This window comes from Phyllobates terribilis, unplaced genomic scaffold (assembly GCF_046119375.1).
Source record: "Phyllobates terribilis strain yellow unplaced genomic scaffold, ASM4611937v1 Scaffold_1__5_contigs__length_1240528914, whole genome shotgun sequence".
Lineage (NCBI taxonomy): Eukaryota > Metazoa > Chordata > Amphibia > Anura > Dendrobatidae > Phyllobates > Phyllobates terribilis.
In genome coordinates this window covers 519,383,647-519,509,647 of record NW_027362761.1, presented here as the reverse complement: position 1 = coordinate 519,509,647, position 126,001 = coordinate 519,383,647, and the positions used below count along the sequence as shown (strand labels likewise).

The following is a 126,001-nucleotide window of genomic DNA, read 5'->3' as shown; positions in this document are numbered from 1 at the left end:
CTATATAAATAAAAAGATTATTGCTGCTAAGCAAAAATGTACAAAACTGAACACTAGGTTCTTGGTTAAAAGTGTATATCCAGGACTTTATGAAAAACAAAAAATGTGCCTAAGCACTAACAGACAGGTAGTCGGGGATTCGACTGCTTCTGCTGATGTCATGTCGACAAATCAGCAGATTCTTTTCCGCTCTGCTCTGTCACCAGGGTGGGAACGCTGACGTCATTCTGATAGGTAGTGGGAATCCGGCTGTTAGCCGGCTCCCTCAGTTTGACACTCAGAATGACATTGGAAGTCACGCCCCGTCGACAGAGCAGGGCGGAAAAGAAGCCTCCGCTCTGTTAAAGTGACGTCCGCAGAGGTAACTGATTCCCCGGCAAGAGCGATCTGTGACTGGGGAAGAACGGCACCGTGTACAAAAGACAGGTAAGTAGCAACTACCTGCCTGTTAGGGACATTATGAAAATCAAATAAACACTAATATACACTTTAACATTCTGATCAGACTGTATAAAGCCCATTGCAATGTCACGGTGACCCTGTCACTGGGTCCCTGACCTAAATGATCACTGTTGAAGCGATGGCTTCTGAGCAGGTGGAGCGACCTGTTGTTCCATGCCACCCCGCCGCACAGGCACAGCATCCATGGTTGCCGCACAGCACAAACACCAAGTGAAAGGAGCTTAAGGCTATGTGCCCACGTTGCTAAAATGAAGCAGAAAATTTCTGCTTCATTTCTGCACATAAAAACGCATGCAGAATTCCGCACGCGTTTATCGCGCGATTTCCACATGCGGAATTGCCTTGCGTTTTTTAATGCATTGCAAAAGGCAATTCCGCTTGCGGAAACGCAAAATTAATGAACATGCTGCAGATTTTTGAACGCAGCATAAACGCTGCGGAAAAATCCGCAGCGTGGGCATAGAACTTGCGGAATCCCCTTGGGGACCATGGGGTGCGGATTACAAAGCGTTTTACAAACGTTTCCGCTGCGGAAATTCCGCATCAAAAACGCTTGTAATCCGCAACGTGGGCACGCAGCCTAAAGACTGGTGTATTTTGTCTTACAGTATCCATTATATTCCACTTTTTTTTTTTTCCCTCCTCTCTCCCCTCTCTATATGCAGCAGGAATGAAATAGCAATTTTTCTTTTTCCTTTATTTCTGCATGCAAAAATTGTATAAATACATTACTGATCCAAGAGACCTGACTTCAGACTTATTAACGGTAGACTAGGGTCACACCACAGTATAAAAATTTTGTGTAATTGTCATCCACAAAAGTGGTACTTTTTATTTATTTTTTTTTACTTCTCACTTGTTACCCATGTGCAGTCAGTGTGTATATTGTATATATATATATGTGTGTGTGTGTGTGTGTGTGTAAATTATACACTGCCCAAAAAAGATAAAGGGAACACTCAACACATCCTAGATCTGAATGAATGAAATATTCTCATTGAATAGTTTGTTCTGTACAAAGTTGAATGTGCTGACAACAAAATCACACAAAAATCATCAATGGAAATCAAATTTATTAACCAATGGAGGCCTGGATTTGGAGTCACCCCCAAAATTAAAGTGGAAAAACACACTACAGGCTGATCCAACTTTGATGTAATGTCCTTAAAACAAGTCAAAATGAGGCTCAGTATTGTGTGTGGCCTCCACGTGCCTGTATGACCTCCCTACAACGCCTGGGCATGCTCCTGATGAGGTTGCGGATGGTCTCCTGTGGGATCTCCTCCCAGACCTGGACTAAAGCACCTGCCAACTCCTGGACAGTCTGTGGTGCAACGTGACATTGGTGGATGGAGCGAGACATGATATCCCAGATGTGCTCAATTGGATTCAGGTCTGGGGAACGGGCGGGCCAGTCCATAGCTTCAATGCCTTCGTTTTACAGGAACAGCTGACACACTCAAGCCACATGAGGTCTGGCATTGTCCTGCATTCGGACGAACCCAGGGCCAACCGCACCAGCATATGGTCTCACAAGGGGTCTGAGGATCTCATCTCGGTACCTAATGGCAGTCAGGCTACCTCTGGCGAGCACATGGAGGGCTGTGTGGCCCTCCAAAGAAATGCCACCCCACACCATTACTGACCCACTGCCAAACCGGTCATGCTGAAGGATGTTGCAGGCAGCAGATCGCTCTCCACGGTGTCTCCAGACTCTGTCACATGTGCTCAGTGTGAACCTGCTTTCATCTGTGAAGAGCACAGGGCGCCAGTGGCGACTGCCAATCCTGGTGTTCTGTGGCAAATGCCAAGCGTCCTGCACGGTGTTGGACTGTGAGCACAACCCCCATCTGTGGACGTCGGGCCCTCACACCACCCTCATGGAGTCGGTTTCTAACCGTTTGTGCAGACACATGCACATTTGTGGCCTGCTGGAGGTCATTTTGCAGGGCTCTGGCAGTGCTCCTCCTGTTCCTCCTTGCATAAAGGCGGAGGTAGCGGTAGCGGTTCTGCTGGGTTGTTGCCCTCCTGCTGCCCCCTCCACGTCTCCTGGTGTACTGGCCTGTCTGCTTGTAGCGCCTCCAGCCTATGGACACTACGCTGACAGACACAGCAAACCTTCTTGTCACAGCTCGCATTAATGTGCCATCCTGGATGAGCTGCACTACCTGAGCAACTTCTGTGGGTTGTAGAGTCCGTCTCATCCTACCATGAGTGTGAAAGCACAACCAACATTCAAAAGTGACCAAATCATCACCCAGAAAGCATTGGTACTGAGATGTGGTCTGTGGTCCCCACCTGCAGAACCACTCCTTTATTGAGGGTGTCTTGATAATTGCCAATAATTTCCATCTATTGTCTATTCCATTTGCACAACACCATATGAAATTGATTGTCAGTCAGTGCTGCCTCCTAAGTGGACAGTTTGATTTCACAGAAGTTTGATTTATATAGTTATATTCTGTTGTTTAAGTGTTCCCTCTATTTTTTTGAGCAGTGTATATAATTTACACACACACATATACTTCGGAGCTATCAATTATTTACAGGACCATTGAAAGTTTCCTATGTTGCAATTCTATAAAAGTTAGCTCCTTATGGCATCTGATTTTTTTTTTTTCCCACGTGCAGATTGTCACTGAGGAAAAAAAAAATTGTTTACCTGCACTGCCCCATTGAATAACATTAGTCCGAGTGCAGTGTGTGTGTGTGTGTGTGTGTGTGTTGTGTTGTGTTTTTTTTTGTTTTTTTTAATATATATATATATACAGTACAGACCAAAACTATGAATTAACACATGTGGAATTATATACTTAACAAAAAAGTTTGAAACAACTGAAAATATGTCTTATATTCTAGGTTCTGCAAAGTAGCCACCTTTTGCTTTGATGACTGCTTTGCACACTCTTGGCATTCTCTTGATGAGCTTCAAGAGGTAGTCACCGGAAATGGTTTTCACTTCACAGGTGTGCCCTGTCAGGTTTAATAAGTGGGATTTCTTGCCTTATAAATGGGGTTGGGACCATCAGTTGTGTTGTGCAAAAGTCAGGTGGATACACAGCTGATAGTCCTACTGAATAGACTGTTAGAATTTGTATTATGGCAAGAAAAAAGCAGCTAAGTAAAGAAAAACAAGTGACCATCATTACTTTAAGAAATTAAGGTCAGTCAGTGCGAAAAATTGGGAAAACTTTGAATGTGTCCCCAAGTGCAGTTGCAAAAACCATCAAGCACTACAAAGAAACTGGCTCACATGAGGATCGCCCCAGGAAAGGAAGGCCAAGAGTCACCTCTGCTTCTGAGGATAAGTTTATCCGAGTCACCAGCCTCAGAAATCGCAGGTTAACAGCAGCTCAGATTAGAGACCAGGTCAATGCCACACAGAGTTCTAGCAGCAGACACATCTCTTCAACAACTGTTAGGAGGATACTTTGTGAAGCAGGCCTTCATGGTAAAATAGCTGCTAGGAAACCACTGCTAAGGACAGGCAACAAGCAGAAGAGACTTGTTTGGGCTAAAGAACACAAGGAATGGACATTACACCAGTGGAAATCTGTGCTTTGGTCTGATGAGTCCAAATTTGAGATCTTTGGTTCCAACCACCGTGTCTTTGTGCGACGCAGAAAAGGTGAACGGATGGACTCTACATGCCTGGTTCCCACTGTGAAGCATGGAGGAGGTGTGATGGTGTGGGGGTGCTTTGCTGGTGACACTGTTGGGGATTTATTAAAAAATGGAAGCCATACTGAACCAGCATGGCAACCACAGCATCTTGCAGTGGCATGCTATTCCATCCGGTTTGAGTTTAGTTGGACCATCATTTATTTTACAACAGGACAATGACCCCAAACACACCTCCAGGCTGTGTAAGGGCTATTTGACCAAGAAGGAAAGTGATGGGGTGCTACGCCAGATGACCTGGCCTCCACAGTCACCAGAACTGAACACAATCGAGATGGTTTAGGGTGAGCTGGACCGCAGAGTGAAGGCAAAAGGGCCAACAAGTGCTAAGCATCTCAGGGAACTCCTTCAAGCTTGTTGGAAGACCATTTCCGGTGACTACCTCTTGAAGCTCATCAAGAGAATGCCAAGAGTGTGCAAAGCAGTCATCAAAGCAAAAGGTGGCTACTTTGAAGAACCTAGAATATAAGACATATTTTCAGTTGTTTCACACTTTTTTGTTAAGTATATAATTCCACATGTGCTAATTCATAGAAGATAGCCAGTGCCTCCCAGTCTCAGATTGGACAGCTGAGCTGTCAATCACCACACTGACAGCTATTGCATGCCCCTGTACCAGATTGGATGGTCTAGCTGTCAATCACAGCACTGACAGCTCCAGCACGCCCCTGTACAAGATTAGATGGCTGAGCAGTCAGTAACTGCATCCCAGACACAGTGAGGTGTGGAACAGTGACATCAACATCCAGCATCTTCACCTCCAAGATCGCCTGAGACCAGCCACCCGGACAGCTGCTGCAGCAATCAGTTTGCATAACCAAAGAATTTCTGCACAAACTGTCAGAAACCATTTCAGGAAAGCTCATCTGCATGCTCCTCATCCTCATTAGGGTCTCCACCTGACTGCAATTCATCATTGTAACCGACTTGAGAGGGCAAACGCAAAATCCTGGTTTTCACTGTACAGGACAGATGGCAGACTTCAAGCATGGTGTTGTGTGAGTGAGTGGTTTGCTAATGTCAACTATGTGAATCGAGTGGCCCATGGTGACGGTGGGGTTATAGTATGGGCAGAAGTATGTTATGGACAACGAACGCAGATGCATTTTATTGATGCCATTTTGAATTCAAAGAGATACCGTGACAAGATCCTCAGGGCCATTGTTGTGCCATTCATCCACGACCATTACCTCATGTTGATAATGCATGGCCCCATGTTGCAAGGATCTGTCCATGGCCAGCATACACACTAGATATGTCACCCAATGAGCGTGTTTGGGATGCTCTGGATCGGCGTATACGACAACGTGTTCAAGTTCCGGCCAATATCCAGCAACTTCACACAGCCATTAAAGAGCAGTTGAGCAGCAATCCACAGGCCACAATCAACAACCTGATCAACTCTATGTGAAGGAGAGTGTTGCATTGAGTGAGGCAAATGGTGATCACACCAGATACTGACTGGTTTTTTAACCAGTTTTTGGTTTTTTAAGTGTGAAACAACTGAAAATATGTCTTATATTCTAGGTTCTTCAAAGTAGCCACCTTTTGCTTTGATGACTGCTTTGCACACTCTTGGCATTCTCTTCATGAGCTTCAAGAGGTAGTCACTGGAAATGGTCTTCCAACAATCTTGAAGGAGTTCCCTGAGATGCTTAGCACTTGTTGGCCCTTTTGCCTTCACTCTGCGGTCCAGCTCACCCCAAACCATCTCGATTGGGTTCAGGCCTGGTGACTGTGGAGGCCAGGTCATCTGGCGTAGCACCTCATCACTCTCCTTCTTGGTCAAATAGCCCTTACACAGCCTGGAGGTGTGTTTGGGGTCTTTGTCCTGTTGAAAAATAAATGATGGTCCAACTAAACGCAAACCGGATGGAATAGCATGCCGCTGCAAGATGCTGTGGTAGCCATGCTGGTTCAGTATGCCTTCAATTTTGAATAAATCCCCAACAGTGTCACCAGCAAAGCACCCCCACACCATCACACCTCCTCCTCCATGCTTCACGGTGGGAACCAGGTATGTAGAGACCATCCGTTCACCTTTTCTGCGTCGCACAAAGACACGGTGGGTGGAACCAAAGATCTCAAATTTGAACTCATCAGACCAAAGCACAGATTTCCACTGGTCTAATGTCCATTCCTTGTGTTCTTTAGCCCAAACAAGTCTCTTCTGCTTGTTGCCTGTCCTTAGCAGTGGTTTCCTAGCAGCTATTTTACTATGAAGGCCTGCTGCACAAAGTCTCCTCTTAACAGTTGTTGTAGACATGTGTCTGCTGCTAGAACTCTGTGTGGCATTGACCTGGTCTCTAATCTGAGCTGATGTTAACCTGCGATTTCTGAGGCTGGTGACTCGGATAAACTTATCCTCAGAAGCAGAGGTGACTCTTGGTCTTCCTTTCCTGGGGCGATCCTCATGTGAGCCAGTTTCTTTGTAGCGCTTGATGGTTTTTTCAACTGCACTTGGGGACACTTTCAAAGTTTGCCCAATTTTTCGCACTGACTGACCTTAATTTCTTAAAGTAATGATGGCCACTCGTTTTTCTTTACTTAGCTGCTTTTTTCTTGCCATTATACAAATTCTAACAGTCTATTCAGTAGGACTATCAGCTGTGTATCCACCAGACTTCTGCACAACACAACTGATAGTTCCAACCCCATTTATAAGGCAAGAAATCCCACTTATTAAAAATGACAGGGCACACCTGTGAAGTGAAAACCATTTCTGGCGACTACCTCTTGAAGCTCATCAAGAGAATGCCAAGAGTGTGCAAAGCAGTCATCAAAGCAAAAGGTGGCTACTTTGAAGAACCTAGAATATAAGACATATTTTCAGTTGTTTCACACTTTTTTGTTAAGTATATAATTCCACATGTGTTAATTCATAGTTTTGATGCCTTCAGTGTGAATGTACAATTTTCATAGTCATGAAAATACAGAAAAATCTTTAAATGAGAAAGTGTGTCCAAACTTTTGGTCTGTACTGTGTGTATGTATATATATATACACATACAGTACAGACCAAAAGTTTGGAGACACCTTCTCATTTAAAGATATTTCTGTATTTTCATGTCTATGAAAATTGTACATTCACACTGAAGGCATCAAAACTATGAATTAACACATGTGGAATTATATACTTAGCAAAAAAGTGTGAAACAACTGAAAATATGTCTTATATTCAAAGTAGCCACCTTTTGCTTTGGTGACTGCTTTGCACACTCTTGGCATCCTCTTGAGGAGCTTCAAGAGGTAGTCACCAGAAATGGTCTTCCAACAATCTTGAAGGAGTTCCCAGAGGTGTTTAGCACTTGTTGGCCCTTTTGCCTTCACTCTGCGGTCCAGCTCACCCCAACCCATCTTGATTGGGTTCAGGTCTGGTGACTGTGGAGGCCAGGTCATCTGGCGTAGCACCCCATCACTCTCCTTCTTGGTCAAATAGCCCTTACACAGCCTGGAGGTGTGTTTGGGGTCATTGTCCTGTTGAAAAATAAATGATGGTCCAACTAAACGCCAACCGGATGGAATAGCATGCCGCTGCAAGATGCTGTGGTAGCCATGCTGGTTCAGTATGCCTTCAATTTTGAATAAATCCCCAATAGTGTCACCAGCAAAGCACCCCCACACCATCACACCTCCTCCTCAATGCTTCACGATGGGAACCAGGCATGTAGAGTCCATCCGTTCACCTTTTCTGCGTCGCATAAAGAAACAGTGCTTGGAAACAAAGATCTCAAATTTGGAGTCATCAGACCAAAGCACAGATTTCCACTGGTCTAATGTCCATTCCTTGTGTTCTTTAGCCCAAACAAGTCTCTTCTTCTTGTTGCCTGTCCCTAGCAGTGGTTTCCTAGCAGCTATTTTACCATGAAGGCCTGCTGCGCAAAGTCTCCTCTTAACAGTTGTTGTAGAGATGTGTCTGCTGCTAGAACTCTGTGTGGCATTGGCCTGGTCTCTAATCTGAGCTGCTGTTAACCTGCGATTTCTAAGGCTGGTGACTCGGATAAACTTATCCTCAGAAGCAGAGGTGACTCTTGGTCTTCCTTTCCTGGGGCGGTCCTCATGTGAGCCAGTTTCTTTGTAGCGCTTGATGGTTTTTGCAACTGCAGTTGGGGACACTTTCAAAGTTTGCCCAATTTTTCGGACTGACTGACCTTCATTTCTTAAAATAATGATAGCCACACGTTTTTCTTTACTTAGCTGCTTTTTTCTTGCCATAATACAAATTCTAACAGTCTATTCAGTAGGACTATCAGCTGTGTATCCACCAGACTTCTGCACAACACAACTGATGGTCCCAACCCCATTTATAAGCCAAGAAATCCCACTTATTAAACCTGACAGGGCACACCTGTGAAGTGAAAACCATTTCTGGTGACTACCTCTTGAAGCTCATCAAGAGAATGCCAAGAGTGTGCAAAGCAGTCATCAAAGCAAAAGGTGGCTACTTTGAAGAACCTGGAATATAAGACATATTTTCAGTTATTTCACACTTTTTTGTTAAGTATATAATTCCACATGTGTTAATTCATAGTTTTGATGCCTTCAGTGTGAATGTACAATTTTCAAAGTCATAAAAATACAGAAAAATCTTTAAATGAGAAGGTGTGTCCAAACTTTTGGTCTGTACTGTATATATATATATATTGCCACTCGGACCGATTGTGGGCACGAGCCCTTATTTAACAAGATCTTCTACGGAGATCTCCAATAGACGGGCTATGGGTATGTACACACCTTTCAGTATTTTCAGCCTAGAGATCTGCTGCAAATACTGATGTGTTGGCAGGAAAAATGCAGCGTAAAATACACATTTTTGATGTGTCCCCCCCCCATTCATTAGGGTGAATTCTGCAGCATGCACATCTGCAATGACAAAATAACGTGCAAGAGCATCACCTTGCTGGTATTAGGAAATCCTTCAGGTTTTGTGACAAATCTGCAAAAAAAAAAAAATTCAACAAAACCACAATGTGTGCACAGATCCTAAAGGTAGCAGAGGAGCACTGTCCAGGGAAGCAGCAGAATTAGTAGACGGGATAACAGAAGTGTCTGTTTTATAACCGCCCTGTACTTGTATTGCTATTGAATGGCAGCCATTTAATACATTTCCCCAGCAGGAACCAGAGCGTTCGTTGCCTCCTGTTGCTTCCAGGCTGACCATCCGGCATCCTTTGTTTCTTTCAACCTTTTTGTCTGGCGTTTGTATTGTATCTCCCCACAATGAACACTACTGAAGGCACGCGATTAATGACAGTATCCAAATAATAGTAAAATAGTGATTTATAGAACATTTAACATCAGAGACCAAAAATCGCACTGCAAGCTGCTCAATACGACCGGCACTGAATTACAATGGGTGTCATTAATGTAGTCCTCAGCATGCACTACAGAAAAACACAAAAAGATGCAAAATAACACAATATTTAAAGATTTACTCAAACATGGTACGATAATTTACAGGTAACGAAGATGCAAAACGAGGATAAAGTGCACATGCCGATAACCAGTGGACGATACAGTAGAGAGCCGTGTGAAATATTGCTGCAAAATGCACGTATGAGGCTGCAGACGGGATTCGCAAGCCGTGCCGCCAATGACTGACCTTCCGGGAAGCGTTTGTATGTTCACTGTCCTTCTACACTGGGCGCTGAGCCCAAGACAAGATAATGGTCACCTATTTCCTAAAACGATTAGCTCGTTTGTGAAGGGTCTGTAGATCCAAGTCTGGCCAATTTTACCGCTCGGTAAATAGATCTAGATTTCCCTGTGTATGTACATGGTGTTCATATAGTGATCTGGATTATTAACATTCTTCAGGCAAAGCTCATCGAAAAACTTTTCATCCTAGTGTTGGTGTAAAGGCTCATGCAGACGTCCGTGGATCTCGGTCCAAGCACGGACCACAATGCACGGATTAGCCGCGGGTCTCTTGACCTCGGCATGACCGTCTCGTAGAAGTACATGAAGCTGTCTGTAAAACGGAAAAAAGAGAGAGACCATTTTACAACACCAAAGTTCGGGTCCCTATTGAATTATGTGGGGTTCAGGTAGAGTTCTGGTACCAGAACTGAACTTTGGGCTAAAATTTGGATGAACCCACGAAACCGCACTTCCACGGGTCCGCTCATTCCTACTCAGAAGCTATTCTACGTCCATCCTTGTGTTGTCCATTTTTTACTTTATAATGCTAGGAGAAGTTTGGGAAACCGCAATCAGTTTTTATTTTTTCCATATGAGAAAAATGGATGACAGCATGATCATAAAAACTGATACACGGACCAAAATCTGATCGAGCACACTGGTGGAAATCTTATGGTATGAGAAAAACAGCTAGCATTGTGAGTGAGGCCTTACCTATGAAGGGAAAAGTTGTTCTATATAAATGGTCATAGAAATAGTAGAACCAAAAGTCCCACATTTATATGGCCTTAAAGGGGTCATCCACTTAGGAATTAAAAAATAATAATATTGATCAGAATGGCATGAAAAACTAAGGAAGTTATACTCGCCTTACTGATCCACCAACAGTCCTGTTCGTGAGTCCCCAACTGGTCTCTACTTTCTGCCTCCTCGCCACAGCGGAAATGATTGCTCAGCTAGGTGGTGACCAGTGATTGTCTGCAGCTGCTCACAAGTCCCTGTGTCAGGACGTTGTCACTCCAGCAGGCGGTTGATACTGGGGTGGGAGGAAAATGTTGGAATGGGACTGATGGGTATCAGTGGAGTGAGTATCACTTCTGTTACTGTTAGGCATGTTTTATGTCACATGTCCCTTTAATTATACAGTGATTTTAACATTTTAAGAGACACACCAAGAATTAAGCAAATACATTGTAAATTGACTTAATTGATGCAATGTTCTTTTCTCTATAACAGATTATGGAAGATTTCCAGGACTGGTTTTAAGAAGTGAGAATGTGCAAAAGTTGAAGGTGGGGGAACCTTTCCCTGCTCCCAATTCCCAAAACAGGTACAAGATCAATGGCTTCTATATTACTTAGCAGAAGTCATTGTCGTCATCTACATCTTCAAAACTAATAGGGCGGTAATGAAAAGTAAGTAAGTGTGTAATGACATCTTTCTGATATAATGAACAATCATTATTGGTCAACACTAAAATTACTACAACCCAAAGTATACTCAGGAAGACGAATCCATATCAAAAATAGTGATTTCCAAAAATGTATCCTGTCTAACAGTGGTTACCAGTAAGCTCGATTCTTTGTGAATTACAGACCTAGAAAAATATCAACCCAAAATCCACTGGTTAATAAAAAGTTTAGTACGAATTCCTATCAGTATGGTAAACACTATATTTATATGTATAGGGTTCAACCAAAAATATAGGGACTCTGTTAAATTTGTTACACAATAAAGACAAAAAGTAAGTAACATTTATAAAAAATTTACTTATATCCAATATTCATGCGTCAACGTACAATTGAGTTGGAACCGTCAAAAATTACGCCAAGTATTTCAAAACCCAACACGACTGCAGCCGCTCAGTATTACCCATCTTTGTAGAAAATATGTCTCTTATTGTAATTGACCTGTTAATGTATTTTGTATAGTGGGTCCAGGTTCATGCACTGAAAGAATTGCAGATAATTTTGCCTGCTATACAGTAGTCTGCCTCTCCTTGCTTCACAGACCTGTTTTAGGCCCCCCCACACACAAAATCAATGAAAAAAATAGAAGTATACATAAAAAAAATCCTAACTTCAAGATGAAAACAAGCTGATATAGGAGGAAGGTTTTAGGAATGACTGTAAGTTATGTAGTCATGCGTACCCACTAACTCAATTTTTGGTGGGACAGTCCCGCAAGCCAGATCACAAAGGGTGGGGCTTAAAGAAAAAAAAAGCAAAAGTAGAAGCTCCTGGGTGGGTTCGGAGCACCTCTAGGGGCAGGGATGAAATGAATGTTTGTAAGGACTGTATAAATCGAACATAAGATCGTAACGCAATGCCGGACTGGCCGGCGGCTCTCCCGACCCAAGTGTGAGATAGAAATATATGAAGCTGTCACGCTCGAGAGCCGCCGGCCAGTCTGGCATTGCGTTACGATCTTGATCCGATTTATACAGACGTCTGACTGCTCCCTAAGGATGTGTGATGTTTGGAAAAAGAGGTAGGAGTGTAAATAATGGGTTGTTAGGGGGACCTCCGTAAGGATGTGTGATGTTTGGAAAAAGAGGTAGGCAATAATGGGTTGTTAGGGGGACCAACACAGGAGCGGAGCAGATTACAGTCATCTTCTTTAATGAACAGCCTGAACACCAGCTAATTGCCACGTACTCACTCATCAGATGTCTCCAGTGGATACGGATTACCGGTCTGGTATTATTATGCACATCTGCTTTATTCCACGATCTGATAATTTATATATTAATCCTGTTCCCATTAACATCATATAATTTTTGAAGCTTTTATCATGGTCACTCAGCTCCGAAAAGAAGGAGAACACCTGCAATATCTGACTGCTTTCCTACTGTAGGTCATGTCTTCTAACGTGGACAAGTCAATGAAAAGTTCTATAGTTCGACTAAAGGAGCCTAATATTCAAGCAAAGTTGATGAAAATGGAAGATTCAATCATAACGAACGGTCCCTGTGTGGAATATGACAACTGATCGTTTCGTTTTGGCCAACTGAGGACATGTTGTCCACTATGAAGACGGCCATGTTTGAAGTTTACTGCTGGTACACGAACAATCCTTCAATGAAAGGAATCCTTCTGTAATGCACATCGCTCCTACACATACATTGGACGTTACTCATCTGCCATATTTGAAGGCGTATGGCCGTTTTAAACAATTGTAACCGCCAATGACAATTAAAATGTGTATGGCTGTGAAAAGCGAAATGACTCAACGACTGTTCATCCATTACCCAACTTTTATCTAAGGTTTAAAGGCCCCACCTCCATGCACATTAGATAAAGTCAGCTGAACCCGCTGATTTTGCAGGATCGGATGGCGATCTAAAGTATAGGGGGCCTCCTGACCCTTCCCAGACAGATTATGTCAGGGGAGAGAAGGATCCGACCTGTTGAGGTTCAATAGTCAATCATTTTGTTCAGTGCGGCGATAAGCCGCTGCCAGAAGAGCCTGGAAGTGGCTTTCTCCTAAAGGACACATGAAAATTATCATGGAAGTGCATTGAGGGAGTGTCACTGCTTTTGACGTGCATCAACACCACCTTTATCCACAATGCACTTCCAAGATAATTTGCCTACGCCTTCAAATCTTGATTTCTCAGCGCTGACACATCAGAGTACAGGTATCATCATATCAGGTGTAATTTTTTTTCTTCCACTAGGACCTACAGCGCCATATCATAACTTCAGTAGTGACATCGTCCTGGCAGGTAGCCTTTAAGATCGGAGTTTTTATAAATTGCTATATTGGTTAATCAACAGATAATTTTGGCCAACAAGCCCCATTGTGTTATGTATAGGGTACAAGGTGTAAAGCACACCAAAGAGTAAATGCTGTGCCCCTATTCCTCGGCCTCTGATCTAAGCATAACACAGTTTTATCTGGAGTATTCCATTATTTTATTTTCAATGATTGTCTATCTGCTGACAATAGCAACCCTGATCTGGGAATCTGTACAAATGATCAATGTTTTATGACATTCCTGTAAAGCGTTGGTCATTTCGTCCTGGCACAGAGTTCTGAATTTGTACAGCAAGACTAATATTGGCGTTAAAAATAACGTTAGACATAAAAATTATACCAAAACATTTTTAATGTTGGATTTGTCATTTTGCCATAATATGTTTTGTTTTAGTATTTGGTGTAAATGCCATTATTCTCCTTAATCTGGCGTTGCTTTTCTTTTTTTTCTGCGCCTCTCCGTTCCTGAGATATGGCCACTATTCCATGTACATTATATCTAGTCCGTTTAGCCAAGTGGGCATTGTTCTTGACTCTTCTCTACGGAAGTCTTCATGAGGCCCAGTTGGCCAAAAAAAACAACAGATATATTCCAGGGGGCATATCTCAGGATGGAGAGGAAACAAAAGAAAACCATCGGCAGATTCGGGAGAATAGCGGCATTTACAGTCAGTAAAAAACAACACATATTTATGGCAAGTGACAGGTCCTCGTAATCCAGTGACCAAGTCCCATGCACCATTGATAAGTTCTGTGCTTGCTCGGTATCGCCTTTCACTAGGCCTAAAAGCAGTAGAATATCCAAGAATCCCGAGGCTATGAAAGCTGTATTGTGAGGCTTGAGAAAGGCCAGATATGGGCGAAACCTTGCCTTGTTTTCCTATTATTGTGATTTTTTAATATTATGGAATAAACATCTAACTTTTAAAGGATTATCCTCTGTTGCCTCAGGGTTCTTGGATATTCTAAGTGACAGGTCATCTTTAACTTGAAGATGACTATTGCAGAGTGACACCAAGGAGGTTGCCATTTTCTCAGGTGAACCAGACTTCTTGCCTGTTCTATTATGGTGTGGATGTGAATTTGCTAAACGACAGCATTGGCACTCTCAATTTCCTTAAAGCAAATCATTTAGACAAACATTGAAGCTGTTTGAGGGGTGAAATATTTGCAAAAAGGTAAAGGCATCACTGAAAAACTGTATAAAGATATAAAAGTAAGTAAGCAGCCTCTCGTTTCTGGGGTATTTCGATTCATTTGGTCAAGAATTTTTAAAAGTATTATAAAATGGAACAAAATTTAGACGTGTGCCGTATTTCTCGGCGGGTTCGGTGAGGCCTCTTTGTGGTCTTTTCTTTTGGTTCTGGATTGGTTATTATCGGGACGCACTCTACGGCTCTTTTCTTCTGGACTCTGTGAAGAACAATCCGATAAAGCCCAGTTATTGAGCTTCGTGAGTCTTTGCCTCGATTGTTAAGAATATGATCTTCTGTAATGCCTAAATTTTCCAAAGTGTTCTTCACTTCTGTTTCGTCATCCTTTAGGGTACTCTTATCCAATAAGTGTTTTGGATCCAATTTGAAGGGTTCTAATGGTTTTGGATACTGGATGGTATGCATCCATTCACTATTCATGATGTAATCCACACTGCATCTTTCTGATGGTGTCGGCTGGAGCATCCCCTTAATCAGTCTCTGACAGGGTTCAGATACGACAGGAGGAATGGCATATGTCCCATCAAGAATGCACTTCTTTAATTTGGCCACTGTGTCTGCTCGGAACGGCATACTGCCCGTCACCATGAAGTACAGAAGTATGCCTAACGCCCAGATATCAACGAAAACGCCAATGTAGTGTTCATCTCGAAAAAGTTCCGGGGCGGCGTAGGGAGGAGAACCACAAAATGTGTTTAGAGTTTCTTCTTTTTTACTTATTGTGCTAAATCCAAAATCTCCGACCTTCACGCATGTGTTACTTGTGTAGAAGACGTTTTCCGCTTTCAGGTCTCTGTGTATGATTTGGTTGTCATGCTGAGGATTAAAAAAAAATAAAGGTTGGATGGCAGTTAATCAGATTTGCAAAGTATAATTAAAGGATTAGGCATTTTACAATTATTGTATGAACAAAGGACAGAACGTGCAGAACGGATTGTAACACAGAACAGAGGAATAGATGTGTGAATTTCCATTGAGCGGTAATCTGAAACTTCTCTTATGCTGCACCTATTCTTTAGAACCTGATCTCTGACCTCAAAAGGCAGTTAAAGTATCCACTTACTATTACAGTTATTACTATCTATGGCTCATTCACAAGACCAATTTTTATTTCAAGAGAGGACAATACTGCCTTCACTCGGATCTAAAATTAATTAATTAATGATTTTCTGTCTGGACACATACAGAGATTGACTCCATAAAATAAAATATTGCATGTATCATGGGATGACAATTTGCACCTAAGGATTGCCTATAGAAGTCAATAGAGTCCCCAAATAATTGCATCTGTAATACAGATCTGAAAAATCTTGCGATTACAGGGATTTCTCGGTCTCAGAAGAAAAGTTTACAGTCAATTTATGTGCAGACTGCCAAACTGTGATGGTGTGTGACGTGCACACTATTACGATTCCCCATGCAGGTGTGCATTCATGTGTTGATTTGCACACTTATTTATTTAATTTTACTCACTGGTGGCTCAGTGGTTTGCACTGCAGCTTTGCAGCGATGGGGTCCTGGTTTCAAATCCCACCAATGACAACATCTGCAAGGAGTTTGTATGATCTCCCCTTGTTTGTGTGGGTTTCCTCCGGGTTCTCCGGTTTCCTCCCACATTCCAAAGACATATTGATAGAGAATGTAGATTGTGAGCCCCAATGGGGACAGCGCCATAATGTTTGTAAATTGTCTGAATTGTAAAGCGCTGCGGAATATGTTGGCGCTATATAAATAAAAAGATTATTATTATAGCGCCATTAATTTCATAGAGCTTCAGAGACAATATTGGCACTGTCCCCATTGGGGCTCACAATCTACATTCCCTATCAGTATGTCTTTGGAGTGTGGGAGGAAACCGGAGAACCCGGAGGAAACCCACACAAACATGGGGAGAACATACAAACTCATGTGCACATGCCGACTAGTCTCACATAGCTTCTCTCAATGGAATAGAATTGAAAGAAACACAGGAGTCTAGTCAGCATGTGACCGTAAGTATGCATCAGCACAAAGAATATGGTGGAATCCTTTCAACGGGCTCATTGCTTGCTGTCACTATTTGGTAGTCTGCAGTCACATATATTGACTACTTTTCTTCTGAGACTGGAGTGCTTAAAAGCAGTGACATAAGATAGAACATGTGCACCGCAATCCCGTTTTGACTTTGCTGTGCACTGTTCATTTTTTGCAGCGGGTTTACAGCGCTTTTTAAGGCAGGTTACAGTTGGAATCCACTTGAAATTCATCCACAGAGCATGGGGCAAAGTACCCCTACAGAAGCAGCATACAAATTTCACCCACAGAGCATGTGGCATTCTGTACACATACCCTTAAAGGTTTTTTTTTTCGGTTTCGGAAATCCCTGTCTCCCGGGTGCAGGTTGTTTTAAGATAAACTGTGCTTTACTCACTTTCCCTGGAGGTAGGCTGAGAAAACACAGATTTTTCTTTCAAAACAACCTGCAACCGGGGAACTGAAAGCAGAAAACCCCTTTAAGGGTATGTGTACTGAATGTCTTTAACTTCCCACAGCCTGTAGTTCCTCTCTCCCTATCTATAGGCTCTTTTTAAATGTTCACTATTCCGCTTGTATATAAGAGTAAATACTAGAAAGTGAGTTGGTGACACTTTGTTGTCCTCCTCAGCCTTTGTATGGGACTCATGCTGTGAGAGGGGAGGGAAGCGCAGCAGGAGGCACCTGATGGTCACAGAGCTCACGTATGGATTGAAGGTGTACATTTACAAAAAGCAGCAGAGAGAAGAAAAACAGCCAAAATTACAACAATTCTCACCCCACTATATTCAATATATTCCACAGCTGCCTAGGGTGAGGTTAGAATATTTGTTATGTAATGATAGATACTAAAAATAGTGTGAATTGATACATAGCCCTCGATCCAGCGGACTCGACAGTAGTCTGTAGCCGCCAAATGGGAGCCCTGTGAACCGCCTCCTTTCTGCCAGCATCTGCAGCTCTTCTTTTGATTAGCCAGCCTGACGTGACATCACATGTGCATCCCACCAGAACAATGATGTCGCGGCAGTCTGACTAATCAATAGAGTATACAAAAAAATAGAAAAAGTGTCAATTCAACTCACCACTTCTGTGTAAGGCCACGTGCACACGTTGAGTATTTGGTGAGTTTTTTACCTCTGTATTTGTATGCCAAAACCAGGAGTGGAACAATCAGAGGAAAAGTATAATAGAAACACGTCACCACTTCTGTATTTATCACCCACTCCTGGTTTTAGCTTACAAATACTGAGGTAAAATACTGACCAAATACTGAATGTGTGAACATGGCCTTAGAGATAATTATCCCAGGAGACTTCTAGGGTAGACAGTCTGTGATCAGGGTGTGGTGCATGGAGTAGGCACTGGTCTGGCTTCCAGGTCAAATAGCTCTCAATGGACCAAAAGGGACCAAATAAAGGTAGTTAAAACTTGACCTTTAATCATATAGGATAAAAAAAAATGACAGAATGTGCAAATATTAAAAAAAAACATAATCCTACTTGTTTCAGTCAGAAAAACCCTTAATCATAGCTGGATCCAGGTGTGATTAAGGGTTTTCCTGACCAAAACACGTAAGTATTATGGGTTTTCACTACTTTCCTTTGCTTCTGGAGAACATCTCCTTTTGGACCATTGAGAGCTAATCTAAGGAGTAGTCAGTGATGCCGCCAGGTAAGAGGTGGTTTGCAGGGCTCTGTCCGGTGGCCACAGACTACCGATGTGGCCGCTGGACAGGATCCTTTGAATCTGTTTGAACCATCTCTAACATATAGTCTTTAAAGGGGTTCCCCAATCTTAGACATTTATGGCATGTCTACAAGATCTGAGACCAGTGCCATATACTTCAATAAAGAGGTGTCCAATCCCAGTATTCGTCCAAAATGTCTCCAGTATTATCTCCATTTGAATACCACTGTTACTGGTTTGGGGTAAATCATAGAATGATTTGGATATTGGTTCAGTATACAAGGACCTTCAAGGTGCATATCTCACATATGATCTAAAAATATGTGGAAGCCATGTCTCACCATATGCTTCACAGCAGACACTATCTGCGAGAAGATCACTTTGCTTTCTGATTCAGATAATTTTCCGTCTGTGTTAATTTTGGCAAATAGCTCCCCGCCTCCTGCATACTCCATCACGAGATGCAGCTTAGACAGAGTCTCCACCACCTCATAAAGCCGGATGATATTAGGGTGATGAAGTTTCTCCATACTGGAAATCTCTCGTGATAGCAGACGCTGAGTCTTCTGGTCCAGTTTGGTCTTGTCCAATATTTTGATTGCAACTTTTTCTAGGGATAGAGAATAAATACAAGTTTACTACCATTAAAAAATAGACTATGCCAGGGATTGGCTGCAGTGGTCACATTTATTGTCAAAACATCATCGATGGACATCAGGCTACAGAGACTAAAGTAGGAGCTTGGAAGTGATGGTTGGGATTCACTTTGTCATTTTATATCATTTTAAGTTGGACAACTTTTTCAAGTAGCGTAATCTGTGGCACAATTCCCATCTCCGAAATTCAAGAGTTAACAAAAAAAATGACAAAATGAAAAAATAAAAACCCTTTAAAGTTGTATTTATCCCCCAGCTGCTGTAGTAATGTGAAACAGCAACTCTCAAGTGCTGCCCCTTTAGCTGTATGAGTCATGTACCATCCATCCTGTGCCACCAGTGACAGGAACTTGTATCTCTGCCAAGAGACAGCACAGTCAGGATCAGTATGGGTGAAGGCGGCCGAGAGGAACATTCATCCTCTACATGGGGTCGCATTTGTCGTGCGCAGCTAAGTGCTGAAGCTGAGACACTTCACATACTAAAGGCAATTGTTCACCTTTGCACTTCATTTTTTTAATGTTCATTTGCTTTCTAAATGCAAAGTTTAGCAGATTTCGAAGTAGTCTTTTTTAAAAAGGTTTTACCATTTTGCTGCTGCAGCGAGATTGTCCTTTATTGAGCTAAGTGCCCAATAATATTACTACAAATCTTTTAGAGCTCTTTCTCCATCCTGACCACCCTCCCTGCTTCCCTCTCCCTTCTCTCATTGTTAGAGATAACAGCATGGAGGGGTTATAAACAGATCTGCAATGGAAAGGGGGGAAAGTCTCTAAATATTTATGGAGGGCAGAGAAAACAGGTTATAGACAAGGAGGAAAGCACACAGAGAGGAAATAAGGGCAGCTCTGGAGTTGTGCTGTTAGATGAAAGCGAGTGAAGATAGTAGTACTCTGGATACACACAGCAATCTGATCCAGCCTGTATTACCAGGAGAGACACTCCCACTAGAGAAAAATTGTTGAACTCCAAACACCTTTGTCCCTTTATTCTCAGGAAGAGACGGCAAATCATCCTGATTTTACCCTTACCAATCCCTGTTGCTCATCTCTAGCAGTTCCTGGGTCCCCCGCGGGTGATTCATGGTGAACCATGTAGACCTGCTGGAGACCTAGACTTCGCTAAAAGAGAAGCAGTAAGTGAGTATCTTCTTTGTCCATGATAAATGTTGGTGTTTTTTTCAATTCAGGATTTGAAAACCCATTTGACATCATTGTAAATCCTAACACAATGCAAGAAATTAGAATCTCCTGTGCTCCAATGTAATGTCCATTACCAGGGCCCAACTATCATGATTTTATAAATTTGGTCCCCTTAAGCCCCAAGTATAACTGCAAACTATTCCCACCCCCTTATAGATAAGTTCATGCAAAAAAAATACACAGAGAGCAAACTAAAGTCCAATACGTCAACATATTTTTGAAAAATAAATGAGAACCATTTACTCTGAACACGAATGTTACCTTTGGTAAGGACATGAATCCCAAGTTTGACTTGTGAGAAATTTCCACTTCCTATTTCCCCACGCAGTCTATAAAGACCGATCCTTTTACCCAGTGCCATCTCCTTGACCGTCTTCTCGTCGTGTGACATATCATGGGTGAGCTTCTGAAAGGGCGTCAGCTTGCGCTGCTTCCCTTCTCCATCTTGTTCATAGCACTCTGAGCGGGCGTAATCTTCCAGGCTGTCCTGCTTGTTCCAGCGGTTGTACCGCTGGTGTCCCGGACCCCCTCCATTCATGTACATTGCTGTCATGGTCAACATTTGGGCACCTTTAGTTACTAGTCTTATTATACAATGGTAGAATATAACAAGTCTCAGCCAGATGGTCTAATAATCAAAAATGTTCAATAATGTCAAGCGAATGAGGGAGGAAGCACTTTTTTTTAGAAGGAAACGTCTCAAAGTCTCATGGATGAGTCTCAAGTTCCTCCTCAAAGAATGTAAGTTCTTCAAAAAGTGTTTCCAGAAGACCTCATGTAGGAGACGCCTCACCTCTACTTCTCATTTCATCAGAGGAAGATATTTCAGAGCTTTTCTTCGGTTTCATCTTCCGGTTGACTGCCTTGTCCGATGTCCTCAGCTCTGAAAGGTCTACACGTGAGGAACAGCTTCCAGCCTTAGGGAAAAATCCTGCAGATCTGCAGACGCTGGCTAGTGCTCCAGGGTAATAAGTCACTTTCTGAGTCACATGACATGACAGAACAGGATTAAGCGACTGCAATGTCACATTAGCCTCCTTAGCACAGACAAGTCTGCATTAGACGCCTCTGAGCCTTCTCAAAAGTTATCCAGACGTCTGGTCCCACTAAGGAAAGAAATGGAAAGAATATGATTAACATATATGTAAACCACTTATTTCACACACACACAGGGGTGAGCTGGTGAGCTTATAATGGGGCGGCATGACGTCATTGTCAAAAGTTTGTTCCAAATGGAGGAACTACAAAAGTAATGCACAAAACGTAAACCCCCCCCTATACCAAAACCTAAATGTGCTTTTGATCTCAAGCACAACAGTAATACGGCTCCATGCGAACTCCAAAGTTGTAAACTACATCCATAAATGTCTATGGATTATGTACCCAGTTGTAAGATACATAATACTACATCCATAAAAGTCTATGGGGCCATGTTGTACAATACTTGTTGTTAAAGGGGTTTTCCGGCTTTAGGCTGCGTGACCACAAGTATGTGATTTGCATATGTAGCACCCTGAGGATTCGGCTGCTACAGGGGTATTGCACCTCAACCCAGAGGTGTGATATTCCACTCCCGGGTAAGGATGGAGTGTGGACCTGAGCTCGGTAGGCTGCATGCACTACATACATCCCATTTCCGAGGAGCAGACCGACGGTACTCCCACTTAGAAATGTGCAGGTACGACCGAGTCTGTTCCTGGCTGGAGTGGGAGGGGGGTGGAACATCCCAAGTAGTGTAGGGGCAGATAGGGGGAGCAGCCTGGGTAAAGATAGGAGCTCATTGGGTGCTGGTCACCTGAGCTCACACATAGAGGGAGTATATAAGGTGGGCACCATCTTAGATCAGGGTCAGTCAGTCTGTCAGCCTTTGCAGAGGAGGAAGAGGAGCAGAGCAGTCCCAGAGACAGAGAGAGGAGAAAGAAAGAGAGACCCAGAGGGGGAAGCAGAAGAGAGGACTCTAAGACCCCAAATTCAAGCTACGGGTGAAGAGTCGGCATTAGGGTACCGGAACCCAAGCTGGTGGGGGGCAAAAACACACCCCAGCCAGAGACCGGAGGCCGTGGGCAGCGTCTGCCACGGCCACCCACCACATCCACCACGAAGGCATACCACGTGGAGGGTCAGGGAACCCAAGGCCAAGGGTCACCCAACAGAAGGCCCGAGGGAGCTGGACCTGGGTGGATCAATAGTGGGGACGGCCAGAGAAAGGACAGAAGGAGAGCTCAGGGTCACGCTCCGGACTCGCTTGGGGGTTGGCTGGATCCAGGACCTGGTGGATGCAGCACGGCTCGGGAGGTCACTTGAAGCTGGAGTGACCGGGAACATCAGCAGTGAGTAAATACCCTAAACTGCACAACCCGACTCTGTCTTCCTTTAACACCTATGCTGCACCACCACAACCCCCATCCTCTGCACCTGACCCCCTGAGGCTATACCCCACCCGTTGGGGGTTATACCATCACAAGCTGCACCTACACCATCAGCCTCAGCGGACCCTGCTGCAGCGGCGGCCATAGTGACCGCAACACAACGGGTGGCGTAGTCGACAATAAAGAACTTATAACATCTGTAGGACTGCCACATACAACTGAGTTTGACACCCTGGGCACGGACCGGGTCACAGCCACTCGGAAGACTACAACCCCCATCTGATCCGGCTCCGGATATTCCCACTAACGAATATGGCCCAGGGGGCGCGTCAACTTTGGCGTAGTCGGCAGGATTACGTGCCCGCAACACCCGGGTACTGCGTGCCTGAAGAAAAGTGCGAGTTTACCTCAAAAAGAAGTCTCCTGCCGGTTCCGGAGGGTCCCCGCCATCGGACTCCATCACAGGTCGATTCCCGCCGGTTGTCCGCCATTAACAGCTTTTTCCCGCCATCTGCAGAGTTTCCCGCCACTGGGAAGCGATTCCCGCCATTTCCAAAGGTTTCCCGCCTTGGAAGAGCGGACGCCATTATGGGCGTGCCAGAGGGTGGCGAGAGGCCACCTCCCATCGTGGGCCAGGACCGAAAATGGCGCCAAAAGTGGAAACCGCCCCCACCAACAGAGACTGTGATGCTAGAGGTGTCTGTCAGCGTGAAAGAACAGCCCCTGGAGCTGACAGTCACCAAGTGGCCCCGGGACCGCCCTCGAGGTGGGAGGAGACGAAAGGAGAGAAAAAAGATGGGTGCCGCTTGGAGCAGTCTGGAGCGAGCGCACCCGGAGGCAAGAAGCCGGGAGAAGAATATCGGAGGAGCTTACCCGGAGATGGCGAGAAAGCAGAGCAGCACCGGCCCGTTGGCCAGGAGCCTGCTAGAAACTGAGGAGAGAGAGCAGAGCAGCACCGGCCCGCTGGCCAGGAGCCTGCTAGAGACAACTGAAGGAGAGCAGAGCAGCACCGACCCGTTGGTCAGGAGCCTGCTGGAAACAATGACCCCACTAGGCCTAGTGGAGGTCCTAGCACAGCTCCCCCGAGACCGGGAGTGTGCGCAGACCGCTCTGGAGGGCCTCGCAAGGAGGATGGCCCGGGTGCAGCGAGAGACGTTGGCGGAGTGGAGCCGAGAGATGGCCCAGCAGACCGAGACCTGTCAGCGGAGCACGCCACCCGAGACGAGGAAACAGACCGCCTCTGAGGATGGCGCGGGAGGATTGAAGGCCGGAGACGGCGCCGAGAAGGGAGCCGAACGAGTGGAGGCAGGTAAAGGGGACGTCTATACCCCAAACCGGGAAACCGCGAACCTGCCCCAGCTCCCCGTCGCAGAGCCCGAAGTCTATCCTGCCGTGCCCGTCGCTGCAACGTCACCGCCGCAGACTAGGCCTCAAACGGGAGCCGCGACCCCTGTGACGTCACACGCCTCGACCCCGGGCATGACCAAGCAGGAAGTACCACCAGCCTGGTCGCAAGGCCTAGTACCCCCGGGCGCCGCAATACCAACAGCGCCCCCTACCTCCGCGGAGCCCCCGGCCTGGTCGCAGGGCCAAGTAGCCCAGGGCGCCGCCGTCCTTACGGTGCCCTTTACCTTCCAGATACCCCAGGCCTGGCCGCAAGGCCCGGGCAACCCGGGCGCTAACACCACCGCGCCCATAAGACCTAAAGTGCCGCATCTGGGAGAGGACCTGTACGCCCAGCATACGTGCCCGGATGGGCAGCCATTTATATGGCCACCGGAGTTCCACCATCCCCGACTCCGGAGAGAGAGACCCCTGGATGAACCCCTGATCCCGGCTCCAAAGCCCGTTAAGAGGATCTCGCCCCCGCTAGCGGAAGCGCAGTTCGAGTGGGACCCCACCGGAGAAGATCTCATGGGGTTCACTCAAGAGACTCGGGCAGCTGCAGCGGAGCGTGCTGAGTGCTGCCGCCAACAGCTCGAGGACTTTGAGAGGGAGCGGAGAGAGAGGCGGGTCCGGGAACAGCAAGCTCAAATAAGGAGCGCGGAGCAGAAGAGCCGGGCCAGGAGAGACCCCCGTGCAGCGCATAGTCCCCGCACCACCGGGACTGTGATAAAGTTTAATATGCAGCATGGGTGGGGCTTCATCCGAGACCACCGCACCCTAGGCGACGTCTTCGTGACGAGGAGAGACGTTCAGTCCCACCTACCGGAGGGACACAGAGGTCGTGACCTTTACATCGGGGACGAGGTCACCTTCACCCGGCACAAGTGTGCCAAAGGACCCTACGCCCTCCATGTGCATCGTCTGACGGAGGAAGAGCTGCGGTGTGAGGAGGAAGAACAAGAGGACCCGGACGGGTCTGAAACTAGAGCCAAAGGTAACAATAAAGAAAGAGCAGGAGGACGCCGTCGTTAAGTACAGCGAAGCAGGAGCTGTATATAGTTGCCCGTCGGGGCACAGTAAACTGAAACTGAAACTGTAACTGTTGCTAAATATAGTCCCCGTTGGGACCAGCATCTGTGAACTGTTTACCCGTTTATTCCTTTAATCCCACTGACCGAGGACTGAGAGCGGTCATCCCTATTCCCATTACCTGGCCGAGGACTGAGAGCGGCCACTATCCCTGTATATAGTTGCGCGTCCTAAAGCGCCCCTACCGGTTTTATAGGAAAACCAGTTTTCCAGAGAGACTGTCGCACTTTACCCGGTCACACGTTGCACAGTGACCGGAGGAGGAGCCAGAGGCGACGAGAATGTTTTATATATATATATATAATATTGTTTTATATGTTTTATATGTTTATGAAAAAAAAAAAAAAATGTATGTTTGTGGATGTTTTGTCTTACAGCCCGAGGACGTGCTGTGATTTACCAGGGGGGAATGTAGCACCCTGAGGATTCGGCTGCTACAGGGGTATTGCACCTCAACCCAGAGGTGTGATATTCCACTCCCGGGTAAGGATGGAGTGTGGAACTGAGCTCGGTAGGCTGCATGCACTACATACATCCCATTTCCGAGGAGCAGACCGACGGTACTCCCACTTAGAAATGTGCAGGTACGACCGAGTCTGTTCCTGGCTGGAGTGGGAGGGGGGTGGAACATCCCAAGTAGTGTAGGGGCAGATAGGGGGAGCAGCCTGGGTAAAGATAGGAGCTCATTGGGTGCTGGTCACCTGAGCTCACACATAGAGGGAGTATATAAGGTGGGCACCATCTTAGATCAGGGTCAGTCAGTCTGTCAGCCTTTGCAGAGGAGGAAGAGGAGCAGAGCAGTCCCAGAGAGAGAGAGATGAGAAAGAAAGAGAGACCCAGAGGGGGAAGCAGAAGAGAGGACTCTAAGACCCCAAATTCAAGCTACGGGTGAAGAGTCGGCATTAGGGTACCGGAACCCAAGCTGGTGGGGGGCAAAAACACACCCCAGCCAGAGACCGGAGGCCGTGGGCAGCGTCTGCCACGGCCACCCACCACATCCATCACGAAGGCATACCACGTGGAGGGTCAGGGAACCCAAGGCCAAGGGTCACCCAACAGAAGGCCCGAGGGAGCTGGACCTGGGTGGATCAATAGTGGGGACGGCCAGAGAAAGGACAGAAGGAGAGCTCAGGGTCACGCTCCGGACTCGCTTGGGGGTTGGCTGGATCCAGGACCTGGTGGATGCAGCACGGCTCGGGAGGTCACTTGAAGCTGGAGTGACCGGGAACATCAGCAGTGAGTAAATACCCTAAACTGCACAACCCGACTCTGTCTTCCTTTAACACCTATGCTGCACCACCACAACCCCCATCCTCTGCACCTGACCCCCTGAGGCTATACCCCACCCGTTGGGGGTTATACCATCACAAGCTGCACCTACACCATCAGCCTCAGCGGACCCTGCTGCAGCGGCGGCCATAGTGACCGCAACACAACGGGTGGCGTAGTCGACAATAAAGAACTTATAACATCTGTAGGACTGCCACATACAACTGAGCTTGACACCCTGGGCACGGACCGGGTCACAGCCACTCGGAAGACTACAACCCCCATCTGATCCGGCTCCGGATATTCCCACTAACGAATATGGCCCAGGGGGCGCGTCACATACATGCGGTCACGTGCCGACTAGACAAAACAAGTGAATTGAGCAAGGCAGGAAACAGTCTAGTTGGAATGTGGCCAGGAGTATACGAATCACATACTCATGGTTACACAACTGCTGCTCTTGGCACCAGTTTCGGAGAATTTCCACAGTGTGCAGTGCACGCGATGTGAGGATTCACAAGTCTGCAGTCACATAGAGTGACTGCAGACTTGTAGCCTAAAGCCAGACAACCCCCTTAAGCTCTGTTAGCCAGAGCAGAGAGCAGTCCTCGTCATTTTGGGCCATCCATGACATGGTGGTCTTTCATCTCTATGGCTTTCATGTAATTCCACATTTTTCATGTAACGGCTCTTGCAGTAAACAACTTTCCAGCTAAAAAAGGGTTTTCGGTGGCGGACTCTCAATGATCTGCTGGTTGGTGCTCTGGCTCACACAGGGGATGTCTGTTATGAAAAAAAAAAACTTTTTAAAGAAATAATATTACATTAAGAACCAGAAGAAACTTTTTCTTTATTTTTTTCCTCCCATTCTGGCAGTTCTAAATAATGTTTTTACTTTTATGTTTGAGTTCTCGTAGTTTTGCTTTATAAGTTGCACTTTCTATTGACTGTTCTTAATAAATTTTTCTTTATTATTTGGTGTTGGGTCTCCATTTCTGTCTTTTATCACTTAGTTTACTTGAAACCAGACTAAACAACACAATAATCAATAAACCAAACCCTGGCCTTGCGCTGAACGTCAAGAGGAACCCATGTAGGTGGAAAAGGTGGCTCTGTGAGTAATCAGCAGGATGTGTGTGCAGAGGGCTGGGTGCACAGAGATCTGAATTAGTATGGTGTCCAGCAGAGCCATCTGCAGCCATTCCCAGGCTCTTCATGGAGGTTACCATAGAGAACGTGGAGGGTGAGCAGCGCAGTACTGAACCTTTCCTCAAAAGTGTTCCCACCTATTGTTATAGGGATATTCATCACATTTACATGTGGTATATACTACCCCCTAACCCTGAATGATCTTTAAAGCAAATAATGCCCTCTTCCTGCCCCCTCCAATTGTAATAATTCCAACTTTGTGACCCACAAAAAAAAAAAATAAAGTTCATACTCACCCCTTTGTCCTCTTCTCCCTTGCACACTGAGCCGACCAGCACAGAGGTCATAATTGCAGCCGCGGCGGTGATGTCTTGTAGGTTGTGGGCTTACAGCAGGTAACCAACGACCCATCGCAGAATATCACAGCAAAATAATACAGCTACAGACTACCTAATTACATACTGGTAGGGAATTTAGATTGTGAGCCCCAATGGGGACAGTGATGCCGATGTCTGAGCAGCGCTGTGGAATTAATGGCGGGTGCAGACAGCCATAGATTCTCTCATCTGAGAGAATCGAGCTGATTATGCAAATGACACTCCGATCAATCTCTGATCAGAGTTTGATCCGAGTGTCAGCTTAGTGTAATCTGATTCTCTCAGATAAGAAGAAGAAAAAAAAATGTCTCCATCTTCTCCTTTGTGTCAGTCTGTGGAAATCGGACTGCACTCAAATGTCACCCGAGTGGAGTCCAGTGGTTTTCACGGACTCATTGACTTGTACGGCCGAGTGCGATCCGATAATCAGATCCAACTTGGACATGCAGCAATTGTTTCCCTCAGACAGGCCCCGTCCGAGGAAAAAGAATCGGACATGTACATGGCCTCATAGACTAACATTGGTCTGAGTGTGATCCGATGTTTTGTCAGATTGGATTGAAAATACGCCCGTCTGCACCTGCCCTTAAAGTAGTGTAGGGATTTGTACTCACTGAGCCGCGTTGGAGGTAGGCACAGGTTAACACAGTGATGCAGTCCACAGGTCCAACAAACTGGTGGTTTATTTAGTGTCCATACACCAGTGAGGAAACAAAAGGAACAGCCTTTTCCTGGCACAAAAAAGGAATAACAGAACAAAGCTCAAAATAACCAGTCCATGCAGCACGGCCTCAGCCGTTTATACAAAGTGCTTTTTCTCTGCCTCCTGCAGAGTCTGAATAGCACATGCAAGGTCTGCTCACCTTGCCCAACAAACACAGACAGACTGAGACAGGAGCAACTGTCTTAAATCAGCCTTCCAAGACCTGGACTGGAGGTAAGTGAGCAGCTGTTCCCCCCCAGCTCTTTCAGCTGCTCGTAAAACCCAGCCCTGTAATCCGGGCCTATTAAATTCCTCTCAGCACTATGTGTGCTGGAGCCTGCTTCTCCAGGTCCTACATCACCAAAGCTTGGCACTTCGGGGACACATACAGTACAGACCAAAAGTTTGGACACACCTTCTCATTTAAAGATATTTCTGTATTTTCATGACTTTGAAAATTGTACATTCACACTGAAGGCATCAAAACTATGAATTAACACATGTGGAATTATATACTTAACAAAAAAGTGTGAAACAACTGAAAATATGTCTTAGATTCTAGGTTCTTCAAAGTAGCCACCTATTGCTTTGATGACTGCTTTGCACACTCTTGGCATTCTCTTGATGAGCTTCTAGAGGTAGTCACCGGAAATGGTCTTCCAACAATCTTGAAGGAGTTCCCAGAGATGCTTAGCACTTGTTGGCCCCTTTGCCTTCACTCTGCGGTCCAGCTCACCCCAAACCATCTCGATTGGGTTCAGGTCTGGTGACTGTGGAGGCCAGATCATCTGGCGTAGCACCCCATCACTCTATTTCTTGGTCAAATAGCCCTTACACAGCCTGGAGGTGTGTTTGGGGGTCATTGTCATGTTGAAAAATAAATGATGGTCCTACTAAACGCAAACCGGATGGAATAGCATGCCGCTGCAAAATGCTGTGGTAGCCATGCTGGTTCACTATGCCTTCAATTTTGAATAAATCCCCAACAGTGTCACCAGCAAAGCACCCCCACACCATCACACCTCCTCCTCCATGCTTCACGGTGGGAACCAGGCATGTAGAGTCCATCCGTTCACCTTTTCTGCATCGCACAAAGACACGGTGGTTGGAACCAAAGATCTCAATTTTGGACTCATCAGACCAAAGCACAGATTTCCACTCGTCTAATGTCCATTCCTTGTGTTCTTTAGTCCAAACAAGTCTCTTCTGCTTGTTCCCTGTCCTTAGCAGTGGTTTCCTAGCAGCTATTTTACCATGAAGGCCTGCTGCACAAAGCCTCCTCTTAACAGGTGTTGAAGAGATGTGTCTGCTGCTAGAACTCTGTGTGGCATTGACCTGGTCTCTAACCTGAGCTGCTGTTAACCTGCGATTTCTGAGGCTGGTGACTCGAATAAACTTATCCTCAGAAGCAGAGGTGACTCTTGGTCTTCCTTTCCTGGGGCGATCCTCATGTGAGCCAGTTTCTTTGTAGCGCTTGATGGTTTTTGCAACTGCACTTGGGGACACTTTCAAAGTTTTCACAATTTTTCGCACTGACTGACCTTCATTTCTTAAAGTAATGATGGCCACTCGTTTTTCTTTACTTAGCTGCTTTTTTCTTGCCATAATACAAATTCTAACAGTCTATTCAGTAGGACTATCAGCTGTGTATCCACATGTCTTCTGCACAACATAACTGATGGTCCCAACCCCATTAATAAGGCAAGAAATCCCACTTATTAAACCTGACAGGGCACACCTGTGAAGTGAAAACCATTTCCGGTGACTACCTCTTGAAGCTCATTAAGAGAATGCCAAGAGTGTGCAAAGCAGTCATCAAAGCAAAAGGTGGCTACTCTGAAGAACCTAGAATATAAGACATATTTTCAGTTGTTTCACACTTTTTTGTTAAGTATATAATTCCACATGTGTTAATTCATAGTTTTGATGCCTTCAGTGTGAATGTACAATTTTCATAGTCATGAAAATACAGAAAAATCTTTAAATGAGAAGGTGTGTCCAAACTTTTGGTCTGTACTGTACCTCCCGTCCACAACCAGTCCGGCAGCCACCTTACATACCCCCCCTCTGCCCAAAGCCGTGGGGCTTGGCACCTTATGTCACCATACAATAAACCCTTGACAAGGCATCAGCATTCCCATGTTGTTTCCCAGGCCTATGCTCTACCCGGAAACTAAAATCTTGTAGAACTAGGAACCACCTAGTCACTGGCATTGTTCCCCTTTTTTCGCATCCACCTCAGTGGGGCATGGTCTGACACTAACCTGAACCTTCTACCTAACAGGTAATACCTCAGAGTGTCTAACGCCCACTTAATGGCCAAACATTCTTTTTCTACAATGGAGTAGTTCTTCTCACAAGTGGAGAGCTTCCGACTGAGGTATATTACAGGATGTTCTTCTCCGTTAATCTCCTGGGACAAGACTGCTCCCAGCCCGACATCTGATGCATCCGTCCGGCAGCCACCTTACAGTACAGTCATGGCCAAAAGTATTGAGAATGAGACAAATAGTAATTTTTCCAAAGTTTACTGCTTCATTTTTTGTAATGGCAATTTGCATATACTCCTGAATGTCAAAGAGTGATCAGCTTAACAGCAATTACTGTACTTGCAAAGTCAATATTTGCCCAGAAAATGAACTTTAACCCCCAAAACACATTTCAACATCATTGCAGTCCTGCCTTAAAAGGAGCAGCTAACATCGTTTTAGTGATTGATCCATTAACACAGATGTGGGTGTTGATGAGGACAGGGCTGGCGATCAATCAGTCATGATTAAGTAAGAATGACATCACTGGACACTTTAAAAGGAGGCTGGTTCTTGGTATCATTGTTTCTCTTCAGTTAACCATGGTTATCCCTAAAGAAACACGTGCAGCCATCATTGCACTGCACAAAAATGGCCTAACAGGGAAGAGTATTGCAGCTACAAAGATTGCACCTCAGTCAACAATCTATCGCATCATCAAGAACTTCAAGGAGAGAGCTTCCATTGTTGTCAAAAAGGCTCCAGGGCGCCCAAGAAAGACCAGCAAGCGCCAGGACCGTATCTTAAAACTGTTTCAGCTGCGGGATCGGACTACCAGCAGTGCCGAGCTTGCTCAGGAATGGCAGCAGGCTGGTGTGAGTGCTTCTGCACGCACTGTGAGGCGGAGACTCTTTGAGCAAGGGCTGGTTTCAAGGAGGGCAGCAAAGAAGCCACTTCTCTCCAGAAAAAACATCAGGGACCAATTGATATTCTGCAAAAGGTACAGGGAGTGGACTGCTGAGGAGTGGGGCAAAGTCATTTTCTCTGATGAATCCACTTTTCGATTGTTTGGGACATCTGGAAAACAGCTTATTCGGAGAAGAAGAGGTGAGCGCTACCACCAGTCTTGTCTCATGCCAACTGTAAAGCATCCTGAAACCATTCATGTGTGGGGTTGCTTCTCAGCCAAGGGAATCGGCTCACTCATAGTCTTGCCTAAAAACACAGCCATGAATAAAGAATGGTACCAGAATGTCCTCCAAGAGCAACTTCTCCCAACCGTCCAAGAGCAGTTTGGCGCCCAACAATGCCTTTTCCAGCATGATAGAGCAAATTGCCATAAAGCAAAGGTGATAACTAAATGGCTCATGGAACAAAACATAGAGATTTTGGGTCCATGGCCTGGAAACTCCCCAGATCTTAATCCCATTGAGAACTTGTGGTCAATCATCAAGAGACGGGTGGACAAACAAAAACCAACAAATTCTGGCAAAATGCAAGCATTGATTATGCAAGAATGGACTGCTATCAGTCAGGATTTGGTCCAAAAGTTGATTGAGAGCATGCCAGGGAGAATTACAGAGGTCTTGAAGAAGAAGGGGCAACACTGCAAATATTGACTTGCTGCATTAACTCATTCTAACTGTCAATATAACCTATTGGTACTCATAATATGATTGCAATTATATTTCTGTATGTGATATAAACATCAGACAAACACTAATAAAAACCAGAGGCCAGCAGATCATGTGAAAATATAATTTTGGTGTCATTCTCAAAACTTTTGGCCATGACTGTAGGTTATTAATATCAGATCTGTAGTGGTCCGATTCTTGGCTCCTCCACCCATCGGCAATATATAAAGGCTTCAGATCTCCGATCGGCTCGCATACCCTTGCACGCTTACCAGGCACGGCTTTCTACATTTTGTGGCGGCCGTGCCTGATTTACAGCTCAGAGCAGCTTCAAGCTCCTCAGTTCACTTTGGTTTAGAAGGAAATATTACACTTTAACCAAAGTTTAATTTTTTTTAAACTTATTTTAAGAGAAAAATTGTCCAGTGAATAGTTTATCACACTAATTTACTGGGAAATAATAATGCAAATTGATGCAAAATTTTCCCCCAGAATGTTTACCGCCATATTAAGATAATGCAAATTAGTGGCTTTCAGCAGTGTTTTTCCTCTTTTGTAAAACCTATTGACGGCTGCCTGTGATCTCATCCAAACAAGTGATGGAAGTGACATGAAAGGACATCACACAGATCCATCATTACACTGCACTTAGTCTAGGAAAATAAAATTAAATCACAATGAAATGATTAAAGCGTTGCATTGTGATGAGGAGCTTGTAGTGATCAACAGATGGCCACGACAGCCAGTGTACCCCTGAATGGCTCGTTTCCTAGGACGACATTTAATCAAAAATACATATTTACGCCACGTTCACACGTTCAGTATTCGGTCAGTATTTTACGTCAGTATTTCTGAGCCAACGCCAGGAGTGGGTGAAACATGCAGAATTGGTGACTTGCTTCTATTATACTTTCCTCTGATTGTTCCAAACCTGGTTACAAATACTGAAGTAAAAAAACTCACCCAATACTCAATGGGTGCACTTTTTTTTTCAAATCTGAACATAAGAAAACTAAGGCTGCATTCACACGCCTGGGACACTGAGGTCTTTACAACCACCCTTTGAGTCCGATCACTAAGCCAGTTATGAATCCACCTAACAGTTGCCTGGTCCATTGCATACTTGGTCATTTTTTCAATAAGGATGGTGTGAGATACTTTGTCAAATGCTTTGCTGAAGTCAAGATATACTATATCTACAGCATTTCCCTGATCCACCCAGTCAGTGATTCTGTCATAGAAGGAAATTAAGTTATGACGGCTCAGGGGAGGGCGCGGTGGAAAGACGTCACCACACCTTCTGACCTGAGACGTCACAGAGAGCACACAGCAGGAAGACAGCGGATCTGCAGAGGCACGGGGAAAGGTAAGTATCCGGCTGCCGGGGCCTTGAGCAAGCGCGGGAGAAGGGCGGACGCTAGGACCGCTCTCCTCCGCCCATAGCCCGGCGGGGTGCCCGACCGCGAGTGGGCCCCCCGCCTGCTCAGGGCCCCGGCACCTGCCCGGGTGCGCCTGGTGCTGACGCCGGCCCTGTGTATTGTGTTTGTCTTGTATGATCTCCATATGGTGTCTAATTTTTTTTCACCTGAACCGCGGCACTGGGCGGTAGCCATAGGCGAGGTACTCATCTCTTACACCCCGGCACGTTACATGAAGGTGGAGATCCTGGCTCGGTGTGTGGACTTGTGTTGTGAGGGGGCTACACCCTTGCAGGCCGCATGAAACCGTTGTTGCTGGTTTGCCAGGACCAGGTGTTTCACAGTTGAATGAGGGAGACCACCATTCTAAAATAACCTTTTCACTGAATGGAAATTGGTAGAGAATATATACAGGAGATAGCGAGTGCACAATCTTATGAACGTTTCCTTTACAACTCGAAGCATTTTCCATACACATTCCTTCCTCCTTCTTCTATTGTTCTCTATCTCCACCTTTCCTCTTTACTCTTTTTACTTGTCCTCTGTATTCACTGTTTCTCACTACTTCATCACAACTCAGCTCAACACTACAGTCCTGCTTAGCGAGACTCCTTCACTCGCCGCACGGTTCCGCATCTTCTTTCCTCTCAGGGTGCCAGTATGGTCGGTACTTGTCTTCTCTAATGCTAACGCTTTGGAACTCCCACCCGGGACAATCTATTCGTTTCACATACTCAGTCCTGTCTAGGCCTTTTGCCTCCTGGAGTTGTAAACTCTGGGCCTTACTGCTAGGCATCCTTCCCCAGAACCCGTCTATGGTAAATTACTGTCTCTCAGTTACTTCTGCTCCGGATCTCGCTATCTTTTCCTTTCAGTCACCTCTCTTAGGGATATCCAAAAATGTGGCACTGCTCCTATTGGACCTTAGGTCCTTTCTCTATGCACTTCAGGCCCTATCCGCCTCACTACCAGGAAACTGTCACTTTCCCTTCAACTTAGCCCCTCCCCCTCTGGGCTAGCCCCAAACGTAACCCCAACTGACCCTGTTAACTATCTGTTGCTGGGCAGAGTATAGCATCGTCACCAACAACACAGATCACTACACATACAAACATCATCAATGCATATCACTATTCACATTGCACAAAATTAACATTACACATGTTCTTCAAGACGGAAGTGCGGACAATATGTCCATCTCCTTGCCCACCCATAAGCCCCGATTCATCAAGACCAGCAATTTTCTCGCCAGTCTTAATGAAGGGGCAATTTGGAGTCAGTCTCTTGTGATTTATCAAGACATTCACGTATCTTAATGAATCAGGAGTGTCTGACGAGTGGCATCTGTTTCTGTGCGCCATATGCCAGAAATCTTACTCCAGTGACCGACTGGAGTAAGATTTTCAGCATAAAGAAGGACAAAGCTCATCTTGAATTAGACAAGCTATAGCGTCATGCTTCTGGCGTGCACCGTCCCGCCCCAGCTCTGTCCATTTTGGTGGAGCTGGGAGAAACTGGAGTGAAAACGCACAAAGTCGCAAAATTTTTGCACAATTCTGAATTACGCCAGAATTGTGGCAAAATTGCTTTGATGAATCGGGCCATGGAGTTTAATTGGAGAGTTTGATCTGAAAAACGGATTAGCAAAGTGCATGCTGCATTTCTTTTTTCTTTTCTGTTCTATCTATCCATGTGTAAAAAAAACGTTCATGTGAAGTACCCCATTCACTTGCTGTCAGCATGCTGTGCGTTTGGCACAATGACTTCATTCAATATGCTTGAAAGACCAAAAATAGACAAAAACTGCAGCGTCACAAACGCAATAAAAACACGTGTAAAAAAAGGCAATAAAAAAGCAATGAAAAAACGCGTGTAACCAAATTATTATAATAGGTGCAGAAATGTTGCAGAAAATCTGCAACATCAAAAACTCACCAAATTCTCATGGTGGGAACGTCCCCTCAATGTTGGGTTAGAGCTCAATAGTTTTCTTTTTCTTACGAGAGAAATGAATCGATTTTGATAAGTGTTTTTTATCTGATTTTCAGCGATTTTTGGACTCGTGTTTCCATTTTTACCATCTGTGTGGCATCCTTGGTTCTCATATACAAAAAAAAAACATAAAACAATTTCCCAGCTTCTCCTATCCATTCTCCTATCCACAGATGAACACATGGAAAACTGTCTATGATTTTGAATACAGAAAAATGGTTGATTTATCATTCCATGCTGACATTTGTATGCCTGGTTTTTACATCTGTACAGCATCCATTTATGCATCAAAATTTAAATACTTTACCAGACCTAAATACAATTTCCTATCTTAAAAACAGATGGTTGGCATGGATCGTGTATGTCAAGGATAACACTGGGGATATCACACAGATCCCACCAGTTTGTCAGGGCATGCGACTCCGCTACCTCCAATCGTCAGGACAATTACGCAATTGACTGACGAGTGATAGACCAGGCCGTAGCTGCTTCCACTACTAGTCCAGTTATTGGAGAACTCACAGTGAGCGTATGGCATATACACAACCGATTCCAACGCATGGAATATATATATATACATATACAGTACAGACCAAAAGTTTGGACACACCTTCTCATTTAAAGATTTTTCTGTATTTTCATGACTTTGAAAATTGTACATTCACACTGAAGGCATCAAAACTATAAATTAACACATGTGGAATTATATAGTTAACAAAAAAGTGTGAAACAACTGAAAATATGTCTTATATTCTAGATTCTTCAAAGTAGCCAACTTTTGCTTTGATGACTGCTTTGCACACTCTTGGCATTTTCTTGATGAGCTTCAAGAGGTAGTCACCGGAAATGGTTTTCACTTCACAGGTGTGCTCTGTCAGTGGAATTTCTTGCCTTATAAATGGGGTTGGGACCATCAGTTGTGTTGTGTAGAAGTCTGGTGGATACACAGCTGATAGTCCTACTGAATAGACTGTTAGAATTTGTATTATGGCAAGAAAAAAGCAGCTAAGTAAAGAAAAACGAGTGGCCATCATTACTTTAAGAAATGAAGGTCAGTCAGTCCGAAAAATTGGGAAAACTTTGAAAGTGTCCCCAAGTGCAGTTGCAAAAACCATCAAGCGCTACAAAGAAACTGGCTCACATGAGGACCGCCCCAGGAAAGGAAGACCAAGAGTCACCTCTGCTTCTGAGGATAAGTTTATCCGAGTCACCAGCCTCAGAAATCGCAGGTTAACAGCAGCTCAGATTAGAGACCAGTTCAATGCCACACAGAGTTCTAGCAGCAGACACATCTCTACAACAATTGTTAAGAGGAGACTTTGTGCAGCAGGCCTTCATGGTAAAATAGCTGCTAGGAAACCACTGCTAAGGACAGGCAACAAGCAGAAGAGACTTGTTTGGGCTAAAGAACACAAGGAATGGACATTAGACCAGTGGAAATCTGTGCTTTGGTCTGATGAGTCCAAATTTGAAATCTTTGGTTCCAACCACCGTGTCTTTGTATGACGCAGAAAAGGTGAACGGATGGACTCTACATGCCTGGTTCCCACCGTGAAGCATGGAGGAGGAGGTGTGATGGTGTGGGGGTGCTTTGCTGGTGACACTGTTGGGGATTTATTCAAAATTGAAGGCATACTGAACCAGCATGGCTACCACAGCATCTTGCAGCGGCATGCTATTCCATCCGGTTTGCGTTTAGTTGGACCATCATTTATTTTTCAACAGGACTATGACCCCAAACACACCTCCAGGCTGTGTAAGGGCTATTTGACTAAGAAGGAGAGTGATGGGGTGCTACGCCAGATGACCTGGCCTCCACAGTCACCAGACCTGAACCCAATCGAGATGGTTTGGGGTGAGCTGGACCGCAGAGTGAAGACAAAAGGGCCAACAAGTGCTAAGCATCTCTGGGAACTCCTTCAAGATTGTTGGAAGACCATTTCCGGTGACTGCCTCTTGAAGCTCATCAAGAGAATGCCAAGAGTGTGCAAAGCAGTCATCAAAGCAAAAGGTGGCTACTTTGAAGAACCTAGAATATAAAACATATTTTCAGTTGTTTCACACTTTTTTGTTAAGTATATAATTCCACATGTGTTAATTCATAGTTTTGATGCCTTCTGCGTGAATGTACAATTTTCATAGTCATGAAAATACAGAAAAATCTTTAAATGAGAAGTTGTGTCCAAACTTTTGGTCTGTACTGTATATATATATATATATATATATATATATATATATATACACCCCGGTACAATCACCGCCAACCTCACAATAACAAAAGGAACTATTATCTGCCACCACCAATCGTTTATACAGGCTGATTAAACACCTGTTACATGTAGCATATGGCTTCAGGGGTGCGATTTACAGAGCAAGAGTAACAGAAAAGCACTAAACCTTATTTTTCAGGAATGGCTCTTATCTTTATAGAGGGAAGCGCTCAGTTTAGGAAAATTGTACACTCTCACAGCGAACTATGTCTTCCAGAAATGAACAATGACAAAAATCCAAATTCCGAATTTTATTGGCTCACGGTTACGCCCTCATAACTCCCCTTATGTAAGCTCATATGATGGCGGGTTGTGGGATGTGCTCGGTCTGTTTGAATTTTATGAGATCTCTAACTTTCAGGATATCTTCGCCCCTGGAGGTCCCAGGAGGTAGATATTGTCTTCATGTTTCCTTTCCCGATTTTACCTTTCTATAGCATGGAATATGGCATGGATAGCATCATCCATCGTATCAATATTAAGTTGGAGGGGTTAGAATGGCCTTACACTGATTAGAGTGAATGCAATATTTTTGTCCCTTCACTATGACGCTGAAAATATACCTCCCATAAATATTGGATCGATGCAAAACCCCAACATTCATCACTGATCACTGACTCGAAAGTGTGTCAGACAAGCCCTTTGAACAGAGGAAGCTCTTACATCGGAAGTGTACTTCTCCAATTACGAGTAAACAAATCCTAGTCTTAGTGACTGTTTCTCAGAGGAGATCTACACTGTAATTACCTGGTAGCTGCAGGAGGTCCCTACTTCAATGACGTGTCAGCTCTTTCTCACTTCCCCAGTTATAATTAATCCCATATGTTCCATGTGAGGGTGATATGTCCCCTCTCCGGAGATGTCTTTATGGATTTTACGTTTTTTTTCTATGACAGTGTACTTATGGCATCAATTTTTTTTTACTCACCCATTGAGTTTAATGGTCAAATCTGGTCCAAAAAATGGATCGAGTAGTGTGGGCTGTGATTTTACACTGGGAACCATGGGTCTGAGTGTAATAACATTCATCCTGCATTGGTCTGTCTGCAGTCTGGCATGCTAACAACGTACGGTCAGTCTCAAAATACACTTGTCTGAATAAGCACTAAAAAACTCATACAGTAGCATGCAGCAGATGCCATTTGTGCATTATCCATGTAAATGGAATTTGGTCAACAAATTGAATCAAAATCAGACATTTTTCTGTCTTTTTTTTAAGGATCAATGAACTGCAAATAAAAGCTAGAAGTGGAGATGTGAAAAGGCACGAAGACTATAATGGGTGCATGTTTTATATGTGCAAAAATGTGTGAAAGGGGCTTTACTGGAACGTCCATAAGGAACATGAAACTACAGAGGCTTCAGCCGCCCCGAGAGTCTGTTATATAACAGCTGCACTGTGAGAATACAGTCGCAGTGACAGCTACAGCGGGTTTGTCCTCTTATGGAAGTAAAACATAGAACAAAAATAGTGCCGGCACATAAACCTCCCTGTGATCCCCCCTTCTGCCCAGTTATCTGAAAATTGGTGTTATGCCATCATTTATTCCCCCCCGCTGCCCCATGATATAAAGAACGCTCGCTGTTTGTGGGCTTTGGTGCTTTTACTATTTTATGGATACTCAAAGCAATTAAAGGGGACCTCCCTGAGATTCTGTGTCTTCTGAAGTTCCTGGAAATCTTCACTGTTGGATGCATTCTTCCATAATTGAGAAATCCTGACACTGCCTGCTACACATTAACCCTTTAAAGACCAGGCCTATCTGGGCCCTAAGTCTTCATTCAGACGTCCATAAGTCACATACGTGTTCAGTCTGTTTTTTCCCCCGGATAGAGCACATACCCATTAAAGTCTATGGAGCTGTTCACATATCTGTGGGTTTTTTTCTGTGGACCAAGCAGTCCCAAAATAGTCTACGAGACATGTCCGTTTTTAATCCGAGTCACTGATCAATATTAGACATCAGTTTTTCTTGTACAGTGTTATCCATGATTTTCATGGATAAGAATCGTATTTATGATCGTCTACGCGGTGGTTCACATGTACAGTTTTTTTCTCGGACCGATAATGGAGACTTGTCCAATTTTGACCCAATTGTTAGATCAAACTCACCAATGCAAATCTAGGAATCTGTGAAAAAATGATCCCGCACTCAGATGTCATCCGTGCGCTGTCCATTTTTCACCGACTGTCTGATAGGAGAGACTTGAGAAACCATCAGGTTTTTTTCATCCAAAAAAAACTAATGAAATCTCTGATCTAACTCTACTGGTAAAAACTCTGATGTAACTCTGATCAAAAACCCTGATAAAAAACACTGATGAAACTCTGATCAAAAACTCTGATAAAACTCTGATCAAAAACCCTGATCAAACTCTGATCAAAAACTCTGATGAAACTCTGATCAAAAACTCTGATGTAACTCTGATCAAAAACCCTGATCAAAAACACTGATGAAACTCTGATCAAAAACTCTGATGAAACTCTGATCAAAAACCCTGATCAAAAACACTGATGAAACTCTGATCAAAAACTCTGATGAAACTCTGATCAAAAACTCTGATGTAACTCTGATCAAAAACACTGATGTAACTCTGATCAAAAACCCTGATCAAAAACACTGATGAAACTCTGATCAAAAACACTGATGAAACTCTGATCAAAAACACTGATGTAACTCTGATCAAAAACTCTGATAAAACTCTGATCAAAAACCCTGATCAAACTCTGATCAAAAACTCTGATGAAACTCTGATCAAAAACACTGATGAAACTCTGATCAAAAACACTGATGAAACTCTGATCAAAAACTCTGATCAAAAAAACTGATATAACTCTGATCAAAAACTGCTGAAACTCTGATCAAAAACTCTGATCAAAAAAACTGATAAAACTCTGACCGTTTCTCTCGTACGTGAAAAAAACAACAGACGTCTGATTTAACCCTTAGCCATACAAGTCTATGGCTCCATCAGAAATCACTAACAACCCAAAGGGAGGGAAGAAGCTTTATAATTTATTTTTCATCAGTGAAAATAATTGATGGTAAAAACAGACACACTGATCAAACACTGATGAAAAGGTTCATTGTTATATTTGATGATAAGGAAAAACTTCTTTAATTGTAGACATTTTTTGTAATAAATATCAAGGCTGTCGGTGACTTTGTTGAAGTTTTTCATTTTGGCCCTCTGTGTATTGGAGTTGGACATCCCTGTTTAAAGCTACAATACAGACCTGTATATAATTATTGTTTTTGCTTCTCTACAAGACTAAATAATAAAGAAAAAAGAGAAAGCATCGTATATTTCATTTTGGAAAGCGACGGAGGTGCAATCCTAAGAACCCGGTGATTATAAAAAGACAATTGGTTGCTGCTGATCATCCAGTCTCCTGGGCCAGACCGGATTACAGACCTCTGCTAATGACACACAGGTGAGAAACCTACAGGTTTATGCAAATCCCATCCATGAGCTAGGCTGACATTGTGAACTCCTGCCAGAATATAAGCCAGCACACATTGTTCCAGGGCACAGGATGCAGCCTAATGACTACAAAGAGCCGCCTGCTGCATCAGCCAAGGGAAGAATGGGGCTCCGCACTACAAATCACCTTTTCTTCCTAAATGTAATTTTATTAGGAACAGAAGGTATAGAAGAAATGTTTTCATCTTGATTGGAGAGAACATTTTTTTTTAGATCTGAGTCACAGGCACCAAGTTATAAAGGAAATATTCTAACCCTTTAGAGGGAATCTGTCAGCGCAAACCAACAGTATAAACTAAGCACATACCCCTAAAGATCACATGGCATCTGTAATAATCTGCCTCCGTTCTGCTGAAACTGAAGTTTAATCAAATATGCTAATTAGGGTGCTTGGTGCACCCTGGATGTGGCCAATAGGCTCAGTGCACCGGTTTTGCATGCCCGACCTCCCTCACTGGTGATTGACAGCACTGGCCACCCTGAGCTTTCGCTAAAAGCAGTGTTCGTCGTAGGCAAGACAGCTCTGTCAATCACCAATGAGGGAGGCTGGGCATGCAAAACCAGTGGACGGAGTAGTGGATGCAGCCTCTTGGCCACACCAAGGGTGCACTGAGCACCGTAATTAGCATGTTTGATTTTGAATAAAGGATGCAACGATTAGAACACTAAGGCCATGACTCATCAAGATTGGCATTGTTTGATGGACTTGATGAGAAGGAATTCTGAAGTCAGGCGCTCCTAATTAATGAAGAGGTGCATGCAATTCTTGCTGGAGTAAGATTTGTAGTGAACGCTGCTGCTCATCATGAATTTGATGAGTGGCAGTCAACATGCCCCCATCTTAGCGCCGGGCTGTCTCTTCCTCTCTGTCTGTCTCTATGATGAGGAACATACTTGTGCCTTCGGCCTGTTTTATTGCTGATCTGGCCTAGAGCATCAACATAAGACCCTGCCTACAATCCTGCCTCAGAGCACCGGCATATCATTAACTCAAAACTGCAAACACTGATTACACAAGAACCACAGGACAGATTTCTTCACCTCAAGAATCATTTTAATCAGTGCAGCAGCCCCAACATGACACTGCCTGTAGTTTACTTAGTAAAATCCTGCTGACAGGTTCCCTTTAAGTACCACTGTTAGTGATTGACTGCCGGCACCTGCCCTGTTGGAGCGGGCTCAGGAGCTGAGCACACACCCAATCATGGTGTTTTAAGGGGTTAAGAATATATTTTAACTAAAGAATACAAACATAGAACTGCAAGGGAATTGTGTCTGACAGACAGCTGCTAAAGGACCCAACAGCCAAGGGGGCCTGCCTTCGAAGGCACGTGCTACTCAGAGGAGGTACTGAATTTAATAAGTGGTTTGCACCTCTTCTACTCCAACAAAACTGGCGTAGCGCGAGCTTTTGTTATTTGACTAATTAGCCCCACAGTCTTTAAAGCAGCACTTTATCAAAGTTTTTATCCTCTTAATATATTGCAATCTTCATATTATATAGCACTGTGTACTTACAATTGATGATTTTGCTCTTCTACCCAACTAATTTTTCTCTTTTCCATTAGGTCTATGACATCACGTGATTAAAAACTGACTAGCTGAATCCTTCTAAGCTCTATGTAGAAAAAGGAGGTCAATTTTCCCTGTATGAGTCATAAGCTACTGCAAAAGTCCCTGGCAGGGGGGATGGAGGAGGGAGTAACTGGGTCAGGAGATGAAGAGGGGAATGAGTCATGCAGGGACAAGATACTTTCTGTTTCTACATAGAGCAGAGAAAAGAGAAGAATTAGCTGGGTAGAAAGGCAAAATGAGCAATTGTAAATAGTGCTATATAATATGATGACTGCAATATATTAAGAGGAGAAAAACCTTGATGGGAGGAGGAGTGCTTCTTTAACTTCCATGTTATGTTACAGAAAAATTCTACCGAGAAAACTAAATGTTATCTTACTATTGTTCATTTTTCTCTAGGTAAAACTAAGTAGTGAAGTTAATGGAAGGTTCAAGGAGCAAAACATAATTTTTCCGCTTTGGTCCTGTTGCTCATAGTTAAAGGGGGTTGTCTGGTTCAAATCGATAAGTCTGCAGTCAGTCACTCTGTGTGACTGCAGACTTATGAATCCGGTTTCTGAGCCATGATGGGAGGGTATGTATGTGTTATACGTACTCCCGGCCAGAGCCCGTCCAGTGGGCGCAGCAATGAGGCCACGCCCTGTCTAGTCCAGTGGGTGTGGCCAACTAGAGAGCATGACTGACTAGAGGGCGTGGCCTTGCTCCATACAAGTGTATGTAGCGAGGCCGCGCCCACTGGTCGGCTCTGGCCAGGGGTATGTATAAACACGTACTACCCTCCGGTCCCGGTTAAGAAACCAGTGAATCCCTGCAGCGCACAGAGCCCACACTGGGGGGATTCATAAGTCTCCAGTCACACAGAGTGACTGCAGATTTATCGATTTGGACCAGACAACCCCTTTAACTTAGAGGGGCTTCCTTTTCCTATTAGTGCCTATTGCTCTAAAGGACCTGTCCTGTTCTGTATTGCACAGACTGCCACTGATTTAATGTAGCACAGTGTAATACCTCATTATCCCTGTGGTAGTGCTGCATGAAAACTGAACATATACTGCCTTGTTTCCTCCAAAAAGACAGATGATTGCTGCAGCAAAAAGACACATTAATCTGTTTACAGCCAAGAATCTATCTAATATGCAGAGATTATAAAAAGTGGACAGCCCCTTTAAAAGACATTTGCTGTCTATTTCCCACACATTTTATCACACTGCCGAGCTATCCTCTATATCACAGTGCCTGTAGCGGCAGAATTAATGCTCGCATGTTCTACATGCCTACCTCGTACTCCCACGCCGGCTCGTTACCTTCCCCCACTTCCCAAAAACAAAAATGTCGTTCTAAGAAAACGATGTCGTTTGTACCACAAATAGCAATGTTGTGCAAGCGGCTAAGAGCAAACATGAACATTTTTTCCATTACGTTATTAAAATAATGTCTGCATTCAGGAATTCTAGATTTTTTTTCCTGTATAAAATTTGCAAACAGAGAAGTATTTGTAAAGTATTATTTCTGCAATATTGAGTACTACACAGATTAATTACCAAGCGATGCTGTCTGGGTCTCAAATAATCTCTGGGGTGACAATATTGGGAACATATGACATGGTCCTATAAATTATTGTCAGGGTTGTACCAATGGGGGCACTGGCGGGGCATGTGTCCTTGATGTCAAGCAGAGGCCATCATAAGTGTCTCTGCCTTGCCCAGGGTAGATCAGAGCAGCTAGGGCAGAATACTGAGCCCGATGAAAGAAAACCAAGCTACAACTTTGGTTAAAGCATCTTTATCAGTAAGTAGTCCGAGATGATTACAGTGCTTAATTACTACCAGGCTCAGACTGGCCCACAGCTAAACAGGAGAATCCTCCGGTAGGCCGCCCCTGTGAAGGAGTACTACTGAGTAGTGCTATTACACTTGATTCACAATTTGCAGAAAACGGTATAATCTAATCATTCATTAAACAAGCTAGCCAAATTAATATTACATAAAAGCAAAGGTAAATTTGTGTACTAGGGTCAGGTTATTTTTGCATGTAGCTGAACATTGGACCCCAAGAATCAATGTCACTGGTGGGCCTTTGCCAACCCAGTCCGACACTGATTGCTACCAATTCCAATTTTCCTAGGACCATCCAGCGAACCAGAGCTCAAAAGTGGTTACACCCAGGCCCCGGACGCTGAGAAATCCCAAAATGTCCCTCCTGCTCCATAAGAGGAGACCAGTACAATAAATAGAGTGTGTTGGTTTTTGATCTGGTTCTTTGTTAGAATTCAGAACTTGTCACTTGACATAAATATGTAATTTTTTGTATCAGGTGTAAATGCCGCTGTTCTCCTGAATCTGGTGTTGTTTTTCTTTTGTTCCTGCTCCTCTCCATTCCTAAGATGCAACCCTTTCTTCTCTGTATGTCAATCTAATCTTTTTAGCCAAGTGGGCGTGGTCATTAAAATGCCCAGTGGGCTAAAAATATATGAATATACAAGGAAGAAAGGCCTTATTTCAGGAATGGAGAGGCGCAGGAACAAAAGAAAAACAACGCTGGATTCTGGAGAACAGCGGCATTTAGACAGATTACTAAGGGAATGCCATCTGTGATACTTCTAGAGGATATCTACTCTAATTTGACATTCACAACCAAAACAACCACGATCAAATAGCCAATTAAAACTGATTTATTATTCCTTTTCATTAAAAATTGTTATCGTATACAGATAATTGGTACAAAAAATAATGCAAGACAACACATAGTGTGCAAAAAATTCCACCGCAATATGGGACACACAGGACCCCGGTTGTACTGCCCAATAGTATTAGATAATCATCAAAGCAGCATGGCGTATATACCTGAGCTAATATAATCTGACTAGTAAAGACAGCTCATGTACTAAGTGGTTATATTATTAAAAAAGAGGGCTCATATCCTAAAACATTGTAAGGTCCCTGAAAACTAAATAGTATTAGTACACGTCACAGGGTTATGTTATACCTCTATCCAACCACCATGTGTGTATCTCTATGCATGTAGTAACAATATATATATAATAACAGTATATGGACCTACAATACACTGGTACTATACATCATGGTTCTGTATATGAAGACAATATCACTTGGTATATCTATAGAGACATGTATCACAATAAGTACCTAGATACCAAACCGCTACTTTGTTGGGCTTCCAACGTGGGTCCTGCTCCCACCCCGACGCGCGTTTCGGCGCTGCCTTCCTCAGGGGGCGTGGACCAAGCCTGGAGGTGTGTATTTTTAAGCATGGTTCCAGTCAATCACTGTACAGAGGAGGACCAATCGACGCATGTTACCATGACGATCAGTGACGTCGGCGTCAAGCAAGGATCACGTGATGGTCACATGGGCCCATGTGACCACGCAGGTCCTTGCAGAAAGACGCAGAGAGCCAGAGATCGTGTATTGGAACCGTACAGCGCATGCGTTCAGGTCCTATTAGTAGTGATTGTCATATGTGGCACAGAGAGGTACATTACACGTTATCCGCACATATATTTTATATTTTATCCTTGGCCATATTTTTCATTCTACATAAATATAAAAATATATAAACATATATACGGTGGCATACAGGGCTTAAAATCATTTCTTACCCACATTGGATGTTTCACAGCACATGGCTATAAAGAATCAGTCTTATACATACATTGACAATAGTAGTCAGTTATATTATTATTATGTAATAATATAGATAGCCATCAATCCCAAATTGGCCCAAAGTATCAGATTAAATAATGCTATAGTGCAAAGCCACACTCAATTTTTCTATTTAATGTGAGTCTAGTCTCATGGAGCGCATATATCATGGGAGACCTTACTCAGTTTAGATCTCATCAAGTGCATGTGACATAAAAGAGCTCTCACTTATTATATAGAATACATGTGACATAAAAGAGCTCTCACTTATTATATAGAATGCACAGATCGTTCATATATTACGAAAAATATGTCACATAGTCTAAGAATGCACATATACATAATTCAGGTTCCCATGATTATGCATCTACGAGCAGGCGGGCAATGCCCACTCCCATAAGTTTCCAAAGTCCACCACCCGACCCACACTACAACCCCCATGGCAAACCATGAGGGTGGTAGAGCATGGTACGGGAAAGGGGCCAGAGGGACCAAAGGGCACATTATATTACGAAACCATGTCCACCCAGAACATGCCTCATAGCCACCGTATATCAAGTACAATATATCAAAGGAAGGCACATAGAATCACAGATCATGTAAACCCATAATTACATCAGAAAACATAAAAAGAAAAACACTATTGGTCATCAGGGACAGGCAACTTTTTGGAACATATTAATCGCTGGATTGACAGCAAACTACAACCCTTAGTTGAGAGTCTTCCCTCCTTCCTCCGTGACACAGGTGAACTATTGAAAAGAGTAGATGGTCTATATCTAAGTGAGGACATGCTTTTGGTGACAGGTGATGTGGAATCCTTGTACACCAATATTAAACACGAGGACGGATTACGGGCAGTTGGCTTCTACCTTAAGTCATCCAATATGCAGAGTGCTGTGGCGGAATTGGTGATGGAGCTTCTTGAATTTTCACTGACGCACAACTTTTTTACTTTTAAAGGGTCCTTCTACCTACAGCTCCAGGGCACAGCGATGGGTGCAGCATTTGCCCCTGCATATGCTAATCTCTTCCTGGGGCTGTGGGAGAGGGACCTTACCCTGTCGGATCGGAGGGCATCAATGGACTGCGTCCCTCTTTGGACGCGGTACACTGATGATATCCTGCTGATCTGGCAGGGTTCTATTGAGGCCTTATTTGATTTTATGGAATCATTGAACAATAACAATATAAATATTCATATCACTCATACTTGGCATAGAGATACTATTAATTTTTTAGATGTGTCCCTGAGTAGAGACATAAATAATTCTATTCAGACTAGTATATATAGGAAGGATACCTCTACAAACATGTTGTTACATGCAACATCCTCACATCCTTCATATATGATTGAGTCTGTACCTATTGGTCAGTTCCTGCGCTTAAGGAGAATTTGTCCGATAATAAAGACTTTGAGAAACAGGCTGAGGATCTTAAACTAAGATTCTACGATAGAGGATATAGCAAACGTATGGTGAAGAGAGCTTACCATCGGGCAAAACACTCCATTCGTCATGAACTGATATATAAAAGAAAAAACCTAAGATGGATAATAAAACTAGGCTTATTACAGGGTATCACGGACAATTTGGACGGATGAGGGAGTGCCTAAATAGGGCATGGCCAATATTGTTAACGGATCCTGCCTTAGCTAAAATTCTCTCTGATCGACCTTATATCACCATACGTCGGTCAAATAACTTACGGGATCACCTTGTGCAAAGCCACTACCAGGGAGAATCAAAAAACACGTTTCTAGATAGGAGCGGTCCTGAGCCTGGCAGTGTACCGTGCGGTCGTTGTGTCGCATGCCCAAATATGGAGCGGACAAATACATTTTCAAATGCATCAGGCTCTAAAATATATAAGATCAGAAATCGGATTACATGTACTTCAAGGTATGTGATTTACTATGCTACATGTCCGTGTGGACTAATATATATTGGCCTAACTACTCGCCAACTGAAAGTTAGGATTAGGGAACATGTGTTGGGTATTCTTGCGGCCATCGACTGTACGGACATCTCCACGCTCAGGACAATACCCCGGCACTTTAAACTAATGCACGGCTGTGATGCCTCTGGATTTGGGGTGAGGGGCATTGACTCACTGGCAATTGGAATTCGGGGTGGCAAGCTGAGCCAACGTTTGGCTCAGCTTGAGACCCGATGGATTTGGAGGTTGAACACTGTACAACCTAATGGATTAAACGAAAACTTGAGCTTTGTTCCCTTTCTTTGATCGCTCTCTGTCTGACACATAAAGGTGCATTGTTTTTATTCTTTTAACTTTGATTTTAACATTCACAGTTCATCGCACATTTATTTGTTTTGGTGGATCGTCCTGGAAGTGTGGAACTTATATGGCATGGACATGGGTACATTTAGAGACTATCAAGGGATGTTGGACTCTTTATCAGCATATGAAGGCTTTTGGCATTTGGCATTACAGAAGTGCATGAAATTCGGATCCTGTGAACTCTATTGTGAATTCTATTGACAATAATATATGATTGTGACCAATAGTGTTTTTCTTTTCATGTTTTCTGATGTAATTATGGGTTTACATGATCTGTGATTCTATGTGCCTTCCTTTGATATATTGTACTTGATATACGGTGGCTATGAGGCATGTTCTGGGTGGACATGGTTTCGTAATATAATGTGCCCTTTGGTCCCTCTGGCCCCTTTCCCGTACCATGCTCTACCACCCTCATGGTTTGCCATGGGGGTTGTAGTGTGGGTCGGGTGGTGGACTTTGGAAACTTATGGGAGTTGGCATTGCCCGCCTGCTCGTAGATGCATAATCATGGGAACCTGAATTATGTATATGTGCATTCTTAGACTATGTGACATATTTTTCGTAATATATGAACGATCTGTGCATTCTATATAATAAGTGAGAGCTCTTTTATGTCACATGTATTCTATATAATAAGTGAGAGCTCTTTTATGTCACATGTATTCTATATAATAAGTGAGAGCTCTTTTATGTCACATGCATTTGATGAGATCTAAACTGAGTAAGGTCTCCCATGATATATGCGCTCCATGAGACTAGACTCACATTAAATAGAAAAATTGAGTGTGGCTTTGCACTATAGCATTATTTAATCTGATACTTTGGGCCAATTTGGGATTGATGGCTATCTATATTATCACATAATAATAATATAACTGACTACTATTGTCAATGTATGTATAACACTGATTCTTTATAGCCATGTGCTGTGAAACATCCAATGTGGGTAAGAAATGATTTTAAGCCCTGTATGCCACCGTATATATGTTTATATATTTTTATATTTATGTAGAATGAAAAATATGGCCAAGGATAAAATATAAAATATATGTGCGGATAACGTGTAATGTACCTCTCTGTGCCACATATGACAATCACTACTAATAGGACCTGAACGCATGCGCTGTACGGTTCCAATACAAGATCTCTGGCTCTCTGCGTCTTTCTGCAAGGACCTGCGTGGTCACATGGGCCCATGTGACCATCACGTGATCCTTGCTTGACGCCGACGTCACTGATCGTCATGGTAACCGCGACGCGACATGCGTCGATTGGTCCTCCTCTGTACAGTGATTGGCTGGAACCATGCTTAAAGATACACACCTCCAGGCTTGGTCCACGCCCCCTGAGGAAGGCAGCGCCGAAACGCGCGTCGGGGTGGGAGCAGGACCCACGTTGGAAGCCCAACAAAGTAGCGGTTTGGTATCTAGGTACTTATTGTGATACATGTCTCTATAGATATACCAAGTGATATTGTCATCATATACAGAACCATGATGTATAGTACCAGTGTATTGTAGGTCCATATACTGTTATTATATATATATTGTTACTACATGCATAGAGATACACACATGGTGGTTGGATAGAGGTATAACATAACCCTGTGACGTGTACTAATACTATTTAGTTTTCAGGGACCTTACAATGTTTTAGGATATGAGCCCTCTTTTTTAATAATATAACCACTTAGTACATGAGCTGTCTTTACTAGTCAGATTATATTAGCTCAGGTATATACGCCATGCTGCTTTGATGATTATCTAATACTATTGGGCAGTACAACCGGGGTCCTGTGTGTCCCATATTGCGGTGGAATTTTTTGCACACTATGTGTTGTCTTGCATTATTTTTTGTACCAATTATCTGTATACGATAACAATTTTTAATGAAAAGGAATAATAAATCAGTTTTAATTGGCTATTTGATCGTGGTTGTTTTGGTTGTGAATATCTATTTTGCGATTTTGCCGTTATATGGTCTATAATTGCCACTCACTACATTACAATATGTGTATGAGTATACCATGAAGTGGCACTGTTTGGAAACTATATTATATTCTAATTTGACATGTAGGTGTCGGCTGTGATTTGTAGATACATATCCATGGCAGGGGACCGGTCCTCTATAAAGTTTTGTCTAAAGCTATTTCTACTGGATCCACAAGGTGGATATTTGATTTCCCAGAGGATAGGCCAAACATACCAAAATCAATAACCGGACTAGTCCCACAAAACTGTGCATGGCTGAATTTAGCTGTAGGAGACAGCACCTTGAAGAAAAATGACCAGCGATCCATGGAAAATGGAGATTATTTAGGATAGGACTAAAGGGAACATTTGGTATTTTTTCCACTCCCCCCCTTGTCTAGACTTTCCTTTCCCTTCCAGCTCTAGGTAAATAATAGTGGATGTGAGAAGTGATCTGAACACCAGTGTGAGTTCTCACATTCCACCCGTTCCGTAGAAAACATTATTTACTGCAGGTATGTTAGAAAGTTTAGCCCTTGCATACTGACGTGGACAACATATTTGGTTAATCTCATGCTGTGCATCCTTCCAACAGCACGTGTTATCTAAAGAAATAGTCCGACAATGTATAGGGTGAGATTAGGTGCATAACTATAGGAAAGAGCAGACTCCTCTGGGCCTGGTGCCTAAGGATGCTTTCACAATTCGTTCAGGCACCCATTCAGTGGCTCACGTCGGGGCTTACGTCCGAACCCCCCGCAAAACGAGATTCAGACGCATGCGCCGATGGGGCCATAGACTATAATGGTGCTGACAATGCGAACGTGTACTCTGCCATGCATCATTCAGGTGTGTACGCCTACTGGAGGAACACAGACGTAGTAGACTATGTCTGGATGTCCGTCTCCTGAAGGTGTAGACGCCCGAAAATGATGCATGGCAGAGCACACGTTCACTCTGCACGAGCACACGTTGGCGCATACGTCAGATGTAAGCCCCGACGGGACCACGGAACGGGTGCCTGAACGCAATGTGAAAGCACCCTAAGGGTTCACAACAACCCATCAGGCACTTTCGTCACTAGTATTATAAATGCCACATGCTCGGTGGTGTCATTGATACAAATGTTTGATTAAGTCCCAGGAACATGATGGTAACAGAAATTCCAGTTACACCCAGTCACAGGAGCAAAGGTGTAACTAAGAGTCCCTTTGCCGCATTTGATTCAACAAATACTACTAATGAAAGCGCAATTTTTCGTTTTTGCGCTTTAATTTTTTCCTACTCATTTTTGAAGAGTCATGAATTTGTTCTTTTTCCGGACAAGTTGTAGTTTTGAATGACGCCATTAATTTGGGATGGAGTAGTGAAAAAAATGTAATTTTGACATTGTTTTTTGGGGTTTTATATTTATGATCTTCGTTTTGTGGTAAAAATGACCTGTAATGATGATTCTCCAGGTCAATACAAATATGATAATATCAAACTTACATTGTTTTTTTATTTATTTAAGTGGTGAAAAGAATTAAGAAGTTTGTAAACCCCCCCAAAAATTAAAATTTTGGTTTATGCTGCCATTTTCAGAGACCCGTAACGTTTATACTGTTTACTGTGTGAGGACTTGTTTTTGTATGGCAGGCTGATGTTTCGATTGATACCAATTTGGGGTACATATGACATTTTGATCATTTTCTATTGTATTTTTTTTAAGGAGGTAAGGTGACTGAAAAGACACCAATCCAAGTATTTTGGTTTTTTTTTTTCTTGTTTTGGTATATGGTATTTACCGTAGGGGAAATTACTTTTATATTTTGATAGACCAGGCTTTTTCTTCATCAAGATGGCAGCAAAGGAGGGCTTTCAGCAGGCCCCCGGCTACCATGATAACGCATCAGGGCAGTAGTTGGAGCCCAGCTCCTGTCGCTGCTGTTTTTAGAGACAGATGCCGGCTATGCAACATGACCGACATCTACTCCATGTGGAGGGAGCTCAGCTCCTGAGTCTTTTCCACCCACAGGAACTCCAGTGCCGAACGTACTGGTAGGCCAGTACGCCTTTAAGTTATGCCGCTGCCCAGGAACTTTAAGTTAAGACTAAAATTAAAAAATAGCACAACCGTAGTACATTTTATTGTTTGTACACGCAGTTCAAATGAACCAGCATTAGATCAACATGGCATCCTTAGATAATTAAAATTAATTTTAATAAGAGATGCAGGAGTTATGAAGACATCTTCATTCTTGTAAATAAATTGCATGTTAAGTGTCTTCCAAACCCCTGCTTTTTCCACCTGTCTTCAGCTGTATTGATGTCAGAAGGAATCCATTTGGAGTACAGATAATGGCAGTGAAAGGGTCAGCTCAGCACTTGTTGTTCAGATAAGTACAACACTCAGTGGAGGACCCTTTAACTGCAAGCATTTGTACTCCTGAATGAGTACGTTCTGATATCAATTTATAAGAAATGAATGAAGACAAATTCCCTAATAAATAATGAAACAACTTTGCAAAGTTTCATAACTTTCCATGCTGGACAAAATTGTATAACATTTAGTTACTCTTTCAACCCAATTACCATTCTCTGCAGATATAGGGTTAACTTAATCTACTGCAGACTTCAAAAAGCAATTAGGCTTCAAAGACAGGAAATATAAAGGCTTGCCTCTGTTCTAGCAGATTTGTTTGCATAGAAGCAGGCGGCTCATTCACAAAGCATTCACTGTTATATCCTATTGTCACCTTCTGTTCAGATCTGTGCAGTGTGACTTTGAACTTCTAAGCTTCCAGCTCATCCACTGGAAACAAGTATCACATACATTTTATATTATATACTGTATATGCATCTTAAAATGTGAGCAATAATGTATCTGATACTTGTGTACATATATATATATATATATAAATGCATTATATATGTATATGTGTAGATACAGTATATATGTTCTATATATATTATATATGAGACATTATTTCTACTCCTATGTAAGGTATATTGCATGCAGACATAGGTTGCCCAGATCTTTCTTTGAGACGTCACATAAACAAAACTTAATTAAAGGGGTTTTCCCATGAACAAAAGTTGATTTTAATCAATAGATCTTGGAATAATAATAACTTCCACAATTGGATGTGTTTAAATAAAATGTTCCTGTGCTGAGATAATCTTATAAATGTGCCCCTGCTGTGTACTGTGTAATGGCTGTGTCTGACCGTGCAGGAACATGGTCTGATCATACCACAGCTCCTGGGCAGGGGAGGAAGCAAAAGAGAGAATACAGACATTACCAGGGGATCACAAATTATTCTTTCTTTGAAGTAAAACATTACTTAAAAACAGGCAGTGAAATGTTTTACTTCACAAAAAGAATCAGCTGTGATCCCCGGCTGTCCTGTCTGTATACTTTTTTGCTCCTCCCCTGCCCAGGAGATGTGGCATGATCAGACCATGTTCCTGCACGGTCAGACACAGCCATTACACAGTACACAGCAGGGGCACATTTATAGTTGAGTTGTGTTTCTTCTGTTCTTGCTCCTCTCCATTCCTGAGATATGGTCTTCTCTTCCTTGTATGTAAATCTAGTTTTTTAACCAAGTGGGAGTGGTCTTCAGCTGTTCTCTGTTGACATATTCTTGGGGACCACGTCCAGTTGGCTAAAAAGACTCGATTTATATACACAGAAGAGGGAGCCATATCTTAGGAACGGAGAGTAGCCAGAAGAAAACAAAGCCTGCTATTTTCAGGAGGACACCAGTATTTATACCAGATAAAAAGTATTACATATTTATGGTCAGTGATCGTTCTTCTTTAAGAACCACAATGAGAAGTCTCATTACATTAAAATCAACAAGACAGGCAGAAAAAAGTAAGTGTGTGTTCAAAAAGGTCATATACCCGGCTGACTTTCCATCCAAATTTTCGTATTACAGTACTGGTATTATATATGATATTTTTAGAGGTTTCATCCATGTCCCACAGAGAACATCTGCAGTGTAAAGTGACCAGCAGAGAAGATTCAACATGTACAATTTATTCTGCAGATCTCAACCTTTCAAATTCTTGTGCAGATTTTGGAGCTGTAGATTTGCAGATACGACCCTTGTGGACCTACCCTAACAAGATACAGAACAGTGAACAATCGGGGATCTGAAAGTTCATCATTTCTATATCTAAGGTAACGATTATTCTTATTTAATGAAGTATTGGAGGATTTTAGAAGCCTTGTCAGACACTGAAACAAAACATTCTTTATCTAGTCAGGGATGTTTTCAAAGTAACAGAGGCACACTCACCTTCTTTCACCACCATGGATCCTGCACAGGCCGTGTTAGAAGTCTGCGCTGGCTCCGAAAGTGATGCTTATGCTGCTTAGATGTCAAAAGGACCATAGAACACTGTGATTGGCTGCAGCGGTCAGATAACAAGAAGAGAGCGCCATCGGATGTTTCTCTGGTGTGTTCTTCTAGTAAAGGAGAGAGGAGTACGGTGGATCTTCGATGCCGCTGACAAAGGTTAATCCAGGCGGTAAATATAAAAAAAACTTCCAATTTACTGAAACGCGTTTCGGAGTAGTACCTACTCCTTCCTCAGGCCACGATCAGATTATACATCACTCTTTATGTAGTTATGCTGCTCACAACCTGATCAGGTGAGCGGCCAACCCTCCAACTCCCCTTCACCTGTTGCCGATGGGGTTACACGGGGAGCACCTCTTGTTTTTTTAATCTCTCCAGAAGTGCTCTTCTAGTCACTTGACCGCTGCAGCCAATTATAGACTTTAGTGATCCTGATGACAGTTTCGGAGCCGACAAAAATATCTGGAGTGGCGTTTGCTGGATCCACGGGTGTGATGGAAGGAGAATATGCCTCCATTTGTTATTTGTAAAACATCCATGCCCAAAAGAATTGTTTTCAGCGTCAAACAACCTCTTTAAGATTATTAAAGGGCGAACATACCAAATGTGCAATCTGTACAACTATCCAGGGGGACAGAGGTATCTGTAAGAAAAATAATCAAGCTCCATATGTCTGTTCGAAGGGTCTAGACTAAAGAATCTCATCTATGACTCAAAAGATGACTGTGCATCGGCACTTCAAGAAATTTTCTGGAGAAATAAGGGGCCCCATATACTGTTCTTGCACAGGGGCCCTATGTTGCTGGCAGGATCTCGAATTAATCTAGGGGGATACAAGTATCCAGGGGGACAGGGGTATCTGTTAGAAAAATAATCAAGCTACTTACAGTCTGTTTGAAGGGTCTAGACTAAAGAATCCCATCTACGGCTCAAAAGATGATTGTGCATCGGCACTTTGTGGAATTTTCTGGAGAAATAAGGGGCCCCATATACTGTTCTTGCACAGGGGCCCTAAGTTGCTGGCAGGATCTTGGATTAATCTGCATCATTATGCTCATCTTTTATATAAATTTACGGAGTTCGCTATAGGTACTATTCTTTGATGTGAACTTACCTTATGCATGATTGACAGGATCTCTGCTCCTACTCGCTCAGTAGATTTGGCCTCTTATTCCCCATGTGGGTCGAGGTTCTCCAGAATATCCTGTCTTCTGTCTGGGTCTTACTCTCTATTTATACAGAACGCCATAAGAAATCAGAGCTGCGCAGATAATCTGCTTCCTCCTGCCTGGAATACTACAGGCGTTTTGATCTGCCTCTTGTACAAGATGTGTGCTTGGCTGTGTGTTTGTGCAGTTTCCTCCGATTTACGTGTTCCCACTAAGCCAGCCTGTCTGGCTCTGAATCTTCCTGTGCTGTTCCTGCTCGCTCTACACAATGCGCCGCTGTGCTGGATAATTGACACACTCTTCTCACAGAGCAGAATCTGTTTAGGAATAGCACATAATGACATTCTGGAGGGTCTTGCAAGAGTCAGGCAAGGACAAAGAGGTTTCATGGCGGAAAATATCGCAAAACTTTCAAGCTGGTACAAAACATCTTTATATGCTGAGGTGTACTTCACGGCCAACTCTTAGATACTATCTGGTCTGACTAATGAGGAACATTTTAACCAGATGCCTGATAGCTGGATTTTTATCAAAGAAGGAAAGAACATGGCAGAATTTAGTAAGCGGAGATCTGGTAGAAAGGACCCAACAACTCATACTGCTCAAAGGCTAAGGATTATATAAAAAGGGTTAACACCTATCTGACCTGACCGCCCCATAGGTGAGTATAGTGTCAGACTGAAGAACATTGGGCCCACCAGAGGATTGGATTCTGAGGGCCCACCTTTCTCCCCCACTCAAGAGCCCCATAGCTGCTGCAAGGTTTGCGCTATGAACTCTCCTGAAGGAGAAGCCAGGGCCCACCAGAGGATTCTCTGGTTCTCCGGTGGGCCAGTCCAACCCTGGGTGAGAACAATAAAAGGTCTTTTTCATGTCTTGCAGGCAAGATTGGGGGCAAATTAATAATTAGCATAGGGATAAAATGTAACCTTTATTAAATAATTATTAAAAGGCCCAAAGTGCAAGGTGCATGCATAAATACAAGAAGTACCAAGAAGTACAAAAGATGAAGGAAAATAGGAAACTTATACTGATAGTATTCATATTAATCAAAAAAATAGGTCAATCATCACCTTTGAGGAAATATTTTTCAGGTAAATGGTGGATATTAACAAAATAACCTCACTAGTAAAGTCCACCAGACAACCATATCCTCTCTAGCTAATTCCCATCAGTCAAATAACCAGGTCAGTAAACAAAGTATTGAACAGGTATAAATCAAATCCACAACTTCTGGGAATAGTATAGGCTAGTTAAGTACATGAAACCAATCAGCCAGACATATAGAACAGACCAAAAGTTTGGACACACCTTCTCATTTAAAGATTTTTCTGTATTTTCATGACTGTGAAAATTGTACATTCACACTGAAGGCATCAAAACTATGAATTAACACATGTGGAATTATATAGTTAACAAAAAAGTGTGAAACAACTGAAAATATGTCTTATATTCTAGGTTCTTCAAAGTAGCCACCTTTTGCTTTGATGACTGCTTTGCACACTCTTGGCATTCTCTTGATGAGCTTCAAGAGGTAGTCACCGGAAATGGTCTTCCAACAATCTTGAAGGAGTTCCCAGAGATGCTTAGCACTTGTTGGCCCTTTTGCCTTCACTCTGCAGTCCAGCTCACCCCAAACCATCTCGATTGTGTTCAGTTCTGGTGACTGTGGAGGCCAGGTCATCTGGCGTAGCACCCCATCACTCTCCTTCTTGGTCAAATAGCCCTTACACAGCCTGGAGGTGTGTTTGGGGTCATTGTCCTGTCATTGTCCTGTTGAAAAATAAATGATGGTCCAACTAAACGCAAACCGGATGGAATAGCATGCCGCTGCAAGATGCTGTGGTACCCATGCTGGTTCAGTATGCCTTCAATTTTGAATAAATCCCCAACAGTGTCACCAGTAAAGCACCCCCACACCATCACACTTCCTCTTCCATGCTTCACGGTGGGAACCAGGCATGTAGAGTCCATCCGTTCACCTTTTCTGCGTCGCCCAAAGACACTGTGGTTGGAACCAAAGATCTCAAATTTGGACTCATCAGACCAAAGCAGATTTCCACTGGTCTAATGTCCATTCCTTTGTGTTCTTTAGCCCAAACAAGTCTTTTCTGCTTGTTGCTTGTCCTTAGCAGTGGTTTCCTAGAAGCTATTTTACCATGAAGGCCTGCTGCACAAAGTCTCCTCTTAACAGTTGTTGAAGAGATGTGTCTGCTGCTAGAACTCTGTGTGGCATTGACCTGGTCTCTAATCTGAGCTGCTGTTAACCTGCGATTTCTGAGGCTGGTGACTCGGATAAACTTAGCCTCAGAAGCAGAGGTGACTCTTGGTCTTCCTTTCCTGGGGCGGTCCTCATGTGAGCCAGTTTCTTTGTAGCGCTTGATGGTTTTTGCAACTTCACTTGGGGACACTTTCAAAGTTTTCCCAATTTTTCGCACTGGCTGACCTTCATTTCTTAAAGTAATGATGACCATTCGTTTTTCTTTACTTAGAATTTGTATTATGGCAAGAAAAAATCAGCTAACAGTCTATTCAGTAGGACTATCAGCTGTGTTTCCACCAGACTTATGCACAACACAACTGATGGTCCCAACCCTATTTATAAGGCAAGAAATCCCACTTATTAAACCTGACAGGGCACACCTGTGAAGTGAAAACCATTTCCGGTGACTACCTCTTGAAGCTCATCAAGAGAATGCCAAGAGTGTGCAAAGCAGTCATCAAAGCAAAAGGTGACTACTTTAAAGAACCTAGAATATAAGACATATTTTCAGTTGTTTCACACTTTTTTGTTAAGTATATAATTCCACATGTGTTAATTCATAGTTTTGATGCCTTCAGTGTGAATGTACAATTTTCATAGTCATGAAAATGCAGAAAAATCTTTAAATGAGAAGGTGTGTCCAAACTTTTGGTCTGTACTGTATAGAACCATTAAAGGAATATTTTCATAATTCATTTTATATCAAAGAATCATAATTCATTTTATATCAAAGGATATATCCACACATATATTAACTATTTTGTGGCATTGCAAAGATTATCATACAATCAGAGAGGAAAATTTTGAACTTATCTGATCCTCCATTAGTGATGGGTATGAAGTCTCATTACAGGCGGGCTCCCTACGCATTTCCCTTTTATCATCAGGGGAGTGAAATGCCCATAATCATGCCCCCATTCATAGGATGTGTCTTAGTGGCTGGTACAAGATTGGGGGCATATATACACCATATTAGAATGCTGTATATCAGGGCTGAAAGGTACTGGCCGTATATCATATGGGAAAAAGCTGGTGACAGGCTCCCTTTAAGGCAGAGGAGGGTTACACTGTCCCATTGGTCTCCCTTTTACTGCACTTTCAACAGTTTCCATATCTTTAAGACATAAATTTAGAAAAATACTGAGGTGGAGCAGGGAGCCAATGGCTTTCTGCACCACCGAACACTCCTCTATGCATCAGGCCACTTCACACCTGTAGCCCATGAAATGCCAGGAACTTTTTCCAATCTACAATGTGCCACTAACAGAGCAGGCCACATGCCAAAAGAGGCCTGATGACTCAGCTACTCAGGGGTTTAGCGAATATTACTTTTTTTCGGGGGTTAGGGGGGAGCACTTTAGTTGTATTTGAGGCATTAACAGGAGACTCTAACTGTGTGGGGCACTATAATTGTGAAGGGACTCTAAGGGGGCATTATTAATGTTCAGGGGACACAAGGTTGTGACTATTATTGTACGATAGGACACTAATGGGGCAATGATACTGTGTGAGGACACAAAGGGGCACTAATATTATATAGAACACTATTAACATCTGGGGCACTATCTAGTTGACACTAATTGTAGGGGAAATCATCAATACATATTATTTATGGAAGCAGGGAGTTGGGTTGGTAGAATCAATATCTACCAATATGGTGGTGTTCATATAGTGGTATTTATGCAGTAACAGTTTGTCGGTATTATTTAGTCATAATGTAGTGATAATGTGTGGTCATGGTGTGGAGGTGTAAAAATTTACATACTGGGATGTTGACACATTAAATCACAATCTGCTTGGAACTGGCTAGACCTGCGTGAAGAGTATAAAGGATCCTTACTTAATCTTGAACTCTCAACCCAAGCAAGGAGGTGTGAACCTTGCTGCAAAGAGATCCTTAGGTTGGGGTCCAAAAAATAGTCATCGAATGATTGCAGTAGTTACATACTGTACTTGGAAAAGTAGTCAGTGGTCACCACCAGGACATTGGTCAGATTACGGATGGCGAAAGGACGAGATGGGCGCTTAGTTAGTAGTGTAGTCAAGAGTCAGCTCCGGGAATGGAGCTACACGCAACAATCCAAACAACTCATCCATCTATCTATTGTGACAAGACGACTCACTCGACTGCAGTCGGAAGTAGACACAGGAACGGTTTAATCTGCAGGTTTATTATGTCACATAAAGCACTGCAGACTTCAGCAAAATAAACTCAGCCTTGCTGGCATAAAGGTAAAACAAAAATAAATGGTACCACAGCCCATTAGTGTGTGTAGGTTTGCCTGCACCAATTTGCAGCACACTTCAGCTCCTCCTGAGCTGAAGTTCCTCAGCCTGGAGACTTGTCTCTCCAAACTTACAACCACAGAAAAAAAACAGGCCTGAGCATTTAACCTTGCTCAGACACACCCTGATGGGGAGGTATGGTGAATGACTTCCCTCCCGTTTCTTTGCCATTCACACAAAACCACTCCCTTCACAATGGTGATTTAATCCCCATTTAATCTATCTATCTATCTATCTCTAATCTGTGAATGGATTAAACTTAATTTACAAAATCTAAAGCAATCTATCAAACTAAACAATGCCACAAAAAAATCTTCAGCTTTATACCATTGCATAATTTTCATTGGACATATCTTATTTGGCCACAGCTATATTTTAACTAGCAGCATCGCAGGGTATACAGTACTGAGTAATCAATCCAGGATTTCCTCGCTGCCTGGCTTAGTTTAGTGCTTAGTTTAGTGATGCCCCAGTACTCACATACACAGCTGTTTGTCAAAGACGTAGGCCAAGAAGACAGCACAGAAATGGCCTCAGGCGGAGAAAAGACATGACAACATGCAAGGAACTATTGAACTATTCTATTTGGAGACTGGATACATCTAGAAATTTGAAGCAAGCATTCTTTCTTTCTAATGAGGAGAAAGCTAAAAAGACACTGAGGTCATCAGCATCTAAACTCCCCAGAGAGGCCGTAAAGTGGTGCAATATCTGGAAACTGACTCTCATTTGATGTATTATAAGAACACTGTACCAGGACCTGACAACCTTTTGTCGCTTATGAAATAACAGTATGGCGAGTCATTCCCTCTCTATACCTTTTCTTTAATCCTTCGCATGTAAACAGCACCCAACAGACACCATTGACAATAATAAGGTTTGTTGGGTTTCTGTAATGGTGTCTGTTTTACCGGAAAAAATAATTCCGCCTCTGATGAAGACTTTAGAATCACATTGAATCCCTTAAAAGAGGAAGAGAAATGATCACACTTTCTATGAAAATTCTATTTCAAACCTGATAAATAATCCATATTTTACAAGACAGTCCAAGAGATGTCATCATGGGAGAGCTCATCACAGGGTGATATGTGAGCAGAAGGTCAGGACAAAAATGGGCAAGACTTATATAGAAGACCTCTAACTTAATTTAGGCTCCAGGCCAGACTATATAGGTATATCTCTCTTCATCCATCTTATTCCTGGGGTCTATCACTCTCTACCTGCCCTCCATGTGTAGTGTGGGGTCTATCACTCTCTACCTGCCCTCCATGTGTAGTGTGGGGTCTATCACTCTCTACCTGCCCTCCATGTGTAGTGTGGGGTCTATCACTCTCTACCTGCCCTCAATGTGTAGTGTGGGGTCTGTCACTCTCTACCTGTCCTCCATGTATAGTGTGGGGTCTGTCACTCTCTACCTGCCCTCCATTTGTAGTGTGGGGTCTGTCACTCTCTACCTGTCCTCCATGTGTAGTGTGGGGTCTGTCACTCTCTACCTGTTCTCCATGTTTAGTGTGGGGTCTGTCACTCTCTACCTGCCCTCCATGTGCAGTGTGGGGTCTGTCACTCTCTACTTTCCTGCATGTGTAGTGCGGGGTCTGTCACTCTCTACTTTCCTCCATGTGTAGTGTGGGGTCTGTCATTCTTTACCTGCCCTCCATGTGTAGTGTGGTTTGAAACGCATTAACAAAAAAACACTTTGATTCAACTAATTGTCTTTGGATCTTGGGATCAGCAGTACATCTGGAATCCACTTTTTCCCTTTTTTTATACGAATTGATTCCTGTGGATATTACAGCAGCTGGTAGTTACGCCAAATAGTGTTTGTGTCACACACAACCTCTCAAGGTGAGCATATCATCCTTATCTTTCTATCACTTATAGTTGGATAAGACCCTATTGCGCTTTGCACATTTTTTTCAAGAAGGACAGTGTGATTTGTATGGGCAGCGCTGGTCTACGCCCACTCGTTCTCTTCTTACAATGCACACTGACAGTGCGCTCTCTTGCTGGATCATCACTTCTCATCAGAGCAGGCGAGGGAGCGCACTGTCACTGTGCACTGAGAAGAATATTGCATAGTGACAAGATCCTACTGAGCATCCATCGGAATTGACAGCGATGCATGCTCAGTAGAGCAGAGACTAACCCAGCCCCTGAAACAGACGTCACCAATGACATTTCGATTCAGGGTGGGGGCAGAGGCTGAGGCAATAACCGCTGGGATACTCAAACAAAGCATCATCACTTAGGAAGTAGGGAATTTTTAATTAAAGTATATTAGTAAAAAAGATTAGATTATGACATTAGATAGAGATTTAGGATTAAAATAAATGTTAGTTTCAGAACGTCTTTAATGAAACGAGGCCCAAATGTCTTGTTTCAATCTGTCATTAGGTCAGATTTTAGATGCCCCAGATGCTTGGTTGGAGGGAGCAGGGATGTCGCACATGCTATAGACATGCCCACAGCTGCATGCTTTCTGGCTAGTGGTTTTGAGTCTCATTCAGATAGTTTATGGTGTCTCAATGCTCGAAGGACCCTTTTATTTGCATCTTAGGGTATATAGAAGAATTTTTAACCAATGGGTTGATGGGGGAAAACTCGCTATTGGCCGTTTATTATACATAGCTAGGAAGCCTATTGTTAAAAACTAGATCTCTAAAACTCCTCCAACTTGTAGGGAATTTATAGGACAAGGAATTTATAAAATTGGGAAAGGAAGTAAATCATAAACATAATAAAATGGCCCAATTTGAGAGATTATGGTATCGATGGATGGAGACCCCTGGGTTTGCTTCTATGTATCTCCTAATGGAAAGATGTGTCCTTGTGTGAGATGATATGTACCCGTTCTTTATATCATATCCGTACTGCAATGTATAATAAGAATTGTATTACTGGATGTAACAATGCTACTCACTTGGGAGCGAAATGAGGTATCACAGGAACCGTTTCTATTTAAAAGTCCGGCTGATTTATTTCAGTCCTCATAAACCACTTAACAGGAAAACTCAAATACAGCCCTTGTCCAGCGCAAAGTGAAACATAAAGTAAACAGTCCACACAATCGTGCGGGTTCGCCCGCTCGGGTTAGAGTCCAGTTTTTTAGTCCTTTAGCAAAGGTACATAATCCTGGAGGTCTACACACCTCCACACACAGACCATGTGTAAGACAAACAGGTCCCATTTTACAATGTGAACTACACCCAGGGGTGGAGATATGGTGAGCAGCCGTCTCTCCCAACTCTTCAGATGCTCACATTAAATCGGCCCTGTCATGGTCGATTAACCCCTCTTAGTACTATGTGTACTAGAGCATTACTCCAGGTTTACATCACAGAGGACAACCACCTCTGTGATACATATCTCCCACCCACTATGTGTCCGGCAGCCACCTTACATGGAACACAACACGTTTGGTATATCTCTTGATTGGACTACATTCTACAACAACCGTGATGAAAATCTGGACTATTCCACCATATTGCGCCTTCAAAAGAGGACATAAAGCTCACCGGCAGTACAGATGAGAAGAGGGGGTGGTTGAGGAATGGTTTTGGGAAGTTTTATTTCTATGTTCTTGAAAAAAGTTCAATAAAAACTCATCTAATTGAAAAAAAGGGAATTTGTTGGAGAATAGATCTGATTTATCAGTAACAATACTTTCATACTTTGACAAATACCCTTCTCACATTTCATATTAATTGAGTATGATATGTGAACTTCCCAGAAAAATCAAGATTATAGCACATGGGCTCTCAGAGGACATCACTTAGCTTGGTGTGAGGTCTCGTGTGACTTAGTGTTAGCCATGTGGATTCTCTGTTGACTTGTTAGTCTTTTGGATTAATGTAATTAAATCCCTTAATAACAAAGGTCTCTAGTTTATTATGGCACTCTGATTGAGTACACCATAAGTCATCCGCTCCCATCAAATATATGGTTACATAGTATTCCTCCTGCATAATAATGGGGTTACCAACTTGTAACATATAGACTATAATTAATATTTATATTTAATACCCTTTAAGTTAATCATGGTTAATGACGTCCTATCTGTCACACTCAATCCTAAGGCTGTGTCACACATAGCGTATCTGCTTCATCATTATAAGCAATAATAATCTTTTTTTATTATTATGTTTTTGCTGTTTGGGCTTTTTTTGCGCATTTTCTCCCTTATTTGATGTTTTTTGGGTGCAGATTTTAAAGCAGTATTTTTTGTATTTTTTTTTCTTTAGCATAAAAGAGCTTTGATTCTGTACTTAATAATACAACTGTAATTTTATATGCTTAAAAGCCTTGAAAGAAAAAAAACAAACCAAACAAAGCACAGTTCAGCCACGTCCTTAGACGCACACGGGGCAGGAGATTTCATGAAATCACATCCACTTGGTCTGAACAGTTTAAATAGAGCAGATTTTCTGCACAAAAAAAGTAACGGAAAAAGAACAGCATTTAGGCTTCATGTGAACATGGCCTGAATCACCATCTAACTTTACAAAATAAGCGGTGCTTGCCTGGGACAGACCAATTGGTCAGAGATTAAGTCAATGGCCAACCATCATAGCAAAGGCCGTGGCCCCGATATCAGATCAGTATTTGGTCAGTATTCGGTCAGTATTTTTTCTCAGGAGTGGGAGCCAAAACCAGGTGAGGAACAATCAGAGAAAAGGTATAATAGAAACAAGTGCATCAATTCTGCATTTATCACCCACTCCATGTTTTGGCTTCCACTCCTGAGAAAAAATACTGACCGAATACTGACCAAATACTGATAGTGGGACCGCGGCCTAAGGCCGAATTCAGGTGTCTGTATTGCCTGTATGTGTTGTATCCGTTTTTTCATGGATACATCACGCAGTCATTATACTCTATGGTGCTATTCACATGTCCGTTTTTTTTCCGGTGTCCGGGATGACAAGGGCCAATACAAGTCTATGGGTCCATGAAACACACATGCAGGATATGGATGGCGTCAGTGTGCCGTCCGTGTGCTGTCTGTATTTAACATTGTAAAGGATAGGAGAAACTTATAATTAATATATTTATTTATCCATCTGTGAAAAACACTGATGACACTGATGGTTAAAACGGACACACGGATGACACACTGATGGTAAAAACGGACATACTGATGACACACTGATGGTAAAAACGGACACACGGATGACACACTGATGGTAAAAACAGACACACGGATGACACACTGATGGTAAAAACGGACACACGGATGACACACTGATGGTAAAAACGGACACACGGATGACACACTGATGGTAAAAACAGACACACGGATGACACACTGATGGTAAAAACAGACACACGGATGACACACTGATGGTAAAAACAGACACACGGATGACACACTGATGGTAAAAACAGACACACGGATGACACAGTGATGGTAAAAACGGACACACGGATGACACACTGATGGTAAAAACGGACACACGGATGACACACTGGTGGTAAAAACGGACACACGGATGACACACTGATGGTAAAAACAGACACACGGATGACACAATGATGGTAAAAACAGACACACTGATGACACACTGATGGTAAAAACAGACACACGGATGACACAATGATGGTAAAAACAGACACACTGACGACACACTGATGGTAAAAACAGACACACGGATGACACACTGATGGTAAAAACAGACACACGGATGACACATTGATGGTAAAAACGGACACACGGATGACACACTGATGGTAAAAACAGACACACTGATGACACACTGATGGTAAAAACAGACAAACGGATGACACACTGATGGTAAAACCAAACACAGGGATGACACACTGATGGTAAAAACGGACACACTGATGACACACTGATGGTAAAAACGGACACACGGATGACACACTGATGGTAAAAACAGACACACGGATGACACACTGATGGTAAAAACAGACACACTGACGACACACTGATGGTAAAAACGGACACACGGATGACACAATGATGGTAAAAACAGACACACTGATGACACAGTGATGGTAAAAACGGACACACGGATGACACAATGATGGTAAAAACAGACACACGGATGACACACTGATGGTAAAAACAGACACACGGATGACACAGTGATGGTAAAAACGGACACACGGATGACACACTGATGGTAAAAACGGACACACGGATGACACACTGATGGTAAAAACGGACACACGGATGACACACTGATGGTAAAAACAGACACACGGATGACACAATGATGGTAAAAACAGACACACTGACGACACACTGATGGTAAAAACAGACACACGGATGACACAATGATGGTAAAAACAGACACACTGATGACACAGTGATGGTAAAAACGGACACACGGATGACACAATGATGGTAAAAACAGACACACTGATGACACAGTGATGGTAAAAACGGACACACGGATGACACAATGATGGTAAAAACAGACACACTGACGACACACTGATGGTAAAAACAGACACACGGATGACACACTGATGGTAAAAACAGACACACGGATGACACATTGATGGTAAAAACGGACACACGGATGACACACTGATGGTAAAAACAGACACACTGATGACACACTGATGGTAAAAACAGACAAACGGATGACACACTGATGGTAAAACCAAACACAGGGATGACACACTGATGGTAAAAATGGACACACTGATGACACACTGATGGTAAAAACGGACACACGGATGACACACTGATGGTAAAAACAGACACACGGATGACACACTGATGGTAAAAACAGACACACTGACGACACACTGATGGTAAAAACGGACACACGGATGACACAATGATGGTAAAAACAGACACACTGATGACACAGTGATGGTAAAAACGGACACACGGATGACACAATGATGGTAAAAACAGACACACGGATGACACACTGATGGTAAAAACAGACACACGGATGACACATTGATGGTAAAAACGGACACACGGATGACACACTGATGGTAAAAACAGACACACTGATGACACACTGATGGTAAAAACAGACAAACGGATGACACACTGATGGTAAAACCAAACACAGGGATGACACACTGATGGTAAAAACGGACACACGGATGACACACTGATGGTAAAAACGGACACACGGATGACACACTGATGGTAAAAACAGACACAATGATGGTAAAAACGGACACACGGATGACACACTGATGGTAAAAACGGACACACGGATGACACACTGATGGTAAAAACAGACACAATGATGGTAAAAACGGACACACGGATGACACACTGATGGTAAAAACAGACACACGGATGACACACTGATGGTAAAAACAGACACACTGACGACACACTGATGGTAAAAACGGACACACGGATGACACAATGATGGTAAAAACAGACACACTGATGACACAGTGATGGTAAAAACGGACACACGGATGACACACTGATGGTAAAAACAGACACACGGATGACACATTGATGGTAAAAACGGACACACGGATGACACACTGATGGTAAAAACAGACACACTGATGACACACTGATGGTAAAAACAGACAAACGGATGACACACTGATGGTAAAACCAAACACAGGGATGACACACTGATGGTAAAAACGGACACACGGATGACACACTGATGGTAAAAACGGACACACGGATGACACACTGATGGTAAAAACAGACACAATGATGGTAAAAACGGACACACAGATGACACACTGATGGTAAAAACGGACACACGGATGACACACTGATGGTAAAAACAGACACACTGATGACACACTGATGGTAAAATCAGACACACTGATGGTAAAAACAGACACACGGATGACACAGTGATGGTAAAAACGGACACACTGATGACACACTGATGATAAAAACGGACACACGGATGACACACTGATGGTAAAACAGACACACAGATGATGTGGCGCCCCTGAGGGTTCAGTCGCCACAGAGGTACTGCACCTCACCCAGAGGTGTGGTGTCTCCTTCTCTCAGGTAAGGAGGGAGTGCTGCCCGGAACCTCGACACCTGCATCCAACACTACACTACTCCAGGCCGGCTGGAGGGGCAACATGCAGAGCGCAGCTGCTGAGCCCTGTCCCTGGCTGAAGTGGGGAGAACCCAAAGGTAGGGGGAACCAGTAGTGGGTGTGGGTGGAGGAAGTAGTTAGAGGGAGCACTTTGGTAGGAGTATATATAGGGAAGCCATCTTAGGGTGGCAGTGGAGATCAGAGTTAGGTTAAGTGGTTAGATAGTTCTGGAGAGCAGTTCAGAAGAACAGTCGGGAGCAGAGTCTCATTAGGAGCTCTGCTCCACAAGTAGGGCCAAGTCAGGAGGCCCCGGAGGGGAGCAGGGAGTAGGCTCCGTTCTAAGAAAGGATCTTAGGGGCTACGGCGCGTGCAGGACGGCACCCGTACGCCCCGCATCTGTCAGAAGACAGAGGGATCGAAGCCCCATTCTAGTCCCCTGAGGGTCAAGCAAGTCTGTGTAACTCCGATGGACAGGAGGGACTTCAGAGTACCCGAACAGGATTCAAAGTGGGCAGCGCAGGGCAGGAGGGAGAAAGACCAGTGTGAAGATGGTCAAAATAGGAACACGAGAAAGTGGGGTTCTGCCAGGTATTCCCAAGCTGCCTGAGGAAGGATTGAACCCCTGCCCGGTGAATGCAGCGCGACGCGGGAGGCCTTTACCTGTATAGTGCACCTGTGGACTGCCTTACGAACTGTGAGTAAAATCTCGGATGACTGCACTGTACTGCCTCCGTCCATTCTTTCATCGGCGCCATTGTTCCCCCTGCAGTACAACGCCCAGCGCAGCCCACCCTCCATCACTTCACTGCCCTGAGGCCTGCTCCACCTGTGGGGAGTCGTCCCATCACAAGCTGCCCTAACATCTGCCTCAGAGGACTGTTACAGCGCTGGTGATCCTCACCAGACGCCACAGGTGGCGTCACAAACTTTCTAAAAATATTCCCCCCTTTGCACTGACCGCCCTGGGTCACGGACCGGGCCAGCCACCGTGATATTCCCCTCCAAATGGCATCCAGAGGCCCGGCTGCTGAGTACCCCATGGCCCTGGGGGCGGTCAATGACACACTGATGGTAAAACCGGACACACAGACGACACACTGATGACACACTTAGCATTTTTTATGTTCGTGTTTATGGACGTCTCAGTGAGACTTTACATGCAGTAGCTGCTGTGGGGTCGGTGGGGCCTAGCTTCATTTCCCCCATGACCAAAGGTTCCCAATGACACAGAGCTCAGTGACATTAATGAGCATCGTAATTCAATAAAAGTAAAATAATTAATTTGCCAATATATAATATTCCATAAAGTAAGTTGTCTAAATACAATTGACCGGACAAACATAGCACTGAATAGGTAACATGCAAGGACATGACTTGCCTTGAGGTCTCTAAGGTTTCCAAGTGTCATTATATAATATCAAATGAACTGCTAGTGCCAGCTGGTGTGGTATCATAGAATTTAATGTTTGCACAAGCCCAGGCTAGAAACCGCAGATTTAGAACGGCTTGTGTAATGACACATGTATATTTATATGACCTTGCATAGTTCATTTTGAATAAAAAGCAAAAAAAAATCATCATATACAAGTGCACACATATCAGCAATCCCATGAATATGAACAGGACCACAGTAGTGATGGAGTTTATACAAATTTTGCATAAAAATGGGTGTTTTTAGATGTTTGAGATATGCGTGAATACAAATATGCAACAAGGGATTAAAAGCTATGGACGCCTTTGACTTGGAAATATTTTTTTTCATATTTAAAAATGCACTTAATTCAGGCTGCAATCTTTATTCCTTCATGCGTTTCAGACCCCCTGATATGCAGTTTTCAGCCTGGTCCAAACTTCAAATTTTTCTCTTGTGGGAGTGCCCCACCCTGTAAAATAGGCTGGATGTGAAGTCTGTGTATAGCCAGTGGGCTGATTTGTTCTCATATTTAGCTCATATGTCTTCACAGTTTCTATCCTGCACTTATTTCTACTTCATGTTTTTCCACTCTTTTATAAAGCCTGTTTTCTCTGTTCTCCCTGACACTATAAAAGCTTTCTCCCCTCTCCACACTGTGGGGATCTGTGTACAAGCTCCTCTCTGGTGCTATCTCTAAGGGCTCAAGCACAATACAACCAATTATATTGGACGACTGCTATCCGAGGTTTTCACGGACAGCACTCATAGCCCTGTTATTCTATGTGACTGTGCCCAAGTCTCATTTTTTACTTGGACTGAACGGTCCAAGGAAAATAACATAGGTGGCATGTCCGATTTTCATCTGAGTGTCAGATCAAAATACACAATGCAAGTCTATGAGACAGTGGAAAACATTGGACCGCACTCGGATGACATCAGAGTGCAGTCCGATTTTTCATGGACAGACATAATGGTGCTCTCCAGCTACGAGACAAACTATTCACACTCTGACCAGAAAAATCATACCATGAAACAAATTTTCTATAATGTTGCCAGTTTTTGAAAAAAAGGAAATTTAAAGTGACAAAACAACGTGACTAGAGATCATGTCAATAAACTCAAAATGACGTTCCCCTGTCTCTGCCATCAAGATAACAACACTTCCTGCGATCACAGATTCTACACTGTGCGCAGAATTATTAGGCAAATGAGTATTTTGATCACATGATACTTTTTATACATGTTGTCCTACTCCAAGCTGCATAGGCTTGAGAGCCAACTACCAATTAAGTAAATCTGGGGATGTGCATCTCTGTAATGAGGAGGGGTGTTGACTAATGACATCAACACCCTATATAAGGTGTGCTTAATTATTAGGCAACTTCCTTTCCTTTGGCAAAATGGGTCAGAAGAGAGATTTGACGGGCTCTGAAAAGTCCAAAATTGTGAGATGTCTTGCAGAGGGATGCAGCAGTCTTGAAATTTCCAAACTTTTGAAGCGTGATCACCGAACAATCAAGCGTTTCATGGAAAATAGCCAACAAGGTCGCAAGAAGCGTGTTAGCCAAAAAAGGCGCAAAATAACTGCCCATGAATTGAGGAAAATCAAGCGTGAAGCTGCCAAGATGCCATTCGCCACCAGTTTTACCATATTTCAGAGCTGCAACGTTACTGGAGTATCAAAAAGCACAAGGTGTGCGATACTCAGGGACATGGCCAAGGTAAAGAAGGAAGGCTGAAAAACGACCACCTATGAACAAGAAACATAAGATAAAACATCAAGAATGGGCCAAGAAATATCTTAAGACTGATTTTTCAAAGGTTTTATGGACTGATGAAATGAGAGTGACTCTTGATGGGCCAGATGGATGGGCCAGAGGCTGGATCAGTAAAGGGCAGAGAGCTCCACTCCGAATCAGATGCCAGCAAGGTGGAGGTGGGGTACTGGTATGGGCTAGTATCATCAAAGATGAACTTGTGGGACCTTTTCGGGTTGAGGATGGAATGAAGCTCAACTCCCAGACCTACTGCCAGTTTCTGGAAGACAACTTCTTCAAGCAGTGGTACAGGAAGAAGTCGGTATCGTTCAAGAAAAACATGATTTTCATGCAGGACAATGCTCCATCACATGCATCCAACTACTCCACAGCGTGGCTGGCCAGTAAAGGTCTAAAAGAAGAAAAAATAATGACATGGCCCCCTTGTTCACCTGATCTGAACCCCATAGAGAACCTGTGGTCCATCATAAAATGTGAGATCTATAGGGAGGGAAAACAGTACACCTCTCGTAGCAGTGTCTGGGAGGCTGTGGTGGCTGCTGCATGCAATGTTGATCGAAAACAGATCAAGCAACTGACAGAATCTATGGATGGAAGGCTGCTGAGTGTCATCATAAAGAAAGGTGGCTATATTGATCACTAATTTTTTTGGTTTTTGTTTTTGCATGTCAGAAATGTTTATTTCTAAATTTTGTGCACTGATATTGGTTTACCTGGTGAAAATAAACAAGTGAGATGGGATTATATTTGGTTTTTATTAAGCTGCCTAATAATTCTGCACAGTAATAGTTACCTGCCCAAACAGATATCCTCCTAAGATAGCCAAATCTAAAAAAAAAACAATCCAACTTCCAAAAATATTAAGCTTGGATATTTATGAATCTTTTGGGTTGATTGAGAACATAGTTGTTGATCAATAATAAAAATAATTCTCTAAAATACAACTTGCCTAATAATTCAGGACACAGTGTAGTTTCATAAGTCAACTACCAAATTCATTTGAATGAGGCCGACATGCAATACCAAACGCAAACTGTTGGCAAAAGTGGCGCTGTTTCTGGAAAACAAAAAGAATGCAGACCCTTTTTTTCTAGTGTCATACGGCCCCTTTAACTTCTATCATAGAAAAGGTTTCTAATGATCCTAAAATAACAATCTCAGTAAGTAAATGTCAGAGACGGCAGTACATTGTGTAGTGTTCACTTGTCCTTATGATTATCAGATCTCCATTGGCTGCTTTGTGTTGAAGTTGGCACAGAACCCACGATTCTGGAATGAACAGGCTGGCGGAACACGCTTCTTTACTACCAGGATAAAGATTTTTTTAATTTTCTACACAACAATGACATTCACAAAACAAGTAAGAATGAGCCTCTTTATCTAAGTGCTGTCGTGTTTACTCATGTTAGAGCATGTTCACACGCTCAGTATTTGGTCAGTATTTTAAATCAGCATTTGTAAGCCAAAACCAGGAGTGGAACAAGCAGAGGAAAAGTATAAGGCTATGTTCACACATTGCGTTTTTGCTGAGTTTTTTTTCCGCAGGCAAAACCTGATCTCCTGGCAGTAAAAAAGCAGCTTCAAAAAAGCAGTTTTTGCTGCGTTTTTTTTGCTGCATATTTGCTGCGTTTTTTGCTGCATTTTTATTGTCTCTCATGCATGATGATACAATTTAGTGCCCCCCCAAAAAAGATGATGCAACTTGTGAAGATCCGGGGTCTTCCGTGGGCGTAATACTACTCAGACAACACAGGGTGAAGGTAAAACGGCGTGGCAATACTTTATTGAACCACAAAGCGGACAAAACATTCAGTTTTATACAAATACTGGTCTGTTCTTCTTGACCAACCACAGAAATACACATACATTTACAAGTCAACACAAAGATAATAGTATATTTCTCTTGGATTAATAAATCTAAACGTCTGGCTGATTAAGATTATAGGCTGTATCATCACACAACTTCACTAAGGTTTTGGCACCAAAAACGCAGCAAAACCTGATGCCTGCGTTTTTTGCTGCGTTTTTGCACTATCCATTGCTTTCTATGGGGTGAAAAAATGCCGCAAAAACGCTGAAAGAAGTGACATGCTGCAGTTTGCAAAAAGGCAGCAGTTTTCCAAATCAGTCAGGAAAAAAAACCAATGTGTGTGCATGTGATTTCTAAAATCTCATAGCTTTTGCTGGTACTGTAAAACGCAGCTTAAAATTTGCATTAAAAAACGCAGCAAAAATGCAATGTGTGAACATAACCTAATAGAAACACGTCACCACTTCTGCATTTTTTACCCACTCCTGGTTTTGGCTTACAAATACTGATCCACACTAGGAAATATGTCACCACAAATCCTTCATCGAGACCAGTTCAGTGTTACTCTACATGCAAACTTTCTTTTTACTTTACTCTTATTGATTTCAGTTATATTTTGTCTTTTTTTTATCCATTCATGTCCAAAACTGCTTACAAAATTTTGACAGTCGCACTTGGAAAGAGACAAACGATAAAAGTTTATCTACAATTGGCTGTCGGGCAAGTGGCCATACAAAGTTTCTATGGGGAGAGAGGAAAAATGTAGTTTATCTCATAGATAACAAAAGGGTCGGGAGTTAGAATTCAAGTTGTTTGATCATTCTCTACCTTATCATCATCTGTCGTGTGAGAGTCGGCAGGTCCCCATACACATTATATGGTAGGCCAATTCCACCAATGTAAGCTGGTTTGGATGACTTTAATCCAATGTGTATGGGGCAACGTAGCTGTGTAACCATCACCTACTATGCGTATAGCAGGCTAATAGCAGCGTTAAGCTACGCAAAACAGCCATCACCTACATAAAATTGCAAAAATTTAAAGGCCTTATTTTGTTATTTTTGTGTCTAACAGGCAGGTATTTGCTAACTATCTGCCTGTTCTTCCCGGGGACGATCTGTGCTAGCTCAATTTCATGTTACCTCTTGTCAACAGAGCAGCTCTTCCAATCTGTTCTATCAATGAGGTGACACTGAAGACGTCTTGCTGATTGACAGCCGGCTCCCCGCAGTTAGACAGCAGGGAGCTGACTGTCAATCAGCACGACATTGGTAGGGACGCCTTATCAACTGAGTAGATTGGAAGCGAAGTCACTGCTCTGTCTACGTCAACGGAAGCAGAAGAATCGCCAACAGGAGCGGTCTGTGCAGGTAGAAATCATTCCTGGGCAGAACAGACAGATACAGTTGTCCGCAACTACCTTCCTGTTAGCTCTTAGCCCCACACGCAAAAAAAATCAATAAACTTCCGAGATAACCCTTTTAATTTCTACATATGACTGGAGAAAATCTCTCTCTCTAAAGACCCTTTTCATGTGGCGATCATTGGCCTATGGAAATATTCAGCAGTCCGTCGACGAGTGAGCAAATGTGGCCTAAAAAATAATTGTTGTCAGGAGCACATTTTAAAGAAGTGGCCATCGACCTGGTAAATCATTGATCAGACTGTAGAATAGAACCTCAGTTTAGTAGTAAAGTTATTCAACCTTTTATCTGCTGTTAAATGTTGTACATTGTAGAGAAAGGAGATGTTTTGACTTTCTATCTTCAGGAGCGCACCGCTCCCCTTCCTACCGGCTCTCTGCTTGTTGGAGAGAGGTGTGCTTCTGAAGATTCGCAGCTGGAGCTGGCAGTATGGTTGGGCTGCTGGCCCGGACTGAGCATCGCAGCTACCCCGTACAACATGAGATAAGCGCGTGGACGTCGGGACTGGCTGGTCCCAGTGATAGTGGCACTCGTTACACAGTACTGATAATGTCCCAATGGGTCTCCGACCTTTCAGGTATCAGTGAGGCAGGTGAGAGGAACCGGAGGACATGATAGTGCCAGTAAATGTACAGCAGTGCCACTAAATCCAGATCACTTGAGTGCCATGGTCGTGTATATTTCCCTCCTGTTTATATAGGATAGTAAGGAGCATGGGTCCAATGGGAGAAAGTAACAACGCGAGAGTGCTTTTGTAGCCCATATGTGGCAAAATTTGCAAATTGTCTCCAGGGAAATTTAGAAGTGCAGCACATGTAATGGATCAAGAATATCTTTGGGCACACGACCTTTTTATAAACCCTTTTTTATAGCTAACAAGAGTTAGACCCTTAAAATGGGGTAACACATGAAATAGTTGTAACTGTGTGCGTGAAGGTGAGGGAGTGGGGCGCGAAGAACCAGGGAGGGCAGATAGGGGGAAGAACCCAGACCTAAGGCTTCGAAGGGGCAAAATTGCTAGAAGCAGGGACATTAAGGGAGGCGCCTGCAGCACAGAGATTAGAGAGGAACCTGGAGCAAATAAAACAATAAGACAATGGGTTAATTTACAGCCATCGTCCCCCCAAAATGTAGTCACTAAGTGGCTAAAGTGTGTAATGTAATGTAATGGCTAAGCAGACCGTGTATAAAAGTCATCTGCATCCACAACACACATGGAAACGTGATGTCCCTTGAGTCTTTGAAAAACCTCCCGTCAGTAGAATTTGCCTTTGCGGAGTTGATGAGCTAATTGTCGCAAAGCGTAATTAAGTGGCACAGATTACGATGTCGTTCAGTTGAAGGATAAAAGTCACGGCTCCCACAATGGCGAATCAGGAATGTATCTTGGTAATCCACTCTTTAAGTTCTGTAAGAACGGGGCTATCCTTAGAGCCGGCACATGGCTCTTCCCGTGCCTGTTATGTAACCAGCAGAAACACTATAGTAGAGGACTTGAAAAAATCCAGAGGAAGCACGAATCTATAGATTTTAAGAAATGGAATTCGGCTTTTAACAAAATGTTCTAGTTTAAATCTATACAGAGAGGTGAGTAATTTTGCAAAAAATAATTGACTGTTTTTGAGTTATTTGAGTATTTTAAGGCTAGGGTCACACGACCGTATTTCTCTCCGATCAGAGTGTGAACCGATTTTCTTGGAGCTTGAGAAAAAAAAAGTTTTTCAATATTCTTTATATTATCAGTCCGTGAAAATCAGACCGCACTCGGATGGCATCTGTGTGCGTTCAGATTTTTGGGTGAAGGCAAATTGTGCACGCTGTAATTTTTTCCTCGGATCGAATAAGTCTGAGGAAAAAATTGGACATGTTCACAACCCTATAGAATAACATGGGGACAAGTGCTCTCCATCAAATCAACAGATAGCACTCGTCTGATTTTTATGGTCGCTTATTTAAGTTATTTGAGATTATTTTATACATTTATTTCATCCAAAATTCTGATACTTTTTCTTGGAAACAAACAGAGTTTTTGCCTTCATCCTGCTGTCAATCCAATCAGTTATAGCTGTGTAAAGCTATGTTCACATACAGAATTTTTGCTGCATTTTTTCCACAGCCAAAACCTGCTCTCTTATCAGTAAAACAATGCATTAAAAAGGCCCGTTATGCTGCGTTTTTTCTGCATTTTTTGTGGCGTTTTCACAGCATCTTTGTCCCTTTTTATTCAGCATTTTTTGGATGCTGATTACATGTGTGATTTGTCTACACTACATGCTTGATAAAGATAGCTTTAGTCACCAAAAACGATTCAAAAACACCACGAAAATGGACTAAAAAACGTTTGTTGTTGGGTTTTTCTCATTGCTTTCTATGAGTGAAAAAACTGCAAAAATGCTTTAAAAATTGACATTCTGCAGATTTTAAAAATTCTGCTTTTTTATGCAAAAATGTATGCTTTATTAAAAACTGTTCTTTTTTTACAGTATCAGCTAAAGCTATGAGATTTCAGAAATCCTTCCTGAAATTGAGAACTGTAGCATTTTTTGAAAATGCTGGAAAAATTGCCACAAAAACACCACAAAACAGGAGTTTTGAACACAGTTTTTACTGCCAAGAAAGGAGGAAAAACACAGCAAAATGCTGCGTGTGTACATAGCCAAAAGGTGGCCATAAAACTTAGATAAGTGTTGGCAGAACAGCTATTCCTCCAAACACCTCCAGACACATGCACGCTCAGCTTGGCCAAGAGTGAATGCAATCTCAATGGGGAGAGTCGGGACATCACGATACCGTACACATTAGATGATCGATTAGTTCTACCAAGATTGTGAAGTTCGACTGTCATTCATATGGCTACCCTACTGTCAGCAGAACTCCAGCTATGCCCAACTCTCTGGAAACAGAACAGCAGAAAAAAAATATCAAAATTTATATTTAGACTCGAATTCAAAGACTCAAAATCAGAATGACAGTCAAGATTTCCTTAAAGTAGCTAAAAACTGTCTTTCTTGGGTCTAGACTCTACAGTTTATGATCTCATTTATTTTCCTACTTAAATCCTAATCTAAAATTGTGTTTAAGCAAGGAGGCACCTCATTAAAATCTCTCCTAACGTAAATGGATCGCCTATGTTCATGGATCCTCTCTTGGCTTAGATGTTATGGTTGCAATCACTTCATAGTCACCACATGGTTAAGATATTATTTTGAGGATCACCTCCTGGTTTCAACAATTATCCTGCAGAGTCAGCATATGATTTAGATGTTGTCCTGAGGATCACCTCATAGAGGACTGGATTATCTTGGAGATCACATTGCGGTCCTGAGGATTCACCCAAGGTTCGAAGGTTATCGTAAGAATCAGCTCATGCTTCACATGTTATATGAGAAGTCATCTGATGGTTCAGACATAATTCTAGTGATCTCCTTAACGAGTACCTATTGCCAATCTGAGACCACGTTTTTTATTTAATAAGAGTGGGCAGACCCAGATTGTTAATGTCACGCAATGTGTGATAAAGACTTAGTGCAACACAGAGGGAAAGGGAGCCCAGACACTAGGGAAAAGCGGGAGTGGAGACCTCCTAGTCTGGTCTAGTGTCACTCTGTCTCAACTACAGTCCCTATATTGGCTCTTCACCAATCGCCGCACGCGTGCCTCGCCCTGACTTTCCCTGGCGTATGACTAAGGCTAGGGAATGGAGGAGATGAGCACTAGTCGATCTCCACTAAACTCTATAGACAACAAGGGTAGACAAACAGGGGGGAATAGCTTAGCTTTAGACGACTCCAAACAAATGCGCACACGGCCTCAAGCTCCAGAGAGGACGAAGTACTGCTCTTGCTAAAGCCTCACAAGTAGTAATGAATATCGCTGGCACCTCCCTCTCAGACACCCTGGTATTTATACACCCAGGCCAGGGAGCTAATTAGCCAGAGGGAGGTAGCCACTGGGTCCGAGAGACAGCCAGCCTCTAGGTAGATGTTTGTAATGCCAAACGTAGAGATCTCCTGAAACCAACTGCAGGGCGACTGTCTGTCACCTCTGACACAGTGACAGTTAATACATGATATTTAAAGTAATCACCAAAGTCCCTCAGAAGGTTTCCCAACGTTCTCCGAAAGGGCCCGACTTTCTAGCAAAAGTTGGGCCTCAACTATGGGGTTTTAAGATCTGAGACCGCTCTCCCAGTGAAAACCTGTGTACTTTACTAAAATGTTAATGGACAAAACCTAGGATAATACCAAAATTAGCAAATACCCTGTAGTAAGTAAATAAATAGTAATAGTACATCGAAATAATATAGAGTACTTCGTTGCTCTGCCCCCGTCTACTTTGAGGTCTGCTGACACATAGTGAGGTGAACTACAAGAGTTAGGGACAATCCCGATTGGGTACACCGTGTCGTGGTGGGATAGCTTTTATGCTTTTTTGATCAAAATAGTGTTAACTAAGCACCCCATGTTATTTACATGTACTATTACTATTTATTTAATTACTGCAGGGTATTTGCTCAATTTGATTTTATTATTCTAAGTTTTGTCTTTTTAATGGTCACAGTGTGAACGTGCACCTACACATTGCACTTATTACAACATATATTCTGGATCATTTATTTGGTTTTGTTATAATGTTAATGGATGTGAATGATGTTACCATTCAGTAAAATTGTCTTATAATATGCGGCAGCACCCGGGTAGTGCAAAGAGATCTCGCTCTTTTGCTATGAGAGCGGCCATGAAGGACTGTGGGATCCCACTCTGCATGACGGGATTCTATAACCCAGACGTTCAAGCCCTACTTTTGCTAGAACGTCAGGCCCTTTCGAGGCGCATTAGGGAGCCTTCTGAGGGATTTTGCTAATACATGAGCTTTAAAAAAATGAAAATAAAAATGGACAGCCCCCAAATTGGTGAGAGGTGCGCATTAATTCAGACATCTGTGAAACACGATCCAAGTACACACTGTGAAACTCGCACCTGCCGTGGGTCACCTACATCTAATTAGGCTGTTACGTTCTGATCAGGAGACCCACAGAGTGTCCGGACATCATGGTCCATACTCAGACTGTGTTTCCCAGATGTCTGAACTCAGTCTAAGGCTACGGCCCCACTATCAGTATTTGGTCAGTATTCGGTCAGTATTTTTTCTCAGGAGTGGGAGCCAAAACCAGGAGTGGGTGATAAATGCAGAATTGGTGGCTTGTTTCTATTATACCTTTTCTCTCATGGTTCTTCACCTGATTTTGGCTCCCACTCTTGAGAAAACATACTGACCGAATACTGACCAAATACTGATAGTGGGGCTGTGGCCTAAGTCAGAGTCTAGTCAGAGGAGAGTTGGAGATCAGCTGAAGGACAGTCAGAAAACATGCGAGGGAATTATTTCCCCTGTGACCTGTTACTTCCCTGTACCCGGAGGATAGTCCCCCATAACGTGGATGGGAATACAGGCATCTTACAGAACAATGAAGGTTAGAGGGAGCAGGGATGTTGGGGTCCTCTGGGGAATCCCACCCTAGTGGGATGGAGAAAACTCCGTTGTGTCAGCCTGGACAGCAGGATAGGCTCTGACCGCACTCGCTGCTTATTACGCCTCAAATGTGCCGTTTTCCTGCATCCATTGCCATGTTCCTGTCTTTGGAACTTTGTTACCTAAACATGGTGTACCATCTACGGCTGTGAACCTTTTTGGCTCCTGTTGCAGTAAAAGTTAATCTGTTTTACTGTTACAACAGCCTCCTGACTCTCCTGTCTCCCTCCACCACCCCAAACCCACGGGGAACGCCACCAACCACCACCACTAGAGAGGGAACAGTGATGCTGGCGTTAACTCCCGCACACCCATAGATGTGTCTATTTTCACTGCACTGGAGCGCCAAGCACCGGGCACGGCCACCACCCCCCCATGTGACTGCAAGAAGGATCCAACCCATCTGTGCTCCAGGTGTCACAAAAGGTTATGTACACCTTGGCACAGAAATTTTTTTTGTGTTCATTTGTTTCAAAAATACAAAGTTAAGCAACTTTTTAAAAAGTCTTTCTTCATTAACAAAATTCCACTATTTTGCTGCTATAGAGTATCTATTAGTTCTTTATCTGGCTGAGTGATCTGCAAAACTAATACAAATCCGTTGGCCCCGGCTTAGCTCTTCCCCTTCCATCTTGCATTGTTATAGATAACAGAAGAGACAGGGAGCGGATTGTACACAGAATTCCATAGTGAGACGAGAAAGCAGCTACAGTCTCTGAGAGGGCAGAGAAAGAGAGGAAAGCAGGTGAAGAGAAAATTAAAAGCAGGATATACGGTAAGCTATACTGATATACGAGATAATGAAAATGGCAGAACTGTGAATACTTACTGTACTCCATACCAGTCTATACTACTAAGAAAGACACTCCCACAAAAAAAGAAAAATCTGAAATTTTGATTAGGCTACAAACTGCATATCATAAGATCTAAAAATTAATGAAGGAATAAGATGACTGAAATTGACTGCAATTTTATTAACTAAATGTAACCACTAACAAAATTTATAATTTTCCATGTCAAAGGTAGCCATAGCCTTTTTATCTTAAATGGTTGCACATTTGTATTCAGTCAAATCTCCAAACACCTAAAAGCAGCCATTTTACTGCATAAATTGCATAATGAATATCCCTTCTATGGTCTGGTTTGTGACAGTCCTGTGAAAAAATATAGGAATCTTGGTACTTGAGTGTATATGATTATTTTTATATTTTGTAACTAGAATTAAAGGGAACATGTCATGTAAAAAACAATATTAACCTGCAGCTATGGGGTTAATCTGCAGGTTAATAGAGTTCTGAAGCTCCCCTGCGCCTCTACTGAGAGCCCCATTGCTGGGAGGAAATGAATTTCATTCCTGCTGGCAGCCTTGGGGTTTCAGTCATAGGGGTACGGCCGGCGTGGCTTCAGTCACCGATCAGTGCATAGTGAGGGATAGCTGTAAGCGCGACCCCAGCACTGACTGACAGCTGGTCCGACACAGACTGCCGGGTGGAGTAAAGTTCATTTCCTCCAGGCAGCGGGGCTCTCAGTGCAGGCGCCGGGTAGCTTCAGAATGCTATTAACCTGCAGATTAACCCCATATCTACAGGTTAATAGCGTTTTTTTATATGACAATTTCCCTTTAACTATGTAAGGTCATGTAAATATGCATGTGCCCATACGGTAGGCAGTATAAATCTATAGGATAATAGTACAGTATATAATCACTATATTGTCAATTATATGAGTAAAATGATGAACCTAGTGTATGATCAGTAAAAAACTGTCAATTTTTTTAATTAACAGCCCATTCACAAATACACAGGCTGATTTAGTTCAGTAATGTTCGAAGGACTAAGTGTGGGGAGCCCTGTATACCGACAGCTGCTGCTGCGTATACTCCGTTCTCTGTCAGGCAGCCATATCTTAATGTGCATCTGAATAAACAGTAGAACATTCCTGTAGCTCGGGGGAGACGGGATGACTATCCCTCCACTAATTAGCTTATACATTATGCCTTGTGGGGGATTTATCATTTCTTACAGCACAAACATTGACATAATAAAAATATTTCACAAGCTCAGGTTATGAAAGCCCATGATAAGCCACTCACCGCCATCATGGAAGGCAAATAACAAATTCTGGAGAGCTAAATGCTCTTTTAGAATACTGCATTGTGTCGTTCCTCTGTTATTCCTCCTGGAAATGTGTGAAGAACTTTATATATGAGTGTCATCATAAGGCATGGTACATAAAAGGGGTTGTCCAGCTTTAAGCTACAAGTCTGCAGTCACACTATGTGACTGCTGACTTGTGAATCCTCATATCACGCGGTGAGGATTCTCCTGCGCTGGGAGCCGGGCACGTGACCAGACGTACATGATTTGCATACATGCGGTCACATGCCGACTAGAGGGGCGCAGCCTCGCTCAATACATGTGTATTGCGGAAGACTGGACACAGTCTAGTCAAAATGTGGCTGGAAGTATGTAAACCGCATACTTGCAGTCATATGACCGCCGCTCCCGAAGAATCCTTACAGCGCGATATGAGGATTCACAAGTCTGCAGTCACATAGGGTGACTGCAGACTTTGACCTTAAAGGGGTATTCCCATCTCCAAGATCCTATCCCAATACGTAGTAGGTGTAATAATAATAATATTAGCAAATTCCTCCAATTAGAATTGTAGTATAGTTCTTCTAATTCGCTGATTACCCCATGTGCAGGGCATTACAGTAGCTTAGGTATCTATGGTTACGACCACTCATATAGTGACAGTTAGCTGTTAGAAGAAAAGAATCAGCTGTTGAAAATCCAATGTGCCAGATCCATCTCTCCCTCAACATCATCTGCTGAGGAGAGTTATCAGGACCCCATGCACATTAGACTGCTGGCTGATTCTGTTGTTAATGGTGGGTTTGGCTGACTTTGAAGAGTATGCGGACCTTTGGGTGGAGGCCAGATGCACCGGCGGACAGAGACAGAAGAGGACCCCTGAGCAAGAACAATATATTGGAGCATTGGTATTTTAACTGCTTAAATATGAGCCGTCATCAGGTCACAAATAAACAGTTTTGCTCTCATTTTATTCCTGCTGCTCCCTTATTATATAAGGTTCCAGAGATATCGGTCTTTTAATTTTGTGATAATTTTTATGGTCTTATCCAAGGGGATATGACTCAAAAGATCATCTGGGACATGTCCTTATACGTCTCTATATTATTACTCTTTGAGCCACAGTCCCTTTTAAAAACTGTAAAAAACGGAATTAAATAAAGTCCATATTTCTGGGACCATATAAAAAAAAATTGAAAACCAGAATGCTCAGGGGAGTAGCAGGTAAAAATTTTGACCAAAAAATAGCTCCTTTTGATTTGGTGACAAGTCCTTTTTAATAGGTAGGAGAAATTGAAAAATGTTTTGTACTCGGGATATAAGGTTTGGTTGTGTTAGTTTTCTAGGTTTGTTATGAATAAGTTGAATGATAAAAATATATTTATTCATGATTACTACCATATCTGTTCCAATAGGACAGAAATATCACTAGGATAACTAAAGCCATACAGAATTAATACACAGCGAAAGTTGATCAATGCATAAGGTAATAATTCAGAAGTGTAAATTTCACAAAGTATCTGAGAATAAATTTATCCAGAGAAGTCCGAGCCAGGATGCTCGATGCCCTGCAGCTCAATCCAACCATTCATTGGTAAGAACAGCATTTATTGTTAAGTCTTTAATAACATATTTTATAATTTCATCAAGAAAATTAGATATACAGTGGGTACGGAAAGTATTCAGACCACTTTAAATTTTTCACTCTTTGTTTCATTGCAGCCATTTGGTAAATTCTAAAAAGTTCATTTTTTTCTCATTAAAGTACACTCTGCACCCCATCTTGACTGAAAAATAAAAACAGAAATGTAGACATTTTTGCAAATTTATTAAAAAAGAAAAACTGAACTATCACATGGTCAATAAAAAGTGATCATAATAATTGTAAAAAAAAAGTTATGGCTCAAAAATGAAAAATCGCCCAGCCCTTCAAGAAGGCATCAAAATAGCTTAGGGAAACTTATAACCCATGCAAAGCTCCCTGTGTAATAATATATACAAATAGTGGCACCTACTGGAGATAGCAATCCTGGAAGTCAATATCAACTCATGAAAGAGACTTGTCACAGGATAAAAGACAAAATCAGAATCTTCTCCAAAAGGAAAAGAACTCCAAATACAAACTGCTGTTCCGGTATTCTTGCCTCTCATCAGTGCAATTTAGGAGATTAGTTGGCTGGATGAGAGGCCTTCGATGGATGGCTAAAGGGTAATGTTTCTCCTTAAGCACAGTGACAAAAAGACCATACAATGCTCTTTGGGAAATAGAGAATCCCCCCCCCAAAAAATAATTGTGACAAGGAGTTTGTATGTTCTCCCTGTGTTTGTGTGGGTTTCCTTCGGGTTCTCCGGTTTCCTCCCACACTCCAAAGACATACTGATAGGGAATGTAGATTGTGATCCCCAATGGGGACAGTGATGATTATGTATGTAAAGTGCTGTGGAATTAATGGCACTATATAAGTGGGTAAAATAAATAAATAAACATCAAATTCTTTATTATGGAGGCAGTCTACACTAGTTGTAATGCAGAATACCTCCGCCATACAGTACTGAAGATTAAAACGCAAATTTACGGTATATTTACTGTAAATTTCTTAATTAAGAGCAGGTTTGCTTTTCATTTCATCTAACAATATGTTTATGGATTGTGGAAAGAACCAGATCCAGGGTAACGAGGTGAGGACTGTGCAATCGTATCATCCTGATCAGAACTGCTTACTATGACTGCACAGAGAAGCATTGTACCCAGGGTTACATTATTCTTCATTGTCAATATCATGTGCTCTCAGAGGCTGCACAGTTTATAGCAGGTGACAAGTGATGAAAGGCAAACACCAGCGCGGATAAACTGCGAGCTGAAGCCGCTCTGATGTCGCTGGATCATCACTTCCATATTATGTCACCATCACGCATCATACAGCAATGGTCGTCACAGTATGGTGCTCCCGCTATTCAGAAAACACAACCCCCAGAGGGTCGGCATGAAGGGACTTGTAATCGTACAGCAGCCGTAAGGTCACAGGTTGCCTAACACTGCTGTATACTATTCTTTAATTGTGCCAGATAATATTCTGTGAAAGGGAAGGTAGAATAAACTTCTCATTTTGTTTGTGAAAAATTGCAAATTCTATACTTGGGGAATCCAACTAACGGCTATGACTTCACCTGCACTTTACAGTTTATCTATATCACACTGTTATGTCAACTATATTCATTAACACAGCTCTACCCCAAGGTGATCAAGGCCCAATTGGCCTCAGACCTCCAACATTAATAACATCATATGTGTCGCCCCCCCCCTCCCCTCCAAAAAAACCCCAAAACTTTAAACCATCTCCCAGGCAGCTTATTATGAACTTGAACCATAGTGTGGAAAATAATGTTCTTCAAGTACTGTGTGACACTGTTATATGCTCAGTATACAGTGGGTATAGAAAGTATTCATACCCCCTTTACATTTTTCACTCTTTGTTTCATTGCAGCCATTTGGTAAATTTTAAACAGTTCATTTTTTTTCTCATTAAAGTCCACTCTGCACCCCATCTTGACTGAAAAAAAACAAATGTAGAAATATTTGCTACATTTATTAAAAAAGAAAAAATATCACATGGTCATAAGTATTCAGACTCTTTGCTCAGTATTGAGTAGAAGCACCCTTTTGAGCTAGTACAGCCATGAGTCTTCTTGGGAATGATGCAACAAGTTTTTCACACCTGGATTTGGGGATCCTCTGCCATTCTTCCTTGCAGATCCTCTCCAGTTCCGTCTGGTTGGATGGTGAACGTTGGTGGACTGCCATTTTCAGGTCTCTCCAGAGATGCTCAATTGGGTTTAGGTCAGGGCTCTGGCTGGGCCAGTCAAGAATGGTCACAGAGTTGTTCTGAAGCCACTCCTTTGTTATTTTAGCTGTGTGCTTAGGGTCATTGTCTTGTCGGAAGGTGAACCTTTGGCAAAGTCTGAGGTCCAGAGCACTCTGGGAGAGGTTTTCATCCAGGATATCTCTGTACTTGGCCGCATTCATGTTTCCTTCAATTGCAACCAGTCGTCCTGTCCCTGCAGCTGAAAACCCCCCCTATAGTATGATGCTGCCACCACCATGTTTCACTGTTGGGATTGTATTGGGCAGGTGATGAGCAGTGCCTAGTTTTCTCCACACATACCTCTTAGAATTATCACCAAAAAGTTATATCTTCATCTCATCAGACCAGAGAATCTTATTTCTCATAGTATGGGAGTCCTTCACGGGTTTTTGAGCAAACTCTATGAGGGCTTTCTTATGTCTTGCATTGAGGAGAGGCTTCCGTCGGGCCACTCTGCCATAAAGGCCCGACTGGTGGAGGGCTGCAGTGATAGTTGACTTTGTGGAACTTTCTCCCATCTCCCTACTGCATCTCTGGAGCTCAGCCACAGTGATTTTGGGGTTCTCCTTTACCTCTCTCACCAAGGCTCTTCTCCCACGATTGCTCTGTTTGGCTGGACGGCCAGGTCTAGGAAGACTTCTGGTGGTCCAAAACTTCTTCCATTTAAGGATTATGGAGGCCACTGTGCTCTTAGGAAGCTTGAGTAATGCAGAAATTCTTTTGTAACCTTGGCCAGATCTGTGCCTTGCCACAACTCTGTCTCTGAGCTCCTTGGGCAGTTCCTTTGAGCTCATGATTCTCATTTGGTCTGACATGCACTGTGAGCTGTGAGATCTTATATAGACAGGTGTGTGCCTTTCCAAATCAAGTCCTATCAGTTTAATTAAACACAGCTGGACTCCAATGAAGGATTAGAACCATCTCAAGGAGGATCACAAGGAAATGGACAGCATCTGACTTAAATATGAGTGTCTGAGCAAAGGATCTGAATACTTATGACCATGTGATATTTCAGTTTTTCTTTTTTAATAAATTTGTAAAAATGTCTACATTTCTGTTTTTTTTCAGTCAAGATGGGGTGCAGAGTGTACTTTAATGAGAAAAAAAAATGAACTTTTTAGAATTTACCAAATGGCTGCAATGAAACAAAGAGTGAAAAATTTAAAGGGGTCTGAATACTTTCTGTACCCACTGTATATCACTGCTGTATGGCAGTATTAGGCCACGTTGAGTATTTGGTCCGTATTTTACTTCTGTATTTGTAAGATAAAACAAGGAGTGGAGCAAATCAGAGGAAAAGTATAATTGAAACATGTCACCACTCTTACATTTTTCACCCACTCCTTGTTTTAGCTTACAAATACTGAGGTAAAAAACTTACCAAATACTCAACGTGTGAACGTGGGCACTCCAAGGTACCATTGCTCATAACAAAACTGTACAGGGCTATTTGATTTTTTTCCCCAAAATGAAAAATGGATTAAGTACTAGTGAACAGAAATGTAGGAATTGGCATTATGACAATGAATTGACTCTTGTGGATATAATGTGGATTATTTTGGTGGTATTTTTGAGTTTGATTAACTGCATGTCTGTTCTAAAAAGCTTCTAACCTGCTTTTCCGCACTTGTTTGTAATGTTTTGTCCACACTTATGTTACAGGCTCTTCTGTGTTACCCTCTGCAATTTCATCAGATTTGAAGGCAGCATTATTCTTGCCTTCAATATGATGGAACCATTACACATCAATAGAGGTCGGTCTGATGCCATTCAGATCTTGCTGCCTTCCTTTCATTTCATACAGAAAAAGGGGTCCAGGTTTGGACCCTCCAAAGCTAATTTTGCAGAGGATTAGCATGTAAGTCTTTGGCTCTACAGCAGGGATGTCAAACTCAAACACACAGATGGCCAAAATAAAAAACTTGGAACAAAGTTGTGGGCCGTATACAGTGTAATAGGCCCCACATAGTCCTCCATACAGTATAATGGGCCCCACATAGTCCTCCATACAGTATAATGGGCCCCACATAGTCCTCCATACAGTATAATGGGCCCCACATAGTCCTCCATACAGTATAATGGGCCCCACATAGTCCCCCATACAGTATAATGGGCCCCACATAGTCCTCCATACAGAATAATGGGCCCCACAAAGTCATCCATACAGAATAATGGGCCCCACAAAGTCCTCCATACAGAATAATGGGCCCCACATAGTCCTCCATACAGTATAATGGGCCCCACATAGTCCTCCATACAGAGTAATGGGCCCCACATAGTCCTCCATACAGTATAATGGGCCCCACATAGTCCTCCATACAGAATAATGGGCCGACATAGCTTTCCAGACTGCATAATGGGCCTCACATAGTCCTCCATACAGAATAATGGACCGACATAGCTTTCAAGACTGTATAATGGGCCGCACATAGTCATCCATACAGTATAATGGCCCCACATAGTCATCCATACAAAATAATGGGCCTCACATAGTCCTCCATACAGAATAATGGGCCCCACATAGTCCTCTATACAGAATAATGGGCCCCACATAGTCCTCCATACTGTATAATGGCCCCACATAGTGCTCCATACAGAATAATGGGCCCCACATAGTCCTCCATACTGTATAATGGCCCCACATAGTCCTCCATACAGAATATTGGCCCCACATAGTCCTCCATACAGTATAATGGCGCCACATTGGGGTGGTGGTTCAGGTGTCGCAGGCCAAATATAATCACCCTGAGTGCCAGATTTGGCCCATGGGCCAGAGTTTGACATGCATGCTCTAGAGCAAAGGCCATACTTGGGCTATCCATGTGATCACTGAGACTTCACCGTCACCTCCCTGACTCTTCCATATAAACCCCACCCGCAAAACTTACACTTACCCCTTTGCAAATTGTCGTGAACATAAATCATAGCATGGGATCTAATATTCCTTAGGTGCTATACAGTGATATAATCAGTGCACTGCATGGCATTGTTATGGGTTCAATATCATGATTTAGAGGCACTCCAATGCATCATTGTTTGCAATTTTTATGGAAATGATAATACTATTTTGCCTATTTCTTTAGTTCTCAAAAATGAGAACGAAATCCAATATTAGAGATGATACTTGTAGAAAATTCCCATTAAGACATTTGGTTGAATGTTGTTTATAAGAGGTGGACCTGCCAGACTTCCGACGTGTTTCGATACTTGATTATAGGATATGTTCACATTTGAGTTCAAGACTGAGAAGAGCCAATTGCGGCAGATTTGACTTCTAGGATAACTGCTATTCTTATAATCAATGTGACGGATCCTTGATGGACCCCAATATAAGTCAACAGAGGTCTATTGGCCACAATTGGGATGCCACAACCATTCTTTTAACCCGTGCAGATGAATGAAGGGTGATGAGTATGGGAAACCCTTTTAAGCAGATTTAATTCCACTTATATGATAAAGTCTGTAGCCATCTAGCAAAACCAGGATTGTGTTACGTATCGGGATATGTACATGTTATAAACGTCTATATACATATGTATTCCAGAAGAACTTAATTCTTACATAGAAAGCTGCACTCCGTAGACGAAGCCTTATTCATTCTTACATGTCCTGCAGATGTCAGGGGCTACACAGACCACATACATGTATATACTTCATGTGATGGGCATGCAGTTCTATATACATCTGCCTTGTCCAGGGGTGCGCAGAACACAAAACAGAAGAACCCATGCTTACTTCGCCCAAGTTAGTCGTATCCTGGACCATCCCTCCAACACCTTCCCAGAGGATGACCGACAGCCTTTTATTGATTAATATATCATCTTTGCAGAGACCTATAACAATTAAATGCGCTGAACCGCTAATCCTTCCTATATATCTACTACGTCAACAGCTCAGAGACTACGGTGAAGGGAAATATAAAAAAAACAACCCATATAATATGACATATACCCAGCGCGTTTCATGGACATATTCCGCAGGGATCACAGACATAAGCAGCAATCTGCATAGAGATAAAGCAAGAACTGTCGAATGTCGTTACCTTCTGTTGCTACATTGCTGGTGGTCTGTGGAGCCGGGGGTCTTGAGCAGGCAGTGCTTTATGTAACCACCAACAAGCACGAATGCTTCATGTGTCGTCGTTGTTGTTGCTGATGCTTTTCCTAATATTCTGTACCAGGGCAGCTGTTTTCCAATTTGCACAGCCATCCATTCTAGAAAAACAGGGAGGATCTCTCTGAATGGGAATGGTGTGTTAGCAAGAAGGAGGGTGGCTGACCGCAGACCCTCATCCCCCTGAGGCTGTGTTTGTGGTGGGAGGTGGAGGAGCTGGGACTATAGCTATGGCAACTAGAAGGAATTAGCAAATCTAATGCTTTCTATTTCAGGTAGAAACTAAGGTGGCTTTCGGGTCCTGAGATGTATTATCTCTGCAGATCCTATTAGTTTTACCTTCTCTTTTCGTGCAGTTTGTTATGTAACAAGCAGATGTATAATTGCAAGCAGTTTTTTATTTTTCCTTTGCTTCTTGCCTCCAGGATTTTTGCTGAAAGTAGTTTCTTGATACAATATAAGAACTTGAACGGACGGAGAAGGTTTCAAATTAAATTCCCTTTCAATATGTTCAATATTTTGATCTGATTTCCATAGTATTTTTTACTGGGGGGAGGGGTAGGGTATTTCGGGAAACACCGAAGAGCAATTTTAATGTTGGGTAATAAGACAGGGCAGATCTTGCCTTTGGAACGAAATTCCAAATGTTTTGAGCCCCTGCCCTATTTTTGCAGAGCGGACATACCATCGGTGCAGTCTGCACCCAAGTCTACTTCCAAAGCAGATGGAAGTATACATTATGATGACTTATTGGACTACAAAGGGCCCATGTATTGTTCTAGCCAGGGATGGACATATCATTGGCACAACCTGTGCAGCCACACAGGCGCCCAAGAGGTAAGGGGGCTATTTCCACCTCCAAAATATATAGAATTGTGCATTATGATGATCTATTGGACTGAAACGGGCACATTTCTGTCTGTGTTAGCAAGTGGTTATAGCTCAGAGGCCTTCTTCTGTCTGTGTCCACTAGTGGTTCTAGCCCAGGAGCTTTCTTCTTTCTGTGTCCACCAGTGGTTCTAGACCAAGAGCCTTCTTCTGTCTGTGTTCACCAGTGGTTCTAGCCCAGGGGCCTTCTTCTGTCTGTGTACACCAGTGGTTCTAATCCAGGAGCCTTCTTCTGTCTGTGTCCACCAGAGGTTCTAGCCCAGGAGCTTTCTTCTGTCTGTGTCCACTAGTGGTTCTAGCCCAGGAGCCTTCTTCTGTCTGTGTCCACCAGTGGTTTTAATCCAGGAGCCTTCTTCTGTCTTTCTCCACCAGTGGTTCTAATCCAGGAGCCTTCTTCTGTCTGTGTCCACCAGTGGTTCTAATCCAGGAGCCTTCTTCTGTCTTTCTCCACCAGTGGTTCTAATCCAGGAGCCTTCTTCTGTCTTTGTCCACCAGTGGTTCTAATCCAGGAGCCTTCTTCTGTCTTTCTACACCAGTGGTTCTAATCCAGGAGACTTCTTCGGCCTGTGTCCACCAGCGGTTCTAATCCAGGAGCCTTCTTCTGCCTGTGTCCACCAGCGGTTCTAATCCAGGAGCCTTCTTCTGTCTTTGTCCACCAGTGGTTCTAATCCAGGAGCCTTCTTCTGTCTGTGTCCACCAGAGGTTCTAGCCCAGGAGCCTTCTTCTATCTGTGTCCACCAGCGGTTCTAGACCAGGGGCCTTCTTCTGCGTCCACCAGTGGTTTTAGCACATGGGATCCTCTTCTGTCTGGGCCTGCTGCTGTATACATTATTTATCAGAGATTTCAGAACTTTTTTTTTTTTTTATAAAAGATCAACTCAAACCAGGCAGATTCATCAATAGTGAATTCTCTGATAATAAAGATTTTTTGTGTCGCATTGGGGTAGAGAGAAGCACAGTTTTGGTATGGGGCACCAGTATTACTAACAGACATTTTTTTTTATCCTGGTGGCAGTTTTTCAAACCCCAGCATGTGGTTGTGCCAATTTTTATGACGGTTTTCATGAATTTTGACCTGGACTAAGTGCTAAATCTATCTTTAAAAAAACTGTTATGTGGAATTTTTTGTTCATTTATTTAAGAACTAAACTAATACTTACCAAGATTTAAAACGCATTTTCACAGTCCTGTGATCATTGGAGTGCATATTAGCCTTATTAACCTAATGTTTTGCTGTAGGTTTTTCCCAGTCATGTTCAGATTTCCTCGATTTACCTTTTTTTGGTGCAGCTTGCTGCATAGGATGTCTGTTGATCTTTTTTTGTTTTTCTTTTGGAAAAACAGCGCTACTCTTGTCCATGGGTTGTGTCTGGCATTGCAGCTGACATAACTTTACATGAGCTTCTACTGACAATACATAGTGGGACAGATTTACTAATCCGATCAAAGTTTTAGAAAGCTAGACTAGACAGTCTTAAAGGTAACCTGTCAGATCTGATAACGCTATGATCCTGCAGTTGTGGGGTTAATCTGCAGGTTAATACCATAAGGAAGGTGTCCGGTTGCAGTGCTGAAAGTGTGGTACATGGGAGAAAATGAACTTTATTCTTCCCGTGAGATGCTGGCTTTCAGTCATACAGGTATGCCGGCATGGCTACAGTCACTGCTCACAGCATTGTGAGCAGCAGCTGTAAGTATGCTCCGACACTGACAGCTCGCTTTGCAGCGTGGAGGCGGCTGTCAGTCAAAGTGCTGGGGCATGCTTACAGCCGGCACGCCTGTATGACTGAAAGCCGGAGGCTCCCAAGAAGAATAAAGTTAATTTTCTCCGTGCTGAGCACCTTCCTGTCACTATTAACCTGCAGATTAACCCTATATCTGCAGGTTAATAGCATTATTCGAACCTTTAAAATATGCCTAATTTATCACAGTGTCTCTTGCAGTTTGATAAATGTGATGCTTCTTTAGACTATGTAATTTAAAAGGGAATATGTCACTACATTTTTGCTACACCATCAGAGTAAAATTATGTAGGGGCAGAAACCTTGATTTCAGCGCTGTGTCACTTACTGGGCTGCTTGTTGCAGTTCTGATAAAATCACTGTTTTATCTGCTGCAGAACTAGCAGTGCTCTTGACGCGCCCCCTGGGCCGTGTGTGGGGGAATACCTGGAGCCGGGTCTCTGTGTAATGCTGGGGGTTGTAGTCTCCGTGGCGGCGACCCGGTCCCGTGGCTCAGGGTGGTCAAACCAGTGGCGGATCTGTTTACTTGGTTTTTAATGCTGAAATGTCCGACTACGCCACCCGTGGATTGCGGTCACTGAGAACCGCTGCTGCGGGGCAAACCGCTGAGGCTGATGTTGTGTGCGCAGCAGAGGGTAGTATAACTCCCCACGGGAGGAGTATAGCCTCAGGGCAGCATGTGTAGATGGTGAGGGTTGTGGTGCATGGGCTTATAAAGAGCAGGTTCCTCCCCTCCCTGGACTGAGGCAGGAGGCGTTGCATGCAACAGTGCTCCTGACCAGGAAAACCCATGCTCGCTCTCAGACATGGTATTTCTACCACTGTGGCAACCGGACCCCCTGGGGTGCCACATTCCCCCCTGGTAAATTTTAGTACTCCGGGACTAAACACATTTTATGAAAACATACATAACAGGGTATAAGCAATAACACATCAACATATGTACAAGGAGTTCAGTCTTTATAGGTCACGGCGCTTCCGTAACCAGGTGTCCATGTCACCCAAGATGTATTTTGAGGGACCCGTCCCAAACCCTCAACGTAGGCCCTGGGGTGGCTACAGGGCATAGATGATCCGGAGTTGGACCACGTCTTCAGCCACCTCCACGGGTTTTTGTTCTGTGGTCTGGCACAAAAGGGGGCACTTTACAGGTGCAACTATTTACAAGGTACAGTTCCGGTTATTCATTGTCCATAACCTGTCAGTCCATAAACCCTGTCGGGTAACTTGAGAAACATAATTATTATTCATGCAACAAACATAAAACATTTCAACATTTGCAATATACAGGTATATATCATTTTTTTTTTTTTTTTAGATTCTCCAGTGAGCGGGCTTCTGACCTCTAGTGCTCTTGGTGGACCTACGTAACACACTATCTGGTGGTGTTCTTTCTGGGTCCCCTGTTTCCACCCCTTGTGTAGTGGGCTCGCTAGTGTCTGCACTACAGGTGTTTGGAGATGTTACGGGTAGGTTGGGCAGCTTTCTGTGTACTCTTTGGCTTACCACGGGCACGGCAGGCTCACTACTAGCAGAGGGTTGATTCTCCTGGGCTGCTTGTATGGAATCTTCTGCCTCCGGGGCCGGTTGCTCTCCCAACACTACTTGCTCTTCAGTAGGCCCTTGAGGGGCTGGCTGGAGAAAGGCAAGGACGGGTACCACAATAGCGTTGTTAATTTGTGTCCAGGACCGGGCAAATTCTCCGAGTACTGTACTGACCATTTCTTCCCTTTACTCTGCGGGTTGAGGGCTATCTTGGTCTTTATCAGTGCTTTGCAGCTGCTCGGGACACTTCTTCAGGTGGTCTCTGGAGACAGTGGCTGTGGTCTCTCCTCCATCCTTACTGATAATGCATACTTTCGGATTTTCATGGCTTGAGGGCAGTACTGTGTATGGGTCTTTCTCCCACTGGTCATCCAACTTATGGAGCCGCCTCTTGCTCTTCAAGACCTGCTCTCCAGGTGCCAGGGGAACAGCGGGAGCATGCTGGTTGTAAGTCCTCTCTTGCCTTTCTCTTGCTTGAGACAGACTTCTCTCAACACTCTCCTGCACTTTCCGGTACTGCTGCTGCCGTTCTGTATCCCAGTCTGCCTCTGGCGAGGTGTCCTCGGGTGTCAGGACTCCCATATCCAGGTCAATAGGCAGCTTACCAGGTCTTGCTCTCATTAGGTAAGCCGGGGTGCAGTTGGTGGAATTTACTGGGATGTGGTTATACAAGTCCACCAGATCAGGCAGTTTTTCAGGCCACAGACTGCGTTCTTCCAGGGGCAACGTTTTCAGCAAGTCTATCACCACCTGGTTCATCTTCTCGCACAATCCATTGGTTTGGGGGTGATAGGGCGTTGTCCTTATTTTCTTGCAGCCATATAGGTTGCAGAACTCCTGGAAGACCTCCACTTCGAAGGCTGGACCTTGGTCAGTCAACACTTGCTCCGGATACCCGTGTGGACGGCAGAAGTGCTGCTGGAAGGCTCTAGCTGCTGTCTGAGCTGTTAAGTTCTTGACAGGGACCACCACCAGGAACCGGGAGTAGTGGTCTACGATGGTGAGGGCGTAGACGTACCCGGACCTACTTGGAGCCAGCTTCACATGGTCCAGGGCTACCAGTTCTAGTGGCAGCTTGGTGATGATGGGCTGCAGGGGAGTCTTCTGGCTGGCACGGTCTTTTCTTCTCTGGTTGTACGGGCCGCAGTCTCTGCACCATCTCTCAATGGCCCCTCTCATGCCTACCCAGAAGAACCGTTCACTCAACAGGAACTCCAACTTCTTCCATCCAAAGTGCCCTGCTCCGTCGTGGTATGCCTCCAGAACTATAGCCACGTCTCGTCTCGGGACCACTACCTGCCAGGTCAGCTCATGTGTCCAGGAGTTGACAGTTCTCCGGCACAGCTTCCCCTTGTAGAGAAACAGTTTACTCTTCTCCTTCCACAGCTGTTTGGTCTCTTCCGGAGCGTCTGGTTCAAGGCGGGCATCAGCCTGTGTCAGCATCTCTTTTACCAGGCGGACGGCTGGGTCACTGTCTTGCGTCTCCGCCCAGCTGTAGTGGGGTAAGGGATTGAACGTGGCAGAGTGCTTGTCCCTTACACAGTGGGAACACTGGGTAATCCCATGACGGTGGAACGCAGGGAGTTCAATCTCTTCCAGTTCTTCTGGATCTTCCCCTCCGTCCAGCAAGTTTGGCATCCTGGACAGGGCATCTGCATTGGCATTTGTGCGTCCCGCCCGGTATTTGATGGTAAACTCATAGTGGGACAGCCGGGCCATCCATCTTTGCTCCAGGGCACCAAGTCTTGCAGTGTCGAGGTGTGTCAACGGGTTGTTGTCCGTGTACACAGTGAACTTGGCAGAGGCAAGGTAATGTTTGAAACGTTCCGTCACTGCCCACATCACTGCCAGGAACTCTAGCTTGAAGGAGCTATAATTCTCAGGTTTTCTCTCTGTGGGCCGTAGTTTTCGGCTGGCGTAAGCAATTACCCGCTCTCTGCCCTGCTGGATCTGGGATAGCACGGCTCCCAGCCCCACGTTCCTGGCGTCTGTGTGGAGGATGAAAGGCTGGCCGTAATCAGGGTAAGCCAGGATCTCATCCCCCATGAGGGCCATCTTCAGCTGGCGGAAAGACTCCTCTTCCAGCTTGTCCGACCTGAAGGGCGGCTTCTGATTCTTGGTCTTTGACTGACCTAACAGGAGGTCTTGCATAGGGGCTGCCATTTTGGTGAACCCGGGGATGAATCTTCGGTAGTAGCCTACCAACCCGAGGAACTGCCGCACTTCCTTTATGCTGGAGGGTCTTGGCCAGTCCTTAATCACTGTGATCTTATCAGGGTCTGGAGCTACTCCGTCAGCACTCACCACATGTCCCAGGTACTGTACCTTTGGTTTCAGTAGATGACACTTGTAAGGTTTCACCATTAGGCCGTAGCCTGCCAGGGCGTCAAACACCTCTGCCAGGTGTTTCAGATGGTCCTCATATGTTTTGGAATACACGATGACATCGTCCAGGTATAGCAGGACTGTCTCGAAATTCCTGTGCCCCAGGCAGCACTCCATCAACCGCTGGAAGGTTCCTGGTGCGTTGCAGAGCCCGAACGGCATACAGTTGAATTCGCTGAGACCCATCGGGGTGGTGAACGCGGTCTTCTCCTTGTCTGCCTCTGCTACAGGAACCTGCCAGTACCCGCTAGTAAGATCTAAAGTGGAGAAGAAGTTAGCAGACTTTAATGCAGCTAAAGATTCCTCTATCCTAGGTAACGGGTACGCATCTTTGTGTGTGATACGGTTGACCTTTCTGTAATCTACACACATTCTCATGGTGCCATCTTTCTTTTTCACAAGAACTAGTGGAGCTGCCCAGGGGCTACAGCTGTCCCTGATTACCCCAGCCTCCTTCATTTCTCGCAACATTCCCTTGGCATTCTGATAGTGTGCAGGGGGTACAGGTCGGTATCTTTCCTTTATGCGTGGATGGTCTCCCGTGGGGATGTGGTGTTCTACCCCCTTTACTTGCCCAAAGTCTAGCGGGTGTTTGCTAAAGACTCTTTCGTACTCCTGCACCACCCGGTAGACTCCCTGTTTTTGGTGTGAGGGAGTGGAGCCGGTGCCCACATGCAGATTCTGACACCAGTCCTCCATTTGTTTCTTGGAGCCGTTACCCTCCTATGGTTGAGATGGAGGCAAGGGTTCCATGGCCTTTACAGAGTTTTGGTTAACAGTGAACAATTTGGCTAGAGTAGCATACCGGGGCAAGTATACTTCTCTTTCCCCAATGTTTAGCATGCGGACGGGTACCCTCCCATGGCATACATCGACCACCCCCCGTGCTGTCAAAATGGTGGGCCTACTGTCTGAGTAGACGGGTTCTACCATGGCTTGGTAGTCCCTTCCTCTTAACCCGATTGTAGTCCGGCACCAGATCATCATCTCACTTTTTGGGGGCATGGCGATAGGGAACGGGTCACTCATCCTAACACTACCAATCTCACCACCAGACAGTTCTACCTGTTGCCGCTTCATCAGGGCTCTGATCTCTTTTTGTAGGACACGCTGCTGGCTGGAGCTGGCGTTCATCGCAACCTGCTGTAAAATGACAATTATCTCTGCAAGACAATTTTCAATAACATTAGTACCCAAGGTTATCTTAGGGTGGTTTTCACGACGGTCAATGTCCACAATAATCAGTCCTTGCGCTGGCAGTTCAACTTTACCAATTTTGATGGTCACCTCCTTGAATCCCACCAGCAGTACGGGCTGACCATTGCTGGCGATGATGCTCAAATCGTTATCTGGGTAGCGGGTTATATCTGAGTCATTCCAGTACCGCTTAAAAAGCACATAGGGGATGGTGATTACCTGTGACCCGGTGTCCAGTAGTGCACTCATAGGAATGCCATCCAGCACCACAGGCAAGACCGGTCGTCCCCCTACGTACTTATCACGCCAGCTCGATGGGCCTGATGGTCTTATGCCTGGGGGTCGGCCCTCTGCCACAGGTTGGGCCCGTTTAAATGACAGTACCTTGCCATATGTCCTGGTTGGTTGCAGGGGCGGCAGATGGGCTGTCCGTCCTGGTCATAGCGGTCGCTGGGCCTTCCTCTGGACGATGGGATCCTCCTCTGTCGGTGCCAAGGGACGTCCTCCGGACTGGAAGCCAGCTGGATCTTTCCTGGAGGGGACACCTGTAAAGACTGCACAGTTCTGGTTAGCGCGGCAACGCTTTTGGTCAGCTCTTGGACCTGATGGTGCAGGTCTGCAGCTGGGGCTTTGTCCAAAGCCTGTGCATCAGCTCCCACAGGCTCTGCAGACAAGGGTGCCGCCTCCTGGTCATAGGTGATAGCAGGGCGCCTGTGGGTTACAGCGCCACCTGGGGCCGGTTCTCCGAGCACCCGGATGGCTCTGTCTTTAAACTGCGCAAAGTCCAAATCAGGGTTCTGCAAGGCCATTACACGCAACTGGGTTCGGTGGGCGCTGGACTGTAGACCCTCAATGAACTGTTCAGTCAACAGCTTATCCTCATTCCGCATGCTGTCAGGGTCTGCCTGCTTAATGGCTCTCAGGGCCTCCTGCAAATTCAAAGCATAGTCCCGTATACGGTCTTGTGCCCGCTGTTTGCACCCATAAAATTTTAGCTTGATCTCTGCTGAGGTGCGGGTATCAAAAGTGTCCTTTAGATGGGCCAGTATTTCCTTTTACAGTCCCCTTTTCCCTGGCTGACCAGGACTTCACTTCTCTTTGGGCTGCTCCGATTAACTGGCCTATCAGGATGCTCACTTTTTGTTCCTCGGACAGGGGGTATACTTTGAATAGGCTATTCAGTCTTTCTTTAAAGTCGCTCAGGGTATGCGACTCCCCTGAGTACTGGGGTAACCATGCCGCTCTGGGGATATACGACATCGTGAACGGCATCACTGCGGTAGCAGCCGCGCTGGCGGTGGGAGCTCCCTCCATTCCTGGTGTCTTCCTCCCCCCTAGTTAACTGTGGCCTACCTTCCGTTGCTTCTTCTCCGTAGGCCGCGGCTCCGCAGGCAATCATCGGGGTCGAGGACCTTGCGTCGCGCGCTGGTGACTTCGGCGTCCGCTGGGCTCCTTCCAGGACCTTGCGCAGCATCAGTACGTAAAGCGGGGCTTCAGCTCTCGCGCGCTTTTGGCGTCCACGCCCCTCTTCTTTCCGCGCGGCGTCCCAAAAATGGCGCCCAATGGCGGGAAGATGGCTGCGAATGGCGGGAAAACGGCTTCGGATGGCGGGAAACTTCACCACAGTAAGTATCACAGTCTTTCTTCAGGCACGCAGTACCCGGTGGATGCGGGCACGAAATCCTGCTGACTACGCCAAAGTTGACGCGCCCCCTGGGCCGTGTGTGGGGGAATACCCGGAGCTGGGTCTCTGTGTAATGCTGGGGGTTGTAGTCTCCGTGGCGGCGACCTGGTCCCGTGGCTCAGGGTGGTCAAACCAGTGGCGGATCTGTTTACTTGGTTTTTAATGTTGAAATGTCCGACTACGCCACCCGTGGATTGCGGTCACTGAGAACCTCCGCTGTGGGGCAGACCGCTGAGGCTGATGTTGTGTGCGCAGCAGAGGGTAGTATAACTCCCCAGCAAGGAGTATAGCCTCAGGGCAGCATGTGTAGATGGTGAGGGTTGTGGTGCATGGGCGCAGCAGAAATGACTCAGAGTCCGTGCAGTGCAGTTCAGGGTCTTTACTGTTGGTAATGAAGAAGGCCCTTCCGGGAGTACTGGCTAACATTAGAGGCCTGGTCAATATGTGAGCGAACAAGAGTCCCCCTGGCCAGGTGGAGGTGTAGGCCTTCCCGTCTGACTGCACTCTTCCTGGCTACCCTGCTATAGTCGTGTAGTAGCCCACGTCCCTGAGTGTACCGTGTGGTGCTCACCCGTATGGCTGGTGACTTGGGGCCTTTGGTACCTTCCGCTCCTCGATGGCGGTGCCTTTCCCTTGCGTGTGACTGAGCCTCCAGGCTTTCTATGGCCAGAGGACCTGAAATCCCCTGCCAGGTGGTTTCTGCTGCTGGATGTGGATATCCTCACAGCCTCGGACTCCGGTGTCTGGTTCTCTGCGTCTTCGTCCAGGACGAGCTCTGCTAGCTCCAGTCCCTGGCCTTCAGCTCCTGTCTCCTACAGAGCTCCTTGCTGCTCCTCTGTCCCTCTCTCTGGAACTACTCGACTCAACTCTCTAATCCCGCCCCAGATCCAGTTTATAAAGGGCAGGTTCCTCCCCTCCCTGGACTGAGGCAGGAGGCGTTGCATGCAACAGTGCTCCTGACCAGGAAAACCCATGCTCGCTCTCAGACATGGTATTTCTACCACTGTGGCAACCGGACCCCCTGGGGTGCCACACTCTGAATGCTGAACTCTGTATATCCCCGCCCCCACAACTGATTGACATCTTACAGTGAACACTGTGCATAGGCAGCAAGCTGACAATCAGTGGTGGGGGCAGGGTTATACAGAGCTCATGCATATGGAGGACTACATGGCACCAGGTTTACTAGTCCCCTAGTGATAATCTCCTACTGATGAAACACTGATTTTATCAAAACCATAGCAAGGAACTCAGTAAGTGACACATCGCTGGAATCAAGGTCTCTGTCTCTACATTATGCTGCTCTCAGATTAGGTCGCAAAGACCTGGTGAAAGATTCCCTTCAAGGCCGAATTTAGACATCCATGAAACACAGTCTGTGTATGGAACAAGCACAGACTGGAAAAGGGTTTCCAGAGCTGAACTCAACAGTGTCATAGGCATACATGAGGCTGCTGAGTTTGGTCTGGAGACCCGCAGTCAGTTCATACATCAATGTACATACACAGAGAGTGTTTCATGGACCTCTACATTCAGCTTAAGGCAGAGGTGGGCAAAGTACGGCCTGCAGACCACATCTAGCCCTCTGGCTACTCCTGTCCACGTGACTGCCCCTCTTGCCTGGCGTCTCAGTTTCACTGGTATCTGCATCCTGAGTACACAGATATTGGTGAATACAATGGTGGAGGAGGAAGCCATCAGCTCCCTCTTCCACCATTCATTCTGTGAGCCTGTGGCGGGATGTCGCAGGCGAAATGACGTCACTAGAGTGCACCTGTTGCGGATAGCCTCAGTCCTCCAGCCACAGACCGGAGTGTTGCATCAGAGGGAATGCGGTTAGGTGAGTAGTTTTATTTATTCATTTTACTTATTGGTCAGTATTTATGTGGGTTGACTGTGTGGGCCATAATATTGTGTGGGGAGACAGTGATGGATTGTGCTTATGTGGGGGCCATCATACTGTGTCAGGACATAATACTTGTGTGGGGGCATCATTTTGTGTGTGTTTGTGTCGAGGGGGCTATCGTATTTTGTGTTGGGGACTATAGGGTCCATTATGCTGTGTGCGAGACTGTGGGGTATATTATGCTGTATGTGGGGCCTGTGAGGTGCATTATGGTGTGTGAGGGCTCTGATGTTCATTATGCTGTGTGTGGGGGCAGTGGGGTTTATCATACTGTGTGTGGGACTGTGGGGTCTATCATGATATGTGCGGGTAACTGTGGGGTCCATTATCCTGAGTGTGGACTGTGGAGTCCATTATGCTGTGTGCGCAGAACTGTGGGGTCCATCATGATATGTGCTGGTAACTGTGGGGTCCATTATGCTGTGTGCGCAGAACTGTGGGGTCCATCATGATATGTGCTGGTAACTGTGGGGTCCATTATGCTGTGTGCGCAGAACTGTGGGGTCCATCATGATATGTGCAGGTAACTGTGGGGTCCATTATGCTTTGTATTGGGGGCTGTGGGGTTGATCATACTGTTTATGAGGAAGATGTGGGACATCATACTGCGTGAGAGTGACTGGGGGCATCATACAGTGTTTGAGGGCATCATACTGTGTAGGCGGAGCTGTTGATCAAAGTCCAAGAGCTGTAAAACAGGATCATATATGATTTACTGTTTTTTTATAAATTTTATACAATATAATAATCCCTATCGTAACATGTATTAACAGGAGCAGCGAATCAACATACTTAATTCTGATCAATATTAAGTGATTTAAATTTATATAATAATAATAAGCAGAAATAAGTTCAGACTATTGTTTCGGCCCTCCACAACAATCATGGCCTTTCATGTGGCTCCTTGAGAAAATGAATTGCCCACCCGTGGCTTAAGGCACATTGTGATTTGCGGCGCACACTTCTTGCAGCAAGTCCACAAGTATCCAGGGGGGAAGTCAGCAGTAATAGATATGCACTAAATCATCTGGATCTTCCTGCAGATTCCCCTGTGAACTGACAACGCTGTATATAGTAAAAAAAATAAGACCTTTCTGCAGATGATTTTCCAATCCCATTGCAGTCTGGCAGGGGACTCTTGCTTGGACCAGGGAAATCACAGACGAAGGTATCATCGATTTTTTTATTGACACTTCTTTTTTTTTCACTTGCAGGTTTTGCAGACCTACAAAAAATTCTCCTCTGTTGGTATTTATTGCTGATTTTAGCCACACATTTTTGTCTATGTCGAAATTAATATATTATGAATTGAAAAAAAAAAAAAAGTAAAACAGCTCAATATCCAGCCTATATTCAGTTTTAGATTTTCTTTCCAAAATTCAGGATGGAAAATCTGCAAAAAATACATTACAGATGCATCTCACTAAATTAGAATATCATCAAAAAGTAAATTTATTTCAATTCTTCAATACAAAAAGTGAAACTCATATTATATAGAATCATTACAAACAGAGTGATCTATTTCAAGTGTTTATTTCTGTTAATGTTGATGATTATGGCTTACAGCGAATGGAAACACAAAAGTCATTATCTCAGTAAATTAGAATACTTTATAACAACAGCTTGAAACATTTTTTTAAAATCCGAAATGTAGGCCTACTGAAATGTATGATCAGTAAATGCCCTCAATACTTGGTCGGGGCTCCTTTTGCATCAATTACTGCATCAATGCGGCGTGGCATGGAGGCGATCAGCCTGTGGCACTGCTGAGGTGTTATGGAGGCTCAGGTTGCTTTGATAGCAGCCTTCAGCTTGTCTGCATTGTTGGGTCTGGTGTCTCTCATCTTCCTCCTGACAATACCCCATAGATTCTCTATGGGGTTAAGGTCAGGCGAGTTTGCTGCCAATCAAGCACAGTGATACTGTTGTTTGTAAACCAGGTATTGGTACTTTTGGCAGTGTGGACAGGGGCCAAGTCCTGCTGGAGAATAAAATTTCCATCTCCAAAAAGCTTGTCAGCAGAGGGAAGCATGAAGTGCTCTAAAATTTCCTGGTAGACGGCTGCGCTGACTTTGGTCTTGATAAAATACAGTGGACCTACACCAGCAGATGACATGGCTCCCCAAACCATCACTGATTGTGGAAACTTCACACTAGACCTCAAGCAGCTTGGATTGTGGCCTCTCCACTCTTCCTCCAGACTCTGGGACCTTGATTTCCAAATGAAAATTGGAACTCTGGGACCTTGTGGAGTGGGTCAATGACTGCCTTCTGGACATCTGTCAAGTCAGCAGTCTTCCCCATGATTGTGGAGCCTACTAAAACAGACTAAGGGACCTTTTTAAACGCTTAGGAAGCCTTTGCAGGTGTTTTTTGTTAATTATTCTAATTTACTGAGTTAATAACTTTTGTGTGTTCATTGGCTATAAGCCATAATCATCAACATTAACAGAAATAAACACTTGAAATAGATCACTCTATATAATATGAGTTTCACTTTTTGTATTGAAGAACTGAAATAAATTAACCTTTTGATGATATTCTAATTTAGTGAGATGCACCTGTATATATGAACATAATCTATCTTTACACTGTTACGTATTGCCAAATATTTGTGCCAGATTTTAGCCGACCACCATTTTTCAATAAGCCATGCCCTTTTTCTGTTGGGTCAAACCCATTTGTCGAACGAGTCGAAAAGAAAAAAAACTGTCTGGCAAGTGGCAAGTAATTCTGGCGAATAATACTGTATTCTACATCAGGGGCAGATCAACTTAAGTAGTGACATTTGGGCAACAAATTTAATGGGAGGGTTCACTGTCCTACTGGCAATAAAATCTTACCTCCTCATACCGGTCAGCTTTAGCACATTACTTACAAGCTAAACAGCAGTGGTGGTCGGTCTCCCAGGCAATGAGCTGTAGATAAAAGTTCTAATACCTTAAGGACGAATGCTAATTTTAATAAGAAACAAATTGCAAAAGTGTGGTGTTTCATAAGCACTATCCAACAACATCCATCTATGAAGACGGGAATAACCCTTTAAAGGGGTTTTCCACTACTTGGACAACCCCTACTCCATCCCAGTTTCCCTCTTGTAAAATAATAACACTTATACTCACCTCCAGTTCTGACGCTGTTCCAGCGGCCTCAACAACTGGATCTCCCAGGAATTGCGTGATATTGTTATGTTACATAATCACTGCGGCCAATCTGCGCTGGCTTCACTCTCCCGCTGTCACGGGTGTGTCAGAGGTGACAGACAGTCGCCCTGCAGTTCGTTGCAGGAGATCTCTGTTTGGCATTACAGACATCTTCTTAGCGGCTGTCTGTCTCTATGACTCAGCGACTACCCCCTCTGGCTAATTAGCTCCCTGGCCTGAGTGTATAAATACCTGGTGTGTCTGAGAGGGAAGTGCCTGCGATATTCATTTCTACTTGTGAGGCTTTAGCAAGAGCAGTACTTCGTCCTCTCTGGAGCTTGAGGCCGTGTGCGCATTTGGCTGGAGTCGTCTAAAGCTAAGCATTCTCCCCACCGTTTGTCTACCCTTGTTGTCTATAGAGTTTAGTGGAGATCGACTAGTGCTCATCTCCTCCCTTTCCTAGCCTTAGCCTTACGCCAGGGAAAGTCAGGGCGAGGCACGCATGCGGCGATTGGTGAAGAACCAATATAGGGATGGTAGTTGAGACAGGGTGACACTAGACCAGACTATGAGGTCTCCATTCCCCCCTTTCCCTAGTGTCTGGGCTCCCTTTCCCTCTGTGTTGCACTTAGTCTTTCCCACACCCTGCGTGACCCCCGCCTTTGGACAAATCACATATATCCGGAGAAAGTCAGATCTGCTGCTGCTGTCTCATTTCTTCCTGATGTATGTGATACCCAACAATGGGATCCAAGGGGTAACGTTTCTCTTTGCGGAGAGTGACATGTCAAGCCTGATATGCCAAGGTGAGGAGAATTTTGAGCCACAATGATCCTCTGGGACATATTCAAATTGTCTCTTCAGAGAGGAAAAGGACTAGAACTCTAGTGCCACCTATAGAAAGTAGCAATCTATTAGGATTGCTACTTCCTATAGGTGGCACTAGAGTTCTAGTCCTCTTCCTCTCTGAAGAGACAATTTGCATACCTAACAATGTCACACTATCCCCGGGAGAGCCAGTCCTGACACCACTGGAACGGCGGCAGCAATGGAGGGGAGTATAGGTGTTATTATTTTACTGGAGGGAAACATAGGTATTGAGAAGGGGTTGTCCGAGTAGTGGACAACCCCTTTAATGTTCGGCAGCTGGGTATCTTTAAGTTAGCAGGGTATTCTCATCACATATTCATCATTTTGTGGTCCTTCCTACCCGGACTAACAGCTAAGGGTTAATACTTGAATAAGCTGATGAAACCCTTGAGCTGCAGTAGTTTATAGGATAACGGATTACGCCTGGCTTAATATTACATGCTTGTATTTGCTATGGAGAAGATGGAATGGACTGGATCAGGAAAATCACAGCTTACTGAGAAAAGACAACCAATTATTTATATATTTCCTGTTGCCTCCGCAGCGCTGTAGTCTATATACATTGTCCCCAGTGGGGCTCATAATCTAATTTGCTCAAATACAAACAAAACCAATTTCACAAGAAACCAATGGACAGAGCAAATTGGGTTTTTCATTCCGGGTACTTTATTTTTAGCATCTTGGATGAAACCAGACAAACATACAAATGTCACACAGATTCTGCCCTAGGGTGGATTGGAATCTAGTGTGCCAGTTCAGACATATTAGGGCAATGACTGTTTAACTTTTAGACATTGCAAACAAAGAGTAGACAGCCTTAAAGGGAACCTGCCACCAGGACAAAAGTGGACAGTTTTGCTCTTATTTTATTCCTGCTGTTCCCCTGAGTATTCCTTTTTTTTATTTTTTTCAAATCCGCCATACGGTTCCACAAATATTGAACTATTTATGTTGTGCTCATTTTTAGGGTCTTTTCAAGGGGGCGTGGCTCACGGGACACTCTGGGGCGTGTCTTTAGGCTGCTCTGCATAATTACCCTGTGAGCTCCGCCTCCTTGTAAAGACCATAAACATTAGCACTAAATAAAAAAAAGACTATATCTCTAAAACTAAATAAGTGATCTCAAAAAAAGAAAAAGATGGAATACTCAGGAATGATATAGGAGCAAAAGCTGGTCCCTTTTCACCTGATAACAGATGCTATTAAAAATGCACAGAATTTATCACAGTGACTCCTGTATCTTTAGAAGGTCTAGTCTATGTTTAGACCCTCAGTCGGCCAAAGTTATGCCAAATTTTGGTGCAATTTTGTCTCACTGTGTCTCAAATTAGACAGCGCCCCTCTCTCTATAAGTATAGTACAGCACTCCGCTATCTCCAACAGTCCCGTAGGCACGAAATGAAGCTGTGCTGAGAATACAGGACCAGCATCCCATAGACATGAGGCATTTCAGAACCCGAAACTGCGAGATCTCGCTATTCCGACCAAATAAGCGCCGCTTACGATCATTAACTACAACAATAAAATTAGTTTAATAGTTTAAAGGCGCAAACAACTCTTTGATTACTTTTTATTCCAGATTTTTGGGAGGCAAGAATGACAAAAAAATGGTAATACTTGACAAGTTTACGGCATTGTCCATCTTTCAACTTTAGAGACAATTTTTTCATTCTTCATTAATTGCATGTATTTTGGACTAAAAATCATTTTTTCAGTTGGGTTTTATTAAAAATGTTGCACTCTTTGCCCTCTGTAGCCTCTGTGTTGCACTGTCTATGGACGGCTGCAGAATGAATTGACTGAGAATCCGTCAGTGAGCTCGTTCTGATGGTCTAACAGGAGGTTTCATAACCCTTGTCTTTTTCTGAGCTCCGCTAAGTCTCAGCTGATTTATGATCACAAAGAGCCTGTAAAAGTAAAATGGTGTAACATTTTTACTGAAACCAGATTGCAAAAATGATTTTTAGCCTGAAATACATGCATTTAAAGACATTGTCCACTACTTGGAAAACTCCTTATCATACCCCACGCTTGGCCACGATAAAATTCAAAAGCCTATACTCACCTCCTGTGCTGGCGCCATTCCAGCGGTGTCGGCACTCGCGGTCCCGAGGCTCTCATGCGGGCGTCACTGTCCCCACCATCGGACATATTGAACATAAAGAGAAAGTCAGATCAGCTGCAGCCCGGACTTCCTTTTCATGTTCGATTAGACAGAAGGCGGTGACAGTGATGCCGGTGCTGATTGGGCGCCGGGGTCACGTGTCACAACAACCGCACGAGAGCCCCGGGACCGTGAATGCCGACAGCGCGGGAACAGCGCCAGCACTGGAGGTGAGGATAGGCTTTTCTATTTCATCGGGGCCACAAACACTTAGATTAAGAAGGGGTTGTCCTAGTAGTGGACAACCCCCTTAAGTAAAAAAAAATTGTCCCCAAAGGTAGTCAACCCCTTTAACTTTATTCTGTGGGTCAACATAATTAAAGCGATACCCAAATTACTACTTTTGCACAACAAAGTTACTTTAAAAAAAACAAACAAAAAAATGTTTTTTTGTGTCACCAACTTCAGAGACCAATAACTTTTTTTCCTTTTCATAAAATGATGGTCTTTAAAGACTTTTCAGCACATTTTATTCTACTTTTTGAGGAGACAAAACAATCCTGGAATTGTGTTTTTTATTTAGCTTTTGCTTGATGGCGTTTATGGTATAGTTAATGTGTTGACGCCATCGTGCAGGTCAGTGGGATTTCGGTGATATTTCATTTGCTTCTTTTACCTTATTAAAGCATTTTAAAAAATCATCTGTTTTGCTTATCGTCTGAGAGCCATAATTTTATTTTTTTTTTTATTGAATGAGGGATTTTTTTTTTCAATTTGTAGGACTTGATATATTATTTTCCATTAGTACCAATTAAGGGAACATACGACCTTTTTGATCACTTTCAGACTGTTTTTTGGGAGGCTGAATGTACACGACCAGCAATGTAGGCATTTTCTTCAATGCATTTTACCGAGAGGGGATAAAAATGGTGATAGTTGTATAATTTGGGTCATAATAGATGCTGCGATACCAATTATGTTTAGATTTTTTTGTTTGTTTTATAATAAAGCATGTTTTCATTAAAAAAAAAAGGTATTGTGTTTCTTACATTACTTAATATTCACACTTTTTCATCACTTATATAATACACTTCACTACTGATGCAGTGCAATATATTATACAATGCTTATGCGCCAACAGGTAACTATTAGATTCAGCCTCTGGAAGAGCCTAATGAGCTTCAATACTTGGCAGACCCGGGAGGACATTGTTAGGCCTCCGATTGCTGTAATGTAACAAGACATTGGCACCCTACAATCACATTGTGGTGAGCCGGTGCAGTGACAGAGGGAGCACTCTCCCTCTGTCTAACCACCTAGATGCTATGGTCACTACTGACTGCACCATCTAAGCAATTAAATAGCCTAAAGCAGAGGTTTTGCTTCTGAGCCTATGAGAAGGGAATCTGTCAGTCGATTCATGCTGCCCAAATCAACTGACAGGTTCCCTTTAAGGCAGGGATGTCAAACTCAAATACACAGAGGGCCAAAATTAAAAAGTTGGACAAAGTTGCGTGCCAACTTTATTATTTATTGAAAAAATGTCTACTTGAAGTTTTTCCTCATCACTCTTTACAGAATAATGGCCCCACATAGTCCTCTATACAGAATAATGGCCCCACATAGTCCTCCATACAGAATAATGGGCCCCACATAGCCCCCCATACAGAATAATGGCCCCACATAGTCCTCCATACAGAATAATGGGCCCCACATAGCCCTCCATACAGAATAATGGGCCCCACATGGCCCTCCATACAGAATAATGGGCCCCACATGGCCCTCCATACAGAATAATGGGCCCCACATGGCCCTCCATACAGAATAATGGGCCCCACATGGCCCTCCATACAGAATAATGGGCCCCACATAGCCCTCCATACAGAATAATGGGCCCCACATAGCCCTCCATACAGAATAATGGGCCCCACATAGCCCTCCATACAGAATAATGGGCCCCACATAGTCCTCCATACAGAATAATGGGTCCCACATAGTCCTCCATACAGAATAATGGGCCCCACATAGCCCTCCATACAGAATAATGGGCCCCACATAGTCCTCCATACAGAATAATGGGCCCCACATAGTCCTCCATACAGTATAATGGGCCCCACATAGTCCTCTATACAGAATAATGGGCCCCACATAGTCCTCTATACAGAATAATGGGCCCCACATAGTCCTCTATACAGAATAATGGGCCCCACATAGTCCTCTATACAGAATAATGGGCCCCACATAGTCCTCTATACAGAATAATGGGCCCCACATAGTCCTCCATACTGAATAATGGGCCCCACATAGCCCTCCATACAGAATAATGGGCCCCACATAGCCCTCCATACAGAATAATGGGCCCCACATAGCCCTCCATACAGAATAATGGGCCCCACATAGCCCTCCATACAGAATAATGGGCCCCACATAGCCCTCCATACAGAATAATGGGCCCCACATAGCCCTCCATACAGAATAATGGGCCCCACATAGTCCTCCATACAGAATAATGGGCCCCACATAGTCCTCCATACAGAATAATGGGCCCCACATAGTCCTCCATACAGAATAATGGGCCCCACATAGTCCTCCATACAGTATAATGGGCCCCACATAGTCCTCTATACAGAACAATGGGCCCCACATAGTCCTCCATACAGAATAATGGGCCCCACATAGTCCTCTATACAGAATAATGGGCCCCACATAGTCCTCTATACAGAATAATGGGCCCCACATAGTCCTCCATACTGCATAATGGGCCCCACATAGTCCTCCATACAGAATAATGGGCCCCACATAGTCCTCCATACAGTATAATGGGCCCCACATAGTCCTCCATACAGTATAATGGGCCCCACATAGTCCTCTATACAGAATAATGGGCCCCACATAGTCCTCCATACAGTATAATGGGCCCCACATAGTCCTCTATACAGAACAATGGGCCCCACATAGTCCTCTATACAGAATAATGGGCCCCACATAGTCCTCCATACTGAATAATGGGCCCCACATAGTCCTCCATACTGAATAATGGGCCCCACATAGTCCTCCATACAGTATAATGGGCCCCACATAGTCCTCCATACAGTATAATGGGCCCCACATAGTCCTCTATACAGAATAATGGGCCCCACATAGTCCTCTATACAGAATAATGGGCCCCACATAGTCCTCTATACAGAATAATGGGCCCCACATAGTCCTCCATACAGAATAATGGGCCCCACATAGTCCTCCATACAGAATAATGGGCCCCACATAGTACTCCATACAGAATAATGGCCCCACATAGTCCTCCATACAGAATAATGGCCCCACATAGTCCTCTATACAGTATAATGGGCCCCACATAGTCCTCTATACAGAACAATGGGCCCCACATAGTCCTCTAAAAGAATAATGGGCCCCACATAGTCCTCCATACAGAATAATGGGCCCCACATAGTCCTCTATACAGAATAATGGGCCCCACATAGTCCTCTATACAGAATAATGGGCCCCACATAGTCCTCCATACTGAATAATGGGCCCCACATAGTCCTCCATACTGAATAATGGGCCCCACATAGTCCTCCATACAGTATAATGGGCCCCACATAGTCCTCCATACAGTATAATGGGCCCCACATAGTCCTCTATACAGAATAATGGGCCCCACATAGTCCTCTATACAGAATAATGGGCCCCACATAGTCCTCTATACAGAATAATGGGCCCCACATAGTCCTCCATACAGAATAATGGGCCCCACATAGTCCTCCATACAGAATAATGGGCCCCACATAGTACTCCATACAGAATAATGGCCCCACATAGTCCTCTATACAGAATAATGGGCCCCACATAGTCCTCCATACAGAATAATGGCCCCACATAGTCCTCTATACAGAATAATGGGCCCCACATAGTCCTCCATACAGAAAAAAAGTCAGAACTATATACACACCTCATTAGTCTGGGTACGGTCCATGGTATTCTTCTATGTTTAATCTCTTAGGATATGTTCCCACATGTTTTTTTTTTACGTCAGAAATCTGTAGCAAAACTGATCTCTGGTAGGAAATCAACTGCGTCAAAAATGCAGGTTTTGTTGCGTTTTTTTTATGAGTTTTTCAGCATTTTTTTTCCTGTCCTTCTGTCTCTATTTATGCATGTAGATAAAGTTCAGTGAAAAAAAGAAAAAAAGAACCCCATTCTATTTTGCCATCAAAAACGCTGAAAAAAATTTACCTGCAAAATTTTTTGGTGCGTTTTTTTTCAGCGTTTTTTTCAGCACCCATTACTTCCTATGGGTGAAAAAACACTAAAAAAGGAGTGACATGCTCTATTTTCCAAAAACCCAACCAAGGCACAAAATACGCAGCAAATAAAAAAATAAAAAAAAAAAAAAAGATGTGTGAACTGTGAATTCTGGTTTCTCATTGACTTTGCTGGTATGCAACTGAAAATTTGCATAAAAATCTGCAGCAAAATACGATGAAAAACCCAACGTGTGTGAACATGGCCTTAATGACTCAACATTTTTATTTTGCTTTTGCACTTTCATTTTTTCCTCCTTGTTCTAGTAGTCACAGCTTTTCTTTTTTCAGCAACATAGACCGATGAGAGTTTTTTTTTTTTTTTTTTTACTGCGGGACAAGTTGTAGTTTTATGTTTTCAACGACACCATTTATTAAGTACAGTGAAATTGCGACAATCACGCTCCATAATAATGACAGCATTGTTTTATGAGTTTTGTTTTTATGCCGCTCATTGTGACGACTTTATTCTATACCTCGGTATGTTTATGGCGATATCAAACTTCTCCAGTTTTTTTTTTTTCATTATTTTAATGGTGAAAAAAAAATTCTGAAACTTGTAAAAAAAAAAATAAAAAAATATATAAGGTTTGAAAACTTGGTTTGTGCTACCATTTTCTCAGACCATAACTTTTATTTTTACTTTTCCATCAATCAAGCTGGGAGAAGGCTCGTTTTCCTGTTTCTAAACTGACATTTTTATTGACTTTGACACAATTTTCCTGCAAAAATGATATTTTGATCACTTTTTATTGCTTTTTTTTTTGGTATGAGGAAATTGCAGTGACCAAAAAAAAGAGTACTGCAGCCTATTTTTTTTTCTTCTTTTCGGCATTTAACATACAGTCGCAATCATTTTATATTTTGATCGATCTGACTTTCTTAAACTCAATAGACTATACCAAATATGTTTTTTTTTTAATTTATTTTTTAAATGGGAGAAAGAGTGATTCAGATTCCAATATTCATTTTTTAAACTTTTTAGGAGATTTACATATGTGGTCTTTCGATCGCTAGTACTATAGACGGCAATACCACACTATTAGGCTACATTCCCACAGTGAGTTTTTAACACTGTGTATTTTCCAAAAAATGCAAGTAACCTATTTTACTTACTTAATGGGTTCAGCAATGGTACAGGAAATGTGCAACCAAAAACTCATCGAGAGCTCATTGTGGGAAAGTAGCCCAACAATATATTATGAAATTGCGGTTCTCCCATGAAGCCAAGCCTGTGGCTGAGCTTCACATGAAGACTAAAGTGGCAGTTAGGCTGCGTGCCCACGTTGCGTATTACAAGCGTATATGCTGCGGAATTTCCGCAGCGTAAACGCTTGTAAAACGCATGTATATCCGCACCCCATGGTCCCCAATGGCATTCCGCAATGTCAATGCCCATGCTGCAGATTTTTCTGCAGAGTATATGCTGCGGTCAAAAATCCGCAACATGTTCATTAATTTTGCGTTTCCGCATGCGGATGGTACCCAAGTCTGGAGGAGAGGAGACTCTCATCCAGACCTGGGTACCAAAGAACCTGTAAAAAAAAGAATAAAATAAAGTTTATACTTATCTTCTGATGTCTTCCCGGTGTTTTCCCGCCGTCGCGAGGTGTGTGAAGGACCTGCCACGTCATTGAGTCATGTGACCCATCACATGACTCAATGACGTCACCGAAGGTCCTGCACACAACAGCGTGAGCCGCTCAAGACTCCGGACGGGGCACAGAATGCATCAGAAGGTGAGTATAAACTTTATTTTTTTACTTTTTACCATTCTGATTCTTTTTTTTTAACTATTACTTGGTCACACTATATAAATCCATGCCGGTTGCATGGATTTATATAGTGTGAACAAGTTGTCAAGCACTTTTCCAAGTGATGCTTGAATCACTTGGAGAAGTGCTTGATAACCCGCATGCGGAAATGCATGCACAGACGCTGCAAAGACGCCTCACATACGCTTCTACCTGGCGGGAAAACCGCATGTAAAATCCGCATGCGATTTTCCCGCCAGGGAGAAGCGTAAAAAATATGCTTCATTTCCGCAACGTGGGCACATAGCCTAACGGGGGTCTTCAGCAGGCCCCAGCTGCCATATAATGTCAATCGGTTCCCGGAAATCAAATCAAGTGTGTGCACCGGCAATTATGTCTTTTAAATGCCATTGTCAGAGACTGATAGCAGCATTTATATGGTTAAACTGCAGGAATCAGTGGTAGTTCTGTTCGCCGCAGATGCTGGCTGTGTAGGGCCCACCATCCGTAATAGCAGCGTTTTGGATGCAGCTCACCTGCGCTTCACCCAAAAAGCTGCGTTCTACATTAGAAGCACAGTGGATGGTATTTACACAAATCCCATGCCCAATGTGCTTCTATTTGACATGTAAACTCACCGGCGTGGCGGCTTTATGAGCCGCAGCATGTCAATTTCTATCTCAGCAATAGAAATTTCCCCAATAGAATGTATAGGATGCGGTAACTCCTGTGACAAAGTCACTGGCAAAGTACTGGAGGGGAGATATGTAGCACTGAGATTGTTAGCTCCAGTAATATAAACATAGGAAAAATTTTCCAGCACACGAAATGATGAGGGGTTAATCAGCCATCTTTAGTGCTAGTGTGATTAAATACTGTAACGGGTCTGGGAGGCGGAACCTCTGAGCTACTATACAAGGGGGCAGTCCTTGTAAGGGAGCGGGTGGCGACCAGGGAAGATGGGCAGGAGGTCACAGCAGGTGACCGGGACAGTCTCTGAGTGAACGGGCTGGAGGTCACGGCAAGTGACCGGGGCAGTCTCTGGATGAACGGGCTGATGGTCACGGCAAGTGACCGGGGCAGTCTCTGAATGAACGGGCAGATGGTCACGGCAAGTGACCGGGGCAGTCTCTGGATGAACGGGCAGATGGTCACGGCAAGTGACCGGGGCAGTCTCTAGGTAAAGGGTTGGTACGACCTGTGGCGGCTGATGATAGACGTGAGCTCCCAGGTGAGCAGGCGAGAGTCTCTGGATGAACGGGTGGTCACAGCACGTGACGGCGGAGCCTCCAGGAAGACCAACAGACAGGCGGCAGATGAGCGCTCCCAGGTGAGCGGGCAGAAGTCTCTGGACAGGCGGGTGGTCACAGCACGTGACGGCAGAGCCTCCAGGTAGGCTAGCAGACAGGCAGCAGATGAGCGCTCCCAGGTGAGCGAGCAGGAGTCACTGGACAGGCAGGTGGTCACAGCACGTGACGGCGGAGCCTCCAGGTAGACTAGCAGGCAGGTAGCAGGTGTGTGCTCCCAGGTGAGCGGGCAAGCTGGTCCATAGACAGACTGACAGGAGTTGGAAGGCAGACCGTCGGACCTCGGGCAAGCAGGCAGGTGGCTGATGTGCGCTCCCAGGTGAGCGGGCAGACTGGTCCTTAGACAGACTGACAGGAGTAGTAAGGCAGACCGTCGGACCTCAGACTAGCAGGCAGGTAGCGGATAATCAGGCAGGTAACTGGCAGGTAACTGGCAACGGGACCTGAGGGCTGAAGCAGAGTAGTAAACAGTGCAACAACATTGCTCGGGCACCTCCATTTTGGAGGAGGTGCCTTATATATGGTGAAGTCCTCCGGCCATTGGCCGGGGACTCCTTAGGACGGCGCGCGCGGCCCCTTTAAGAGGGAGGGAGAGCGCGCGCGCGCCCTAAGCACAGTGGACGAGAAGGAGCGCGCGCTGCCAGCAGAGCGGGAGGACGCCGGGCACGGAGCAGGGAGGTGAGGGGAACAGCGTCCCTGCCTAGCAGAGGGCAGGGACGCCGGCGCTACAGTACCCCCCCCTTTAGGCCCCCCCTTTTTTAGGCCAGACAGAAATTTAGCTAGGATAAGAGGGGCATGGATGTTCTCCCGGGGCTCCCACGTTCTCTCCTCAGGACCAAACCCCCTCCAATCTACTAGAAAAAAGGTCTTTCCTCTTACCCTTTTGGTGGCAAGAATGTTCTCTACCTCAAACTCGTCCTCAGAAGAAACCGGAGCAGGAGGCGTACCTGTAGACTTGGAAAAAGAGTTAAGCACCACAGGTTTGAGGAGAGATACATGGAAGGAGTTAGGGATCCGTAAGTTGGCCGGGAGTTTTAATTTATAGGCCACCGGGTTGATCTGACTGATGACCTCCAGAGGACCGATGAACCGAGGCCCTAACTTGTAAGAAGGTATCTTGAGTCGGACATATTTAGACGAGAGGCAGACTTTATCTCCAGGACGAAATTGTGGAGGATCCAGGCGTTTTTTGTCAGCGTGTCTTTTCATCCGTTCGGACGACTGGAGGAGTGCGGATCGGGTACTCTCCCAAATGGAGGAAAATTTGCTAACGAGAGATTCCGCAGCCGGGTTGTCCACAGAGGTGGAGACAGGAAAAGGAATCCGAGGATGCTGACCGAAGACTACAAAAAACGGGGATTTGGAGGAGGATTCGCTCTCGTGATTGTTATAGGAGAACTCGGCCCATGGTAGGAGATCCACCCAGTCAGAATGATGGGCATTAACGAAGTGCCGGAGGTAACTGGTCAGGTTCTGATTGATCCGCTCCACTTGACCATTGGACTGTGGGTGGTAAGCGGAAGAGAAGTCCAGGGTGACGTCTAGCAGTTTACAAGTGGCTCTCCAGAAACGTGAGGTGAACTGTACCCCACGATCCGACACGATGTGGAGGGGCAGGCCATGAAGACGGAAGATGTGGCGGATAAAGTCTTTAGCCAGCTCGGGTGCAGACGGAAGGCCAGGCAGGGGAATAAAGTGAGCCATCTTGGAAAAGCGGTCAGCGACCACCCAAATCACCGTACAACCGGCAGAGACGGGGAGATCAGTTATGAAGTCCATAGCAATATGCTGCCAGGGGGCAGCAGGCACAGGAAGCGGAAGAAGGCGTCCGGCTGGCAGGTGTCTCGGGACTTTGTTGAGGGCGCAGGACACACAGGCAGAAACAAAGTCTATTACGTCCTTGTGCAGGGTAGGCCACCAGTAGTGCCGGGCAATAAGCTGGAGGGTCTTTTTCTGACCGGCGTGGCCAGCTAGTTTAGACGAGTGACCCCAGTGTAGGATCTTCTCCCGATCAGGTACTGATACGAACGTCTTACCGGGAGGGAGACGATTTAGGCTCACGGGAGCCACCTGCATTACTCTGGCAGGATCGATGATATGTTTAGGTTCTTCCTCGAGATCGGACACCAGAAAGGATCGGGACAAGGCATCTGCTTTGACGTTTTTGTCAGCCGGGCGAAAATGAAGAACAAAATCAAAGCGAGCAAAAAACAAGGACCACCGGGCTTGGCGCGGGTTAAGTCTCTGGGCATGCTGGAGGTAAGCCAAGTTCTTGTGGTCAGTGTAAATTATTACCGGGTGAAGAGCCCCCTCGAGTAGGTAACGCCACTCCTCCAATGCCAGTTTGATGGCCAATAACTCTCGGTCTCCTATGGAATAGTTGCGCTCAGAAGAGGAGAAGAGTTTGGAGAAGAAGCCACAAGTTACCATTCTCCCGGAAGATGATTTTTGAGTAAGTACCGCTCCGGCTCCAGAGGAGGAGGCGTCAACTTCCAGGAAGAACTGCTTGTTGCCGTCCGGGCGATGCAGCACCGGGGCGGAAGAGAAGGCCTGTTTTAGGGAAAGAAAGGCCTCCTCTGCTTCGGGCGGCCACTCTTTGGGATTAGTACCCTTACGGGTGAGCGCAGAAATTGGGGCAGTCCGGGAAGAGAAGTGTGGTATGAAGAGGCGGTAGTAGTTGGCGAAGCCCAGGAATCGCTGAATGGCCTTCAACCCCTCCGGTCGAGGCCATTTCTCGATGGCAGACAGTTTCTCTGGATCCATTCGTAGGCCGGTCTGAGAAATAATGTAGCCCAAAAATGGAAGCGAGGTCTGCTCAAAGAGGCACTTCTCGTATTTAGCGAAGAGGTGATTCTGCCTGAGCCTGAGCAGGACCTGACGAACGTCCCTCCGGTGAGTCTGGAGATCCGGAGAGAAGACCAAGATGTCGTCCAGGTACACCACTACGCAGGAGTAGAGAAGGTCCCGGAAGATGTCATTGACCAACTCTTGAAAGACGGCAGGAGCGTTACAGAGACCAAAGGGCATTACCAGATATTCATAGTGGCCGTCCCTGGTGTTGAATGCCGTCTTCCATTCATCCCCCTGACGGATACGAACCAGGTTGTACGCCCCACGGAGGTCCAGTTTGGTGAAGATTCTAGCCCCCCTCAGACGATCAAATAACTCCGGAATGAGCGGAAGGGGGTACTTATTCTTCACCGTGATCTGGTTAAGGCCTCTATAGTCTATACAGGGACGGAGAGAGCCGTCCTTCTTTTTGACGAAAAAGAAGCCTGCTCCCGCCGGGGAGGTAGATTTCCGGATGAATCCCCTGGCCAGATTCTCCTCAATATATTCGGACATCGACCGGGTCTCAGCAGCGGATAAAGGATAAATACGCCCACGGGGAGGAGTAGTACCAGGTAACAGGTCGATAGGGCAGTCGTATGGTCTATGAGGAGGTAGTGTTTCTGCTTCCTTTTTATTAAAGACATCAGCATAAGACCAATAAGGAATCGGAAGTCCAGGTAGATTAGCTGGGGTAGGAGAAGGACGGACGGGATGGACGGGAACCAGACAGGTCTTATGGCAGTCCTGTCCCCAGCGAAGGACTTCTCCGGTCTGCCAGTCAAGCACGGGTGCATGTCTCTGGAGCCAAGGTAGGCCTAGCAAGAGGGCGTGAGAGAGTCCAGGCAGAACATGAAAGGAGATACTCTCAGAATGCAGCATTCCCACCTGCAGAGTAATGGATTCGGTGATGAGTTGGATGGGGCGTGGTAAGAGGCCCCCATCCACGGCAGCAACAGACAAGGGTACAGCCAGAGGTTTGGTGGGGATGCGGTATTTCTCTACCAGGGACTGTGAAATAAGATTCCCGGCTGCTCCAGAGTCAAGTTGGGCTAGTTCGAAATAACGGTTCTCCCCGCAGACGATTGAGACTGACAGCAGCAGAGATGGAGAGGATTTATTCTTGTCTAGGTTGACCTCTCTGAGCGAACCTAGACACAGGCGTTTCCCGACCTCTCCGGGCAGGCACGGATCCGGTGCTCCTTACTGCCACAGTAGAAGCAGCTCCCCTCGGCACGGCGTAAGTCCTGACGGGTTTTGACCATCTTGGTCTGGTCGACCTGCATAGACTCAGGAGAGTGTACCTGGGTAGAGACGGAGGGAGTGACGGGTTTCTGAAAAGTAGGAGCTAGACATGGTAACATCCTCTCACGGGTGACCTCTTTGGCACGCTCCTGGAACCGTAGGTCAATCCGGGTGGCAAGAGTTATTAGGTCATCGAGAGTGGTAGGAATGTCCCGACCGGCAAGTTCATCTTTAATACGGCCGGACAGACCCTCCCAGAAGACGGAAACCAGAGCGTCGTTATCCCAGGCCAGCTCCGAGGCAAGGGTACGGAACCGTATGGCATATTGGCCCACGGTGAGACTTCCCTGACGGAGGCGTAGCAGTGATGATGCGGATGAGGTCTTCCGTCCGGGTTCGTCGAAGACTTTCCGGAAAGCCGTGAGAAAAGCAGGCAAGTTGGACACCAGGGGGTCTCCTCTCTCCCATAGAGGATTTAGCCAGGCCAGGGCCTCCCCGGTGAGATGGGACATGATGAATGCAATTTTGGCCCGGTCGGAGTTAAACTGGTGGGACAATAGTTCAAAGTGCAGGGTGCACTGATTTATGAAGCCCCGAGCCTGGGCGGAGTCGCCTCCGAAGCGAGGAGGTGCAGAAAGCCGGGGTCCGGGGTAGGATACCATGGTATTAGTGGGCAGCGGAGCTGCCGGATTGCGAGACATGGCACTGGCGGAGGTTGCTGGTGGAGCAGTCAGAGTGTCCAGGCGAGTATTGACATTCCGCAGGTGACCCAGGATGGACTCCTGTTGGGACCTTTGACGGGACAGTTCATGACACAGGTCCGAGAGCGAGGGAGCTTGGGTGCCACCGGGTTCCATGGCCCGAGCAAACTGTAACGGGTCTGGGAGGCGGAACCTCTGAGCTACTATACAAGGGGGCAGTCCTTGTAAGGGAGCGGGTGGCGACCAGGGAAGACGGGCAGGAGGTCACAGCAGGTGACCGGGACAGTCTCTGAGTGAACGGGCTGGAGGTCACGGCAAGTGACCGGGGCAGTCTCTGGATGAACGGGCTGATGGTCACGGCAAGTGACCGGGGCAGTCTCTGAATGAACAGGCAGATGGTCACGGCAAGTGACCGGGGCAGTCTCTGGATGAACGGGCAGATGGTCACGGCAAGTGACCGGGGCAGTCTCTAGGTAAAGGGTTGGTACGACCTGTGGCGGCTGATGATAGACGTGAGCTCCCAGGTGAGCAGGCGAGAGTCTCTGGATGAACGGGTGGTCACAGCACGTGACGGCGGAGCCTCCAGGAAGACCAACAGACAGGCGGCAGATGAGCGCTCCCAGGTGAGCGGGCAGAAGTCTCTGGACAGGCGGGTGGTCACAGCACGTGACGGCAGAGCCTCCAGGTAGGCTAGCAGACAGGCAGCAGATGAGCGCTCCCAGGTGAGCGAGCAGGAGTCACTGGACAGGCAGGTGGTCACAGCACGTGACGGCGGAGCCTCCAGGTAGACTAGCAGGCAGGTAGCAGGTGTGTGCTCCCAGGTGAGCGGGCAAGCTGGTCCATAGACAGACTGACAGGAGTTGGAAGGCAGACCGTCGGACCTCGGGCAAGCAGGCAGGTGGCTGATGTGCGCTCCCAGGTGAGCGGGCAGACTGGTCCTTAGACAGACTGACAGGAGTAGTAAGGCAGACCGTCGGACCTCAGACTAGCAGGCAGGTAGCGGATAATCAGGCAGGAATCTGGCAGGTAACTGGCAGGTAACTGGCAACGGGACCTGAGGGCTGAAGCAGAGTAGAACAGTGCAACAACATTGCTCGGGCACCTCCATTTTGGAGGAGGTGCCTTATATATGGTGAAGTCCTCCGGCCATTGGCCGGGGACTCCTTAGGACGGCGCGCGCGGCCCCTTTAAGAGGGAGGGAGAGCGCGCGCGCGCGCCCTAAGCACAGTGGACGAGAAGCAGCGTGCGCTGCCAGCAGAGCGGGAGGAGGACGCCGGGCACGGAGCAGGGAGGTGAGGGGAACAGCGTCCCTGCCTAGCAGAGGGCAGGGACGCCGGCGCTACAAATACCTATAGAGGGAAGAGGTCAGAGGATAAATTCCCAGCCTTTTAGAGCATTTGGTGTGAAGCGGGCTTGAAGGTTAAAGCTCTGAGCTGTTGTCATGTGAAAGAAAGTTAAACCTTGGATTGTTTGTTCCTGAAGAGGGCAGTTACCCGTAGCAACAAGGACTCTGCCATACGTTACGAGGGTCGTTCATTAAAGATTTCCCCTGACCCACTTCTATTTATCACAGGATGCTGAAACTTCACGTGTAATGATATAAGTCTCTATAGGTTACATGCCAATTTGCAACTCAGAACTGATAATGGTCTTGATTTTACAGGTGAAGTGGTGTGAGGTTTGATAATGGACCCAATGGAATACAGAGCAGTCATCAAGTTACTTTACTTGAAAAGTCGCACACCAAAGGAGACGTTCAATGAGACGAAAGAGGTTTATGGTGATGATTCCCCATCATAGGGGGAATTGGAGAAAACAGCTCCAATTCCAGGGCGACCCCACTCTGCTATTGATGAACACACAATCCAGCAAGTGGAGGTCACCATTTTGGAAAAATTGACGCGTAACCATTCGCCACCTAGCCCAAAATGTCAAGATTAGTGTGGGGTCCGTGGAAAAAATGATCCAAGACCATCTTTATATGCATAAGGTATCCAATCGCTGGGTTCCCCGGCTGCGCACACCTTTCCAGAAGCAGGAGCAAGTCGAATGCTCTCAGGCTCTATTGACGATGTGCCATGGAAACCAGGAGGACTTTTTCAACAGACTGATCACCCAGGATGAAAGCTGGATCCACCACTGAGACTAAAATCCAGTCGATGCAATGGAAGCGTCATGACTCACCGCCTCCAAAGAAGGAACGTGCCCAGCCCTCAGCAGGCAAGGTCATGCTCACAGTATTTTGGGACCAGCACGGAGTAGTATTGATGGACTTCCTAGCAAACGGTACCATGATCATTGGGGCATACTATGCTTCACTGCTGCAGAAATTGCGGGAGGCCATCAAAACCAAGAGACGCACCATGCTCACCAAAGCTGTCCTCCTTCTGCAAGACAATGCACCAGTTCACAACTCATGTTACCCAAATGGAAGCATGCTCCTGTGGCTTTGAAATTCTACCGCAGCCCCCTTACTTACCCAACCTCGCACCATCGGACTTCCACCTCTTTCCAAACATGAAGTTATTTTTAAAGGGCAAGCATTTTCCAGATGATGAAACTCTGATTTCCGAAGTCACAACATGGCTTTTGGAACAACCTGGCGACTTCTACAAGCGACGTGTTTACAGTTGCTTAAAGAGATGGGAGAAGTGTGTGTCACTGGGTGGCACCTATGTAGAGAAGGACTAATAACTGTGCCAAGTTTCATAGCTCTCAGTCCACAGGAAGTGGGTCAGGGGAAATCTTTAATGAATGCCCCTCGTATGTTTTGTTTTTCCTGTGAGGCCAGGAAGGCTGTGTTTGTTTTTGCTAACATTACTGTGGTTTATGCAGCACTCTTAATAAATCCGGAGGCAGATTTAAAGAGACAGTGTTCCTATGTCTACCTCTATATGCAGCTGAGTGAACTGATCTACTACATTCCGCATTGTTCAGTGAACACATGTGGATTTATCTGCGTGATCAGATGCAGCGAAAATACGCTGCGTCCAAAGCGCAGCTATAGCCTGATCGTGAGCTCATACTCTAACACAACCGGCATCTGCAGCGTATGAAGCAGGCTCAGCTCCTGAGCCGACTTCATATATTCCTTATTGACCTATGAAGAAAATGTACATCATAGGTCGCTTAATAGTTAAATAAAGGAGTTAAAGTGGTTTCCTGGAAATATAACATTGATGATTAACCCTTAAGGCTATAGTCCCACAGAACAGATTTAGTGCGGACCTCCTGTGAAGACTTTTATTGAAAATAATGTGCGGGGAGCTGCACATTTCACCTTTTTGTACTGCAAAGATGAAAGTTTGCATCGACATCCACAGCATAAACTGACAAGAAGTACATCTCAAACTAGCACCTCTGGTCAATTTACGCTATAGAAATTTATTGCATCAATGTGCATGTTGCATGACATTTCTTAAAATGTTAGCACAGTGAAACGCAGCACATATTTCCGGAACTGGATATGCAAAGAAACATCTGCTGCATTTTTGCAATGTGGCAATGTAGTTTCAGGAGTCTGGGACCTTCATTCAGATGAGTCACTGCTCTAATATAAACAAAGAAGGTCTGTGATGCTCAACAGGGACAAGGGGGGCCCCCTTCAGTGTTGATCAGCAGGGGTCCAAGAGGTGCGACCTTCATCAATCTAAGGGTTCCTGCACTCTGGCGTAGATTCGCTCATGCAAGAGAACGGGCCACTTAGGCTAATGGCACTGAGTGTCATCTGAGTGTGACTAGATTCTCTCGCATCAGAGAATCACAGCACGGGTTAATTCCTCCATCATCTCAGAGCGTACATTGCCCTCGGATGACATCCAAGTGCAGTCCGATGTTTCACAGGCTCCCATAGACTTGTATACAGTCCTGCTCATCGTTATTGGCACCCACAAAGTTAAATTACATAATGTGGAATATCTCATGAAAAAAATGAATTAAGTGAAACAGTTCTTCTGTATAGCGCACTCGTGTTAAATACAAAAGAGCAAATGATAAACAATTTAAAACCGAAAACAATGTGAGAGAAAAATAGAAAAACCTAAAGCTAGCTGTGACACTGGTACTGGCACCCTTTACATTAATTTAGTATGGAAACACAATTTAGACTTGCCTGTGGTAAATCACAAAAGAGATTCACCTGTGATTAATTGTCGGTGCCCATGTGACATGAACTAGCCAATGAATGATGACCAGTGTTTTAAAAAGCCGCATGGTAGGCCCAGTTCCTTTGCCACAATGGTGTTGACAAAAACTGTATGAGGAAATCAGAACAAGACTTCCAAAGGGTATAAGGCCGTCTCCAAAGACCTTGGTAGCCCTGTTTCAACAGAGCACAATGTGATTAAGAAGTTTGCCAAGCAAGGAACCATGAAGAACCTCCCTGGACGTGGAGGAAAGAGGAAAATTGACAAGAGATGTCTTTGAAGATTGGTGTGAATGGTGGAAAAAAATACCACGTCAAACATCCAAAGACCTGAAGGCCAACCTGGAACAGTCTGAGGTCATGGTTTCAACAAGTACCATATGCCGCACACTAAACCAAGCAGAGCTTTATGGGCGAAGGCCAAGAAAGAAACTATTGATGAAGAAAAGACATAAAAAGGAATCACTGATCTTTGCCGAAGAGTACCTTGACAAACCACAATCCTTCTGGGAAAATGTTCTGTGGACAGAAGAAAAAAGTAGAGCTTGTTGGCAATGCAAAGCAACAGCTTGTTTACAGACTGCACAATGAAGCTTATAAGGAAAAGAACACATCATCAACAGTTCAGCATGGTGGAGGATCCATAATGCTGTGGGGTTGCTTTGCTGCGTCTGGTACTGGAGGCCTTGAACGTATCACAGGAATCATGAAATCAGAGAATTATCAAGAGATTTTAGAGCGAAATGTCCTACCCAGTGTAGGAAAACTTGGTTTGAGTTGAAGATCATGGGTCCTCCAGCCAGACAATGACCCAAAGCATGCAAAGGAAGAGTGGGGGAAAATTCCAGCTGAGAAGTGCAAGAAGCTTATAGATGGCTACAAGGAGGCTGTCAGTAATGCTAATGGGTGAGCAA

The 126,001-nt window shown here is 44.3% G+C and overlaps 1 protein-coding gene across 2 annotated transcripts; it reads right to left on the bottom strand.

The window, feature by feature from the left end:
* Window positions 1-9,405: 9,405 nt before the first annotated feature.
* Window positions 9,406-91,554, bottom strand: NIM1K (NIM1 serine/threonine protein kinase). Of its 2 annotated transcripts, none has more exons than XM_073680294.1 (4): window positions 91,269-91,554; window positions 20,578-21,422; window positions 18,800-19,068; window positions 9,406-15,572 (listed from the first exon to the last, which is right to left on the bottom strand). In XM_073680294.1, exons 2-4 carry the CDS (start codon window positions 20,876-20,878, stop codon window positions 14,823-14,825), a joined length of 1,320 nt encoding a protein of 439 aa, XP_073536395.1. In that variant the 5' UTR covers window positions 20,879-21,422; window positions 91,269-91,554; the 3' UTR covers window positions 9,406-14,822. The 2 variants fall into 2 exon arrangements, with proteins under 2 accessions (XP_073536395.1, XP_073536394.1); XM_073680293.1 differs by lacking the exon at window positions 91,269-91,554 and adding an exon at window positions 56,685-57,099.
* Between the last annotated feature and the right edge of the window lie 34,447 nt (window positions 91,555-126,001).

Coding starts and splice junctions, on each gene's coding strand:
- NIM1K (XM_073680294.1), bottom strand. CDS start 20,878: ATGTTGACCATGACAGCAATGTACATGAATGGAGGGGGTCCGGGACAC. Junction 19,069..20,577: donor GATTCATGTCCTTACCAAAG/GTAACATTCGTG, acceptor CTCTATCCCTAG/AAAAAGTTGCAATCAAAATA. Junction 15,573..18,799: donor TGTCTGCTGTGAAGCATATG/GTGAGACATGGC, acceptor TTTAATCCTCAG/CATGACAACCAAATCATACA.